Source organism: Populus nigra, chromosome 15 (assembly GCF_951802175.1).
Source record: "Populus nigra chromosome 15, ddPopNigr1.1, whole genome shotgun sequence".
NCBI lineage: Eukaryota > Viridiplantae > Streptophyta > Magnoliopsida > Malpighiales > Salicaceae > Populus > Populus nigra.
Genome location: NC_084866.1, coordinates 10,030,198 through 10,172,748, shown reverse-complemented (window position 1 = coordinate 10,172,748; position 142,551 = coordinate 10,030,198). Strand labels below are relative to the sequence as shown.

At 32.2% G+C, this 142,551-nt stretch overlaps 14 protein-coding genes and 1 long non-coding RNA gene across 21 annotated transcripts in view; 8 read left to right on the top strand and 7 right to left on the bottom strand.

The window, feature by feature from the left end:
* The window catches only part of LOC133674351 (receptor-like protein kinase 5), a 3,536-nt gene extending 871 nt beyond the window's left edge, over window positions 1-2,665 (bottom strand). The window contains exon 1 of the mRNA XM_062095405.1: window positions 1-2,665. This exon is cut by the window's left edge and continues 138 nt beyond it. Within this exon, the coding sequence (XP_061951389.1) occupies window positions 1-2,470 (2,470 nt within the window). The 5' untranslated portion in view covers window positions 2,471-2,665.
* A 44,617-nt stretch (window positions 2,666-47,282) lies between these two features.
* LOC133674371 (receptor-like protein kinase HSL1) lies at window positions 47,283-50,652 on the bottom strand. Its single transcript, XM_062095435.1, has 2 exons — window positions 47,981-50,652; window positions 47,283-47,872 (listed from the first exon to the last, which is right to left on the bottom strand). The coding sequence occupies exons 1-2, from the start codon at window positions 50,580-50,582 to the stop codon at window positions 47,526-47,528; spliced, it is 2,949 nt and encodes a 982-aa protein (XP_061951419.1). The 5' UTR covers window positions 50,583-50,652; the 3' UTR covers window positions 47,283-47,525.
* A 6,167-nt stretch (window positions 50,653-56,819) lies between these two features.
* Window positions 56,820-58,062, bottom strand: LOC133674871 (probable 3-hydroxyisobutyrate dehydrogenase-like 1, mitochondrial). Its single transcript, XM_062096154.1, has one exon. The coding sequence runs from the start codon at window positions 58,045-58,047 to the stop codon at window positions 56,932-56,934; it is 1,116 nt and encodes a 371-aa protein (XP_061952138.1). The 5' UTR covers window positions 58,048-58,062; the 3' UTR covers window positions 56,820-56,931.
* Window positions 58,063-60,619: 2,557 nt separating this feature from the next.
* On the bottom strand, window positions 60,620-61,552 carry LOC133673929 (mitochondrial import inner membrane translocase subunit TIM17-2-like). Its single transcript, XM_062094865.1, has one exon. It carries the CDS (start codon window positions 61,464-61,466, stop codon window positions 60,798-60,800), a length of 669 nt encoding a protein of 222 aa, XP_061950849.1. The 5' UTR covers window positions 61,467-61,552; the 3' UTR covers window positions 60,620-60,797.
* A 6,402-nt stretch (window positions 61,553-67,954) lies between these two features.
* LOC133674928 (uncharacterized) lies at window positions 67,955-70,396 on the top strand. The gene has a single exon (XM_062096225.1). It carries the CDS (start codon window positions 68,223-68,225, stop codon window positions 70,125-70,127), a length of 1,905 nt encoding a protein of 634 aa, XP_061952209.1. The 5' UTR covers window positions 67,955-68,222; the 3' UTR covers window positions 70,128-70,396.
* Window positions 70,397-76,342: 5,946 nt separating this feature from the next.
* Window positions 76,343-82,932, top strand: LOC133674526 (uncharacterized). Of its 3 annotated transcripts, XM_062095684.1 has the most exons (14): window positions 76,343-76,763; window positions 77,440-77,495; window positions 77,626-77,800; window positions 78,209-78,310; window positions 78,763-78,834; window positions 79,208-79,324; window positions 79,410-79,487; window positions 80,114-80,176; window positions 80,255-80,351; window positions 80,477-80,555; window positions 80,629-80,840; window positions 81,448-81,593; window positions 81,847-81,969; window positions 82,405-82,932. In XM_062095684.1, exons 1-14 carry the CDS (start codon window positions 76,683-76,685, stop codon window positions 82,555-82,557), a joined length of 1,554 nt encoding a protein of 517 aa, XP_061951668.1. In that variant the 5' UTR covers window positions 76,343-76,682; the 3' UTR covers window positions 82,558-82,932. The 3 variants fall into 3 exon arrangements, with proteins under 3 accessions (XP_061951668.1, XP_061951669.1, XP_061951670.1); XM_062095685.1 differs by lacking the exon at window positions 80,114-80,176; XM_062095686.1 differs by lacking the exon at window positions 77,440-77,495 and having other exon boundaries at window positions 76,363-76,763.
* A 439-nt stretch (window positions 82,933-83,371) lies between these two features.
* On the bottom strand, window positions 83,372-85,541 carry LOC133674527 (cytochrome B5-like protein). Of its 2 annotated transcripts, none has more exons than XM_062095688.1 (6): window positions 85,364-85,541; window positions 84,852-84,955; window positions 84,721-84,761; window positions 84,193-84,270; window positions 83,998-84,089; window positions 83,372-83,688 (listed from the first exon to the last, which is right to left on the bottom strand). In XM_062095688.1, the coding sequence occupies exons 2-6, from the start codon at window positions 84,928-84,930 to the stop codon at window positions 83,622-83,624; spliced, it is 357 nt and encodes a 118-aa protein (XP_061951672.1). In that variant the 5' UTR covers window positions 84,931-84,955; window positions 85,364-85,541; the 3' UTR covers window positions 83,372-83,621. The 2 variants fall into 2 exon arrangements, with proteins under 2 accessions (XP_061951672.1, XP_061951671.1); XM_062095687.1 differs by having other exon boundaries at window positions 84,852-84,952.
* A 2,025-nt stretch (window positions 85,542-87,566) lies between these two features.
* Window positions 87,567-89,824, top strand: LOC133673927 (senescence/dehydration-associated protein At4g35985, chloroplastic-like). The gene is made up of 5 exons (XM_062094863.1): window positions 87,567-88,381; window positions 88,608-88,738; window positions 88,840-89,006; window positions 89,087-89,171; window positions 89,488-89,824. The coding sequence occupies exons 1-5, from the start codon at window positions 87,782-87,784 to the stop codon at window positions 89,666-89,668; spliced, it is 1,164 nt and encodes a 387-aa protein (XP_061950847.1). The 5' UTR covers window positions 87,567-87,781; the 3' UTR covers window positions 89,669-89,824.
* LOC133673928 (uncharacterized) lies at window positions 88,745-90,645 on the bottom strand. The gene is made up of 2 exons (XR_009835095.1): window positions 90,137-90,645; window positions 88,745-90,042 (listed from the first exon to the last, which is right to left on the bottom strand). It is a non-coding gene; the product is annotated as an uncharacterized LOC133673928 (long non-coding RNA).
* A 4,455-nt stretch (window positions 90,646-95,100) lies between these two features.
* On the top strand, window positions 95,101-97,152 carry LOC133674598 (hypothetical protein At1g04090-like). The gene is made up of 2 exons (XM_062095801.1): window positions 95,101-95,337; window positions 95,458-97,152. Exons 1-2 carry the CDS (start codon window positions 95,250-95,252, stop codon window positions 97,008-97,010), a joined length of 1,641 nt encoding a protein of 546 aa, XP_061951785.1. The 5' UTR covers window positions 95,101-95,249; the 3' UTR covers window positions 97,011-97,152.
* A 4,992-nt stretch (window positions 97,153-102,144) lies between these two features.
* On the top strand, window positions 102,145-106,654 carry LOC133673825 (tRNA A64-2'-O-ribosylphosphate transferase). 2 transcript variants are annotated; one of them, XM_062094726.1, is made up of 7 exons: window positions 102,145-102,538; window positions 102,629-102,786; window positions 102,990-103,689; window positions 105,265-105,365; window positions 105,464-105,572; window positions 105,893-105,952; window positions 106,214-106,654. In XM_062094726.1, exons 1-7 carry the CDS (start codon window positions 102,250-102,252, stop codon window positions 106,378-106,380), a joined length of 1,584 nt encoding a protein of 527 aa, XP_061950710.1. In that variant the 5' UTR covers window positions 102,145-102,249; the 3' UTR covers window positions 106,381-106,654. The 2 variants fall into 2 exon arrangements, with proteins under 2 accessions (XP_061950710.1, XP_061950711.1); XM_062094727.1 differs by having other exon boundaries at window positions 102,334-102,538; window positions 102,634-102,786.
* Window positions 106,655-114,772: 8,118 nt separating this feature from the next.
* Window positions 114,773-121,350, top strand: LOC133673895 (putative ABC transporter B family member 8). 2 transcript variants are annotated; one of them, XM_062094825.1, is made up of 9 exons: window positions 114,773-115,141; window positions 115,228-115,282; window positions 115,591-115,769; window positions 116,000-116,457; window positions 117,936-118,476; window positions 118,626-118,805; window positions 118,952-120,235; window positions 120,344-120,759; window positions 120,845-121,350. In XM_062094825.1, exons 1-9 carry the CDS (start codon window positions 114,908-114,910, stop codon window positions 121,194-121,196), a joined length of 3,699 nt encoding a protein of 1,232 aa, XP_061950809.1. In that variant the 5' UTR covers window positions 114,773-114,907; the 3' UTR covers window positions 121,197-121,350. The 2 variants fall into 2 exon arrangements, with proteins under 2 accessions (XP_061950809.1, XP_061950810.1); XM_062094826.1 differs by lacking the exons at window positions 114,773-115,141; window positions 115,228-115,282; window positions 115,591-115,769 and adding an exon at window positions 115,856-115,911.
* Window positions 121,351-128,435: 7,085 nt separating this feature from the next.
* On the top strand, window positions 128,436-132,277 carry LOC133674095 (2-oxoglutarate-Fe(II) type oxidoreductase hxnY-like). 2 transcript variants are annotated; one of them, XM_062095078.1, is made up of 11 exons: window positions 128,436-128,724; window positions 128,845-129,040; window positions 129,145-129,246; window positions 129,353-129,404; window positions 129,633-129,754; window positions 129,855-129,955; window positions 130,043-130,101; window positions 130,851-130,907; window positions 131,238-131,283; window positions 131,437-131,516; window positions 131,990-132,277. In XM_062095078.1, exons 1-11 carry the CDS (start codon window positions 128,611-128,613, stop codon window positions 132,072-132,074), a joined length of 1,014 nt encoding a protein of 337 aa, XP_061951062.1. In that variant the 5' UTR covers window positions 128,436-128,610; the 3' UTR covers window positions 132,075-132,277. The 2 variants fall into 2 exon arrangements, with proteins under 2 accessions (XP_061951062.1, XP_061951063.1); XM_062095079.1 differs by having other exon boundaries at window positions 128,438-128,724; window positions 129,148-129,246.
* A 1,130-nt stretch (window positions 132,278-133,407) lies between these two features.
* Window positions 133,408-137,364, top strand: LOC133673931 (2-oxoglutarate-Fe(II) type oxidoreductase hxnY-like). The gene is made up of 11 exons (XM_062094867.1): window positions 133,408-133,606; window positions 133,741-133,936; window positions 134,055-134,153; window positions 134,280-134,331; window positions 134,553-134,674; window positions 134,779-134,879; window positions 134,968-135,026; window positions 135,855-135,911; window positions 136,243-136,288; window positions 136,439-136,518; window positions 137,102-137,364. The coding sequence occupies exons 1-11, from the start codon at window positions 133,484-133,486 to the stop codon at window positions 137,190-137,192; spliced, it is 1,026 nt and encodes a 341-aa protein (XP_061950851.1). The 5' UTR covers window positions 133,408-133,483; the 3' UTR covers window positions 137,193-137,364.
* A 44-nt stretch (window positions 137,365-137,408) lies between these two features.
* LOC133673930 (NADP-dependent malic enzyme) lies at window positions 137,409-141,919 on the bottom strand. Its single transcript, XM_062094866.1, has 18 exons — window positions 141,425-141,919; window positions 141,149-141,344; window positions 140,826-140,977; window positions 140,632-140,737; window positions 140,473-140,538; window positions 140,168-140,263; window positions 140,006-140,077; window positions 139,829-139,912; window positions 139,649-139,747; window positions 139,254-139,301; window positions 139,045-139,098; window positions 138,825-138,923; window positions 138,656-138,745; window positions 138,474-138,551; window positions 138,249-138,323; window positions 138,076-138,166; window positions 137,780-137,908; window positions 137,409-137,705 (listed from the first exon to the last, which is right to left on the bottom strand). Exons 1-18 carry the CDS (start codon window positions 141,574-141,576, stop codon window positions 137,617-137,619), a joined length of 1,776 nt encoding a protein of 591 aa, XP_061950850.1. The 5' UTR covers window positions 141,577-141,919; the 3' UTR covers window positions 137,409-137,616.
* Window positions 141,920-142,551: the final 632 nt, after the last annotated feature.

Genomic DNA, 142,551 nt, shown 5'->3' with positions numbered 1-142,551 from the left:
CATCTCGGTGTACTATGGGAGGAGAGCAGTCATGGTGCATGTAGCACAGACCCTGGGCAGCTCCGACTGCAATCTGCAGCCTCTTGGACCAGTCCAAAGCAACATGATTCACTGAAGCCGATGCACTTTTTGCCTTTCTCTCTGAATGCACCCATTGATCAAGACTACTCTTCTCCATATACTCGTAAACAAGAAGTTTCGAGTTATCATTGGAAATACAACAAAGCAACTTCACTATATTCAAATGCCTTATGGTACCCAGTATCTCAATTTCCGCAAGGAACTCCTTCTCAAGTTTCTGGTCTGAATTTCTGTTATTCGATATTCTTTTCACAGCTACATCACCAAATCCATTTGCAGCAACACGATATACTTTTCCTGATCCACCACTTCCTATCAGGTTGCTTTCTTTCAATCCTGAAACTATGTTTGATTCAGTAAAATTCAACTTATGGAAGTTGATGAATTTCCATTCTGAATCCAATCTATGGTTTCTCTTCCTGTGAACTCTGATCATGATGAATGCAAATAACAACGCTAACAGGAAGGCTGCAAACAAAGTACTTAATATCAAGGCTAGGAATTGGGTTGAAGTTTTGCTTGATTTATGAGGTCTGGAATTGCAAACCTTAAGGTATAGGGATGACCTTCTTGTACAAAGACCAGGATTGTTCAAGAAACTAGTGGCATAAGCAACATCTTCATACTCAGTGGGGATTTTCCCCATGAGATTATTGGAAGAGAGATTGAGAAAAACAAGATTCAGAGAACCAAGTTGTGGTGGAATTTTACCAGAAAATTGATTATCTGATAAGTCCAGTTTGGCAAGGTCGGTTAGGAAACCAAACTTTTCAGGAATCTGTCCAGAAAGTTGATTTTGACTTAGGTTAAGAATATTTAGTGACTTCAAGGAGAAGATGTTGGGTGGAAGGGCTCCTGTGAGTTGGTTCTTATCAAGTAAAAGAACCGTGAGATTAGGAAGAGCGGTTAATTCAAGAGGGATAGTGCCAGTAAATTGGTTATTGCTCGCATTGAAGACTACCAGATTCCTCCAAGAACTCCCTTCAATGGAAATACTCCCAGAGAACTTGTTGTTACTTATCTCGAGCCGTGAAAGACTAGTTGACACTTCATTAGGAAGCTCTCCAGTGAACAAATTGTCACTTATCATCAGTTGTTGCAAATATAAAGCTGTCCATAAACCAACAGGAATATTGCCAAAAAATGCGTTATTTGACATTCTTACAACTAGCAAACTACTGCAATTCTCAAGTGATTTTGGCAACTCTCCACCGAGCTTATTATCAAAAGCTACCACGCCTCTTAAGGTACCTCCATGGCATAGATATTCAGGCAGTTTCCCTGTAAGCCTATTGGAACAAACCTCGAAGCGTTCAAGGGCTGAGTATCGCCCAAGATCTGGAGGGATTGACCCTGATAAATTGTTGCTAAACAACTTAAAATCTTTCAATGCCGGAAGACGACCAATGCTTTCTGGGATCTCACCAGATAACTGATTGGAGAACAAACTCAAACCTGATAATTTGTCAAGCTTCCCAAAATCAAAAGGTATTGTACCAGTCAGATTGTTCACCGAAAGATCGACGGAAGTCAAATTCAAAGCTTCAACAACCCGAGGAATTTCCCCAGATAATTTGTTCTTGTAAAGCCATAGCACTCTCAAATTCATCAACATGAACAAACTGCCAGGAATATTCCCAGTTAGTTTATTAGAGGATAAATCCAAGTGCTCCAATGCCACCATTTCTCCAATCATTTTTGGAATCTCGCCAATCAAATTCGCTCCGGAAATCCACAACATCTTCAGTTTCTTCAGCTGGGTGAAACTGGAATGCAACCTTGATGGAGAAAAGCCATTGTGAGCCATAGATAACTCTTCAAGCTTAGACAAGTTGCCTATTTCTGGAGGGAAAGTGCCGTTAAACTGATTGTCATAAAGCCGGAGAGTTCTTAGCTCTGGTAACAGTCCGATGGCTGCTGGAATATTACCAGAGAAGTTATTTGCATAAAGGTTAAGGTATGAGAGGCGAGCCAAGCAGTCAATATCATCAGGAATTGTGCCAACAATATAGTTCTGAGAGAGGTCTAAGATCTCCAACTTGGACAAGTTATGTACAGCCACAGGGAACTTTCCAATAATATTGTTATTAGAAAAGTTGAGAAATGTGAGGTTCTTAAGGTCTGAAAGAAAGGGTGGGATAGTTCCAGAGATGTTCTTGTTATCAAGGATGAGTTGAGTGATGTAGTTATCGGTGCAGACTACTCCAGGCCAAGTGCAATGAGAGGAGTTTGATGGGGTCCATTGCTCAAGAGACAATGGATTTTGCCAGTGTTGTTTCAGTCTTAGTAGAACGGCTTGCTCTTGATCATGAAATTGGGAGTTTGCATGAAGGAAATGGATGAGGGTGAGGAAGTGAATTAAAAGGACAATGGGGGTTATTTCCGACATTTCGGAGGGTTTGAGTTTGTTCTTCTGGTTTGAACTCTGTTATGCAAGATGAACTACAGAGAAAGACTGATTTATAGAGGTGATGATGCTCAGATTTCGGGCATCTAGATTTACTGTATCTAATATTCAACTTGTTTGAAGGATTAAAAAACGATAGTGATCTCCTTCAAGTCTTCCGCGCGCACTCGGCTAAAACACCGGGAGTTAGTGGCGTGGGGGAGTGCTTGCAAAACAGCTATGATTGTTAATATACTATATAAATAAATAAAGCATATATACGTATAGCATATTATACATATAACTAAATCGTGTGTGTGTGTGTGTGTGTGTGTGTGTGTGTGTGTGTGTGTGTGTGTGTGTGTGTGTGTGTGTGTGTGTGGAGGGGGGTACTATTTCCCCACGTAACAAAACATTGTGGATTACAACAGTAATCCATAGTGATTCTTTTCCTTCTTTTTTTTACTTTTTTCTTTCTTTTTTTTTGTTTTTTTTTTTCAAATTTTTTTGTTCAACTTTCTTATTTTTTCTTTTTTTTTCATTTATTTTTTTTTTCAAAATTATTTTTGTTGATTTTACCTTTTAAATATTGACCTAGTTAAAATTTTTGCTTTGTAATTTTTTTCTTTAAAATACTGTGGATTGTTATGATGTTTTTTCACTTAATTTTTTTATTTTATTTTTTTATTTATAACTAAACCGTGTGGGGGATTTACTGTTCCCCCACACACAAAACATTGTGGATTACAACAGTAATCCATAATGATTCTTCTCCCTTTTTTTTTTTTAACTTTTCCCTTTCTTTTTTTTTGTTTTTTTTTCAAATGTTTTTGTTCAACTTTCTTATTTATTTTTCATTTATTTTTTTTTCAAAATTATTTTTGTTGATTTTACATTTTAAATATTGACCTGGTTAAAATTTTTGCTTTGTAATTTTTTTCTTTAAAATAATATGGATTGCTGTGATGTTTTTCCACTTAGTTTTTCTATTTTATTTCTTTATTTTTTAAAATTATATTTGTCGATTTTTTTTAATATTGAGCTGATTGAGAATTTGGTTTTGTAATTTTATTTCTTTTTTTGAAAATTACTGTTCATTGCTAAAGTGTTTTTTCCCACATGGTTTTTTTTGATAATTTTTTTCAAATTATCCTTTTCAATTTTATTTTTTTAATATTAAGTTGTTTGTGAATTACAATTACAAGTCATTACAAATAAGGCTAAATCATGTGGGGAAGCACAGTAGCTTTCATCACAAAACACTGTGAATTGCTACAGTGTTTCCAACATGATTTTTTTTCCTTTTTTTGGTGTTTGTTTTGTTATTTTTTTTCTTAAATTGTCTCTGTCGATATTTTTTTTAATATTGAGCTGATTAAGAATTTAGCTTTATAATTTTTTTCTTTAAAACACTGTGAATTGTTGCAGTGTTTTTCCATGTGATTTTTTTATGATTTTTTTCAAAATTATCTTTGTCGATTTTTTTTAATATTGAGTTGGTTAAGAATTATAATTACAATAAAACTAAATCATATGAGAAAAGAGTTGTAGTTTTTCTCATAAAACACTGTGCATTGCTACAATATTTCTCTAAATGTTTTTTTCTTTTATTTTATTGGGAAAAGCGTTATAGTTTTCCTCACAAAACATTGTCAATTGCTACAATGTTTTTTCTCATGGGTTTTTTTCCTTCCAAAATTATCTTTGTTGGTTTTTTTTTTAATATTAAGTTGGTAGAGAATTTAGCTTTGTAATTTTTTTTCTTTTTATTAACTGAAAAGCTAAATCATGTGGCGAAAGCACTGTATCTTTCCTCACAAAACACTGTAAATTACTACAAATCATTTTGTTCGGTCTCTAAGTTTTGGATCACCAACATAATTTTTTTTTCGTCATGAAATATTTGCTCCATCATGCCTTTAATTTCTATTACTTATCTAGCGCTGGTTCACAATTATAACGCTATCAAATACATTTATTTTATAGCCCGCGGCAGCACGCGGGCATGTCATCTCGTAGCTATTAATGGTGTTCACAGTCCGTTTGGTTCGGATAAAAAAAACCAACTAACCAGGTTTTTTAATTTTTAAAAAAATTTGACTCGGATCAAATTAAAAACCGGTTCAATTTCAATTTAGGTCGGTTTTTCCTTTGAAAACCGAGAGATCTAATTCCATCAGAAGGAAAAATAATTAAGCCCGAATGAAGCCACGAAAACATATCTCTGCCCTTTAAGTTTCAAGTTCAACTAACACCACTTAAAAGACCAAGGCATGCAGCAAAAAAAATTAATTAAGTGGATCCAATATAACTCTACTAGTAAAAACCAAAATTGTTATCAGTGTCTTTAACAACCTTTATGAGCCCTTCCTTTTGACAAGGAGCAAAGTCAAGCAAAGGAAGAACTCGTGGCAAGATGGAGTGCATGGGAACCATCTTCACCCACCACTTCTAGGTTAAGGATAAAATTGGTAGCTACATCTACTATCCAAAATTTTTAACACATGAATTTACCAAATTCAAATAAAAATAAGAGAATTAAGAGAAACCCAAATGAAAATCCCAAATGGGTCATAAAAATATTATTTTCCCATCCATAAAAACTCGAAAAATTAAACGGGCAAACAATTATGCAGAAAACAAGAGATGAGAACATGTAAGGAGTTGTTGAATAGCAGTAGCCATCTTAAAGAAGGTGAGACGTATCCCTTGACCTCCTACTTGAAACAACATCTTCTTTCTTTCTTTCTTGCTTTTTAAATTTCTCAATTCAGGTTTCTTAAGGTTTTATGACAAGGAAGTCTCTTGGACTGCAATCAAATTATGCCCAGTAGAGAGTACATATATGAGGGAGAAAGAGAGAGGGGTTAGGGGGGCAACGGATGAGGGGAGGGAGGGGAAGGGAGGCAACTTCCATAGTGATTTAGGATTAGGTGTTTATTTTGGTTGAACCAGCTCATTCAGTTTCAGCTTTCTAAAATCAAAACCAACCCGAATCGAATGGTTTTTCTTGTTTTTAAATCATTTTTTTTCTTGATTTGGTTTTTTCACTTAATTCTTTTTTTTTTCTTAGTTGGTCGAGTTTTTTAAACACTTTTAATAGTTATACTAGAAGAAAGAAAGGGATAAAGAGAAAGATATCTCTAAAATGTATCAATGTCTTCTTTTTATAGGTTTAAAAGACCTTTTTATACTTAAATTAGCATTAATGATAGAGGAAAAGAGTATTAGAAGGCTATGATGATGGTGGAAAAGAGCATTAAGAGGTTATGTTGTATGTATTTGTAAAGCAAAGTTTAAAATGAAAAAAGATGGAGTTTTTTTTTATGAAAGAGAAGATCCTTTACCTTAGAGTTCAAAACTGTTTATACAATCTTGAACCCATGTGGGTGTCTCCATGCAAGAGTAGGATAGTCTACTTGTCACTTACAACTTTGGACTAGTTAAGGACGTGCCTAAAGTGACAACAAAATGTTATAAAGGTTGTTCTTTTTTAAAAAAATAAAAAAGTTTTATGGATTGTGTATTATTGATGACAATAATGAGATCAAATATTTAAGGGACATTTGGAAAATAATCAAGCTTTCATTTAATACATATAAGTTTTTCTCTAAGGTTAGTGTTGAGTAGACCATGTTCGACCCGGATGTTATGCATCCGGGTCTAGGTGTACAAGCCTTGTCTATGGTTCAGTCTTCATGGAATGTTAGCTAGCCTTATATCTAAAGGTATTTGTCTTGTTGGGTTATATAGACATCTCAAGTTCAATCTTATGGGTTTTATATAACCTAAATTTCATCCCTTATTAATTACCCCTATCTAGAGGTTTACTCAGTTTTAGATTTCATATATGATGTAATTTGAACAAACCTAGGCTTTAAATATATGACTCATCAAGTTTAAATTGTCTAGCCATCTTGTTTGAAGAGTTACTAGAATAGACTAAGATATTGGAGAGTGACATGCAATTCTGAGTATATAAATCGATCAAAAAATATAGATGCTAGATATCCCAAGTTGAATGATCACTCAAGGTGCTTCTAAAAATGTCTAAAAAGTTATCTAAGATGACTCTAAAATTTTATACTAGGTGGAGTGGTGCCTTTATTCCTATATATAATGTAACTATACACCTATGATATAGCATTTCTTTTATACTCGGTGATGTGATTATTGAAAAACATATATTTTTTAAATGTGCTCCTTTTAGGCTAAAATGAATTACAATTATAAAAAAATATTTTTTTAAGCTAATATGAATTGCAATTCTAAATAAATTGAGACTCTTATGTAGGGAAAGACATATTTAATAAAGAGAAGTCCTTCTAGAACCCTAGTCCTTTTATATAGCCTTGAGCATTTATGGGTTTGTTGTGCAACCAAATCTTGAAAGATAAATGAGGCTATTGTAAAACTAGTCCTTAAAGTATAGGCTTTGCCTTTTGTGAGAACAATCATACGAACAAGTTAAAGGATGCCATGTTTTTTGGATATGTGATGGCATTAATGGCATATATTATTAACTTTTAAGAACATATGTGTTCAATATATTTTTTTCATCCAGTAAGGGTATACTACTTGTTCAACTGGGTACACTAAAGCTTATATATAATAATTAATGGTTATGAGTATAATATCCATTAAATAATGCATGACTAGTCCATTAAAGAAGGATACATAACCATTTCTATACGGGAAAGAGAGGTTAGCTTAGCTAGGGGGATACAAGATTAGTCTGATAGATGGAGATGTTTGGTTATTCCATAAGGTTAGTCTAAGGGAACATATTACTAGTTTGCCAATAAAGGATGGAAAACAAGTCCACCTACTTGGGCAGTCAGTTCACTAAGGAAGAATGCAAGATAAAGCCTTATTAAGAATAGGCATGCTACTAGGTTACATGAAGAGTGTATGTGTGATCGATCCATCAAAAAATGATACATTACCAAATCTATTGAAGGAGGGACATATGATCATAGAGAAAACTTTGCTAAAAAGAGGTTGGGCAAGGTGAGTTCTTTTATACTTGAGCAAGCTAGCTCATTAAGCTTAAAGAAATATGACCTTATATTTGGGTAAGGTGTTTTTCCAATAACAAGAAAATTCAGATGCTTTTATACTTGGGCAAAATGCATACCTTTATAACTAGACAAGACAGGCCCTTTTATACTTGGACAAGGTGGCTTATTGAACCTTAAAAGATACAACCTTTATATCTCGGCAAGGTGTTTTTTTTATTAACTAGAAGAGTTTGATGCCTTTATTTATAAGCATTTATTTATAAGCAAGATGTTTTTTTAAGTTTGAAGAAATATGATTTCTAAAGGAATGAAATTTCACAAGAAATATAACTTCTAGAGAAATGTGGTTCCTAAAGGAACATGGATCCCAAAGGATTATGACTATTGGTTCCTAGAGGAACTAGACTCCTAAAGAAATAGGGCTCTTGGAGGAATGTGGTTCTCAAATAATCATTTTTCAATAGACACTAAAGATTCCTTGGTTGAATAGTTAAGCAAAAGAATAATTTATGCTTAAGGTTCCTAGGTTAGAGGACCGGAAAAATAGAGTAGACACTTGAGGTTCTTGGTGTGTATGAAAAGTACATAAGGAATGGATATTTAAGGATCCTAGGATAGGCTACTAGATAAAAAGAGTAGACGCTTGAGGTTTTTGGTATGCACGCCAAGTAAGAGAAGAATGTACATATGAGGATTCTAAATTACATTGCTAAACATATGGAATGGACCCCTAAGGTTTTTGGTATACATATTGAGCTAAGGGAGAAAATATACTTACTAAAGTAAGACGAACCCGACTGTAATCATGTTTGTTATATAAGCATGTCTTTTATTGCTTAACATGTACTTTGTATACCTCAACATTTGACCAAATAATTTTCATTGGTTAGTAAACTTGGTGGCCATATACAAAGTCAATATATTTGGATATCTAACAGATAGAGCCTTTTAAGAAGCTAACCAATTTGATTTGCTCATTTAAAGAAAATATGGCATTCATGTGTTAAGAGGTATTTGGTACAAATTGAGTTATATTTTAAAGTTTGGATCAATAAACATGTTGCTTTTGCATTTCACTTGAATGGTATTCGGTACAACTTTGGAGTATTGTCCCTATTCTTTATTTCTTACCTACTAATTGAAGATGAATACTTAGTTATGAGCTTATTTTCTAGTAACTTCTTCTTTGTTCTTTTAAGAACTTGTCTGATAAGATTTATCCTGTATAATTTTTTTACTCATTCGATGTGGTTTATTTTGTCAAGATAGTGGAAAATAAATGAGACTAAATAGACATTGGACGGAAGACTACTATGATTTCTACAAGTATAATAGACATTGGACGGAAGACTACTATGATTTCTAAAAGTATTACTTTTTATTTTTATGTTGATTGAGCTATATTTTAAAGTTTAGATCAATAAACATGTTGTTGCTCTTGCCTTTCACTTGAATGGTATTCAATACAACTTTGGAGTCTCATTCTTATTTTTTATTTCTTATCTTTTAGTTGATGATGGATACTTAGTTGTGAGCTTAGTTTCTAGTATCTTTTTCTTTATTCTTTTAACAACTTCTATGATAAGATTTATCCTGTATAATTTCTTTACTCATTTAATATGGTTTATGTTGCCAAGGTTGTGGAAAATAAATGGGACTAAATAGACATTGAATGGAAGACTAATATGATCTCAACAAGTATTACTTTTCATTTCTATGTTGACAAGTCAGGCTCTAATGGTTGGTCCAATTGATCTTGTATACTAGCTTTTTGTTTCAAGAATTTGAGGGGAATTGATATGAATACAAGATAAATCCAATGGTCTTCAAGAATTATTGTTGAGTTCAGTCCTAATTTCCTGGTGAAAACCTTTCGTGCACGGTGAGGCAAGCGAGCCCAACTAGATTGGATGATAATTTGGGTTTATATGCTCTTCTAACCAATTTGGTCAAATAAACATGGTCATCTGTGCTTGACTTTCCAAGCAATCACCTCATGTAGAAATACCAAAAGAACTCAATAATTGGATGTGTTTATACAATGATATGATGACAATGTGATTGTCACTTACAACTTTTGACTATTTAAGGATAAAAACTCAAAGTCACAATATGTCACCGTTTCATCCCTCGTTGAAAGCTATCGTCCTTAACAACCTTTGATCAAATTCAGATTAAGTTATCTCTTCCAAGGCTAAATAGCTCTTATAAACACCAATCAATTGTTTATGGTCTAATCAATAAAAGCTTTATATAACAGGAATGTCCTTCCCCGCACCATGCCAACACCTTATATCTCTGCATATTTTAATGATAATAATAATAATAATAATTGCGAGAATTTTGAAAATGGCAGTCAACTTTTGAATGACTGCCTTTGGAACACCATACATCGAGGACGACTTGACCACTTAATAACAGTGCAGCTCGTGTACAATCAATCTACCAATGAGAGAATTAAAGCCATGACACAATTTTTAACTGGAAGAGGAAAGTAAGAGGAAGAATATGAGCTAAGAAATGCTGATTTATGTAGGTAAAGTCATCTCTTACGGCTATTTCGAAATTAAATTTCACCTGGCATGCACCAAGGATTGAAGAGAAACAGAAAGGTTTTCCAAAAATAGGCAATATCATCTTTTCACAATCGTTTATATCTGGACAAGCTACAATATGTAACCTTGAGGGGATGAAAGTAGAAGGGAAAAACGAAAACACCAGGGGAATATCCTCGGCTTTTGCCTTCTTCCAATTATAATGGAGGACAAACCATTTCCTTCCTTCAGTCTTCCTTCCTATTACCAGTCAACTAGCTATCCATATCCCTTTCGTCTCAACAACCATAGAATTGAATTCTAAAACAAAGCGTTCAATGATTGCTCATTCACCATATATCTCCATTGGTAGAGGAAAAGTTTAGTCTCCAGTCCACTTTGGTCCGCGGGAGCATAGAACCACACAATAATATCGATGTCGCTTTAATATTTAAAAAAAGAGGAGTTCAGATCAATTATAATCAGATATGACGGGCACTACAATTTTCCACAGCCATAATTCTACAAGCATTGTAGTCAAGTGATAGCTCATTCTGAATGGATGATCACCATAAGTTTAACCCACATGAGGGGACATCCCTCTGCACACTCCAAAAATTAATTTGCCCCGATGATGACGATCCTCACCATGCATGATGCATGACAGGTTTTCTGGGGACAAAGGAACTCTGCTATCAAACAACGTAACAATCAACTAAACGTAAACCAAACGGTAAAACTATCAACATGAACCAGGAAGAGACTACAAGGGATGAGCTGCACCATTCCCGCAGGCAGCTTCCTGGAGGCAGGATGAAGCTGAGTGCCTGAAGCAAAAATTCCAGATTATACATCACCTGAGTTATATGACCATCGTGCTATTTTTTAATGCAGTAAGATCTGCATAAGCTTCTTTGACAATCACATTATAATAAACAAATTTAGTGCACAAAATCATGAGATACAGATTATATAATCAATGCCAGCCCACTAGATAGATTGTTAGCAGCCCTTGTACAAGATACCGTTTAACATAACAAAAGGCACCATCCCTGCACGAGTTTTACCCTGCAGAATTGTGTGTAGATGTGAAACATTTTAGAAAGTGAGGGCAGTGGGACACAACACAAGAAGACAATCTAGACAGACGCCGTTGACTTGACTTGACTTTACCTGAGGTCCTGAACCACAAATTCTTTCCCACTTGGTTGTTAGATAATTTCTGTATTTTCCACACTCAAAAGGAGAAAGCGAACCGAGCTGGAATTTTATGTCAGATAATAAAAAGAAAAGAAAATCCTGGAAGTCCGCTACAAATAAAAAAGACCAACTGGCTAGGGCCAGAATCCATAAAATTGCAGAACCGAGAATTTTGTCCAACTAATAGTTAGAGACAGTCCAATCTCAAGATCCATAAAAAGGGAGAATCAGGAATTTGATCCATGATCGCAGTGACTTTCATCGATGATCCGCTGATCTATAGATTGATTTGGATCACCATCGCAAGGTTCCAGTTCTAGGATAGAAGTGAAGGATCAAATTGTGAGTTCCTAATTGGTGGGAATCAAGCCTCTTTAGCAACTTCAAATAACCAGGCCTTCAGAAAGCTGATTAAAAAGAAAGCGCACAGAAAAAATAAATTATGAGCAATATGAAACGCGTAGCATTCAACCAACAGAAAAAACCCATAAGAACTGGTGTAGTTTCACTTTATGACTTGTCTACCATAAAGACAAGGTCAATTTTATAGTTAAGGCATTCTGTGGTCAACACTGAGCAAAACATGACACCCTGTTAGCATTATACCTAGGACATTATCCAGAAAAGTGCCGCTTTTATCTTGTTTTCTCCCACGAGGACTTGAGAGAGGCTCTGAGCCATCCTCTCTTCTCATTTCCACCAGGCATTTTATCGTTGTTCTTACAGAGGGTGAAGTGCGGTGGAATTTTGAGACAACCCAACAGTCTCGGCAAACTGACTTGAGACTCTGAAGCGGATTCTCTGAATGATTTGTCCAACGTGCAACCGTGCTAATTCATCTGAATGATTTCTACTCCTCCATATGGCTAATTCATCTGGATACCTAGAATCCCCGGGCGAGCCCAGAGTGGCAGTTCCCTTAAACCTGGTGCTACAGTTTGAGTAACAGGAAGTTCATTCTTGCATTCTATTCCCATGCTTTAAGACCCACACAACACCTTTTATTTTTTTTGTGTGGTAGATAGTATATTGAAACTACATCGTCGATTACAGAATTCCTTAAAAATATAAAAGATAAGAGCTAGTAATAAATATATAGTAATTTTTTAAAAAAAAGGTATAGAAGATTTTTTATTGATAATTTATGTGAATTATCATTAGAGACTAAATTCTTGGACGATTTATAGCTTGTAACAATTTAGCTTTGAAGTAATTATTTAAAGCTGAAAAAAATATATAATTTTCATGTAATTTTTATATATATAAATCTTAAATAACTCTAGATTTATTTAATAAGATATCAAAACTTCAAAAAAAAATTTATATTTAGATTTATCATTTCCTACGGGTTTTGGAAAATCTAACATAGGAGAGAGGCCAACACAAACTTGAAGAAGTTATTATGTGATGTTTGTTATCAACATTAAAATCAAATTGTTTTTTAAGTTTGTTATCATATCTGTTTTTTTTTTATTTTCTCGTGTTATATTTCTTGAATTTTGGTACATACAGGCATTCAGAAATCAATGTTTTTTTTAATTTTTTCTAGTTTGTTTTGTTTTTATCTTTTTATTTTTTGGATCGAGCTGGGTTTTAAAAGATATAATTGTTTTTTTATCTTGGTTTTTTATTCTATGCTTATTTTTTGCCTATATAGACAAATTAATCTAACTTTTGTTTTGCATTAATGTACGTAAAGATCAAGCCTTACACCTTTCCTATCAAATGATTCTTAGTATCCTTTCATTCAAGCTAATCTCTCTTGCTCTGACACTTCTTAATTATCAACTGTTGTCTTACTTAATTATCTAGCTGGACCATCATGTCTAATAAGGAAATGGAATAGATTGTGGCTCCCACTCGTGCCTGTCAATCATAGTAAATTGAAGATTGATACATATTTATTTTACTGTCCAACTACGTACAGATCTTTATTGTGAATCGCCAAGATCATGTGATCCTGGCCACATGATCTTTGTTGTTCTGGGATGGTTTTTTTAAGGATTTTTCAAAAAAGAATGCTGTGTACAGAGTATTGTGGGCACTTTTTAACCTTCAATCTTGATTTTACTATGTCTATACTCTATATAGCCACCCTAGTTGTGATACTTCTTCAGTGCTAGACTCTTCTTATTTTATTTTTCCTTCTCCTTCTAGGTTTCTGCTATCTGTAGGCCAACCTTTATTTTATTTTTTTTCTTATATATATATATTGTATTGAGATATTACGATTGCATGTTTTGTGAGTAATAGACTTTATTTTAGATTATGTTTTGTATTTGTTTTCAATAACAATAACAATAAAATTGTATGTTTCTTAATTATTTTATATTTTCTTTAATGTCAAGATGGAAAAAAAGATAAAAATATATGAATAGAAATCCATTATTGTTGGAAATGACATGTCAACATGTTCTTTTGTAAAGTCTTATCCTTGTTTGAAAGCACCGAAGTGGATTTGAACCCAGTGAAAAATGATGTTCATCCATCAATCCTTTGTTGCAAAAAAGGGCGAAAAAACCAGAGGATAATGGTAGTGCATCATGAATAACACGAAATGATGTTAGGGAGATTGCGGTGGCGATTTGAAATCTCGCTGAGGATCAACTTGATATTCATTCCTAGCCTTCATGAACAAGTGATGAAAATTAAAGGTTTTGATGAAGATGAGCTTGATATTGCTTTTGATTTCTTGATGTATTGTGGATGAAAATATTGATTTTATATTTCCATACAAGTGTTGGATAGTTTTTTAAAGGATTCATGTTTTTTTTTTTAATTTAACATATTGTTGCATGATCTAATTGTTAAAATTTGTTATAAGGAGAGTTTATTCTACATCATAACTATTAGTACATACGAAAATTTGAAATATAAGATCATAAAAGAAAAATTTTGAACTTTTAAATTGATACATTATGTTGTAGGAAAAGAAAATATATATTGTATATGTAAAAGACTTATTATCCTTTTGACTATCTTAATTTGTGTAATTTTGTAGATGATTTCTTCATTAAAATTAGAGATTAATAAAAAAAATTGAGTAAATTTTAGGGATGCATGTGGTTAATGTCCCAAAATAGAAGAAAGAAATTTAGAAAAGATAAAAATATATTTTGTTAAAAAGAAAAGGATGAAAATAAAAAAAAATATTTTTAGAACAGTTATAAGTGAATTCATATATTTTCAACAAAAAAAAAGACGCATGAATCTAGCATGGTTGCTAGACCCACGACACCTGGATCTAGTGTCTGGATCTAGCGTGGCTACCAGACCCAGACGCATGGGTCTGGCATGAGTCTGGTATGGTTGTCAGTCCCATTTTACTTGGGTTCGACAAAGAGTTAAGTGAGGATTTAAAAATTAACTGACTTGACTAGTTTTAACAATACTATTAAAATATTCTTCATACTTTTAGTATTTTTTTATTTAAAAAAATAATATTTATCCACTGCGAAGCACAGGCTAATTAACTAGAAAAATAATACAAGTAGATGGTTATACGGTTGTGACGACAATTTCTTATACAAGGCTATGAAACGCATACATGTTTAGGATTGTAGTAGCGATTATGATTCAAAATGTTTTTTTTTTTGGAAATGCATTAAAATAATTTTTTTATTTTAAAAAAATTATTTTTAAAATCAGCAAGTCAAAGCGATATGAAAACATAAAAAAATAATTTTTAGCAAAAAAAAATAAATTTTTGAAGGATGATGGTTTCAACCGCGTTCCTAGAAATGCAGGCAAGGCAGCAGCAGCAGAACTAGACTCAAGTTCAGAATGTGCAAGGAAACAGATTGCAGTGGAGGATATAAGAATAGAATCACTGAATCAATAGCAATGAACCAGTGAGGGTTTCAAAATCAGCAAGTAGGACTCTTTTTATTATTTAGCTTGAAGGAGGGATAAGAGGAAAAGGATTGATTTGACGAGATATTTCCTCTTGTATTTCGGTTTGTTTTGTGGGCTGCTTTTATGTTGCTTACTTTTGATTTAAAATATTTTACAAAAATAAATATTCATTAGGTCTATGAATCCAAACTAATGATTTCAATTTTGTAAGAGATTTCATATATGATTTAGAATTTTTATTTTTTTACTTATAATTTAGAATGATACATTTGATTGATTTAATAACTATAATATCATTGAGTCAAAATTATTATGAAAAAATTAATTGTGATTTTGTAGGGATAGAATTAGCATATACTTTGTTCATTATTATTATTATTATTATTATTATTATTATTATAACTGATAATTATTTTAAAAAATAACTATTTTATGAAAAGATATGAAAATGCAATCGAAGATTCTAAATCAAATTACTTAATATAAGTTGTTTCAAACATCAATTAATTTAACTTTATACTCCAAGATAGAAACATTCATATTACAAGATATGGAGATGTAAACGCATAACCTACGTATTTAAAATTGCATCTATTTTTTTTTTTTTTTTGTACACTAGAAATGAATATTCATCTATTGACTAAATAAAAAACTATAATTTAAGACTAGATAAAGAAGGAAATGCTAAAATTAACCGAAAACAATAAAATCGACAAAGTCTGAATCAACTAATAAAAAAAGAAACAATTGATCAAGGATCATAAGTCATGATCGATTATGAGAGCTAGAAATCATGATTGATCAAAAATAATAATTGGTCATAAAAATAAAAGTTTGCATGAGTGATTAGCTTATCACATCCTATTCAGAATAAGAGCCCTTAAAAGATTAAACTAAAAAGTATAACAATTTAGTTATGGTTCATATAACTTCTAAAAAAGATATGTGTATTCAAATTGTATTAGAATTCATAGTGTAAATTCCTTATTTATTATAAAAAGTTCTTATAAAGACAAGAATAGTAATTCACATAGGATTTAAACTCTATAACACTATAAATAGGTTATTCAATCATTGAAGTAAAATTTAAAATTTAATTGCTTTTTTTATGATAATCCAAGTATTTTTCTTCAAATACTTTTTTAAAGCAAGTTGTTTATAAATTTGGGGGTGCTTGGAATAAGAGTAGAGATTATTTTCACTTAAAAATACTTTTTAAAACAAGTAGTTTATAAATTCAAACTTAACAATCGAAAACTCTGAAATCCTATTGAAGATTTAGTAATGAAAAATGGTGATGTTATTGTCATATGTGATTTGAAACATAAGATAAGATATTAAAATTATAAGGTAATATTCATTCCTTATTTTTTTGAGAAATTATCAAATATTTAATTTATTAATATTCTTTCCAAATACAAGAAAAAAAATGCAGTATGGAATCTTATTCCAAGTAACGTGTCCGTACACATTAAAAACATTCGTGTTATTTCAGGCACCAAGCTCAATAAACTAGTAGTTTTGTATGTATATATAATAAAGTGATGTAAATCTCAATTTCTTAGGCTGTTAATTGTGATGTTGTGCGATAAATGATACTTGTCATTGTTGAGCCACATAATTCATTTATGAAATAAAAACACTTGAAAAAAATAAAGAAATCAAAGAAATCAAATTATTTGAAATGCCTTTTTTCATAAAATTTAAATTCAAGTTGACAAAATTAAAATTTTATTTGAAAATGTTATTAAATTTTTAATTTTTGATAAGTTTCTAACCTTTTTATCTTAAATATTTTTGTATTTTTTTAAAATAGAATTTAATGGCTACCAATATTAGAAAAAAAAAAATTGTTTAACATCTCCAAAAGTAATTTCTTACAAAAATAATTTTTAGAGAACTTGGCTTAGAATTTTTGAATTTTGTTATTTGAGCATTTTGAGTTTTTAGTTCCTTAAATATATTCAAAAGTTTAATTTGAAAAAAAAATTAGTTTTTTTTTCTCAGGAATATTTGTAAGAATCTCAATGACCAAGAATTGTAATGATTGTTTTATCTATTTATTTATATATTTGAAAATAAAAATATTATTATAAGGTTATTAATCAAACAATCTAGCTCAATCTAATACGCAAAATAGTTTCTATGAAACTTAAATTATATTTATTTAGTATGCAATATTTATAAAATAGATAACTTTTGATTCATCAATCAAAATAATAAAAAAATTTGAATAAATAAAAAAATAAATTGATAGTAATTAGTTCTATCATATAAAATTATTTAATGAACAACATCAATTAAGCCATTTAGGCTCATATGAGGGGGAAATAACACATATAAGACCAAGTTAAATCTTAAATAACAAGATTGATGGAGAAAGATTAGTGGTATTAAAAGTTCATGTACAATATAACATATTAGACTAGATTAGTGAGGAAGTTTAGTTTATAATAACAAGAGTCTTCTAAATAAATTAGATGTTCAAGGAAAATCTAGTATTTATTCTTCTTAAAACTATAAGTAAGCATGAATTATTTAGTTTATCACAACATAAATATTCTAATTAAATTAAATATTCAAATTAAAACTAGAAAACATAAGAAATATGTGAAATATATATACGCATACCATGTCAAACTCGCAAATCAACATAAAACATATAAAGATCTTAGCATTTACATTAAACATATATTCAAATAGGTATAAAATGATTGAAATACAATCATAACATACATACTAATATATTCAATTAAACAAACCAAGAAGAATATTTACTTGTTGAAACACTTTATAATGAATTTTTTATTTTTAAGACTTTATTACTTCTCACTTGGTGCAAATGATTGTCTATAATAAGCCTTTCAAGATTTCAACAACACCACCTTATTTAAATTCACTTCTAAAAAAGGTCAATAAATTAAAAATATATATATAACTCAAGTATCTCTCAACAAGACCAAACCTAAACTCTAAACCTGGAAGAAAATAAAGCTTAAAACATAGGAGAAAACACTAAAGAGTGAGGTGGTGAAGAGTATCAGAGATCTAGTAAAAATGTGCAAAAAACTCTTCTCACAACACCTTTTTTATTATGAGTTTTGGAACCAAAACTTATAAGAATTGATTCTGATTAATACAAGAATAAATTCCATCAATAATTAGCTTTGATTACTCATCATAATACCAAAATTAATTCTAATAGTTTTGGTTTAAAAGAGATGCAAAAACTATTCAAAACTATATAGGTTTACAAGAATAAAATGCATTTTTTGGTCCTTATAGCGTGTTTAGCAAATATGCCCTAACGAATCTTTAGCAACCTTATTTTATTTTTATTTTTTATAGTTTGTCAAACACAACCTTATCTTTTCAATTTAATTTTGGATTTTTCAATGGACTATTTTGCAATAAGTTTTGAGTTCCTCACATTTATTTTTGTCATCTCATATTTAATATTTGAAATTGTGACTTACATGCTAAGCGCATTTCCGGTATTGAATAAACTTGTTTCATTCTGTAAAAAAAACAACAAAAATCTTTCTCTTAAAAAAATACAACTTTATTTCAAATTGAATATGGCCAAGTTTCTAAAAAATAAATCATATTTGCATAATTTAGCATACTAAAAAATGGTTTTTTTTTTTTTTTGCATGCATATTGGATTTAATAACTATTTTATTAAAGTCATGAGGATTTGACCAAAATTTAATAAATGAAACCACAAAAATCAATTTTCACAATTAATATTTGGGTTATGAATTTTACAATGTAATGCATATTTCTGATATTAAATTAAATAAATTGATAAAAATAAAATGTTAGGAATTAATTATTGACTTTAATATTTGGGGGTATAGAATTACACTGTAAAGTATATCCATAGGTATTAAAAAAAGATACAAAATAGAAATAAATACACCATTAAAATTTAAAACCTTACAATTGTTAGGTTTTTGCCTGATAAGTAGAGACTTCCTTACTAAGAGGGATATATCTATCTTAAACCCCTAAAGATAGAGACGTCTTTACTGAGGATGATGTACTTTAAAACTCTAGGATAGGAGCCTCTTTACTGAGGAGGACCTTTCTTGAACATTAGATAGACCAACAAATAGAAACATAACTTAGAAAAAAACAATCAATCAATAATGTAACTTACTATAGATACAGTGCACTAGGTGTGATGCATTTTTCTCATGCAATACTAGTCCATTTACCTAGGCTTTTGTAGATCAGTAAGTTTTCTAGTTACTATAATACTAGGTGGTGACTCCTCAACCCTTTGAATTATAATTTCATGTTTAATTCCAACACATTCAAAATCCCATCGATCTAGGAGGAATATCCTTTATTCGATGTTGTGCATGCCAAGACATTCCTATTGATGGATTCGTCAAGATTCCTTTGGAATTGGCTCCAACTTCCCTCTTAACCATCTAATTAGCTAAAAGGGATTGGATTAGGTTTGTTAATGCGTCAATTTTCAAACTGATTTGATAAGTCTTATTCTCTTGTTCCATCCATCTATCTTTACTTTTTACCATAGATTCTTGAAGTTCCTGTAGTGTTCTTTTATAGCCTTCATCTTATTATAATTCCTCCCAGCTAGTTACATCATCTCAGATTTTTGTTTGTATTCAAAAAATATCATGGTCTTAGCTCAGAAAATTCGGGGAAGTTCAGGATTATTTATCAAGTATACCTTGATGCAAAATGAATTATTAGAGATTTCATATCCTAAAAGTAGATTTTAAGCCACCACATGAGTGTAGGCTTACTACATGGTCTTAAAAGGGTCTACGATCTACCTAGTGTCAACCTTCTATGAAGGTAATGTAAGGGTTTACAAGGAATGGTTGAGACATAATGTAACCGTCATTACCAAGTAAACAATCAGTTTATAATTGGATATTTCACGCGTCTGAATCTTGATTGAAAGTCATAAGGCAAACCGTCACTCCCCACCTAACCTAGAATTGAGTTTATTAAAAAATTAAAATGCACAAAGGCATTAATCCATATCCAATGTACTTATACATGAGTAGTATGTAAAAAAAATGCATGCTAAAATTAAATTGCACAGACCAACAAACAAACAAAGAGAAAACGCATCACCCCCAGTACACCCTAATTATGGTAAGCTGCATTGTTGATTGATTATTTTTCTAGGTAATGTTTCTATCTCTTGGTCTATCTAAGTTTCAAGATAGATCTCCCTATATGAGGAAGTTTCTACCTTATCAGGTTAAATCATAATCGTTCTATGGCTCAAATTTTAGCTTCATGTTTATTATACTCTTTGTATCTTTAATACCTGATGGTATGCTTTATAATGTAATTTTATACTCTCAAAAAATAAAGTATACAATTAATTCTTAATGTTTATTGCTATTAATTCATTTAATTTAATATCAGGAGTATGCATTACATTATAAAACCAATACCCCAAATATTAATTAAACATGTTATAATCTAATTTTTGAATTTTTTAAAAATAATAATAAATAATAAGATAAAAAAAATGAATGAATAAAAAATATTTGAGATTTGGTTTAAGACAACACAAAATTAAAGTTTGAGAATTGAGTTATAACTTTGGAGGTCAATTTGGTCAAACATTAGAATAATTGGAAGTTTAGGGACTTAATTGAACTTGAAATTGTTTAATTAATGAAATCAGAGATCCAATTGTTAAATTTCAGAAGTTCAGGGGGTAAATTGAAGATGGCCATTTTAATATATATATAAAAAAAAAAGGGGCGCCATTTCTACTGCTCATCACCTTCTTCAGGGGACCGATTCAAGAAGAAATGGCACCAAAATCGGACCAAGTCTCCTACCCACGCCGTTTCCAGATCGATTAAAAGTTAACGACTTCATTTACTCTCTCTGGCCTTATAAAAGGCCAGAGAAAGACGAACAGAGGGGGGCGAAAAAAAAAAGACAGGAACGAAGAGAAAAGAAGAAACAGAGAACATAGGGGACGACTGGAGAAGCAAACGAGACAGAAACAGGGGAAGAGAACAAAAAGCCAGCGTACCCCAGCTTCGCCTTGTGCTTCAGAACACAAACACGGTAGGCAAACGAAAACAGAGAGACTAGAACACAAAAACAAAAAACCCGAGACAGAGGACGGACGAGCAGAAAAACTAGAGGAGAAAACATGAAAAAAACCAGAAGAGAGAGAGGAAAACACAGGAAATAAACACATAGAGAGAACAAGATAACAACACAAAAGGACGAACCAGAATAGCAGGACTGTTATTCACCTGTTTCTTCTCAAAGAAACAGAGGCACGCGTGAGAACCAGAAGACAGGGATGAAAGAGAAGGAACAAACACGAGGGAGGAGGACTAGGGAGCACAGAACAGAGGAAACCAGAGGAGAAAGCAAATAGGAAAGAGAAAGAAAGAGAAGAGAATCGTCCAAAGCCAATGTTATTCCCAGTCTTTCGCCTCCAGCAACGCCCGCAGATCAGGGAAGTGTTTCGTTCCCTCCTCTTCCATTTTTAATTACATAGATAGTGTGCAGCTTGAATCTAGTTAACCCTTCACTGTGCACGCACAAGTTGCTCGTGCCTCCTCGTGGGCAGTCGGATTACTGGTTTGGACCAAGTCCAACTGCCCAATCTTTTTTATTTTATTATCTTTTTTTTATATTTAGTCAAATGAGTTTCTTTTTTATATTAAAAAATTCCAAAAACAATTTGTGAGCACTTTTAAATTTATTTATAGGCCTCTCGTGTTTTTTAAAGTATTTCATTGTATATTTGATTTGTAAATTTTTAATATGAAATGCAAATCTGATATTCAATATATTTTGTCTTTTTTGTTTAAAAAAGAGATAAAAAAATATGTATATTTTGTTTCAAATTCATTTTATTGGTTTATTCACTGGCACTAAAGTTAGGAATATCGTATGTTTTCTTTAGCTACGTAATATTTACCAACACCAGAGTTGGAAATATTCGTATCCGAATATTCACTGATGCCAGAGTCAAGAATATTTTAAAAAGACTATCGGTAGCATATATAGTATGACAAACACTTAGCAATTTAAGACAAAAACAGCAGTGCAATCTACCTCAAGTAGGATGATTAAGAGGTGATAATATCTTCCCTTTTACATAACCAGTCTCGTACCATAGAATATTTGTTGACCAATTAGGATTCCTAGTGACCATAATACTAGGTGGTGACTCCTTAAACAAGACATTTCCTCATTAAAGAACAAGATACTAGAAATCAGTTCTTTAACGTTGAATGTTTTAAGGCCGCCGCGATATCGAGTGCACCAAAACAAATTAATTTTTGTGATATTTTTAAAAATTGTCTAAATCCTAATGGATAACTATAAACAGGTTACGATATCTATTTTTGTACTTTTAAAACATGATAAAAATGCAATTTTATTTCATATAAAATATGCATGGAAAATTTTTAGTTGTATGCACACAAATAAAAAAACATATTGTTGTATTTTTTTAATAATGAATTTTGAATTTCTTTTTTGTATTAATAACGAAAACATTATTTTTTAGAGAAACGCGGGCATACTAAAAACAAATTCATAATTTTTTCCCTAACAACTCAACCAATCACAAATCATCATTAAACAGTCTCAAAACCATACGCACAATTAATATTTTATCTGACAAAATAACAATTTCTCAAAGTAATGATTTGGGGTTAGGAATCGACCTTCCAAGGTTGTTGTGATTGTCTAGGGATTATTGGAAACCTTCCAAGGTTGCTAGGTAATCCCGGTAGCTCATGAAACCACGCAGCACTGTCACTATCGGCACATGGAATCATGTGATGTCTCTACTGGAGTAGGAACACTTGGTAAATCTAAAACGTATTTGTCTCCTCTTTGATTCCTCACTAATGGTACAACAAACATACATCTGCAGAGAGAGCTCTGCTCTGTTGAAGTTTCAGTCTTCTTCTTGTTTTTCAGTCCTCGTCTATCCCTTCTTTCTATTGCTATATTTTAGGTGACTTGGAAATGGACTTTTCTTATATGGAAAATGGTTGTTTGGATGATGTTTTAGTGGTTTAAGCTTTGTATGGTTTGGGGTTTGTTTTAAGGTGTTTTGGTTGGAGTTTTCATGGCTATTTGGAGATGGTTTTGTGGCCTATTTTTGGGTTGATTTCAAGGTTGTTTCAAGTATGTTGTGGGTTTGTTTTGTGGAGGTTTGAGGGTTGTTGTATGGTGGTTGCCATGGGTGGAAGGGGTTGTTGTTGTTGGTTTGAGGGATGTTTTCGGGTTTGTTTCGAGCTGGAATGTTTAAGGAAGGACCACTACAATTATGGCTAAGAGGTTTGTTCATGACGGTGTTTTTATGGCAATATTGATCTTTGTCCAAACTGTTTAGGTTAGGGTTTTTATAGGATAAATGGGATGGTTATAGGGTTTATAAATTAATAGGATCTTGACCCTTGATGTCAAATAATAAATCTCATCAATTCATTGTAGCTAAGGACAAAATATTGTCCTAGTCTGCAACTAGTCATATTTTTCTCTTGTTTTTAATAGGAAGAAGACAATGAATAGTGAAATTATGGTATTTTTTAATTTGGTCTCTAAACTTTTGGAATTTTGTAATGGAACTCCAATTAGCACTAATCTTTTGGATTCCTTGCCATCTCACCCTTGATCTTCTTCAATTAAACCATCAAAATTCTATGTTTTTTATAGAATGGTCCTTGATTTCAAAATTCTTTAATTGAATCCTCAATTGACCATTAAACTTCTATTTTTTTTTTTTAATCTTATCCTTGATCTCATCCAATTAAGCTTGAAAAAAAATTAAATCCGGTTCTCTAAAATTTCAATCTTCTCAATTAAACTCAAATTAGACCTCCAAACTTATTTTTTCACCAATTAAGTCCCTAATAAAATTAATTTGACTCATTAAAAGTCTAATTAAGTGCTTGAACTTAATTAATTCTTTTAATATGAGCTCAATTAAACTTAATTAAATCTTAATTGGGCACATGATTAAATCAAATTCACTTATTAAAAATCTAATTGAGTTCTCAAACTTAATGTTTATCAAATTTGTTAGATAATCATTTAATTTCACATTAAATTTGCATTGCCTTTCAATCTTGGATATCAATTGGTCTCTTAATGTTTTTCAAAAATTTCATCTTGATTCCTCAATGCATTTAAAACCCTTCTTAGTCTATTCTTGCCAAGCTGCTAATCTTTTTATTATTATTATTATTGTTGTTGTTGTTGGTTTTTATTTTTTGTTTTTGTTTTTTAAAGAAAAAGAATAATTTTAGAGAAACCCAAGCCTGTTTGTTTCTGCGTTTCAAAAGCATTTTTGAAAAAAATTGAAATTTTTTTATTAATTTCAAATTAATATATTTTTAGTGCTTTCAAATCATTTTGATGTGCTAATGTCAAAAATGATTTTTTAAAATAAAAAAAATCATTGGCATGCATTTTGATACGAAAAATTATTTGAAAAGCAACCGCTACCACACTGTCAAACAAACTTAGCTTGATTTGGATAAGGTTTCCTGAGCAACCATGGTCGCTATTGATGTTATCATCATCTTTACTGGCTGATTTCTCAGGAATTTTGAAAGGGCAAAGGATGCTATTATGACCATCTTGACCATAAGTGTAACAAACTTGTGGGAACCCCTCATCATAAGACACTTTCTGATCCAGATCTTCAATTTTTTTCTGTCGGTTTTTCAAGATCAATATCAACCTTTATACGAGCAAATTTCCCTCTCTGATTGGTATGGGTATTATAATCAATTGTAACCGTGTTACCAAGCAACTGGTAAGGTAAGGAAAATGCACCTAAAACACCACCCTTGTAACGTGTCCTAATGATGCTTGAAAATTATGATCTCATAGCTGGGTCTAAGGATTGTCCATGGTCCATCCACTAGAGCATAGAGATAATCAGTTATAGTTGAAAAATGGACAAGAAAAAACTCATTCCTCATATCAATAACCTTAAAAGGCTTCGCTCCGTTCTAGATAGTTTTAGATTTCAGGCTAGTGCATAAGGTCGTGTCTCGAACGGTGTGACCAAAGATCTTGATAGCAATAGCCAATTCATATAGCTTCCATGGGCAGGCTTTGGTATTTCCATCGCAAGACCCTTCTCAAAACCTATGAAGTTTTAGGTGGCATCACCTAGATGCTCTTTTTTTTCTGGATATTTTTTATTTATGTTGGAAGTTCTTTTTACTTTATTATAAAAAGCTAAAAAAAAACATGTAGAAACTCTATTTTTTATTTATTATGTTTGATTTGTTAAATTTTTTTACAATTTTTAATTTTTTAAGATATGTTTTTATTTGTTCATGCTGGATTTTTTTTCTAGTTTTATTTTATTTTCAAAAATCAAAGAAAAGACTTAAGAAATAAATAATTTTGTGTAAAAATTAGACTATACAATATCAAATGATCACTAAGCATTTTATAATTATTTTTGTGATAGCAAAAATAAGAGATTAACAAAAACAATAAATCATATTTTATTTCTTTATTGACTTCTCAAAATAAAACATTTTTTTTCTAGTGTGAATCGAAAACTAGGGAAAACAAAATTTTCATTGGCAACTAATTCAAGAAATTGACAAAAATCCTTAGTGTTGCTTTGTTTTTGAGTTTTTCATCCATTTTTATTTTTCTTAAAATGAAGACCAATAAAAACTGGCATGTGTCCATATAAAAGTAAGAATTAATTACAACAAATACTAAAAATATTAAAAGAGCTCAGTGTACTGTTCATCCTTTCACTATTCACCTAGACATATATTACTATGGATTGGAGCAGTGTAATGACGGAATTGTCATTACCAAAGAAACTTGCTAAGCATGCAATTGGGGATTGTCTTTTTTATTAGATATATTTGGCATTGAAAGAATTATTAAGGACAAAATGGTCCGTCCAGGTTTTTTGAGCTACAGTACAAATATTGATTTGCCCTTCAGGGTATCAAATTTTAACATTTTAGTTGAGGGTTTCTTTTGTTTTTTCAAAAAAAATAAACAATGAAGATACAACCATGCCCCCGAGAAGGGAAACTATGCACGTGTTGAGAGGCTTCTCTATCTTTTTCTTTTATTGAAATAGTTCAAATACAAAATTACCCTTAATTTTCAACAAAAACAAGGTTGAATGTAAAGGCGTTTTCATCGTTTTCATATGGTTTTATTGTAAATATCATGTGGGATCAGGGGTAATTGGATATTTATATGTATACAAATTATTATTTATATTTAGAAATGACTAAATCATGTTGAGCATGCGCCAGAGGGTGGGCGTCAGCATAGTGGTAAGGTGCTTGTACAGAGGCGGCCCACGAAGAACTCCGACTTGGGGTTTTCCCTCTCTCCCGTCTCTCCTTCTAGAAAATTATGTTGCCCATTGCAAAAAACCATGGGTCAAATATAATTACCGAACCTATAAAAATGGGTCAAGCATGTTTGCTAGACCTAAGTAACGTGGGGTCTGGCATGTTTGTTATTATTACTATTGCTATTACAATCACAATTATTATAAACAATTATTATACTACTACTACGACTATTATTCTTGTTGTTGTTGTTGTTATTTTTATTAATATAAATATTATTATTTTCATTATTACTAATATTATTAATATAATTATTAATAAATTTGAAAAAAAAATGTTATTACTATTGAAAAAAACCATAAATTTCACTTGAAGGGTAAAATTAAAAAATATCATCATCATCATCATCATCAATATTAATATAATTACTATCAAATTTGAAAAAAAAATATTATTACTATTGGAAAAAAATTGATTTGAAGGGTTAAATTAAAAAGTGTAAGAATTTTGAAAAAAAAAAGAGATGGAAAAAAAAAAGAAATCAAAATAGAAGAACTGGATTAAAAAACATAATACATAAATTCGAATTAAAGGGCTAAGTTGTAAGCAAATAAAACTTACACAAAAGAGAAAAGGACTGAAATAAAAAATCAAAACAAAGACGATGAATTCCGAAACACCAACCAAAAATAGAAATGGATTTAGGATGATTGAAACTAAAAAGGAATAAAAACAAAATAAGAAATTAAAAGAATGAGGACTGAAATGAAAAACAAAACATATAAGAAATTATAATTGAAGAATAAAATTGAAAAAAAAAAACAAAACTTCTATTAAATAAATAATGATGAAATAAAAAATGGGTCTGACATGTTTGCGAGACTCATAGAACATGGATATAAAATGTTTGTCAGACCCAAAACGCCTAAACCTGATTGTTAGCCAAGTCCAAAGCAACATGGGTTAGGCATGCTTGTCAGACTTAAGTAAACATTGGGCATACATATGTGTCAGATCCAAGGCACCTGGACTTGGCTTACACCAAGTCAAGAGTCTGTGGACATGGCAGTCAGCAAAGTTTAAAATAAAGTGGGTCTGATATGTTTCTCTGATCCAAGTAAACGTAGGTTAGGCATGTTTGTTGCTGCTGCTATTATTATTATTATTATTATTATTATTATTATTAAATTTAAAAAAACATTATTACTATTAAAAAAACCATAAATTTGATTTGAAGGGTAAAATTAAAAACTATAAGAACTTTGGAAAAAAAAAGCCTAGGGAAAAGAAAAAGAAATCAAAAGTAGAAGGACTAAATTAAAAAAAATATAATATGCACAAATTAAAATTGAAGGGCTAAATTGTAAACAAATAAACTCACAAAAAAAGGACCAAAATAAAAAATCAAAACAAAGACGATGGATTCTGAAACACCAACCAAAAATAACTAAAACTAAAAAAATGAGAACTAAAATGAAAAACAAAACATATAAGAAATTATAATTGAAGGACAAAATTGAAAAAAAAAACAAAACTTCTATAAAAAGCATAAAGATGAAATAAGAAATGGGTTTGGCATGTTTGCTAGACCCAAAGCTCATGAACTTGGCGCCAACCATGTCCAAAGTGCATGGACCTGACAGTCAGCCACGTCCAAAGCAACGTGGGTCTGGTATAATTATCAAACCCAATTAAACGTGTGTCATTAGGCGTGATTGTCATACCCAAGAAAAGCAAGTCATGCAAGTTTGTCAAACCCAAGGCACTTAGACTTGGTGTCTGCCACATCCAAAGTGCATGAACCTGGCGATCAACTACATCCAATGTAACGTGGATCTGGCAAGTTTAGCAAACCCAAGTAAACACAAGTCAGGTATGATTTTTAAACCAAAGTAAACTTAGGTCAGGTATGTTTGCCAGATCCAAGTAAACGTAGGTTAGGCTCATTTGTCAAACCCAAGTATAACTGGACCAGACATGTTTTAAACCTAAGTAAATATAGGTGTGGCATGTTTGCCAAATCCAAGGCACCTGGATTTGGCCGGCGCCAAGTCCAAAGTGTATGGACGTGGTGGTTAGCCAAGTGCAAAGTAAAATGGGTCTGACATATTTGTCAGACACAATTAAACATAGGTCAGGCATGTTTTCCAAACTCAAGTGCCTTGTTTACTAGGCCCGCAAACACCTAACTTGTTTCTTTATATATATATATTATTCTTTTTATCAATTTTTTAAAAAATAATGCATTATTTGTGTATATGTTTTCAAATAAATTTTGTTTATGTTAAGCAAGTATTATTCATATGTGGTTTTGTTTTTTAATTTCATATAGATTAAATTTATTTTTTATATTGAATTTTTATAAGATTCTTCATCTGTGTAGCCTTGCATTGTTTTTTTATATATAATTATTGTTCAATAAATTTTACATGTGTGCTAGTTTTTATTATAAATTTTGTGTCTTTCTATTACAAATTTATTTTGACAAAGAAATTTATTAAACATGACCAAGTAAATTACTCGTGTTGCAATGTTAGATATCTTAATCTTTATTTTTCACTTGGTTTTCTCAATTTTTTTTTTATTGTTGATGAATTTTTTGTTTCATTGCTTTACATAATTGTTATTGAGTTGTTTAATTAGATGTATGCATAAGTTTTTCAATTTACATCTAAGAGATTTTTTGCTATATATATGAACAATCTGGTGGAGGAAACTATTTGGTCAATGTTTGCCCAAAAAAGTTTAAAGGCTTTAGGTGCTCTTAGATTGCTTTCTGTTAGGAAAAAAAATTACCTTCTACGGTAAGTGTTTGAGGTATGTACCATACTCATTTTATACATTAGATCCAAACACATAGATGGATATATAAAATGTTTTTCCAAACATTTAACTAAGCTATTCAACTCCTTGTAGTAACAGGGAGTTAACAAGTATTTGTTACTTTTTACTTACTAACAGTTGCTAGGATTTTACTTCTCACTCAAAACTTGGCTTCCATACTTTTTTTATTTATCATGCCACTTTTTGTTTTGAGTTACTCAAACAATACCTATATTAAATTGATGTCCTTTTACATTTTATAATTTAATTCTTATATAAAATTCGAGACAGTTTAAGTAAGTTTTTTGCATATTACTTATATGTCGCTTGAAAACCAAATCATATACCTTTTAATGCTGTCAGTTCTTGATTGCATGCATATAAAGTGTTAATTTTTAAATTAACGTGCAGTTTCAAAAGTGGCCCGCAACAACGTGTTGGCAACCTATAGGTTAAGGATCAAATTGGTAGCTACATCTACTACCCAAAAATTTTAACAATTGAATTTACCAAATTCAAATTAAAATGAGAGAATTAAGAGAAACCCAAACAAATATCCCATATGAGTCATAAAAATATCATCTTCCTATCCTCAAAACCTTAAAAAATTAAGTGAGCAAACAATTATACAGAAAACAAGAGATGAGAACATGTGAGTTGTTAAGTAGCAGCAACCATTTTAAAAAAGGTGAGACGTATCCCATGACCTCCCCTCCTACTTTAAACAACATCTTTTTTCTTTCTTTCTTGCTTGCTTTAGGATTAGGTGTTTATTTTGGTTGAACCAGCTCACTCAATTTCAGCTTTTTAAAATCAAAACCAACCCGAATCGAATGGTTTTCTTGTTTTTAAATTATATTTTTTTCTTGGTTTGGTTTTTTCAGTTAATCTTTTTTTTGTTTTTCTTAGTTGGTCGGGTTTTTTAAACACCTCTAATAGTTATACTAGAAGAAAGAAAGGGATAGAGAGAAAGATCTCTCTAAAATGTGTCAATGTCTTCTTTTATAGGTTTAAAAGATCTTTTGATACTTAAATTAGCATTAATGATGGAGGAAAAGAGCATTAGAAGGCTTTGATGATGGTGGAAAAGAGCATTAGGAGGTTATGTTGTATGTATTTGCAAAGCAAAGTTTAAAATGAAAAAAGATGGAGTTTTTCTTATGAAAGAGAAGATCCTTTACCTTAGAGTTCAAAACTGTTTATACAATCTTGAACCCATTTGGGTGTGTCCATGCAAGAGTAGGATAGTCTACTTGTCACCTACAACTTTGGACTAGTTAAGGACATGCCTAAAGTGACAACAAAATGTTACAAAGATTGTTCTTTTTTTAAGTTTTATGCATTATGTATTATTGATGACAATAATGAGATCAATATTTAAAGAACATTTGGACAATAAGCATGCTTTCATTTATGCCTTGTTTGTTTCCAGGAAAATGAATTCCTGGAAACTATTTTCTCCACTTTCCCATGTTTGGTGCACATAAAGAAAATTGATCAAAGGAAACTCAATTCTGGTCAAAGGAAAACAAAAGCCTTTATGCCAGGAAAGTGTTTTCCTTTCCTTATTCTAAGGAAAACACTTTCCTTTCTCTTTAACGAAACGTGTACTCTCCTAAAATACAACAAATCCCTAAACTCTCATTCTCTCCCAAATAATTTACCCAGATCGATTGGAAGCATCTCTCACAGCTTTCTTCCAGGTATTTTTTTTTTCCTCAAATGTCTATTTATCTTATATGTTTTTCATCTTTTTTATTTTTCTATTGTTATAATGGCATGTCTTGTGATATATTTGCTGTGTTTTTTTCCTTGTTTATCTTGTTAATTTTACTACAACCCATGCTCTCATGCTCTGTGTAAATTCAAACCCGTGGGAAGCAACCCATACAACAAACCCAAACCCCTGGGAAAAATCAACAACAGCAAACCCAGAATTTTTGTCAGAAACCAAACAGAGACCCACACACAGAAAACCAAACCATTCCTTCATTTCGCCACTGTTGCTAGCACAGCAAACACAAAAAAACCCATTATTTCGTTAATCCAAAGGAGCCCTTCAGCCCCGTTTCCTTCCCTGCCGATCCACCTCTTCGCCGGGCAACCCATACACAGAAAACCAAAACCCCTGCATTTTTAACAGAAACCAAACACAGCAAACCCATACACAGCAACCCATACCCAGCAAACCCAAACCCATTTTTCCCATTCTATGCTTTTTTCATAGAATCGGGTTTCCTGTGTTTTTTTCACAGAAACCAAACAAAACATTTTGTTTGGTTTCTGTGAAAAAAACACAACAAACTCATGCTCTGTTTCTCCTTTTGTGTAATCGAACACATATGCTTTCAATTCCCCTCCATCTCTTCATCTTCATCTCATTTTCTTCAATTGCTTCTCTTCCAGTAGAACCCGATCCACCCGATGTGATTTTCCTTCTCTGTTGATGAGTTGATGATATGTGTTTCCTCTGCTTTGTGCATTTCCTGTGCTTTCTAGGCATGATGTGTGTGTGTGTGTGTTGATGATGATGCACAGTGATGTGTGCGTTGATGATGCTGATGATGAAATGGGAATTGGTTTGGCTAAATCTTGACTGTGAAATATTATACCCGTTGTTGTTAGGTAGAAATATTAGACAGTGGTTAAGCGGGTGGAGATATGGGTTATAAGCTTGATAAGTGAAGAGTATATGGTTAGGACAGTAATGAACGGTTGATGATGCTGCACAGTAGTGAAATGGGAATTGGTTTGGGTAGAAATATTTTAGACAGTGAAATATTATGTGCGTTGATGTTGGGTAGAAATATTACACAATTATAAAAAACTGATTTGGCTTGGATAGAAAACTTGAGGCTATTAAATATTTATATACAGTATTTATTAATAAATTATTATATTGTTTGTCTTGGGATACAGAATTCATTATATAATTATTTCTTTTAAGGTATTGTTTGTGTTGGGAATCAGCTTCTTTGAGCATAATTTTGAGCATAATTTATTATATTGATTATGTAAGTATTTTATATGCTTTTTTAATGTTTATTTCCCCAAATTTTTAGGTTTTGTTAGCAGAAAACTTCACTTTTTTGTTATGGATAGTAAGATTATTCATGCAGCATGTATGGGAGCATTTGTAACTGTGATAGCGACAGGGGTAGCTATTATTGAACAAGAAAGAAATAGAAATTATATACCAAGAGAACCACGTATAAATGTCATTGCTCAACGAGAATTCTATATGGATAGTATTTTGAATCGAGGTGATAGACATTGCGTTGAACAAATTCGTATGAAACCAGTTGTCTTATATAAATTGTGTGATGTTCTCACAAGTCATGACTTATTAAGATCAACTCAAAATGTGTCTATTAGGGAGCAAGTAATTGTGTTCTTACAAATTGTAGGCCAAAACCAAAGATTTCATTTTATTAGTGGTATATTCTATAGGTCTGTTGAAACTATCCATTGTTACTTTAGAATTGTTTTAAAAGCAGTTCTTAAGTTATACAAACACCTAATTAAAGACCCAGGCAATACAGTTCCCGCAAAGATATTGAATAATCTAAGATTCTATCCTTATTTTAAGGTATGAGAACAATACCAATATTTTTATACATTAATTAATTACATCTAGAAGAAAAGGTTATAAATTATTTTTTCATATTTATATAGGATTGCATGGGAGCAATTGATGGTACCCATGTTCCTGTAAATGTTCCTGTTGAGATTCAAGGAAAGTTTCGAGGTCGAAAAGAAGGAACAACATAAAATGTTTTAACAGCTATAACTTTTGATTTGAAGTTTATATATGTTTTAGCTGGCTGGGAAGGAAGTGCACATGATTCACGGGTTTTAGGCGATGCATTATCAAGACCTAGTGGTCTAAAAATTCCAGAAGGTATATAATAAAGTATTTATTATATGCAATAAACATATAAAATGTTTAATTAGCTAAAGATAGTAATAGGTTTTTTTTTCTAATTTGTAGGGAAATAATATCTTGGTGATGCTGGTTACGGTATTCGAAAAGGAATCATTTCTCCTTTTCGTGGAGTTCGATATCACTTGAACGAGTTTACTGAACATTCACCAGAAAATGAAAAGGAGCTATTTAATCTTCGACATTCTTTGAGAACTGCTATTGAGCGAGGGTTTGGTATTTTGAAGAGTCATTTTAGATCAATTGATGGAAAGTCTTTTTGGTCTTATGAAACATAAGTAGATGTTGTGCTTGCATATTGTATTATTCATAATCACATTATGGGAGTTAATTCAAAATGACTTTCTTATGGAAGAAATATGTTCGGAAAGTGAACCAATTAGATGAACAATCAACTTAAGTCAACAGGAGGAGAGGGAAGAGAATAGGGAGTGGATAACAAAAAGAGAAATGATTGCATCAACCATGTGGAATGATTATAACACTCAAAGAAACTAGTAATTGAGTGTTAATTATATATGTTTGTTTTTATTATGTCTTGCTTAAGTTTGTATTATCTTTGTTATGTATTTGGATTATTTGTTAACTTTATTATAATTTCTTATGTATTTTATGTATTCTCTTTTAAATATTAATTGTACTTTTTATATTTAATTTATTAAATCTAAATATTGAATGATTATATTTTGTATAAATTTGTAACCTTTTTTTTTTTTTGTAGAAATGAGTACCACACAGAATGAAAAATGTAAGGGCAAGCACTTTACATGGTCTAAGCCTATGTCTCACATGCTACTTGAGATATTAGCTGAGGAGGCACTTAAAGAAAACAAACATTCTTCCACCTTTAGAGCAGAATCTTTTGTTAAGGTGGCTACCAAAATTAGTTAAAAGTTCAACGTTCAATGCGAGCCTAAACATGTTGACAATCATCTCAAAACTGTGAAAAAAGAATGGGGAATAATAACCAAGCTTAAAAATAAAAGTGGCTTTGGTTGGGATGATTGTTTGAAGATGATTACAGTTTCGAAAGATGTTTATGATAAAGAAGTGAAGGTATGATAAATATTATACTCTTTGTAATTTTTATATTTACTTTTGTTTCCAAAATGTTATACAAGGAACTAAAAAATTTTGTATTCTAAACTTTATGAGCAGGCATATCCCATTCATGACAAGTATCTCAACAAAAAACTTGACATGTATGAGGCAATGACAATTGTTGTTGGAAAAGATATGGCAACCGGAAATTATGCCAAATCATATGCTGATGTCAACTTGGAAGAGAACACTGAAGAGCAATCAATTTCAATTGAAAATGAAGGGGAATATGAAGAAACTTCTAAGGAAAAAGAGACATCTTCCTCTAGTACGCAAAAGAGGCAACATAGGAAGAGAAATCGCATGTATAAAGATGATGGTGTTGAAAAGTTGTCTAAACAGATTGGAGATGTAGCACTTGCAATTCAAAGCCTCAGCAAAAATCAACTTGATGTTAATGCGTTGTATGCGGAAGTCATGAAAATTGAAGACTTTGATGAGATCACTCTTGGGGAGGCATTTGATCATTTTGTCCAAAATGAAATGTTGGCAAAAGCATTTATGGCAAAAAATGCTAATTTGAGGAAAATTTGGGTTCAGAATTTTGTGAACCAACACTACTACAGGCTTGCTTGCTAAGATGGTTTGACTATGTTTAAAATTTGGGTTCAGACTATGTTTGTTATTTGACAAGTATGTTTACTTGTTTAATTCGGTCTAGCATATTTGTGTTTGTAATTTGAACTAATATGTATGTATATGACACCAAAACTTAATATTTATGCATGATTTTGTTTGATGTTAGATATTTATATTTATTTCTTGATGCTTATTCGATATATATTAAAGGGATATTAAAGGGATAATTGCCTTTACTCGTAAAAAAAAATATTTATCCAAAAAACCCATCAAAATATTTTTTGAATCTATTTATCTTTTAAAACAAACTTCATACCAAAAAACAAAATACCCCAAATATATAACTCTTACCATAAACTAATTTGGCTTTCTTCATATGAAAAAAAATACTTATTTTAAGCTTTTAAAATTGAAAAAAATATAGTAATAGGTTTTACTTAAAAAATATTTCACAAGCTTATTTCTATATAATATGATATGATATATTTAGTTATATTTTATAAAATAAGCTATGTATGAATATATATTATAATAAAAAAAATTCATCATTATACTTTTTAGATTTCATTCTTTTATTGTAAGTGATTAAATATTTATATTAAATATTTTATATATATTAGATAAACTTGAAAAAAAAATTAATTCATTAATAAATTATTTTCTAGTTTCTTTTCCATAACATAACCAAACACTAGAAAATGTTTTCCAGTTCATTTTTCATAACACTACCAAACATCGGAATTCACTTTCCCCGGAATTCACTTTCCAAAAGGAAACAACTTTCCTTCAAACAAACAGAGCCTTAATACATATAAGTTTTTCTCTAAGGTTGGTGTTGAGTAGACCATGTTCGACCCGGAGGTTATGCATCTAGGTCTAGGTGTACAAACCTTGTCTATGGTTCAGTCTTCATGAAATGTTTGCTAGCCTTATATCTAAAGGTATTTGTCTTATTGGATAATATAGACATCTCAAGTCCAATCTTGTGGGTTTTATAGAACCTAAATTTCATCCCTCATCAATTACCCCTTATCTTAAAGTGAGGTTTACTTAGTTTGAGATTTTATATATGATGTAATTTGAACAAACCTAGGCTTTAAATATATGACTCATCAAGTTCAAATTATCTAGCCATCTTGTTTGAAGAGTTACTTGAATGGGCTACGATTTTGGAGAGTGACATGCAATTCTGAGTATATAAATCGATCAGAAAATATAGATGCTACATATTCCAAGTTGAATGATCAATCAAGGTGCTTCTCAAGATATCTAAAAAGTTATCCAAGATGACACTAAAATTTTATACGAGGTGGAGTGGTGCCTTTATTCCTATATATGGTGTAACTATACACCTATGATAGCGCATTGCCTATATTCTCGGTGACGTGATTATAGAAAAATATTTTTTTAAAATGTGCTCCTTTTAGGCTAAAATGGATTGTAATTATAAAAATATACTTTTTTTAAGCTAATATGGATTGTAATTATAAATAAATTGAGACTCTTGTGCAGGGAAAGACCTAAATAATAAAGAGAAGTCCTTCTAAGACCCAAGTCCTTTTATATAGCCTTGAGCCTATATGGGTTTGTTGTGCAACAAAATCTTGAAAGATAAATAAGGCTATTGTAAAACTAGTCCTAAAGTATATGATTTGCCTTTTATGAGAATAATCATACGATCAAGTTAAAGGATGCCATATTTTTTGGATATGTGATGACATTAATGGCACATATTATTGACTTTTAAGAACATATGTGTTCAATATATTTTTTTTTCATCTAGTAAGGGTGTACTACTTGTTCAACTAGGTACACTAAAGCTTATAGGTAATAATTAATGGTTATGAGTATAACATCCATTAAAGAATGTATGGCTAGTCCATTAAAGAAGGATGCATAACCAGTTCTATACGGGAAAGAGAGGTTAGCTTAGTAAGAGGCATATAAGATTAGTCTAATAGATGGAGATGTTTGGTTATTCCATCAAGAGGGGGGACATAAGGTTAGTCTAAGGGAACATATTACTAGTTTGTCAATAAGGGATGGAAAACAAACCCAACTACATGGGCAGTTAGTCCACTAAGGAAGAATGCAAGATAAAGCCTTGTTAAGAATAGGCACGCTACTAGGTCATGTGAAGAGCGTATGCGTGGTCGATCCATAAAAAAAGGATACATTAACAAGTCTTTTTAAAGAAGGACATGTGATCATAGAGAAGACTTTGCCAAAAAGAAGCTGGGCAAGGTGAGTTCCTTTATACTTAGGCAAGCTGGCTCATTAAGCTCAAAGAAATATGACCTTATATTTGGGTAAGGTGTTTTCCCAATAACTAGAAAATTCATATGCTTTTATACCTGGGCAAAATATATACCTTTATAACTAGGCAAGACAAGTCCTTTTATACTTGGACAAGGTGGCTTATTGTACCTTAAAAGATACAACCTTTATATCTCGGCAAGGTGTTTTTTTTATTAACTAGAAGAGTTGGATGCATGTATTTCTAAGCAAGGTGTTTTCTTAAGTTTGAAGGAATATGATTTCTAAAGGAAAGAAATTTCACAAGAAATATGACTTTCAGAGGAATGTGGTTCCTAAAGGAACATGGATCCCAAAAGAATATGGCTATTGGTTCCTAGAGGAACTAGACTCCTAAAGGAATAAGGTTCTTGGAAGAATGTGGTTCTCAAATAATCATTTTTCAATGGACACTAGAGATCCCTTGTTTAAATGGTCAGGTAAACAAATAATATATGCATAAGGTTCCTAGGTTAGAGGACTGGAAAAATAGAGTAGACACTTGAGGTTCTTGGTGTGTATGCAAAGTACATAGGGAATGCATGTTTCAGGATCCTAAGATGGGCTACTAGATAAAAAAAGTATACGCTTAAGGTTTTTCGTATGCACACCAAGTAAGAGAAGAATATACATATGAGGATCCTAAATTACGTTTCTAAACAGATGGAATGGACCTCTAAGGTTTTTGGTATGCATATTGAGCTAAAGGAGAAAATATTCTTACTAAAGTAAGACAAACCCGACTGTAATCATGTTTGTTAGATAAGCATGTCTTTTATTGCTTAACATGTACTTTGTATACCTCAACATTTGACCAAATAACTTCCATTGGTTAGTAAACTTGGTGGCCATATACTGATATACAGGATATCTAACAGATGGAGCCTTTTAAGAAACTGACTAATTAGATTTGCTTATTTAAAGAAAATATGGTGTTCATGTGTTAAGAGGTATTTGGTACAAATTAAGTTATATCTTAAAGTTTGGATCAATAACATGTTGTTACTTTTGCATTTCACTTGAATGGCATTCAGTACAACTTTGGAGTACCGTCCCTATTCTTTCTTTCCTACTAATTGAAGATGGACACTTGGTTATGAGCTTATTTTCTAATAACTTCTTCTTTGTTTTTTTAACAACTTGTCTAATAAGATTTATCCTGCATAATTTTTTTACTCATTCGATGTGGTTTATTTTGTCAAGACAGTGGAAAATAAATAAGACTGAATAGACATTGGATGGAAGACTAGTATAATTTCTACAAGTATTACTTTTCATTTCTGTATTGATAGAGCTATATTTTAAAGTTTGGATCAATAAACATATTGTTGCTCTTGCCTTTCACTTGAATGGTATTCGGTATAATTTTGGAGTATCATCCCTATTCTTTATTTCATGCCTACTAATTGATGGTGGATATTTGGTTATGAGCTTATTTTCTAGTATCTTCTTTTTTGTTCTTTTAATAACTTGTCTAATAAGATTTATCTTGCATAATTTTTTCACTCATTCGATGTGGTTTATTTTGTCAAGGTAGTGGAAAATAAATGAGACTAAATAGATATTGGACGGAAGACTATTATGATTTCTACAAGTATTACTTTTTATTTTTATGCTGACAAGTCGGGCTCTAAATGGTTGGTCCAATTGATCTTGTATACTAGCTTTTTGTTTCAAGAATTTGAGGGGAATTTATATGAATAAAAGATAAAGCCAATGGTCTTCGAGAAGTATTGTTGGGTTCAGTCCTAATTTCTTGGTGAAAACATTTTGTGCCCGGTAAGTCAAGCGAGCCCAACTATATTGGATGATAATTTGGGTTTATATGCTCTTCTAACCAATTTGGTCAAATAAACATGGTCATATGTGCTTGACTTTCCAAGCAATCACCTCATGTAGAAATACCAAAAAAACTCAATAATTGGCACATTATTAGTTAAACTTTTAGAAAATAATAAAATACATGGAAAAAGATGTTAACATCATGAATGTGTTGGAAATTAAAGTTTGTTCATATTTTGGTTTATTTCTCCTAAATTTTTTCTATCATAATAATAAAATTTTGGTAAGGCTAATAATTGATATCTTCTTAGCAAAGGTGTTAGGGCACATACATACATGCTAAAAAGAGTACATGCATGTATATCAAAATAAATACATGTATGGGTCAAGTAACACGTATAATAAGGCACAATGATAATAGAATGTCTCTAATATTTCATGTGTTCATGTTCATGTTTTACATGCCATATAATTTAAACAATATCATGGCCAATAAAAATGAAACCATATGAGCATGACAATGATAAAACATAAAATAGAACAAATAAAAAATACCTTATCTTATGCACTAGAAAGTAATGGTTATGGCCAATCAAGTCAGATTTTTCTCAAAATATATTTATGCGTGATGTGTGGAGGAGGATGTTAACATGGTTCGCTGAGAGGCTGAAAATATCATTCTCATTAATGATGTGACTAACAATGCTTAATATTTTAGACATTTATATTTATTATACTTGATATTGATCCTTTTTGAAGGATTGAAAAATGGTGGTAGTGCCTTCCTAAGTCATGTGTATATTAAACTCAAACAAAGAAAGTTCGTGGTATTAGGAAGTGCCTCAATGAGATCATTTTTATGGTTACTACACTATGAGACTAAAGAATATAATGTATAATATATAAAAATAGAAAATAAAAGGTAAAAATGGATAGAAAGAAAGATGTCTCTAAAATGTGTTAGTGCCTCCTTTTCGTATTTTATCTATCGAGTTTTGAATATTCATTATCTTGAGTACTATTTATTATTCAATATAAAATAAAAATATGATGCGTGTATATATATACTATCACTCATTCCATCGATATTCATTAAATTTGGGTTAAAGCTATCATCCTTAACAACCTTTGATCAAATTCAGATTAAGTTATCTCTTCCAAGGCTAAATAGCTCTTACAAACACTAATCAATTGTTTATGGTTGTAATCAATAAAAGCTTTATATAACAGGAATGTCCTTCCCCGCACCACGCCAACACCTTATATCTCTGCATATTTTAATGAAAATAATAATAATAATTGCGAGAATTTTGAAAATGGCAGTCAATTTTTGAATGCCTGCTTTTAAACACCATACATCGAGGAAGACTTGACCACTTTATAACAGTGCAGCTCGTGTACACTCAATCTACCAATGAGAGATATTTTAGGTGACATGGAAATGGACTTTTCTTATATGGAAAATTGTTGTTTGGATGGTGTTTTAGTGGTTTAAGCTTTATATAGTTTGGGGTTTGTTTTAAGGTGTTTTGGTTGGAGTTTTCATGGCTATTTAGAGATGGTTTTGTGGCTTATTTTTGGGTTAATTTCAAGGTTGTTTCAAGAATGTTTTGGGTTTGTTTTGTGAAGGTTTGAGGGTTGTTGTATGGTCGTTGTCACGGGTGAAAGGGGTTGTTGTTGTTGGTTTAAGAGATGTTTTTGGGTTTGTTTCAGGCTGGAAGGTTTTTAAGAGATGTTTTTGGGTTTGTTTCAGGCTGGAAGGTTTAAGGACCACTACAGTTATAGCTAAGAGGTTTGTTCATGACGGTGTTTTTATGGCAATATTGATCTTTGTCCAAACTGTTTAGGTTAGGGTTTTTATAGGATAAATAGGGTGGCTATGGGGTTTATAGATTAATAGGATCTCGACCTTTGATGTTAAATAATAGATCTCATCCATTCATTCTAGCTAAGGACAAAATATTGTCCTACTATGCAACTAGTCATATTTTTCTCTTGTTTTTAATAGGAAGAAGACAATGAATAGTGAAATTATGGTATTTTTTTATTTGGTCTCTAAACTTTTGGAATTTTATAATGGAACCCCAATTAGCCCTAATCTTTTGGATTCCTTGCCATCTCACCCTTGATCTTCTTCAATTAAATCATCAAAATTCTATGCTTTTTATAGAGTGGTCCTTGATTTCAAAATTCTTTAATTGAATCCTCAATTGACCATTAAACTTCTACTTTTTTGCAATTTTATCCTTGATCTCATCCAATTGAGCTTGAAAAAGAATTAAATCTGGTTCTCTAAAATTTCAATCTTCTCAATTAAACTTAAATTAGACCTCCAAACTTATTTTTTTACCAATTAAGTCCCTAATAAAATTAATTTGACCCATTAAAAGTCTAATTAAGTGTCTGAACTTAATTAATTCTTTTAATATGACCTCAATTAAACTTAATTAAATCTTAATTGGGCCTATGATTAAATCAAATTCACTTATTAAAAACCTAATTGAGTTCTCAAACATAATGTTTATCAAATTTGTTAGATAATCATTTAATTTCACATTAAATTTGCATTGCCTTTCAATCTTGGATATCAATTGGTCTTTTAATTTTTTTTCAAAATTCCATCTTGATTCCTCAATGCATTTAAAACCCTTTTTAGTCTATTCTTGCCAAGCTGCTAATCTTTTTTTTATTTTTTTATTATTATTTTTGTTGGTTTTTATTTTTTGTTTTTTTTTTAAAGAAAAAAATAATTTTAAAGAAACCCAAAATTAAGCTATGAAAGCACTAATCCAATTTAGCCTACTATCTTTGAAACTTAGCTTGATTTGGATAAGATTTCCCTGAGCAACCATGGTCGTTATTGACGTTATCATCATCTTTACTAGCTGACTTCTCAGGAATTTTGAAAGGGCAAAGGATGCTATTATGACCAACCTGACCATAAGTGTAACAAACTTGTGGGAACCCCTCATCATAAGACACTTTCTGATCCAGATCTTCAATTTTTTTCTGTCAGTTTTTCAAGATCAATATCAACCTTTACACAAGCAAATTTCCCTCTCTGATTGGTCTGGGTATTATAATCAATCATAACCGTGTTACCAAGCAACTGGTAAGGCAAGGAAAATGCACCCAAAACACCACCCTTGTAACGTGTCCTAATGATGCTTGAAAATTATGATCCCATGGCTGGGTCCCAGGATTGTCCATGGTCCATCCACTAGAGCATAGAGATAATCAGTTATAGTCGAAAAATGAACAAGAAAAAACTCATTCCTCATATCAATAACCTTAATATGCTTTGCTCTGTTCTAGATAGTTTTAGATTTCAAGCTAGTGCATCAGGTTATGTCTCGAACGGTGTGACCAAAGATCTTGACAACAATAGCCAATTCATATAGCTTCCATGGGCGGGCTTTGGCATTTCCATCGCAATACTCTTCTCAAAACTTATGGAGTTTTAGGTGGCATCACCTAGATGCTCATTTTTTTTCAGGATATTTTTTTATTTATGTTGGAAGTTCTTTTTACTTTATTATAAAAAGCTAAAAAAAAACATGTAGAAACTCTATTTTTTATTTATTATGTTAGATTTGTTAAAAAAATTACAATTTTTAATTTTTTAAGATATGTTTTTATATGTTCATGCTAGATTTTTTTTCTAGTTTTATTTTATTTTCAAAAATCAAAGAAAAGACTTAAGAAATAAATAATTTTATGTCAAAATCAGACTATCAATATTCAAATGATCACTAAGAATGTTATAATCATTTTTGTGATAGCAAAAATAAGAAATTAACAAAAACAATAAATCATATTTTATTGATTTATTGACTTCTCAAAATAAAACATTTTTTTTCTAGTGTGAATCGAAAACTAGTAAAAAAAAAATTTTCATTGGCAACTAATTCAAGAAATTGACAAAAATCCTTAGTGCTGCTTTGTTTTTTAGTTTTTCATCCGTTTTTATTTTTCTTAAAATGGAGACCAATAGAAACTGGCATGTGTCCATATAAAAGTAAGAATTGATTACAATAAATACTAAAAATACTAAAAGAGCTTAGTGTATGACTGTTCATCCTTTCACTATTCACCTAGACATATATTACTATAGATTGTAGCAGTGTAATGATGAAATTGTCATTACCAAATAAACTTGCTAAGCATGCAATTGGGGGTAGGATTGTCTTTTTCATTAGATATATTTGGCATTGAAAGAATTATTGAGGACAAAATGGTCCGTCCTAGTTTTTTGAGCTACAGTACAAATATTGATTTGCCCTTCAGATATCAAATTTTAACATTTTAGTTTGGGGTTTCTTTTAATTTTTTTTTAAAATAAACAGTAAAGATACAACCATGCCCCCGAGAAGGGGAAATATGCATGTGTTGAGAGGCTTCTCTATCTTTTTCTTTTATTGAAATAGTTCAAATACAAAGTTACCCTTAATTTTCAACAAAAACAAGGTTGCATGTAAAGGCGTTTTTATCGTTTTCATATGGTTTTATTGTAAATATCATGTGAGATCAAGGGTAATTGGGTATTTATGTATACAAATTATTATTTATATTTAGAAATGATTGAATCATGTTGAGCATGCGTCAGAGGGTGGGCATCAGCATAGTGGCAAGGTGTTTGTACAGAGGCGGCCCACGAAGAACTCCGACTTGGGGTTTTCCCTCTCTCCCCTCTCTCCTTCTAGAAAATTATGTTGCTCATTACAAAAAACCATGGGTCAAATATAATTACCGAACCCATAAAAATGGGTTAAGCATGTTTGCTAGACCTAAATAACATGGGTCTGACATGTTTGTTATTATTACTATTGCTATTACAATAACAATTATTATAAACCATTACTATACTACTACTACTACTATTCTTGTTGTTGTTATTTTTATTAATATAAATATTCTATACTACTACTACTACTACTATTCTTGTTGTTGTTGTTGTTATTTTTATTAATATAAATATTATTATTTTCATTATTACTAATATTATTAATAGAATTATTAATAAATTTGAAAAAAAAAATGTTATTACTATTGAAAAAAACCATAAATTTCACTTGAAGGGTAAAATTAAAAAATATTATTATTATTATTATCATCATCATCATCAGTATTAATATAATTACTATTAAATTTGAAAAAAAAATATTATTACTATTGGAAAAAAAAATTGATTTGAAGGGTAAAATTAAAAAGTATAAGAATTTTGAAAAAAAAAGCAGATGGAAAAAAAAATCAAAAATAGAAGAACTGAATTGAAAAACATAATACACAATTTAGAATTAAAGGGCTAAGTTGTAAACAAATAAAACTTACACAAAAGAGAAAAGGACCGAAATAAAAAATCAAAACAAAAATGATGAATTCCGAAACACCAACCAAAAATAGAAATGGATTTAGGATGACTGAAACTAAAAAGGTAAAAACAAAATAAGAAATTAAAAAAATGAGGACTGAAATGAAAAATAAAACATATAAGAAATTATAATTGAAAGATAAAATTGAAAAAAAAAACAAAACTTCTATAAAATAAATAATGATGAAATAAAAAATGAGTTTGGCATGTTTACGAGACCCATAGAACATGGATATAGCATGTTCATCAGACCCAAAACGCCTAAACCTGACTGTTAGCCAAGTCCAAAGCAACATGAGTTTGGCATGCTTGCCAAACCTAAATAAACATGGGGCAGATATGTGTGCCAGATCCAAGGCACTTGGACTTGGCTTGCACCAAGTCAAGAATCTGTGGATATGGCAGTCAGCAAAGTTTAAAATAAAGTGGGTCAGACCTAAATAAACATGGGGCAGACATGTGTGCCAGATCCAAGGCACCTGGACTTGGCTTGCACCAAGTCAAGAGTCTGTGGATATGGCAGTCAGCAAAGTTTAAAATTAAGTGGGTCTGATATGTTTCTCTGATCCAGGTAAACATGGGTTAGGCATGTTTGTTGCTACTAATTTTATAAATATTATTATTAATATAATTATTAATAAAGTTTTAAAAAATGTTTTACTATTTAAAAAACCATAAATTTGATTTGAATTGAGAAATTAATTATTATTATTATTATTATTATTATTATTATTATTATTATCACAATCACAATTACTATTAAATATTACTATATTATTATTAATAATAATAAATTTGAAAAAATATTATTACTATTAAAAAACCATAAATTTGATGTAAAGGGTAAAATTAAAAACTATAAGAACTTCGAAAAAAAAAAGCCTAGGGAAAAGAAAAGAAAATCAAACGTAGAAGAACTAAATTAAAAAATATAATATACACAAATTAAAATTGAATGGATAAATTGTAAACAAATAAACTCACAAAAAAAAGGACCAAAATAAAAAATCAAAACAAAGACGATGGATTCTGAAACACCAACAAAAAATAATTGAAACTAAAAAAATGAGAACTAAAATGAAAAACAAAACATATAAGAAATTATAATTGAATGACAAAATTAAAAAAGAAAACAAAACTTCTATAAAAAGCATAAAGATGAAATAAGAAATGGGTTTGGCATGTTTGTTAGACCCCAGACGCTTAAACTTGGCGCCAGCCACGTCCAAAGTGCATGGACCTAGCAGTCAGCCACGTCCAAAGCAACGTGGGTCTGGTATGATTATCAAACCCAATTAAACGTGGGTCATCAGGCGTGATTGTCATACCCAAGTAACGCAAGTGATGCAAATTTGTCAAACCCAAGACACTTAGACTTGGTGTCTGTCACATACAAAGTGCATGGACCTAGCGATCAACTATATCCAATGTAACGTGGATCTAACAAGTTTAGCAAACCCAAGTAAACACAAGTCAGGTATGATTTTTAAACCAAAGTAAACTTAGGTCAGGTATGTTTGCTGGACCCAAGTAAACGTTGGTTAGGCTCATTTGTCAAACCCAAGTATAAGTGGGCCAGACATGTTTTAAACCTAAGTAAATATAGGTGTGGCACGTTTGCCAAATCCAAGGCACCTGAATTTGGCCAGCGCCAAGTCCAAAGTGTATGGACATGGTGGTTAGCCAAGTACAAAGTAAAGTGGGTCTGACATGTTTGCCAGACACAATTAAACATGGATCAGACATATTTTCCAGACTCAAGTGCCATGTTTATTAGACCTGCAAACACCTAACTTGTTTCTTTTTATATATATATATATATATATATATATATATATATATATATATATATATATATATAATTATTTTTTTCAATTTTTTAAAAAATAATGCATTATTTGTGTATATGTTTTCAAATAAATTTTGTTTATGTTTAGGCAAGTATTATTCATCTGTGGTTTTTTTTTAATTTCATATAGATTAAATTTATTTTTATATTGAATTTTTATAAGATTCTTCATCTATGTAGCCTTGCATTGTTTTTTATATATAATTATTGTTCAATAAATTTTACATGTGTGTTGGTTTTTATTATAAATTTTGTGTTTTTCTATTACAAATTTATTTTGACAAAGAAATTTATTAAACATAACCAAGTAAATTACTCGTGTTGCAATGCTAAATATCTTAATTTTCATTTTTCACTTGGTTTTCTCAATTTAATTTTTTTTTTGTTGATGAATTTTTTGTTTCATTACTTTACACAATTGTTATTAAGTTGTTTAATTAGATATATGCCTAAGTTTTTTTATTTACATCTAAGAGATTTTTTGCTATATATATGAAGAATTTAGTGGAGGAAACTATTTGGTCAATGTTTGCCTAAAAAAGTTTAAAAGCTTTAGGTGCTCTTAGATTGTTTTTTGTTAGGGAAAAAATTTACGTTCTACGGTGAGTGTTTGAGGTATGTACCCTACTTATTTTATATATTAGATCCAAAAAGTTTAAGTTTTTTACATATTACTTATATGTTGCTTAAAAGCCAAATCATATATATTTTAATGCTGTCAGTTCTTGATTGCATGCGTATAAAGCGTTTTTTTTTAAATTAACGTGCAGTTTCAAAAGTATCCCATAACAACGTGTTGGCAACCTATACAGTAAAAACTCAATTTTACCAAAAAGAAAGGTACTAGTATTCTCTAACAAATCAAATTATAAGACCTAAATTACCCATATTAAAAGTGTAAAGGTGTTTTTATAAGAATCAAAACCATAGGGCCTCTAGGTCATGGAACCTGAGGAGCCAATTGCATTGTTTTTTTTATTTTTAACCATTAGTTAAAAGGTGACCATTCCCAGCTATGTTTTGTGGGAGAAACCTATTTTTTTATGTAAATCTTTGAGCAACTAACACAGAGGGGACACCTAATGCTATGCTAATCATTATCAAATCAAATAAAAATCTTCAGTAAGTAACTAGTGCTGTAGTAAACTATAGCATACTCAAAAGAAGATCATACATGCAATGCGACAACGTTACAGGTGCGGATTCCCTCCTCCAGAGATTTAGAGGGTTCCACCATTGTAGACTAGTTCATTATGTTATTATGCATAGCGACTGATATTTTACAATCTGAACTCCAGAGGTGGATATTATTATTCTATTAAGTCTTTAATATTGGATGCCATCACTCTCCGACAACCTCTCGTACTCATGCATGTCTCATATTCTTCCTTCCACAGACCCATCGACGGTTCCTACCAAGTAAGATCTGGACAACCTCCTTCATGTTAGGCCTTTCAGAAGGCAACATGCTCGTACAGAACACCCCTAGTTTGAAAACATCTCTCATCTCATCCTCGTAACAAGGCTCCTTTATCTCCTCATCTAACACATCGACTATAGGTTTTCCTTCTTGCATGTGACGCCTTGCCCATTCGGCAAGGCACGTATCCTCGTCACCATAATTAGCTGCTTTCCCTGTCGTTAGTTCAAGAAGGACAACTCCAAAGCTATAAACATCAATCTTCTCATTCACTCTAACTGTTCGAGCATACTCTGCAGTTCAAGTTATAAAATATAACGAACTTAGATGAAACTCTTTGGTAGTGAAAAAGGAGGGAAAGGAAACAAATGCACAAAAATGGTTACGTTTTCTCTTATTACCTGGAGCTATGTAACCCAAAGAACCAGCCACAGCAGACACAGTTGCAAGTTCTCCCTGCTTAACAAGCATCCTTGCTAAACCAAAATCAGCGATTTTTGCGTTGAACTCAGAATCCAACAGTATATTGCTTGACTTGACATCTCGGTGTACTATGGGAGGAGAGCAGTCATGGTGCATGTAGCACAGACCCTGGGCAGCTCCCACTGCAATCTGCAGCCTCTTGGACCAGTCCAAAGCAACATGATTCACTGAAGCTGATGCACTTTTTGCCTCTCTCTCTGAATGCAGCCATTGATCAAGACTACGCTTCTCCATATACTCGTAAACAAGAAGTTTCGAGTTATCATTGCAAATACAACAAAGCAACTTCACTATATTCAAATGCCTTATGGTACCCAGTATCTCAATTTCGGCAAGGAACTCCTTCTCAAGTTTCTGGTCTGAATTTCTGTTATTCGAGATTCTTTTCACAGCTACATCACCAAATCCATTTGCAACAACACGATATACTTTTCCTGATCCACCACTTCCTATCAGGTTGCTTTCTTTAAATCCTGAAACTATGTTTGATTCAGTAAAATTCAACTTATGGAAGTTGATGAATTTCCATTCTGAATCCAATCTATGGTTTCTCTTCCAGTGAACTCTGATCGTGATGAATGCAAATAACAACGCTAACAGAAAGGCTGCAAACAAAGTACTTAATATCAAGGCTAGGAATTGGGTTGAAGTTTTGCTTGATTTTTGAGGTCTGGAATTGCAAACCTTAAGGTATAGGGATGACCTTCTTGTACAAAGACCAGGATTGTTCAAGAAACTAGTGGCATAAGCAACATTTTCAAACTCAGTGGGGATTTTCCCCATGAGATTATTGGAAGAGAGATTGAGAAAAACAAGCCTCAGAGAACCAAGTTGTGGTGGAATTATACCAGAAAATTGATTATCTGATAAGTCCAGTTTGACCAGGTCAGGTAGGAAACCAAACTTTTCAGGAATATGTCCAGAAAGTTGATTTTGACTGAGGTTTAGAGTAGTTAAAGATTTCAATGAGATGATGTCAGATGGAAGTGCTCCGGTAAGCTGGTTCTTATCAAGTAAAAGAACCGTCATATTAGGAAGAGCAGTTAATTCAAGAGGGATGGTGCCAGTAAATTGGTTATTGCTCGCATTGAAGACCTCCAGATTCCTCCAAGAATTTCCTTCAATGGAAATACTACCAGAGAACTTGTTGTTACTTATCTCGAGCCGTGAAAGACTAGTTGACACTTCATTAGGAAGCTCTCCAGTGAACAAATTATCACTTATCTTCAGTTGTTGCAAATTTAAAGCTGTCCATAAACCAACAGGAATATAGCCAAAAAATGCGTTATTTGAAATACTTACTGCTAGCAAACTACTGCAATTCTCAAGTGATTTTGGCAACTCTCCACCGAGCTTATTATCAAAAGCTACCACGCCTCTTAAGCTCCCTCCATGACATAAATATTCAGGCAGGTTCCCAGTAAGCCTATTGGAACAAACCTCGAAGCGTTCAAGGGCTGAGTATCGCCCAAGATCTGGAGGGATTGACCCTGATAAATTGTTCCTAAACAACTTAAAATCTTTCAATGCCGGAAGACGACCAATGCCTTCTGGGATCTCACCAGATAACTGATTGTAGAACAAACTCAAACATGATAATTTGTCGAGCTTCCCAAAATCAACAGGTATTGTACCAGTCAGATTGTTCTCCGAAAGATCGACGGAAGTCAAATTCAAAGCTTCAACAGCCCGAGGAATTTCCCCAGATAATTTGTTCTTGTAAAGCCATAGCACTCTCAAATTCATCAACATGAACAAACTGCCAGGAATACTCCCAGTTAGTTTATTAGAGGATAAATCCAAGTGCTCCAATGCCACCATTTCTCCAATCACTTGTGGAATCTCGCCAATCAAATTCGCTCCGGAAATCCACAACATCTTCAGTTTCTTCAGCTGGGTGAAACTGGAATGCAACCTTGATGGAGAAAAGCCATTGTGAGCCATATATAACTCTTCAAGTTTGGACAAGTTTCCGATTTCTGGAGGGAAAGTACCATCGAACAGATTATCATGAAGATAAAGAGTTCTTAGCTCTGGTATCCGCCCAATGGCAGCTGGAATGCTGCCAGTGAAGTTATTAACACAGAGGTTGAGGTACGAGAGGCGAGCCAAACAGTCAATATCATCAGGAATTGTGCCAACAATGTAGTTCTGAGAGAGGTCTAAGATCTCCAACTTGGACAAGTTATGTACAGCCACAGGGAACTTTCCAATAATATTGTTATTAGAAAAGTTGAGAAATGTGAGGTTCTTAAGGTCTGAAAGAAAGGGTGGGATAGTTCCAGAGATGTTCTTGTTATCAAGGATGAGTTGAGTGATGTAGTTATCAGTGCAGACTACTCCAGGCCAAGTGCAATGAGAGGAGTTTGATGGGGTCCATTGCTCAAGAGACAACGGATTTTGCCAGTGTTGTTTCAGTCTTAGTAGAACGGCTTGATCATGAAATTGGGAGTTTGCATGAAGGAAAAGGAAGAGGGTGAGGAAGTGAATTAAGAGGACAATGGGGGTTATTTCCGACATTTCGGAGGGTTTGAGTTTGTTGTTCTGGTTTGAACTCTGTTATGATGCTCAGATTTCGGGCATCTAGATTTACTTCCTTCAGTCTTCCTTCCTATTACCAGTCAACAACCACAGAATTGATTCTTCAATCAGGAATTTTAAAACAAAGCATTCAATGATTGCTCATTCACCATTGGGAAAAGTATAGTCTAGTCTCCACTTTGGTCCGCGGGAGCTTAGAACCACACAATAATATCGATCGTATCTCTGCCCGTCAATTAGAATCAGAAGGAAAAATAATTGACCCTGGATGAAGCAACGAAAACGTATCTCTGCCCATCAAGTTTCAAGTTTCAGCAAACACTACTAAAAGAACCAACGCATGCAGCAAAAAATATTAATTAAGTGGATCCAATATAACTCTATTAGTAATAACGACATTGTTATCAATATCTTCAACAATCTTTATGAGCCTTCCTTTTGACAAGGAACGGAGTCCAGCAAAGGAAAAACTCATGGCAAGATGGAGTGCATGGAACCATCTTCACCCACCACTTCTAGGTTAAGGATCAAATTGGTAGCTACATCTACTACCCAAAATTTTTAACACATGAATTTACCTAATTCAAATTAAAATGAGAGAATTAAGAGAAACCCAAAGAAATATCCCATATGAGTCATAAAAATATCATCTTCCCATCCTTAAAAACTTGAAAAATTAAGTGGGCAAACAATTACGCAGAAAACAAGAGATGAGGACATGTGAGTTGTTGAGTAGCAGCAGCCATCTTAAAAAAGGTGAGACTTATCCCATGACCTCCTACTTTAAACAACTTTTTTCTTTCTTTCTTGCTTCCTTTTCAAATTTCTCAGTTCAAGTTTCTTAAGGTTTTATAACAGGGAAGTCTCTTGGACTGCAATCAAATTATGCCCAGTAGAAAGTACATATATGAGGAAGAAAGAGAGAGGGGTGGGGGGCAACAGACAGGGGAAGGAGGGGAAGGGAGGCGACTTCCATATTGATTTAGGATTAGGTGTTTATTTTGGTTAAACCAGCTCGCTAAATTTCAGCTTTTTAAAATTAAAACTAGCCTGAATTGAATAGTTTTCTTGTTTTTAAATCATTTTTTTTCTTGGTTTAATTTTTTTGGTTAATCTTTTTTTCTTTTCTTGGTTGGTCGGGTTAAACACCTCTAATAATTATACTAGAAAAAAAAAAGATAGAGAGAAAGATCTCTTTATAATATGTCAATGTCTTTTTTTATAGTTTAAAAGACCTTTTGGTACTTAAATTAGCATTAATGATGAAGGAAAAGAGCATTAGAAGGCTTTTTGATACTCAAATTAGCATTCATGTGTTGGAAACTAAAGTTTGGCCATATTTTGGTTTATTTCTCCTATATTTTTTTCTATCATAATAATAAAAATTTAGTAAGGCTAATAATTGATATCTTATTAGCAAAGGTGTTAGGGCACATGCATGCATGCTAAAAAGAATACATGTGTGTATATCAAAATAAATACATGTATGGGTCAAGGAATACATATAATAAGGCACAATGATAATAGAATGTCTCCAATATTTTAAGTGTTCATGTTCATATTTTACATGCCATATAATTTAAACAATATCATGGCCAACAAGGGTGAAACCATATAGGCATGACAACGATAAAACATAAAATAGAATAAACAAAAAATACCTTATCTTATGCACTAGAAAGTGATGGTTATGGCCAATCAAGTCGGATTTTTCTCAAATATATATTTATGCATGATGTGTGGAGAAGGATATATGTTAATATGGTTCGCTGAGAGGCTAAAAATATCATTCTCATTAATGATCGATGTGACTAACAATGCTCAATAATTTAGGCATTTATATTTATTATACTTGATATTGATCCTTTTTGAATGATTCAAAAATGGTGGTAATGCCATATTAAACTCAAACAAAGAAAGTTAGTGGTATTAGGAATTGCCTCAATGAGATCATTTTTATGGTTAATACACTGTGAGATTAAAGAATATAATGTATAATGTATAAAAATAGAAAATAAAAGACAAAAATGGATAGAGAGAAAGCTCTCTCTAAAATGTGTCACTGCCTCCTTTTTAATTATAGGTTTAGGAGATCCTTCGACACTTAAGTAATCACTAATGATGGTAAAGGGAAAGCGTGTTAAGAGGATATGTTATGCATGTTTATAGAGAGAAACTTGATTAGGAAGAAGATATAGTTTTTAACATCATTAAAACCTTGAAACCAGGGGCGGAGTAAGAAAAAATAATTAAAGGGGGCCAAATTAAACAGTAAAATTTCTTGGATAATCTTGCATGTTTATTAACAGTAAAACAGGATGACAATGTAAGTGTCACTTCCAATTTTTGACTATTCAAGGATAAAGACTCAGAGAGTCACGGAAGGTCACTATTTCATCCTTCATTTGAAAGGGTTTTCTTACCTGGAGCTTTTTTGGTCTTCATCTACAAAAATATGGTGAAAAAACATATGCCCCACCCTAAAAACATTAGCACGTGTTGTTGAAATTTTGTTGTCTAAATAGGGTTGCTGTCTAAATGAACAATAAATAAAGATGGCAATAGATCTACATTATTTATTATCAATTATTTAAGAAATTTTTATATTCATTATTTTGAGTATTATTTATTATTCAATATAAAATAAAAGCATGATCAAATTTGGGTTAAAGCTATCGTCCTTAACAACCCTCGATCAAATTCAGATTAAGTTATCTCTTCCTAAGCTCTTACAAACACCGATCAATTGTTTTTGGTCGTAATCTATAAAAGCTCTATATAACAGGAATGTCCTTCCCCACACCCATGCCAACCCCTTACATCTCTGCATATTTTAATGATAATAATAATAATAACAACAATTGCGAAAAGGTCGAATGTGGCAGTCAATTTTTGAATGACAGCCTTTGGAACACCATACATCGAGGAAGACTTTGACCACTTTATAACAGTGCAGCTCGTGTAAAATCAATCTACCAATGAGAGAATTAAAGCCATGACACAATTTTTAACTGGAAGAGGAAAGTAAGAGGAAGAATCTGAGCTAAGAAATGCTGATTTATGTAGGTAAAGTCATCTCTTACGGCCATTTCGAAAGTAAATTTCATCTGGCATGCACCAAGGATTGAAGAGAAATAGAAGGTTTTCCAAAAATAGGCAGTATCATCTTTTCACAATCTTTTATATCTGGACAAGCTACAATATGTAACCTTGAGGAGATGAAAGTAGAAGGGAAAAACGAAAACACCAGGGAAAAACCATTTCCTTCCTACAGTCTTCCTTCCTATTACCAGTCAACTAGCTATCCATATCCCTTTTGTCTCAACAACCATAGAATTGAATTCTAAAACAAAGCGTTCAATGATTGCTCATTCACCATATATCTCCATTGGGAAAAGTATAGTCTAGTCTCCGCTTTGGTCCGCGGAAGCTCAGAACCATACAATAATATCGATGTCGCTTTAATATTTAAAAAAACAGGAGTTCAGATCAATTATAATCAGATATGACGGGCACTACAATTTTCCACAGCCATAGTTCTACAAGCATTGTAGTCAAGTGATAGCTCATTCTGAATGGATGATCACCATAAGTTCAACCCACATGAGGGGACATCCCTCTGCACACTCCAAAAATTTGGCCCGATGAAGACAATCGTCACCATGCATGATGCATGGCAGGTTTTATGGGGACGAAGGAACTCTGCTATCAAACAACGTAACAATCAACTAAACGTAAACCAAACGGTAAAACTATCAACATGAACCAGGGAGAGACTACAAGGGATGAGCTGCAGTACCCTTCCCGCAGGCAGCTTCCTGGAGGCAGGATGAAGCTGAGTCCCTGAAGCAAAAATTCCAGATTATACATCACCTGAGTTATATGACCATCGTACTATTTTTTAATGCAGTAAGATCTGCATAACCTTCTTTGACAATCACATTATAATAAACATATTTAGTGCGCAAAATCATGAGATACAGATTATATAATCAATGCCAGCCCACTAAATAGATTGTTAGCAGCCCTTGTGACATACCGGCTAAAATTGTACAAGATACCGTTTAACATAACAAAAGGCATCATCCATTCACGAGTTTTACCCTGCAGTGTTAGATGTGAAATATTTTAGAAAGTGAGGGCAGTGGGACACAACACAAGAAGACAATGTAGACAGACACGGTTGACTTGACTTGACTTTACCTGAGGTCCTGAACCACAGGTTCTTTCCCACTTGGTTGTTAGATAATTTCTGTATTTTCCGCACTCAAAAGGAGAAAGCGAACCGAGCTGGAATTTTATGTCAGATAAAAAAAAAAATCCTGGAAGTCCGCTACAAATAACAAAGACCAACTGGCCAGGGCCAGAATCCATAAAATTGCAGAACCGAGGATTTTGTCCAACTAATAGTTAGAGACAGTCCAATCTCAAGATCCATAAAAAGGCAGAATCAGGGATTTGATCCATGAACACAGTGACTTTCATCGATGATCCGCTAAATTGATTTGGATCACCATAGCAAGGTTCCAGTTCTAGGATAGAAGTGAAGGATCAAATTGTGAGTTCCTAATTGGTGGAAATCAAGCCTCTTTAGCAACTTCAAATAACCAGGCCTTCAGAAAGCTGATTAACAAGAAAGCGCACAGAAAAAATAAATTATGAGCAATATGAAACGCGTAGCATTCAACCAACAGAAAAAACCCATAAGAACTGGTGTAGTTTCAGTTTATGACTTGTCTACCATAAAGACAAGGTCAATTTTATAGTTGAGGCATTCTTTGGTCACCACCGAGCAAAACATGACACCCTGTTAGCATTATACCTAGGACATTATCCAGAAAAGTGCCGCTTTTAACATGTTTTCTCCCATGAGGACTTGAGAGAGGCTCTGAGCCGTCCTCTCTTCTCATTTCCACTAGACATTTTGTCGTTGTTCTTACAGAGGGTGAAGTGCGACGAAATTTTGAGTCAACCCAACAGTCTCGGCAAACTGACTTGAGACTCCGAAGCGGATTCTCTGAATGATTTTGTCCAACGTGCAACCGTGCTAATTCATCTGGAAGTAAATCCTTGCATGCTATTCCCATGCTTTAAGACCCTTACGACACCTTTATCAATTACTGCCAAACAAGCAAATTAATGACCAGATTTCTTTCAAATATCACTAGCTAATTCGGTATAAATAACTTCACCAGTGCCACCATCGTGAGTTCTTTAGACAGTAGTACCCTAGTATTCATTCCTTCCCATTATCTACATCTCCATGCTTTCTAAACTCCAACTGCTTTCTTTCTATCGTTCCTTAACACCAAGCATCATAGGGTCCCAATCATTCCTTAATACTAACTCAAGCATCATTGGCTGGGACCCGACTATTTTCCTCTCTGTGAGAGATGGCATTCCTACTCGGCTAGGAGACCCGAGAGTGAGAGTGGACTCTTCAAGAAGAAAAGAGAATAACCACTTAGCGTGCTTTGAATGCGGCTGAGAAACCAACTTTGAACAGCAGGTTATTAGATGACTAGAGAGTATACTGCAACATTTATGCACGAGAAAAGATCATCATTTTCTTCGAAGACCTATGAATTATTCAAAATCGATCTAGAAGCAGCACTGTTTGATGTAGTAGGAAACCAGTGAACACATACAGTTGCTGCATGATGTTTGAGACAACCTTTTTTTCTTTCCAGAAAAAATCATGTTTCATGCAAATGATGTCTGAGACGAAAATTTGTAACACAGGCTACTTCAAATATTTCTGCGTCCAAAACTGTGAGGCAGAGTCATTGAGAAAAAACATAGAATTATCCTAGAAATCTCTCCTATTAAACATCTTTTCCAATAAGATGATTGAAATTTAACAAGTCCATATTCGTTATGATATCCAATGACTACACGCAACAAGCGAAAATCAAGCAGGTTCTTTCATAAGCTTGCTATCGTGAATAATAAGAGAAATTCCAGAGAAATCTTATTAGATAAGATTTATGTCACATCATGGAATTATGGCACCTCAACCATCAACTCACAAGACAAAAGCTTGATCCGTCAAGATAACAGCTTGTTAAGGGCATGATAAAACATAGCAAAATTCTAAGCAAAACCTGCCATTTCACCAAGCCGAGTTTCCTAGTTTCTAAAAGCAGGGGAGTACAGAACCCGAAAAGCACATTTCTACAAACATTATATGCCAACCAGTATAACAGTATAGCAGAGTTTCAAAAGAACACATTGTAAAACATCATAACCTCAACATCATAATCCAAACACTCATAACAAAGACTGTAGTAGTTACAATTATTCCTCACACCTCAATAATGTTACCGGTCTAATTCGCAGCCGAATTGGAAGAAGCCAAATTCTCAAGAGAAACATTATTAAGCCTCTCCAGAGCCAAAATAAGAGCTTGAGTGCCTAAATTCCCTTCACCATGAGCCTTAAGAGACAAATAAAGCTGCTGGGCCAGAGCTAATCCTGGCAAAGCAAGTCCCATATTTTGACACTCCTTCAAACAAATCCCTAAATCTTTCACAAAATGATTGACAAAAAATCCAGCTTCGAAATCCCTCTTCAAAATTCTACTCCCATATAAATCAAGTGACTTTGACCCTGCTGCCCCGGTTGAGATTGCATTTAAATAAGATTCAACATTTAATCCAGCTTTATGGGCATAAATAATTCCCTCTACTAATCCAACCATTGTTGATGCTATCGTTATTTGATTTGCCAATTTTGCGAACTGACCTTTCCCGGTGGCACCCATGTAATTAACCCTCCCCATGAGGGCAAATAGGGGACTTAGCCTGTCGATGACTGTTTTATCTCCTCCTGCGAAAATTGCGAGGCTACCGTTCTTGGCGCCCCGGTCGCCTCCGGATACGGGGGCGTCAACGGAGTGGCAGTCCTTTATAGTGGCGGCTGCTGAAATCTCCGCGGCGAGGGAGGGTTCAGATGTGGTCATGTCGACGAGGACGCCGCCAGGGCGGAGTCCTGGAAGGGCGCCGGAAGTGGAATCAAGGAGGACGCTGCGGACGTCGGAGGGAAAGCCGACGATGGAGAAGACGACGTCGGATTGGGAAGCGACAGCGAGAGGTGATTGAGCCAGGCGAGCTCCCATGTCGATTAAGGGTTGGGCCTTTGAAAGGGTCCGGTTGAAGACGGTGACTTTGTAACCAGCTTTTATAAGATGGCCGCACATGGAGCGGCCCATTACACCAGTTCCGATCCAACCCACGCGCGTGTTTGATGGGCTTATGTGCTCGACGTTGGTGGTGGCGGAGGCTGCCATGGTGCGGTGGAGTAGTGGGAGAGGGGAGAGGGGAAGTTTGTGAGAGTTACGGGGAAGAGCGTGTGGAAGAAGTAAGAGTGACAGTCGCATCGCATGTCCTCGAATATCAAAATGTCTATAATATCTGGTGATGATAGTAGCTTTTGGTCTGTCCATGATCTGTAAATCTGTGTGGTTTTGGTGGCTTTTTGGACAGGACAGGACAGGACAGGACAGTTAAATGAGGCCGGCTTAGTGTTTTTTTTTGTCTTTGGCTATATACATCAGAGAAATTTTCGGACTGGATTTGGTTCTGAGTATTTTTAAAAACATATATATATTAAAATAATTTTTTTGTTTTTAATTATTATTTTTAATATTAACATATTAAAATAATTTAAAATTTTAAAAAATAAAAAATTTTAAAAATACTTTTTAAATACAAAAAAAAACTCTTAATTAAATACATAAAATATTTACATGTTTTATTGTATTTGTTTCTTCTTAGAAAAATAAATCAAAGCAAAGTATTTTCCATCAATTAAATCATTATATGAAATCTGAGGAAATTTTACAAAGATTAAAAAGTGTAAAATATCTTTCAAAATGTTTACAACATGAATAAAATTAAAAAAAATCTCGTTTTTAAAAAAAATAGAGAGGTAAATATAAACAAAACTCTTTTAGAAAAATGATGTTAATATATATATGCTTTATAGCTAATTAATTGGTTATATATGATATTGATTTTATTTATGTAAATATATTTAATCTTAATAAAGATTTTATTTATTTTTAATATTTATAAAATATTTAATTAATTAATTTAATATTTAATTAATAAATCTAAAGTGAAAATAGAGTTATTAAGATAAAAATGCTTTATAAAAAAATTATAAAGTTGTTATAAAATATTTTATGCATTAACACAAATGAGAGTTGTTGAAACTGATACATATTATGAATTAAAAAATTTATTAATATTTTATGAATTAATATTTTATGATTAAAAATTTTTCAATACAAACTTATAATTATAAAATTTATGTTATGTAAAAGCATTGTTCTAAATATTCTTGATCAATTATCTATTAAAATCAAATATGAATAAGAATTATTGAGACTAATATATATTATGTTTTTTTTATATAAACAAACAATTATTTTTATAAGTTAAGGTATGAAAAATATGTAGAATTAAATATAAATGCATATTATAAGACATATAAATTAAATATACCCATAAAAAAAAAAAAAACTGTATGAAAAAATCATATGTGTTATGAAAGACAGTAAAATAGACACAAAACACAAGCACGGCGGCAGCAGCATGAGTAGACTCGAGTTCAGAATGATGCGCAAGAAAACAGATTGCAGTGGAGGATATAAGAATCGCATCACTGAATAAATAGCAATGAACCAGTGAGGGTTTCAAAATCAACTTCAACATTCGAGTATAAAATACTAGACTATACATTCATGGAATAAACACAAATAAAACAAATGCTCAAATTTACCAGCATAGCACAACTGCTATCTTAAAATGGTCATTAAGAGCACAATTTTGGGAGAAAAGCCTGTACCAACGGTGCATATTTATGGCTTCATATAGCCTGAATTTGTCTTGCAGCGTCGAAGAAAAACAAGGGCATCGATTGCATCATCATTCAACAAACAAATATCAGTCAAAAAGAATTTCATGACACATGCAGAAGTAGACCAACATAGAGAGGAGCAATCATACCAAACTTATACCCAGTAACCAAGTAGCTATAATACAAACAATAAAATGACATTAACGCAAATGAATTATGTTAAGAGGGTTATGAATCCTATTTCTTTTGGTATACTAACAATTGCAAACCCATCAAAAGGAAACGCAGTCAACAACACATCCCTTTTCCTCCACCTAAAATTAACACAAATGAGGCAGCAACAATGAATCAGGTAACAGGTAATGTCAAGTATAAAGTAATCTTTACAGGAGTATGAATAGGAGCTGCCCAATTTTCCGACTGCTGTGGTCAATAAATTAGCACAACTAGCTAGCTAAAGTTAACGCCGTTCATTCTCAACATATTGTATCTCCAGCTATATTTGGTGGCTCAAACAACTCGTCTTCCCCTCACCCTTTTCTCCATCTTGCTTTTCCTAATGCAAGCAATTTCAATGAGCACACAAAAAAATAAACATGTTCATTTACTGCTGTTGGTTAATCGCTAGTTTTCCATGATTGCAGAGGAAGAGACTCGAAAGATGAGCAACAATACTAGTTTATATTCAATGTGGCCAAGAACAAATGCATAGATAAGAAACCCAACAAACAAATACATTTACAAGGAAAAGGCACAAAAAAATCATGAACTCGTAAAGGGTGATTGAAGCCGTGAACTAAAAAAAAGAAAGCAAATTCCAATCCACATATCCCTACTTGTCAAAGAAGCAGATCCTTAAGATCCACTGCAAAGGCACGAGATGAAGCTACAAAAGTAGGCACTACTAATTGAAGTAAACATAAGAACATCAAATTCAAACAGACAGCACAAAATCTTTCAGTAGCCAATAACATTAAAAGATAAAGGCACAGCCAAATACAGACTGTTATTGTAAAACCAAATTTCAACAAGCCGGAGCTTAGCCTCATGACATTGAGATACTATTTCCCATAGTTAAACCATTAACATTGAGAATAATCACCCAGCAGAAAACTGTTAATCTCAGCAACAAAAACTTTAAAAATAATACAAAATTGGCAGTGAATTATTATACATTGATGCTACTCTGTTTCATAATCCAAACAGAGAAATTAGATTTAAAGAGGACAACAATCCAGTACAGCAAGTTTGGACCTTCGCAAGTTCCAAAATCTTTACCTCCTAATAACAAGTTGATAGAACCCTAAACAAGCTCATCCTTTTCATTTTTTGTTACTTGTATTCAAAATTTGGTACTGGTGGAGCATCAAAACTCTCTAAAATCTCAGTCTTGCTTCCACTACTACTCGCCTCTGATTCCTTCTTCTTCCCTCCTCCAAACCACCCACCGAACCACGAACCCGACTCCGAACCACTCACAGATGCACCCTCTTGGGTCTGGGCGTGGGGCTGGCCCATAGGAAAACCAGGCCCACCGGCCATAGCAGGAACAGGATCTTCAATAATAACAGGCATATCCTGTTGAGCACTCATTACCTTATTCAGCATAATCCCAGCTCCTTCAATCAAAGCCAGTAACACGCCACCAAACATAGCCGAGCGAGCCGACGCGCCAAGTCCTTGCCGCATGGATAGGAAGCCACCGGTGGAAGCGCCAGCTATGATTGAGTTCCATGGATCTTCCTTCTGCCGGAGGTAAACCATTGAGCAGTCAAAGGCGGAGAAGAGGCCTCCCCAGACGGCAAAGCTACCACCAACACGCGGAGCGTTCATGCGAACGGCCTGAGTTCCGCCGATAAGCCTTGTACCGGTTGGAGAGCTGTGGACGCCTTTGATGAAGTGGAAAACGGAGCCGCCGACGGCTCCCATGCCGAAAGCGCCGCCAATATCATCGAGAATACGATCAGGACACGGCTCTCGAGAAGTTTCAGGTGTTCCCATATCAGCGATTTGATTATTAGAGAGGAGGCTTTCTAGGTTTGTTCGAGTGAGAAGAAAAGAGAAAGCGGTGGATCTTTTTATTATTTAGCTTGAAGGAGGGTTGGAAAAGGATTGATTTTACGAGAGTGTCCTTGAAACCGGGATATTTCCTCTTGTATTTCGGTCTGTTTTGTCGGCCGCTTTTATGTTGCCCACTTTCGATTTAAAACATTTTTCAAAAATAAATATTATGAATCCAAACTAATGATTTCAATTTTGTAAGAGATTTCAAATATAATTTAAAATTTTTATTTTTATAATTTAGAATGATATACTTGATTGATTTAATATCTATAATATCATTGAATCAAAATTATTATAAAAAAATTAACTTTAATTTTGTAGGGATAAAATTAGCATATACTTTGTTTATTATTATTATTATTATTATTATTATTATTATAAATGATAGTTATTTTTTAAAAAATAACTATTTCATGAAAAGATATGAAAATGCAATTGAAGATTTTAAATCAAATTATTTAAGAGGTGTTTGAAAGTATGGTAGCGCTTATTTTTCAAAATATTTTTTACTCAAAAATACATTAAAATAAAGTTTTTTTTATTTTTAAAAACTTATTTTTGATAGCAGCATGTTAAAAATATCTGAAAACACTAAAAATATATTAATTTGAAGTAAAAAAATAAAAAAATAATTTTTTTTCAAAAACATTTTTAAAACGGAAAAACAAACGAGATTATTGAATTTGTTCCAAACATCTATTAATTTAACTTTATACTCCAAGATGAATACATAAACACTCATATCACAAGATATAGAGTTGTAAAAGCATAACCTGCATATTTAAAAGTTTATCTAATTTTTATTTACACTAGAAATGAATATTCATTTATCGGCTAAATAAAAAACTATAGTTTTAAGACTACAAAAAGAAGGAAAAAAAAAGCTAAAATTAACTAAGAATCAAGTCTAAAAAAAGTTTGAATCAACTAAAAAAGTAAAGAAACAATTGATCAAGTCATGATTGATTAAAAGAGTTAGAAGTTATGATCAGTTAAAAATAGACAATTAGTTATAAAGATAAGAGTTTGCATGAGTGACTAATTGATCGCGTCCTATTTAGAATAAAAATCCTTAAAAGATTAAACTAAAAAATATAACAATTTAGTTATAATTCATATGACTTCCAAAAAGTATACGTGTATTCAAATTGTATTAGAACTCATGATGTAAAGTTTTTATTTATTATAAATAGTTTTTACAAAGACAAAAATAATAATTCACATAGAATTTAAATTATATAACATTATAAATATGTCATTCAATTATTGAAAATCAACATGATATACATAATTTCTTTCTATAATTTATCCTTTATTTACAGTTTTTTTTTCTTACTTTTATTTATAGATTTTTCTTCTACTTCTCTATTGCTTTCTTAAATTTTATCTAAATTAGTTTACTTTAAATTCTCTTTTTTTTTGTAATCTATTAGTCATGATATACATTTTTGAAATTGTTTTAAAATAGAATTTAATGGCTGTGAATATTAGAGTTTTTTTTATTTGTTTATGATTTCTTTGAATTTCAATAGTTGTGTTGTTTTGTAATCTTATTATTTTTTTAACATCTTCAAAATAATTTCTTACAAGAATAATTTTTAGAGAACTTTAATGGCTTAGAATTTTTTAATTTTTTTATTTGAGCATTTTGAGTTTTTAATTCCTTAAATATATTCAAAAGTTTAAATTTAAAAAAAAAATTAGTTTTTTTAATCTCTGGAATGTTTGTAAGAATTTTAATGACCAAGAATTATAAGAATTTTTTTATTTAAATATTTGAAACTTAAAACTATTATTATAAGGCTATTACTTAAACAATCTAGCTCAATCTATTACGCAAATAGTTTCTATGAAACTTATATTATATTTATTTAGTATGCAATATTTATAAAATAGTAAAATACAGTGGATAACTTTTGATTCATCAATCAAAATAATAAAGAAATCTGAATATGTAAATAATAAAATACTTGATAGTAATTAGTTCTATCACATAAAATTATTTAATGAACAACATCAATTAAGTCATTTAGGCTCAGACGAGGGGGAAATAACATATAAAGGACCATGTTAAGGGCTTGTTTGAGATTGTTGTAATGGTCGCGGTTCAAAGTGTTTTTTCGTTTAAAAAAACATCAAGATAATATTTTTTTTATTTTTAAAAATTATTTTTGATATCAGCATATTATAACAATCTAGAAATACTAAAAAAAAACATTAATTTTAAATAAAAAATTAATTTTTTTTAAGACACAGGTTGGATTACGTTTTCAAAGGAGCTCAAATCTTAAATAACACATGAGCAGAACTCCCAACATCAAGTTCATCTTAGCTAATTTTTTTTTTAGTCATAATTGAATGATGTGACATATAACTTTGGATATCATAATAAACCCGAGCATTGCAAATCTTGAAAAAAAATATTTAAAATTAAATTTTTTAAAATATTTTTGGATTGTTTTGATATTTTATATTAAAAATAATTAAAAAAATATTACCTATATTATTAATATTTGTTAAAACTTTAATATTGTTGACAAACCAGCATAATTGCCAACAATTATTTATAAGTAATAAGAAAGTGAAGTAGCATATTAAATTACATATTTCAATCAAATTCTTAAACAATCAATTTCAATTCCCTTTCACTTTTTCCATGTAATATCTATATATCAAACACTTAACAAGAATTTTCAATTAAAATCTTATCTTCTTAATTATATGTTGTTGTTGAACTAGGTTGTTTTTGTATCATCATTTTTTAATTTTATCTAAATAAAAAATTTGTATTATTGATACGCGCGCGCGCGCGCATACACACACACACTCACGAGTAATGGAAGAAGATTAGCAGTATTAGAAGTCCATGTACAATATAACATATGAGGCTAGATTAGTCAGCAAGTTTAGTTTATAATTACAAGAGTGTTCTAAACAAATTAGATGTAAAAGGAAAATCTATTGTCTATGCTTCTTAAAACTATAAGCAAGCATGAATTATTTAGTTTATCACAATATAAATATTCAAATTAAAACTAGAGAGCATAAGAAATATGTGAAATATGTACACACACCATGTCAAACTTGCAAATCAATATAAAACATATAAAAATCTTAGTATGTACATTAAACATATATTCAAATAGCCATAAAAAAATTGAAATAAAATCATAGCATTCATACTAATATATTTGATTAAACAAACCAAAGAAGATTACTTACTTGTTGAAACATTCTAGAATAACTATTTTGTTTTTAAAACTTTATTACTCCTCACTTGGTGCAAATGATTATTTGTAACAAGCTTTTTAAACTTTCAACAACACCATTTTATTTAGATTCACTTCTAAACAAAGTCAACAAATTAAGAAAATATAACTCTATCTCTCAACAAGACCAAACCTAAGCTCTAAACCTAGAAGAAAATGAAGCTTAAAACATAGAAGAAAACACTAAAAAGTGAGGTGGTGAAGAGTATGAGAGAGAAAAAAAGAGTGCAAAAAACTCTTATCGCAGCACCCTTTTATAGTGAGTTTCAAAACCAAAACTTATAAGAATTAATTCTGATTAATATAAGAATAAATTTCATCTATAATTAGCTTTGATTACCCATCATAATACCAAAATTAATCCTAATAGTTTTGGTTTTAAAGAGACGTAAAAATTATCCAAAACTATCTAGGTTCATGAAGAATCAGTTTTACAAAAATAAAACTAAAAAATCTGATCAGGCTTAGTCTATGGGCTGGAGAAAATAATCATTTATAAACTAAACCAAAGCCTAAAATCAAGTTTGCAATAAATAAATTTTTGTAGCCCAACAAATTATTTTACATTTAACCCAAACTTAGTCCCTACCCAAATCCTGAGTATGAGCTAGGTCGTGCATACGCACATGAGTTTTATCTCAAATCTCACTATGTTTAGGTCATCTCCCCTCTAAAAATGTAGGTTGTTTTTTTTTTGTCTAATTTGAAATTTTCACCTTTCCACTATATAAACAACAAGTAAAGCTTGTTTTTTTCCTATATAAGATACAAGTTTTTTAAGACTTTAGGTTTCTCCAAAATATCTCAACCAAGAGTTCTTTGAGATTAATTTTTTATTTATCCATAATTTATTTAAATCATGTTAATATTATATGTTAAAGAGCTCATATTATAGATTAAATTCTATCAAAATTTTAACCCCAAAAGTGAGCGAACCTCACTTTTAGTTTGGTCTCAAATAGATCTATTAACCATGTTTTAAATGAATTTCCAACAATTACCCTCATGAATGAAAATTATCTGATCAGTTTAAAAACGACTTAAAGATTGGTAGAGAAATATTGATTTGCTGGATCACACATCATAATAGGTAACTTTTGGCTTTGAACATTTTTTGATGAAATACAGTCATATTTACTTGGCTAACTAGTAAATATAATGTCTTAAATTATTCAGAATTTTATATAAATCAAAATAATAGTATTCACATAGCTCTCTACATAATAATTTTATTTGGTTTTCACTGTTATGTTCATTTTGTTTCTGAACAACTCTTGGATTTATAAGTACTTTTGAGAATTCAACCTTTTTTAGATATTCTTTTTAAAGAAATGACTATCTTTCTTACTCATATAGGTGATCTTTCATTAAGAGTATTATGTTATACTCCATTTGGTATACTAGGATATGAAAATAATTAAGATCACAATTCACCATTTATCATGTTACAGTTAGCAACACTTTCATCATAGAAATAGGTAGGAAATAATAATTTTCAAGTTATATTAAGAATGTTACGACTTAGTTTTTCATATGAACATAGATGTTGAGATCTCTAGTAAATTAGGTATGGTTATCGACCATTTCATTTTTTTTTCATTTTTAAAGGCTTTATATACACAAACTCTCTCAATAAACTTTTGGTCAACGGATACATAATATTTTTCTTTGACTTTATATAGTCAATAAAAATAATTTCATTTGAAAACAAGTGTTTAATGGTATGTCTTTGATGAATATGTCTAAATTTACTATTATATATACTAGTTTGTGTCTTTTTAATTATAAACCGGCTATCACAATGGATACACTCTCTTAGCACTTATTTTGAATCCTCATGTAAAAAGGATATAGTTTTGATCTTCCTTCTCTTCATCATCTTTAATATCACTGTACATATTAACATCAACATCACCTATAACACCACCCACACCACATCAAAACCAACACCCTTTTCAGCTCCATCATCATCACTACCACCATCAACAAAACCACCCATATTAGCACCAATATCAACACCAACAACAAAACCTCCAACATTAGCACCAACTTGACCACCATCACCATTATCAACATTAGAACCTCTCATATCATAACCCAATTCAACATCAACACCTTATAATCAAAATCAAAATCTTCCATCTTAATTTATAGGATTTTGGGGAACAATGATTAGTTCAAAATAAATTTGGGGTTCTTTTTAGGTATTCAAATAAATAAGAATAAAAGGCTTCGTACTACCAAAACCATGTTGCACATTCACAAATTTGGGTTTCTTTTTTTAAATTACACGAACACTAAACAACCTATAAACAATTAAATAAATAATTTTTAACAGTATCATATCGTATTATCATTGATTTTCAAAGCCTTGATTCGAAAAACAAATACATGTTATATTTTGATTTGATGATGAAACTTGTAAAAGATTTCACCACCTAGAAAAGACAACCACGTTGACTACCACAAAATCATGTAAGAGTTTGTTGGTTAGGAAATAAAGAAAAATGATAAATTGTATCTATTTTGGTTATAATATATATTGGGATATTTTGATCATTTTTTTATATTTGAAATTTTTTTTTTGATATAGGATGCAAATTATATTTTTATACAACATGATAGGCAAGTGTAATTTTAATCATACTACAAGGGATAATTTTCCTTCAAAGTAAGATAAAATATAAAATAACTAAGGTAAATCTTTTTAAAGTTGCAATCTTTTCATCAATAGTAAGTCATCATATAAAAACTAAAAACCCAATTATTTAAAATTAATAAATAAATTATTCATACAAGTAAAATATTTATTATTTTAACTAAATAAACAAATATCATGTAATTGCAACATAAATGAAAAGTTGATGAAATCATGAAAAATAAATCATATTAAATAAATTATTTAAGTAAAGAAATTTTGTCAATTTAAAAAGTACTTGGTTGGAATAATAAAAAATATTAGAGTATCAAAATAAAAAAGATTAAAGTTCATCCAATTGATTGATATAAAAAAATAAATTTAACTACTATTAATAATTTTTAAAAATGTCATATCATCAAATAATATAATTTTTAAAAATGTCATATCATCAAATAATATAAAAAAAATTGACTAGAGGAAGTATTAAAATTTATATAAATAAAATTGCTGTACTGGTAATACAATTATCCAATATCTGTAAGGATAATAGCGTTGCTGAGAAAAGTGAGCCGGATTTACTACTCCACTATTTCCTCTGTGGCGGCTTCGTTTGAGGTTGAGAGAAACTGCTATACTGAGGAAGATAAAGGGAGTTATCAGTGGTGAGGATAAATCAAGACAGGGTTTTTGCTTGCTTAAGCAATAAGAACCTGTGTGTTGAATCCATCCACCAGGTATTCACTCTTTGAATTGCTTGTTGCTTTCATTTCATTCATTATTTTAATGAGCGCAATGTACTCAAATCTAGCAAAGGGCCAATTATTTCCCTTGGCTACCAGGGTTTCTTTAAAACCTAGATGTCTAAAACCCCAGTTTTTACCAATTGGGTGTCATTCAAAACCCTCACTAAACCCTCTATGTGCCCACTTCACAACACTTTCACATGGTTTTGGCCACAAAGCACATAAAGTTCGCAACTTTGTGAGACCAACAAAAACTAATGCTGGATTCCAGTGGAAGGACATGGAAATGGGAGGGATAGCTAGAGCCAGAAGTATTTCAGGAGGGTTTAGAATTAAAACTGTTGTGCATTGTTCCGCTAGAAGTTTCTCTAGATCGTTTTCGCAGAGAGTCGATGAAGGGAGTGGTGTGGTTAGAGTTGGAAAGTCACTTCCTTGGTTGAATTCTAAGAAAGTTAAAGAAGCAAAAGGGTTGGAGATTGGGGCAAGTGGAAAGAATAGTAATTCTTATTGGGGGGAGTCTGTGAAAAGATTGGAGAAAGTTAGTGGTGACTCTTCCTCTGTGAAAAGATTGGAGAAAGTTAGTGGTGACTCTTCCTGGGTGAATTCGAGGAAAAGGTTAGAGAAAGGAACTGTTGCAGAAACAGGTTACTCATCTTGGGAGGAGTCCAAGAAAAGGTTAGAAGAAGTGGCTGTCGGAAAAACTGATCGATCTTCTTGGGAGGACATAGCAGAAGCTGCATCTGGGAGAGAGAATATTCACAAGGTGTGGAATAAAGAAAGTACAAGGAGAATGGTGGGTGCTGCTAAGAACAAGCCAAGTGGTTATGGTTACAATGAAAGGGAAGATGGTGTTGAAGGAGGAGAAGCAGAAGAGGATCTGGAGGTTGTTGATGATCCAAGATGGGATAAGATCAAAAGTAGGTTCAGAGGAAGGGTGGGTGCGAGAGGCCAGACTGAGAAACCTGATTTTCAAAGGTGGAATAGGCAGGACAATTGGGGTAGAAAGACATGGAAAGAGGCTACAGAATTTACTGTTCCTAAGATTGTTGGTGAAGGGGTTTTTGGGTTGGGTCCTGTTTTGGCTGCATTATCAGCTGGAAGAAGAGAATTCTATGCATTGTATATTCAAGAAGGGTTGGATTTGAGTGGCAATAATAGGAAGAGGAAGGACAAGAAAGGGTTTGAGAAAGTGTTGAGGATGGCTAAGAAAATTGGGTTAAGCACAAAGGAAGTTTCAAAGCATGACCTTAATATGATTGTTGATAATCGCCCCCATCAAGGCCTTGTTCTTGATGCATCTCCGTTGGAGATGGTGAAAATACAGGAATTAGATGCAGTTTTACCTGATGAAGAAAAGGGTTCTCTTTGGATAGCCTTGGATGAGGTTACAGATCCTCAGAATCTGGGGGCAATTATCAGGTCTGCTTACTTCTTTGGGGCGTCAGGGGTGGTGCTATGTGCAAAAAATTCTGCTCCATTGAGTGGAGTTGTGAGCAAAGCAAGTGCAGGTTCACTTGAACTAATGGAGCTTAGGTATTGCAAAAATATGATGCAATTCCTGGTTTCATCAGCTGAAAATGGATGGCGAGTTCTTGGTGGTTCTGTTTCTTCAAAAGCTGTTTCTCTGAGTGAGGTTTTGCCTGGTCAACCCACAATCCTTGTTTTGGGCAGTGAGGGCACTGGTTTGAGGCCATTGGTGGAGAGATCATGTACTCAATTAGTTCGAATCCCTGGAAATATTCCTGTTGATGTAACTGTGGGAGGAGGTGATGAAGTGAAAGATGAAGAAATAAATCTTGAGTGCTCGAGTGCAGAGTTCCGATCCTTTTTGGCCGTGGAGAGCTTGAATGTCAGTGTTGCAGCTGGTGTGCTTCTTCACCATTTAATTGGAAACAACAATGAGAATCGCAGCATAGGTCATACTTCAACAGTCGTACTGGAATGACTTTTCATGGATTTTTTGCATGACAAGCTAAATTTCAGTTACAAAGAAACTAGTTGCTTTCTCCTTCCCTCTTGGTGTTATATAGGAGCTGCAATTTTATCAGCGTTGTTCAGATTTCTTTGATGATGAAGCTAGATTAAAAGTATATTATTCTCTGGCATTTTGAAACCATCAAACATGCATGGAAGCACTTCTACTTTCGTATCTCCAATTGCAATAGCAAGAGTTTTAATGGCCATGGAATCAAGTTCTTTTTGTCCTGTCAGTAATCAACTGCTGCATTGATCCAAGTGTCTTTCCTTTTGCTGCAGTACTTCAATCTTCTGCATATTTAGCGTTATCAAGAGGGCTGGGGGTTAGCTTTACCCTCTTTTATTGGTTAATCAGGGAAAATGAGAAATGTTGCATCATGAAGTAAACCGTGAGATTTGGGCATTTTTCTGCTTCTGCATTTTCTGCATCCAAGTTTCTTTCTCCTATGGATTTTCTTCGTTACCAAAGATCCATATATACTGCCAATAAATTTGGCATTGCATGTATATGGGGGTGTATGAGATAATGGTAGTGGTTGAATTTTAAGGTGTTTTTTGTTTGAAAATATATTAAAATAATATTTTGTTTTTATTTTTTAAAATTTACTTTTGATATGAGCACATCAAAATAATTTAAGAACACCATAAAAGATTAATTTGAAGAAAAAAAAACCAAATAAGGTCGTAATCGATTAGAGGTTTTGTTCAGATATAATTTTGGGTTAATCACGGCCTCATTTGCTTATCTTCCAAGATGTAGTTAAAAATGTTATATTGAGATCCTTTTAACATATAAAGTGTAAAAAACAGATTTTTAATGTGTTCTTGGTGATTTATTTTTTTTTTTTGCCATTTCTTTTAACTATCACATCATCTTTTTTTTTTTCTTTAACCATCAAATTTTAAATTTTATATTTTAATCATTGGATTTTTATAAGATTTTGAGTAGGTTTTTGTGAAGTTTAATTAATTTGCTATAGACATGTATTTTTTGAAATATGATTAAACAATATCTATTTCTAATAACAATTGTGTACAAAATCAATATTCATAAACATGATTTTGTTGAAACTGTGTTATTTTTTAAATAATTTTTTAACCTATGTTATTCTCTCAAAATATTTACGAAACTGACATTTTTTTTAAAAAAGTTGTTTTTGGTCGTGCGAGGATGCAACAACCCTTTTTCTTTTTCTTTTTCTTTATTTTTTGAAACCAACAATCAACTGGCTATTTTTTGTTTTTAGCACATTTTTTTTTGAAATATTAGCGAAATAACATAGTTGAAAAAAGAATTGGTAAAATAACATAGTTTGTACATGTCGTAATTGAAAAACACGATTTTTATAGTTTGTTGCTATTCAGAATAAACGGTTTCTTTTGAAAATATTAAATGGATAGGAGAGACGAGATATGAGAGAGAGAGAGAGGAAGAAAAAGATCGTAAAGACATACTGAAGCTTTGATTACAACACCATCAATACTATCAGAAAGATTTCGACAAGATAAATTCAACGACACCAAAAAAAATCATCCAAGATAACCCAAGTGAGTCATATTTGTCTCTAAATACAAGTGGACCATCTTGCACATTTGAGTCATAGTTGTCTCAAAAGACAAGACAAGTGTGGTTTACTCGGGTCACCGTTAATGATTCGTTTAATTGATATCTTTTTTATAATACAAGTGATATTGTAATCAGAACTTGAATGTATCTCTAAGATTTATTTATTTATTTTGTTCTCCTGTTTTTTTTTCTGCTATTTATTTAATATTTTTTAAAGAATATTTTAATTTTGAATAACGACAAACTATAAAAATTGTTATTCATGACCTGTATAAACCGTATTATCTTATCAAAAAATTTAACAATGATACTCTACTAATATTTTTAATTAGTTGTGTTAATTTAAAAGGAGATCCAATCAACTGTTACAGTAGTCAAACTTTTGCCGTAGGATTTATGAAAAATAGATAGCACATCAAATTTTCTACAGGTCTCTAGTAATGCATGTGTTTATAATATAATTTTTTTTAATATTGATAATAATTGTTTTTTAAAATTTATTAATTATAATAAAAATAAAAATATTTACAACACTAATAGTTTTAATATTCATACTATTAATTATAATAAAAATAATAAAATTTATAACACAAATAATATTAATAGAACAAATAATAATAGTTTTGAGATCAATACTATTAATTAGACTAAAATAATAATAATATTTTTAATACCAATACTATCGATCATACTAAAAAAAATATAATAATTCTTTTAATATTAATTATACTAAAAAAATAATATCAACAAAACAAACAATAATATTTTTACTATTAATACTCTAAAAATTAATTACACTAAAAAGGGAATATTAACAAAACTAATATAATATTTTTAATACCCATACTTTAATTACACTAAAAACATAGGCAATCCAAGCGCCACATGGATCATATTTTTTTTTTCTAATGCAAAAAGATGAATGTGTATGTGTTGTTAATGCATTTTTAAATATCAAGAAAAAATATAATTGTGCACCAAAAAGCTAGTGCTTACATATAATACAATAAAATAAAGATCATATTTGTTAACTGTGTAAGATTTCAAGCTAATTTTTAACATGGAATAAAAATGAGACCATGTTGCGGATATGTTTTACTATATCATGATTCTCTTAATTAAAAAACATAAAAACATGGTTTATGTTAAACAAAATAAATTTTAAAATGCATCAACTAATAAACCAAGAAAGAGTTGCTATTACCAATCAAATTCTAAAATAAAAAGATAATCATACCTATAAAAGTAAACGTTAGATCAATATGATATTTAACTCCTACTTTTCTATGTAGTTCACATATTTATTTATTTTTTTTTCTTAAATGTCTTTTTTTCTTACCAAGAATAAATATTTTTTTAATTTTAAAAAATAAAGCCTGTATATATATATAAAAAATTTATAATTGAATTAGAATAATTTCTTTGAAATATTAAATACATATAAAATAATTAAAAAACAACTTTTATTTAGAAAAATATTAAATAACTAATCTTAAAAAGAAAGAAGAGGTATTAATTCAAATACAAATTACAAAAATATATTTTAAAAAATACATATAAAAAAAGATATCAATAAAAATAAACATTGTTGTACCTAAGAAGTCGCACATAACTAGTTTTGAAAATAGCTTGCACATGTGGACTCTTATTTTTATCTTATATTAGAGTTTTTACTATATACGATTCTTTAAGGGTGAGTTTAAAAGTGTGATTATGATTGCTTTTCAAAGTACTTTTTACTCAGAAAATATATCAAAATAATATATTTTTTTATTTTTTTTAAAATTATTTTTTATATCAGTAAAACATAAAAAAAAATATTAATTTAAAATAAAAAAAAATAATTTTATTTTAAAATGCTTAAAAAACAAAAAAAACCAGGTGTGGATCTCCATCCACATCAGAAGTGTGTTTTCTTGAAAACTAAGCGAGCTGATATTGTCAATTTGCTCAAGAAACCAGAAAAAACAAACTGTGAGCAGGATATTTCAAACTTCAAACCTGAGAAGTGGGGGATGAGAGAGAAGGCAGCAAATAATCCATAAAAAATCAAAGAGCAAGTAGTAGTCGCCGGCAATTATAGGACTGCGTTTGGTATTGTGGTTTTTGCTTCGTTTTGCTCCAATTATAATTTATATTTGTTTAGATAAAGAAGTTAATGCATGATTTAGAGGTAGATCCCACTAAAAAAATGAGTTCATACTGTAATTTTTGCTCAAGCTAAAAATTATTACTTTTCGTTATTTTTATTAAAACTAAAAATATCATCTGTGCACAATTTAATTCAAAAAGCGTGTGAAAGTGGTTGGGAGTAGATGGGAGAAATTAGGTGGTCCTGTAATTAAAATCTGCCATGTGAACAATGAGTGCAAAGTGAATTAAATTCACTCTGCACCCATTGTTCACGTTACAAAAGTGAATTGATAAAAGTGCGCAGAGTAAATAGTAAAAAATTTTAATTTTTTAATTTTTAATTGTATTTTATTTGAAAAATTAGTGTTTAATATTATTCAATGACACTATATAAATTAGAAAGAGATCGCATGATGGCGTAACATTTATAGAATTTGATTGTAATCCTAATTTTGTTCATGGTGATATTTTACCTGATTTTGTTGTACGTTCAAAAAACTATGGAAACTATAGTGATAAAATTATAGATAGTTTAATGCAACGATAAAAAATATTTTATATAAAATATTATTTTTATTTCATGATATAATAGCAGTAGTTAAATCTATAATATTTAAATTAAAAACTATCAATATTAATATATATCATTTTTAGTTATTTTATAATCTCAATTTAAAAAGTATTTTTAACCAAATACATTAAATTATTTTTTGTTCAGTCTCAATTTCAACTATAGTTTTAACCAAATATGTATAAATGCCAAATTAATTTTATTTAAAAATATTTTTTTTAAAATATTTTTTTAAAATTATAATTATAAAAATTATTAAAATACCAAACACACGTAAAATTAGACTGTTAGGTTTCGTTGAAATTAGCAAGAAGCAATCACAAAAACTAAATCTGCGCTGGCTGGGCCACGCTATAAAGCTGGGATCTATCTCTGCTAGCATGATCCATGGGGGAAGCAAGAGCTGGCAACCATGTGAACCAGTCTAGCACCAAGTCGACTATCATCTTCCCTGTATGATGATGACATGTCAAACCAGCCAGCTTATTGACAGTCCATTTCTTCCCAAAAACCGAAACTTGTATGCGATTTTATTCCTCCTCTTGACGTCTTCCAAATTGTTAGAAATACCACCCACCATGACTGACTGGATTTCTGGCTCCACCCCCCCATTGCACCGCCTTTATCTGGCTGCAAGGTCATGGGGCCTGAAAACATGGCGTTCCACGTTATTCACGGCTCCACATGGGCTTTCTTGACACCGGATCTTTTATTTTTAGTTTTATGACGAAAATATGTTTTCAATCCAGTTAGAAATGTATTTTTGAGTTTGATTGTAATAATAGTAATAATAATAATATGTTTGAGTTGTTAGTATTTTAATTATTATGGATTAAATTATTTTTATTTAATTTAAATTTAATAATTTAGATTTGATTTCATTCTTAGAAGAACATGATAAAATATAAACTTACAAAAAAAATTTAGGAGGTTACAAGTCTTGTCGAGTATTAATATGATATTGTGATACACGATATTTTTTTTAAATATTTTTATTTAAAAAAAACAAAATACTTAAATTTATATATTTTTTTAAAACACTTTTAAAAAAAATTCAAAACACAAAACACAACATCTATATATTAATTTTTTCTCCGCAACGTTCAATTCAAAACACTTCATTGAACGTTGCGGAGAAACTTAAACATTAAGGAAATGACGACCTTGCCTTTTCTCTTGGATTTTGTAATTATGATGTATTTATCTTTTATATTAATGACATCGGATTTTCCTAAGTGGAGTGAAGACAGAACATATGCCACGTCAATAGCATAGAGTCTTATACTTTATCAGTTAAAAAAACATTAAAAAAAGGTGGGGAAAAGTCACAAATGACAAGGTGTCATGAAAGGGACAGCGAATGAGGGAAGATTCGGATCACAAAGCAGCATCTTTTACCCCTATTTCTCTCTCAAATTAATAAAAAAAAATTAAAACAATAGAAAACGAGGGTTCCCTTTTTGCCCTTCACAAATCCCACACGTGCCAGCTGTCATATCTACACACACGAGTCACTCCCAACAGTGATCTGTCGTTATTCAACAGGTCAACTTTATTTTCGCCCCTGTAGATTAAACAATATCCCAATTCTACTCCTATTATTTATGATTTTCCAACGTCACCCTTAAACAGTCCACTTTTTAATTTTTCCTCAAGCTTTTTTTCAAAACAATCATTAAAATATATGCAAATTTGACGGAAAAAAAGAGAGAGCGAATAAAATAAAATCTGAATACAGCCAGCTTTTTGTTCGGTAGTATTTAACGATTAAGGAAGAAATTGAAACATTATAAGAAACTATAGAGATAATAATAAAATAAAATAAAATATAGGGTTAAGAATAAAACATTAATAAATATAGAGTACCGTTATTCAATATATATATTTTTCTGGTTGCTGATTGGCGCAGCTCCCGTCTCTCTGTCGCTCTGACCTGTACATCACCAAATACATCTAACGGTCTCTCCCTCTCCCAAATCTCCCTCTGCAAATTTTAATTCCCAAACAAACCGCCGAAAACAAGGGGAGAGAGAGAGAGAGAGAGAGAGATAAATGGAAAGCAAAATTAATTACTGTATTAAATCTTCGGATAATTATTAGTATAAAAGTCTCGTCTTCTCTAGCTCACCGCTCTTTTTCTTGCCCCTCTTTGCTCTCTCTCCCTTCCCTTCTCCTCTATGGAGATTTGAACAAATAAATAAATTTATTGTATTCATACAGAGAGAGGGAGAGAGAGGGAGAGAGAGGAAGCAATGTCGGAGGCAATGGATAGTGTCCTCTTCTCTCTGAGTAAAGCATTTTGTAGTCCTCTGGCCGTTTTTGTTCAGATTCAGGTTTGTTTCTTCTCTTTCTTTCTATTTCAGATCCACCCCGTTTTGTTCCTTTCTTACAAAGCTGACGCGCAACTCCACATTTATTTTCCTGATTTTCTTTTCTTCTTGGAATGCAGTGGATTGAATTTCAATTTTTTTAGCTTTGAATTTCCTTATTGTTTGTCTCTCTTATTTATTTATTAGGATCTGATCTTCTTTGGAAGTCAATTAAAAAAAAGAATTACGTGATGGATTGAATTGGATTGCATGTATTTCAAAGTTTTCAACTTTTTTTTTAATCTTTTTGGGCGACATTAAATTATTATGACAGTGACTGATCGAATGGGATTAGGAAAGGAAATGCTTAGATTAATTATATCTGGGACGTGATTTAAGTAATTATTGTTCTGCAAACTTGCCAAGTGCATTGGGCTAACCTTGTTTCTCTCTCTCTCTCTCTCTCTCTTCTAAACCCGGTAACTAAAAGTTCATTGGACCCTGATTTTCTGGGGCATTTTAGAAGCATGAGGCATTAGTTTCAATATATCAATAAACATTGAGTGAGATTTACTTCTTTTTTTTTTTCCTATTCTTAATCCTAGAAAAGCAAAAAGGTGCTTTCTTTTGGGGTTTTATTTTAATTTTACCAGCTCTTCACCACCCTCTTCTCTCTTTCTCCATGTTGTTCCTGATGTAGGGATGTGTAATTTGCTTAACTCTTGCATTTGGGTGGGCTTGTGCTGCTTATGTCAGGTATTGAGATGTACTGAATATAGTTTTTAAAAATGATTTTTAATGTATTTGTCTTTCGTTATCATTTATTTATGGCTTGTCTTTGCATGCGTGAATCGTTTTGTCACCAACATTTTCTTCTTTCTCACAGGAATAGAGAGATCAGACGGATAAAAGATAGTATGAGAGCTGGCAACAGCTTGGCATTTCTTTGTCAAGATATTAATGAACTTGAGCACTCTTATCAGGCCAATCTGCCTAGAGTTTCAGTGGTTATGCCTTTAAAGGGGTTTGGAGAACATAATCTACACAATTGGAGAAGTCAAGTAGGTGCCTTTTCTTTCTTTTGCTTCTTTCCCATGAAAGCCGCTAACCCTTTTCCGTTTTCGCTGCTGTCTTCATCAAATTAGTTAAACAACTGATTTTCCCATTCTTTGTTTGGGTGGAAAAGAGTTTGAGTCAAACGAGTATGTGCTGCGTGTTTCATAGTCTAGTTTGAAATATGTTCTTCCTTCCATTTTTTTATGGCTCTCTTTGTTTCCTAGATCTGTAGATTCTCAGAAAACAGGTTTCATTTTCTGCTTCGAGCTGATATGTAGACATCTTGATAAAGTCTTTTATGGTTTTGTTTGTTCCTGCTTGTTGTAGCTATTCTCTTCCTTTACTTTTGACTGGAAGAAGTTGTGCAATGTTAAGTGAGTCATTGATTATGACTTAGGTATTGTTAAGTGCAGATAATATCTCTTTATGGAGGTCCTCTAGAATTCCTTTTTGTTGTGGAAAGTACTGAAGACCCTGCTTACCATGCTGTTTCTCGCTTAATATCAGATATCAAGGTATATTTTTGCTTTCACTGGCGTACTCTGTGCTTCAAAACATGGATTCTCCAGTACCAGTACTGAGAGAAATTAAATAGTAATTAGTTGCAATATATGATTTGACACCCATGTAATTGGTTTTTTAGTTCTCAATTTATTTGTCCATCTTTGAAATTCCATCATTTAATAGAACATCATTAATTATGTCCATTCATAGTAAAATGTGTTCATCTCCATTTCTTTTAACAAAAATCACGAGTTTTGCTCCTAGTCAACAAACATTTTTGCTAGTATGAAAATATAAAGTATGGACTAACAGATATACTTTTGCACAGAAACACATAGGCTCTCATTTTATTGATGTTGTGAAAATTAGTAATGCTGTCACTGCATTTCTGTCTCTTGTAGATACATGTTGATTCTGTGAATTACCTTTTTTCTTGATGTGTAATTATATTTCATGTGAGCAGGATAACATTGATGCTAGAGTTGTGGTAGCCGGCTTATCAACGACTTGTAGTCAGAAAATTCACAACCAGTTGGTATGCAACAAGTTTACCATTAGTTTATTGGTTTCTAGCAATACCTCTTATACTGTTACCTTAACCTGATTTGTGTTCATACTTTGTTTCCATGTCTTACAATGTGATGCAATGCAGCATTTGTTGCTAGGACAAGTCTATATATAAATTCCAATTTTTTTATTAAGTAGGAGTTTATGCTTAGACTAGTTGCCAAAAGGGACTGATGCTGTGTGATGCTTTTGCAAATTGTATTTTAGAAAACCAGGATTTCAAAAGCTTATATAAAAGTTGGTCCACTTTATGCTTGTTGCATAAATTCTATTTATTGGTCTCCTCTAGAGCCACACATTTGTTTGGAATTTCACTGGTGCATTATTATGCTGTTGTAAAGATTGGTGTGGAGCAAATGCACAAAGACAGCAAGTATGTGTTGTTTTTGGATGATGATATTAGGCTGCACCCTGGTTCAATTGGGGCCCTCACTGCTGAGATGGAAAAAAATCCTGAGGTATGGGTCTTTGATATGGTCATATTTGTAGTGAGCTGCATTATTTTCATCTTATAATCCTAAGTTTTTGGCAATTGGAATGCAGATATTTATTCAAACTGGATATCCTCTTGATCTACCTTCTGGGAGCTTAGGAAGTTACTGCATCTATGAATATCACATGGTATAGCACCTTATATGACCTTCCTGTAATTTTGATAATTCATTTTCTGAGCTTTATGACATTAGTGCTTTTAAAATTATTTATTTCATTATGGTATTACTAGCAAAGTTACTGCTTCATTCCAGTCTTTCAGTTCTTAATCACTAAATGATAGTAGATGACTCGTGGCATTATTTACTGCAAGTTGGTGAATCGATGAACATATGATACCAGTTACAGCGTCATCTGTCCCAAGCATTTTGTTAGAAAACATGCGATGTTCCCAACTCAGAGATTTGAAAGAAAACAAATGCAACCATGAGACTTAATGAAATTATAAACCTTGAACATTTCCAGAAACTTAAACTCCATGTGGCACTTTAATTGCTTATATTTGCATTGCGAAGTATAATGTTTGTATCTTGGGAAAGGTATGATCATATTCTTTGTGGTTGTTTGGGGCAGAGATGTAAGTCCACATGGACTTGAGTTTCTTTCAAGCAAACTACTGGAGTGCGTGCAACTGTGAATTTGTAGGCTGATACTGTTATGACTTTTAATTGCTACCTTGCTTTTGAAATTACCAAAGCTTTGTTCATTTTCACTTAGTTAATTAACTTGTTCACATGTCAAATATTTTCCATCAGCCTTGTTCGATGGGGTTTGCCACCGGTGGAAAAACATTCTTTTTGTGGGGAGGGTGCATGATGGCAAGTAGCTTCTACTACCTTCTAAGATTATATGCATATGATTGAGATGGTTTTTGATTGCTCTAGATTATTTTTCAGATGCATGCTGATGATTTTAGATATGACCGCTGTGGTGTGGTATCTGGACTTCGAGATGGGGGATATTCTGATGACATGACACTTGCAGCTGTAGCGGGTAATCCACTTTCTATGAAGACAATTTTTTGGACATAGAATCAGCTCTCTCAGTCTTCACTTCACAACTTTATCCTATCATATGGTGCCAAATTTTTCATCGCAAACTTTATGATTTTTTCACAGGTGCTCATAAGAAGCTCATAACATCCCCACCTGTTGCTGTTTTTCCTCACCCCCTATCCAGTGATCTCAGCTTTTCAAGGTTTGTGATATTCACTAGCTTAGACTTAAATGTGCTATATTTCATTCAATGTTGATTTATTGACTTTGTCTAGGTACTGGAATTACTTGAGGAAGCAAACATTTGTCTTGGAATCATATATGTTCAAGGTTAACTGGATAATGAACCGTGCATTATTTTCTTCGCACTGCTATTTATCATGGGGATTCGTAATGCCATACCTTATGGCCTTGACCCATGTTGCAGCAGCACTGCGAATCTATATCCAAGGATATGCTCGTGAGGAAACTACATTTGTTTCTAATGGTGAGCACATCAACTTTTCCTTTTCTGGTAGTGTTTATTCAGAAGTAACTTTTTTACCCCTGTTAGTGTGATGTGGGGTGGGGAGTGAGGGGTGTTTATATGGAGAAGTTTTGGAATATTTTATTTTATCATATTTATGATAGCCCTATGAGACCAAACGTGGATTATTAAACATTTGATAATGCATTAACAAAGATTAAAAGATGATGCTGATGCCTGCTTTTTTGTATCATAAGGCAGTGCATCACCATGCACTTAATTCATTATAACATAATATACTAAAATGTTGGAGTAACTGATGTATAAAGCCATTACAAATACCCATCATGACTAGCCCAGTTATGACAGTGCCATGGGTTGGGTCTCTAGCTTTTGAATTCAGGGCACTAGACATTTTTGGCACTTTTGCCTGTCTATGGATCCATCAATTAAATTTCCCTCTTTCCGTTCACATGTGGAGGTTGCAATATGCCCAGAAAAAAATAACATATACTAGGAATAAGAAGTCAGAGCTAGATACCATTATTACATAAGGGCTTTGATGTTGTTCTTACACAATACACGAAAAAATATATAGTTTTACACTAAGCAAAATGCTTTTCCTCAGGGTTGTTACTAGTCAGCTGCCTAGCTGCATGCACCTTTATTGAACTTTTCTCAATGTGGAACTTGACAAGGATAGAAGTTCAACTATGCAACATACTTTCCCCTGAGGCACCCCGACTCTCTCTTGCTACTTATAACTGGGTCCTAGTAAGTACTTGTTTATTTCACACAAATGCGGTCTTGCTAGACTTTATTGTGGACATTATATTATGGTTCAAACACTTTTATTGCCACCTTTATTGCAAGCTGTAATTATATTTTCATTGAAAACCATTGCATTGAAATTTGCATCAGAGAAGTCTATCCATAACTCAAACATAGAAGAAAATCAACTTACATACTGTGCTCGGGCCATTATGATGGCAACTTCTTACTAAGAAAAATGATTTGTCTTTGACAGGTATTTATTGCAATGCTGGTGGATAACTTTTTATATCCAATATCTGCATTCCGTTCCCATTTTTCTCAGTCTATCAATTGGTCTGGTGTCCGGTATTACTTGAAGGATGGAAAGATAAACAAGGTACGCCCACAAAGATCTTTTGTGAATTTAGAAAGTGCAACTTTCCCTATTTTGAAAGTAGCTTGTTGTAGCTGCGCGTGTTCAAGTAAATCAGATTTCAGATTTTAATTTGAGTTTTAGATACCGGTTCCCTTTTGTATACCAGTGAAATGATCTTTTTAAAGGGCAGGGAGTCCAAAATGAAGATTCCTTCACTTCTCATAGCCCGAGTCATTCATGCTGTTCTTTTTAGATAAAATTATATTTTTATAATTTTTGAAACCTTTTGAATTGCCATGTAAGAACTAAAATAGTCTGTTTTAGTTTTGTTTTTTGTACTCCTAATGCTTGGATTGAATTATTAAGATTTATCATGGTTGAAAAAGTTACAGATTGTGCAATGAGGCAAACTGCGTGGTTGGTACTCTCTGAGCAGCAGTTTATGTTCTTTTGCAGATTGAAAGAAGCAAGGATAAGGGCCCTAAATACACAGACTTGGCATGGAAACATTTATATGGGAAGAAGGCAGCTCCTCCCAAACCATCTTTCCTTGGTGGTTTGCTTAGAAGTTTGGAACAGTGGCAACAACCTAAGAAATTTGATGTTTAGAGATGGGCTTGGCAAACTAAAAATCTTATGAATTCTTTGCCACCTTTTAAGATCTGGTGGGGTAGTTAAGGTTTGGGAAACAAATAGTATTGGTGGATTAAATGGTACTCTTGGATAGGTTGGTTTAGCCCCATTGATTGATTGATTTTAGTGTTTTAGGAATTTAGTCTCATTTTTTTTATTCCTCATTCAATCAAATTTGATGCTTCAGTTCCTATGATCAGTCTGGGTTGGTTTTGTACTATGCACACATTTCTTCTGTAATCTATTTTTTTTTTAAAATCAAATGTGAGTTCTGCTGCCCCAAGAAGGTATTTGTATTATCCACAGTTGACAAATATTCACCAAATTCATCCGTGGGCAAGGTTTTTTTCATAGTGCTCTTGTTATTTTTCCGAAGTCTTAAGTCTGAACGCTCCCAGAAATCAGTTTTATTAGACACGGGAATTGCAACAACTGGCATGGGAATGCATGGTCCATGGCTGCATGATCTGAGCATTGCAGAAAAAAATTGTGCATTTTATGCTTTTAGATGGGCTTGGCCACATAAAATCTGAGATTGAGGATGGGAAATCAGGCAGTTATACACAACTTAAGCAGAGTCGCATCAATGTTTTAAATTGCAAGGCAGCGGAGACAGAAAGTTAAACCAAATAGATGCGAGCAAGAATTTCATTTAAAGGATTTACACCCTAATTTTGTAATGGTCAACCTTTTATAGTGGCATGGTGCAGCCATATAGCATTGGTCTGTTGGATCTCCATATTTTTGTGTCTTCTCTAGAATGAGTAGAAAGATACATGGAATGCCACAATAGATGGAAAACCTGCTTGACGATTATCATGTTGTTCGTTCTTGTTATGACCTTGCAATTTCTGGTTCGTAAGGCTTACACCATTAAGTCACACAGTTTGATAGAGGCCAACAACTGCTTGATGGTCTCCAAAAAAGCACCGATTGTAAAAGTCAGAATGATACAAACCAATGTGACATGAATGGCTAAAATGATGTTTTTGAAGCACACTTCTCTGGATAATTTTACAAACTAAAATCTGCAACAAATGTTACTGCTCAAGATCAGCAATGTAGAAGTCATCGATCATGTCAAACACTCGTGTAGCATGTTGCGGCCTGCAAATGTAGAATCAAAAATTGGAATTAATGTCTTCACACAGTTAAGGGAAAGCTGTGCAACCCCAGCTCAAAGTTTGACAGATCTTTACAAATTGACTAAATAGTTTAAGCAATGCATGGAGTTGTTATAGTCCAAGAACAACTGCAATGATCTTATATAATTCAGAGTCAAGAACAAGGCTCACAAGGGCACTCATGTGACAAAGATTCTTTAAATATATGTGCACAGACTCATGGGAAAACATTTATGTTACTACCAGATCACTTGTAAGTATGGAAAACTAATTCAGCTTGGTAGATACATACCCAAAAAACCCTTCAGTCGAATCATCTCCAGCATGTGCTAGGATGGCATCCCCACCTGGGTGTTCTTCTACATATGAGGTAACATCATACACCTGGAATCATAGAAAACAAGTGAAAGAAAACAAAAAATTACAACAATATTATCACACACTCCGGGATTCATATGGAGAATTAAGCAATGAACTCAGGCCATACCTTGTCCTTAATAATGATCCAACAATCAGTTCTCTTGTTATGCAGAGAGACTTCAGCTTTACTGAAAGTCTTGGATGCCTAAGAGCATGAAAAAAATTGTTCAAGACAAATGAGAGTTCAATAATAACACTCCCAACATAATAAAACAAGCCAAGGACCTGTAACTCAAGTAACATTAGTGTCCCCCCTCCCCCCACGAGGTCTCAAGATTGAACCTCTCCTTTGTAACCAAGAAAAAGAAAAGGAACAACAACATCTGCTTTGAACAAGAACTTATATTTGAAAAGACCAAAAGAATAAAAATAAAGGCATGTAAGCGAATCACATCTACATTCATAAATTAAAGTACTTTCCACATAATAAAGCTGATCTATAAAACTTAGGATCTATAATATTAAGTCATAAAAATTAAGCAACTGATATATATAATGCAGAAGCATGCATGCGTCCCCTTCCCAACCCATGCTTCCATCCTCTTGTTTCCAATGACAAAAATTTAGGATCTATGATATTAGGCTAGAGACGCACCTTAATTCTGTTATCATTCGAATAAGCCTTTTCTGTTTGAGCTGCATTAGGCAAACTTCCAGCAATCAAACAGAGCATTTATTAAATTATTGAGTAATGCCCAAAGAAGAAAGCAGGAAAGGAAGCAATACCAGATTTACGGTTTCTTGGAATCAAAATAAAAACTCCCAATAAGACCCCAAAAATCAATGCCACCACAGCTATAACCATATCTCAGGTTCAGCCCCTTCGACTGCTAAAAAAAAAAGAAAAAAAAAAGACCAACATTCAATTACAATGCCGTGCTCCACTCATAAGCAACAAATTGAACTCTAATATAAAAGTAAATAATAAGAAAAAAGAAGCATTCATATGCCATTCTCAATGCAAAGATTAGTTTTTTCGTTCTCTCATCTTTAACATAAAAGTTTCAAATGGGCATTTGATTTTTTAGCATTTTGAAAGTGATTTAAACCATTTAAAGAATTTCCCTTTTTCTCTTGTACTCCTTGAAAAACCAAATAGTTGATAGAAAGAATCGGAAAGTGTAGAGATGCGAAACGCCAAATTAAACAGTTCATCACATTAAGCTTAAAAAGAATAGTAGTAGTTTTGCTCGGTGAGACGACAAGACAACAGGTGAAGTTAAAGAGAGACAGAGAACCTGTAGTAGTGGTGGTGGTGGTAGCAGGAGCAGCAGCAGCAGCAGGTGTTTGTTAAGGAAGCAAGGTTGGCTTGCTTGGTTATTTCCGATCTCGCCGATGAGTTCCTGTCCCAGAATCTTCACTGTTGTTGAGTCATCATGAGAGCAGCGAGTAATGTCATTCATAAGGTACTTGGGTCGGGTTTTCCTGAGGTTATGGGTCTGGCCCATGATTAGATTTTTGTTCCTTAGGTAATGCATCTTTTTCTCTATTTGTTTTTTAACTCTCTAGAGACATTTTTATTGGTGTTTATCAAGCTAAATTTACCATACTTCCAAATACTTTTTATATTTTATTAAATGCCATTATTTTTTTATTTAAGTTAATTATATTTTAGCCTCTCTTCTTTAGATAAAATAATTAATTGACCTTCATGATTTCAGAATCTATATATTTAATTTATGTATTTTTAAATTTATTTTTAGTTTAACCTTTTTTTATTTATTTCGTGTTATTTTTCATTTTATTTTAAAAAATAGAAAGGATAAAAAAAAATTGATAAGATGAAAAGATTGATGAGCTTTTTTTTTATAAAAAAAATATATTACTATCAATGCGATAAAACTTAAAAACAAAAATGCATACACTTAAATCACATGCACACTCATATTGAACTTATCTGTTATAGATGTACACTATATTGGTGATCCACATTAGACTTGCCAAACTTTTTCTAACATTAAAAAAATATTTCAATAGTGATATTGTTTTTAAAAAAATAAAAAAAAATCTTCGAGAGTTGGATCATCAATCAAGAGTCGAACCATTAACTTGATTAGATTTAATAAATTTAATTAATTTAATAACATGATAAAACAAAACTAAATTGACTTAGGTCAATCCAAGTTAACTCATTCAAAAAAAAAAAATAATAAAGTCTCATCTTCAACAAACCCAATATCAAAAGATAAAATTAAAAAAAAATCAATTATTAACTTAAAAAGAAAACCTAAGTCAATCCACGCTAACCTTTAAAACTTGTGACCTTGATTTTCAAGTCAGGATTACCTTATAGAAGACAAACTTAAAAAAATCGTGAAGTTAAATTTTCGACAAACAAAATATTGAGGGTAGAAATTGAAAAAAAAAATGTTCAATAAAAAAGAATCTAAAACAAAACAAATAAAGAATAAGAACAAAGTTTAATATAAAAATTACATGAAATCAAATGTTAAGGGATGTAATTGAAAAAAATCAATAAAAAAAGATTAAAAATAAAATAAATAGCAATAAAAAGAATAAAAACTAAATTTGACACAATAAAAATAATAAAAAAAGATGAAATTAAAAAAATAATAAATTATTTAAAATAATAAAAAAAATATAAAAATATAAAAAAACCCATTGGATGCAGTTAAAGAAAATTTAAATTCAAGGTAATTCAATCATTTTATTCTTCTACCCAAAAAAAAAAAAGTTAAAACATCTCCTAGGTTTCCGTTTAATATTTTTTTTTTGTTTTAAATAAAAAGTTAGTTATTTTATTGTGAAAAAAAAAGAAAATACCATATTGGGTACTCCAGTAGCAGCCAAGCCAATTGTTTTCGTTGAGAAGAGATCGAGAATGTTAAGTTTGGACAACTACAATATTTGTAAAACAAGTTTTTTTTCCGACTTTTTGATCTTTAAATTAGTTTAGATAGGAAATGAAAAGATTCTTTCTTATCTTGGGTTTAATGATATTTATATAGCATTGAATTTATAAATTTAAATTCTAATTAGAGCGTGGTTGGGGTTATTTTTTAAAGTGTTTTTTTTTTAAATATATCAAAATAATAAATTTTTATTTTTAAAAAATTATTTTTTGACATCAGCACATTAAAATGATCTAAAAACTTAATTTGAAACAAAGAAAAAAATAAAAAAAATTTAATTTTTTTTTAAAATACTTTTAAAACATAAAAACAACTAGGAAATTGACTGATAAAATTTAATTTAAATAATTATTTTTTAAAATATTTTTACTTGAAAATATATTAAAATAATATTTTTAACATCAATACATTAAAATAATCTAACAATATTAAAAAAATTATTAATTTAAAATAAAATAAAAATTATTTTTTAAAAAATTATTTTTAAAACATAAAAATAAATAGCCTGTCCAAAGTTATCTAAAGCTATGATATTATCCCTTCCACCGAAAGGTTTAGTTGCAAAAATTTATCAATCAGAAAAGAATAAAAGTCACAAGAGAAAGAGAGAATCAATTACAGCGCAGCTTTCTTTGTGAAGATACAAAATCTCCTTTTTACCTTTATACTCCTTACTCTTCCTTCTATCACAAACTGCTCTTACCAGACGAAGAAATCGAAGATCATAGCCCCCAGAGAGTTACTAGCCTGTCCCATTTGCTCAGAAAAACCATCAACCAAAAAATGGGTTGTCTGAGGCCTAAAAGATCCAAAACCACTACTAACAGGAAAACTAACACACCTGAAGCTGATTTCTTATCACAACAACAAAACCCATCAGGACCCAAAAATCTCAAACATGAACTTCTTTTGCAAATCCCAGCATGCACAGTTCACCTGATGGAAGCAGGAGAAGCTCTGGAAATTGCCAAGGGAGACTTCAGTCTTGTTAGAATCCTTGACGAGAATATTTCTCTTGCCACCATAGTTAAAATTGGTGATGATCTTCAGTGGCCTTTGACAAAAGATGAGCCAGTGGTTAAGCTTGATGTGTTGCATTATTTGTTCTCTTTGCCAATGAAAGATGGCGACCCTTTGAGCTATGGAGTCACATTCTTGGATGAGTATGGAAGCAGTTTGGGCTTGCTGGACTCTTTTCTTTGTGAGCTCTCATGCTTTTCTGGGGCGGCAGCTTCTTCAGCTAGAAGTACTAGAAATGTTGACTGGAAAGAGTTTGCTCCAAATGTTGAATATTATAACAATTTTTTGGCCAAGGCTATTGCTGGAGGTACTGGTCAGATTGTCAAGGGGATCTTCAAATGTAGCAATTCTTACACTAACCAGGTTTGCTTTATTACGAATCATGAATCATTGTTTCTTTCTGTTTGTAAATCAGTATTATTTATTTGAACTCAATTTATGGTTCGTTGAGTGATAATTGAGTCGTAGACTTCAGTAATATAAGAGTTTACCTTGAAACATAAAAAATGTTAGTTTGTATGAGAGAAAAGGAAGTGCCATCATTCATATTGCTATGGATAGTGATTCTAAAATGAAGATAGAAAAGCAGGTCCACAAGGGAGGGGAAATGATTTTATCCAGAGCTGCAGAGGAGAAAAATGGTGCCATGGCAACAGAAATTAGCGGCAACAGAAGTGCTGGGTCCACGAAGAAGAGCAAAGTCAACAAAAGCATAAAACGGTATCCTAAGACAAGACCATTTTCCATTATAAATGAGAACATGACAAAACTTTACCCTTCTTTTCAAAGCAAATGTTTGATTATTGCTTTTTACCACATAGTGTGAGAAAGCTGTCCAGGATGACAGAAAAGCTAAGCAAAACTATGCTTGATGGTGTTGGCATTGCCACCGGGTCAGTAATTACACCTCTGGTTAAATCTCAAGCTGGAAAGGCATTCCTATCTATGGTCCCAGGAGAAGTACTCTTGGCTTCACTTGATGCTGTCAGTAAGTACTTTAGCTAAACTAGTGATCCTATTCTCTTCCTTCAAATGTGTGATGACGTTTTCTGATTTTCCAAACCACAGATAAGATTCTAGATGCAGCTGAAGTTGCTGAAAGACAAGCTTTATCTGCAACCTCAAAGGCTACAACCAGAATGATCAGTGATAGGTAATGACTCGCCAAAGGCAATATGCTGCTTCCACTCGTGTGTGCGTTTCCCTAAATTTAGTGACCATGTCACAATTATAATTTGATAAAAAGGTGTAGTGCTCCAGCTCCAACCCCAAGTAAAGAAGCATAGTTTAAAGATAAATTTTCAGTTAATTCTCAATTGACATCATAAATATAATTACTCGAAAAAAGTTCACTTCTTTACGAAGTTCATTTTCCCTCTTTTTGGCCTTATATTTCTCCATTCAGTAATGAGTAAACTTTACCATGTTCATTTTTCCTTGGCTATCTTCGTCGCTATTTTGAGCAACAGGTTTGGAGATAGCGCAGGGGAGGCAGCTGAGGATGCGTTCGCAACAGCAGGGCATTGTGTGTGCGCTGCTTGGAATATATTCAAGATACGGAAAGCCATCAATCCAGCAACATCTGTTTCCACAGGAGTGCTTAAGAATGCAGCAAAGAATGCAGCAAGGAATAGAAATAGGAGTTATTAACCTGCGGAGTGTATTTATCTTGTAGAACTTAATTGACCATTTTGCTCAAGTGGTTCAAAGAACTGGTCACCAGAGCCACAAATTGTTGTCAAGCTTGAATAATATGACAAAATGCTCTGTTTTCTTGCCACTATTAATCGTATTAATGTTCCGAAATGTGAACGATCTATGCTCTAATGCTACAAAAAGTGTAGATTATCTTTGGGATTTCATCTCCCTAAGAATAAATAAGTTTTGCACAGAAAACTTACATCCCGTTGGGTTATCTTAATTCTTCCGGTTCCTGATGCATGAAAACTCCATTTCAAGCTCTCATTCCGCACCACAAAATTTGCACAGCCTTTCAACATAGTAGGTGAAGCAAATAACTCTACCTGAAGATAAAATTATTAAACAGGAATCAGGAATAGAATTAAGCTCAAGGAGAATCAATCTCACAGTTTTAACTTATTATATATTGTTTTAAACCTGGGGTATAACGTTGTGTCATTTCATCTGCCTCTTGTCTTTCTTCTTCCTTTTCATTCATAGCAAAATAATTTCTCTTCGGACAGAAGGCAAGAGAAGAATTAGAGTAGGCATTTTCTGGCACGGTGGCCCTGAAATCATTTTCTTACCAAAACAGAAGAACCCAGAAACCAAAACTATCAACAAAGAATTTCGGTTGCAGATTCCAGGATGCACAGTTCATCTGATGAATGAAGGAGAAGCTCTAGAGCTTGCCAAGGGCAAATTCACGATAGCTCGAATCTTGGACAAGGGTGTTTCGTTGGTAACATGGTAAAAGTTGGTGACAATCTCCAGTGGCCACTGGACAAAGATGAGCCAGCTGTGAAGCTTGATTCCCTCAACTATTTGTTTTCTTTACCAATGATGGATGGTGGTTCTCTGAGCTATGGAGTGATTTTTTCGGAACAGTGTTTTAACTAATGCTGCGGAGGAGAAAATTGGATTCAAAGCAACTGAAATTAACAGCGATAAAGTTGCGGGGGCCGTACGTTGTCCAATTTGTTTAAGATAATAGTTAATGAATAATTTTAAAGTTAAATTAAAAATGGAGTACATTTATTTATTTTTAGGTTAAAATTTAATTTTTAACCTAAGCTCTTCAATATAAAATATTAATATAATTTAAATAAATTATATGTGAATAAAATATTAATATAAAAAACTTGACATACTTTGATGAAACTCACAATCTTCTTTAAAAAAAAACTTTTCTAGTATTATTATAAATTAAAAAAACTTAAATTTTTAGAAAAAAAAAGATCATAAAAAACTCAAGTTTGAGTTTATTATAAGATAAATTTTTTGGCTACAAAAAAATATATTTTTTCAATTTAAAATTTAAACTTGCATCTAGTCCATAAAAAATTATTTTTTCTAACTCAATGTTTGTTCTATCCAGCTCATAAATATAGAAATTAATCAATTTTTCCAGGAGTATTTTATGCAAGCATGAATAATTTTTTGAACTATAAAACATTAGATTTATAACTAAAATATTCAAGTTTAATTCTGGTTTATTATAATTAATTTTTTATTATTTTAATTTTTAAAATTCACTATATATAAAAAAAGGATTGAAAGAAAAGTTTTTAGCCATGCTTTGTTTAGATTTTACACACTTTCTCATCAGATTTAAGTGCTTTCTTTTTAAATTTTAAGCTTTGGCTTTACTTACAAGTCTAAAACTTATATTTATTTTGTTAAGAAATATTTAAATATGAACTTTTCATTAATAAAATTTTAAGAATAAATAATTTATTTTTTACAACAATAGTATTTAATTAATTTTATTATATTTCAACAAGTACTCTTATTTAATTTTGTTTATTCTAATAAATATTATGCATGTCAGGATGATTAATATTCAATAGCTTATATTGCTTTGAATATTTACTTGTAGGCATGCTATAACTTTTACATGTTTTAGTCTTTGATTATACGTTTTCCATGATGTATATGTCAATAAGTTTATAATATAAACTTGAATGTTCTCTAGTTATATGTCGATATCTAATTTAATTATAATGTTTTTATTTTGCTAAACTAAACAATCCTTAATCATTTGTTTAATTAATCCTAATATTTTTGTATTGTACCATAAACAAGCGCAAAGCCAACCAAAGCTTAAAGTAGTAATTGATACATTATTCTTGTTTATTTTTGTGTTTTAAAAGTATTTTTTTAAAAATTTAAAATTTGTTTATTTTTTTGCTTCAAATTAATTTTTTTTGGTGTTTTTAGATCATTTTAATGTGCTGGTGTTAAAAATAATTTTTAAAAAATAAAAAAAAATATTATTTTGATATATTTCCGAGTAACAAACACTTTGAAAAACAACTGCAACCACAAACACGCTAGGGATAAGAAGCTGCTCTTTTGCTTTTGATTGAATAGCGCGAGAAATTTATCCATGATGACAGAAAATATTAGTATAGCTATGTTACATAATAATATAAATTGTATTTTAGAATCTCATTTAAAAATTTAAATTATTGGATTGAGATGATTCTTTAACACAGTATCAAAACCTTAATAAACAAGCGATCACGAATTTGAATCTTACCATCCCAATTTATTCAATAAAAAAATAATTCATGCATCGAATTTAACACCATAATCTCCATAAACACAACGGGATAACCTTCTAAAGTAGTATCTAAGCAAACAAAATGGGTTTTTCACTCAGCACATTTTGCTCCTACAGACTTAATGCTTAATTTCCTCTTAATTTTCTGATTTGAAACTTCCACAGTTTGTTCTGTTTGCTTATTATTATGTTCATCACTTCTCCTCATAGATAAAACTCCGGTGAAGAAAGTTTTTCATCCTCCGCCTCTGGCTTTCTCTCTCACTTTCTTCGGCACTGTCTCCTGCCTTTACCACGGGCTCTTGAAGAGTTGTCTTATTGGGCTTTCATGGCCACTCGGGGTCTCTTTTCACCATTCTAGCTTTTCTTGCAAACAGAACTCTTCTCGGCTCAGCTAGCCTTTTTGGGCTTCCTGCATTCGTTTCATTTCGAATCCATATGCGAGGAGGCAACGCATCCGGCGTCTGTTGATTATACATATTCGCCCTGCCTCGTGGAACTCAAGATTAATTATCTCTGTATAAAATAAATTAAAATATATTATAAAATTTAATTTATAATTAATTTAATATTAAATTAATAAATTTAAAAACATCTCTGTAAAAAAATATAAAAAACAACCCGAGTTAACCTGTTAAACATTATTATTAAGTTATGAGATCAAACTAATCTAAAATAAAGCAAAAAAAAAAATAAATAATAAAATCTAATTTTCAATTAACCTAATATTAAAAGATAAAATTTTTAAAAAAATTAAATAAAATTTATTTTTAGCCAATTGAGTAACCTCTCAAACCTGATATGTATGATAATGAGAATGAGATAATTCAATAAAAAATAAATTTAATATATAAAAAAAAGGCAAATGTTTTTTTTAGATGCATGGGAAAATAGTTAGTGTATTGTTAATAATGCTACAGGTTTTCCACATGCGTTGAAAAGATCTTATGGAGTAGAGAAATGAAAGACCGCTTCTTATTTATTATTTACTTCTTTGAATTTTAAATGAAATTGAAATCTTTGGAGCCATTAGGAAATCGCTATTAATTTCTTTGGTTTAAATCACACCTAATTAAAAATTCACACCACACTTCTCTTCTCAGTTCTCGCATAATAATAAAAATGTGTTGAATATTTTTTAAATAAAAATATATTTAAATAATTATTTTTTTATATTAACCTATCAAAATCATAAATTCAAAAGCTTGTATCCGGTAGCACCCCGAATTTGACCACAGCTGGCGCATCAGTGCGCGGACAAAAGAGAGATGATTTCTTTTAATAAAAAAACATGTTCTCCCATCATCAGGATTCAGGACAGCCAAACAAACCTTTTTTTTTATTCTCCCGGGGTACTCTCCAGCGCGGCACCATTTCTTTCGATCCAGAGCATCATCACAAACGGGTAACCATTGGAGGGTGAAGATTTTCCATCGTATACGCCTTGTTTGGTTGGAGGAAATTAATTTGTTATCTAGAACACACTTTTTACATTATTATTTTTTTAGTATTTAGAGACTTCCTAATAGCCGAAGCAATTAAAATGCTCTCTCCTGGCACTGTCACGTATATTAAACCCAGCATGCTTCTACGAGTTATCTTGCTGACTCGGTGATGCAAAATCCGGTCCTGACTGCTTTTTTCCTTAGCCATCTTAAAAATTGACCCTTTCAAGTTTGAGTAATCCAATGGGTCAACTTGAAGGATTTTATTTTTTATTTTTCTTTATACTCTCATTTAAATCATTATTATTATTATTATTTAAAATATAATAATGTTTGAGTTTAAAAAAGTTAAAATAATATTATTTTAGGATAAACTCATTGACTTCACGATTTATGAGCTAAAATGACAAACCAATAATTCTAATCTTGGGCTAGGTCTAAACACCATAGTGATGTTATTACTTAATTATCCTTAGTTCTTTTCATTGTCCTTGCATAAATGAATAGCCATAATAGCTTTGGACAAAGTATTCAAAACTAAAGGGACATGTTCCCATTGTTTACTTGTGTTAATAGCTTGTTTAGTTCTTCCAAGACTAGAAAAAGATATGGCATGATTTTATATGTTTTACTATCTAGTTAATCGGTTGATGTTGTTGTTAAATTTAATTGATATCGAGATTATAAATCACGACATCAATTAAATTTTTATCACAGTTCTTAACTGCAATACTTAATTAATATTACGGTTTAAAAACACTATATTTAATTAAAGAGGTGTTATACTAGTTGATTTTTAAAGTGTTTTTTAATAAAAAATAAATTTTTTAATATTTTTAAAATTATTTTTGATATCAGCATATCAAAACTATTTAAAAATAAAAATATATATAATTTAAAGAAACAAATTTAAATTTTTAGAAAATACAATTTCAAATACATTCCAAAATAAACTTTAAATATCGCAGTTCACAACTACTATATCTAAAATTATGTCATTTCACCAAAACATTATTCTAATATGTTAATTCTTTATTTTTCTTATTTTGTATAGTAATTGCTCAATTAGTTCCAATAATTCGTGGCTTGGCCCACTCAGTTTTAAATGTCTCATTTATGTCACACGTCTATATAGAACCATAGTCAACTGCTACCGGTTCAGCCAATTTAAACTCAGCTAGGTGATAATTTAAGAAAAAAAATCCAGCTAGCTGTACCTTCTCTCAGGAAAAAAATAAAGAAAAAGAAAAAGAAAAAAGACAGCGTGGTCTAAAATAGACGTTAATAATTTTCCACGTTTCAAACCAGAGAAGTCTCCTCCTGTCTTCCTTGTAATGTCCATTGGATGCTATTATTTTTTCTTGGAGGTTCTATATATATATATATATATATATATAGGCTTAGCCTCTCAACATTTATCCTCAAGCACTTGTCTCCTGAGGAGAAAATTCTTGCAGGCTTTAATCTCCCCGTATAAACAGTCCTTCCATATACTCAAATTCATTTCCAACCCATTTCTCTTAATTTGCACAATTCAGTAATGGGGAACGGTACCTCAGCTACAAAAGAGGCATTACCCATTGCTACCCCTTTCAAGCTTCCTTCTCCACTGCCATCTTTACCACAAGGTTAGTTTTCTTCTCTTTTCTCTTCTTCCTTGCAATATCTCATTATGTTTAATTTTGATGTTCTAAGAGAAGATACATCAGAACTAACTGAAACTTATAAAATGCGTAAATCATGTACAGGTGAAGGCTTTGGGAATGGAATCATTAATCTGGGGAGTGGATTACAGGTGTGTCAGGTAGTCTCTCTTAACAAGATTTGGGCTACAAATGAAGGTGGACCTGATAACCTTGGAGCTACCTTCTTTGAGCCATCACAGATGCCACAAGGCTTCTCTATGCTGGGTTGCTACAGCCAGCCCAACAACAGGATGCTACACGGGTGGGTTCTTGCAGGTAAAGATGAGACAGGTGAAGCCTTGACGAAACCAGTAGATTACACTCTTGTTTGGAGCAGTGAATCTTTGCAGATCAAGCAAGAGGGTGTTGGCTACATTTGGCTACCTACTCCTCTTGACGGTTACAAAGCTCTAGGCTGTGTAGTCACCACCTCCCCTGAAAAGCCTTCCCTGGAAAAAGTCCGTTGTGTTCGGTCTGACCTTACCGACGACTGTCAGATTGACAAATGGATATGGGGACAGGGCAAGGAAAGCGATCCAAATGGTTTCAATGTTTTCAGCCTGCGGCCAAGCAACAGAGGAACTCAAGCTATGGGTGTCTCTGTTGGCACATTTGTAGCCCAAAATACTACCAGTGCTTCTATTTCTCTAGCATGTTTGAAGAATATTGAGTCGAATTTGTCTTGTATGCCTACTCTGGACCAAGTCCAAGCAATATTCCAGGCCTACTCTCCTCGGATATATTTCCATCCTGATGAAGAATACCTTCCTTCCTCGGCAAGATGGTATTTCACCAACGGAGCACTACTATATAAGAAAGATGAAGAGTCCAAACCTGTCCCAATCGAATCGACCGGCTCAAACCTTCCTCAAGGTGGCTCCAATGATGGTTCTTATTGGCTGGATCTACCTGTGGAGGAAGCAGCAAGAGAAAGAGTGAAGAGAGGAGATTTACAAGATTGCCAAGTCTATCTACACATAAAGCCAATGCTCGGGGCCACATTTACTGATATCGTTGCGTGGCTTTTCTACCCTTTCAACGGTCCTGGCAGGGCTAAGGTTGAGTTGATCACCGTTCCACTAGGAAAAACAGGACAGCATGTTGGTGACTGGGAGCATGTCACGTTGAGGATTAGTAATTTCAATGGACAGCTATGTGGTATCTATTTGTCGGCACACAGCGGCGGGACATGGTATGATGCTTCAGAGCTTGAGTTTCAAGACGGAAACAAGGCTGTCATCTATTCATCGTTAAATGGCCATGCGATGTATGCCAAGCCAGGTCTAGTCTTACAAGGGAGTGGGAATATAGGAATCAGGAACGACACTGCCAAGAGTAATAAATTCATAGACACCGGAGCACGATTTTCAGTGGTGTCAGCTGAGTATATGGGCTCGAGTGTCATTGAACCACCATGGCTCAACTATTTGAGGAAATGGGGTCCAAATATCACTTATGATCTTGCCGAAGAAGCCGAGACGGTGGAGAAACTATTGCCTGGAAATCTCAAATCTGCTTTTGACAAGTTTGTGAAGAGCCTGCCGAAAGAAATATTTGGGGAAGAAGGGCCTACCGGTCCCAAATTGAAAAGAAACTGGACTGGAGATGAAGTCTGAATGTAGATCAGATGCTTTAAGTTCTTTTCAACGGGCAGTGAATGAAGGGTGATTTGTGCTGTTATAAAACCCTGTTGATAAAGCTTCATTGTTGGATGTATATTTGTTTACAAATAAATTAAATAATTTGGAAATCAAGAAACGGGCCGGCGCTGTTCCGATCATGCAGAAGATTGGCATGAACACAGTCAATTAATTTGTTTAGAGGTGATAATTTCTTAAATATTACAATATTTAATTTATTCAATGTCCCATCTAAGAACTAGGCTGGATTAGAGCTTCCTATGGTTTGCACGTTAGTATTTATCATCTATCTATACCTTGGTTTGCATGCACCCACGTATTTGATTAGACCTAATCAAAGTTTAATACGTTAGTTATAAAACCTAACCATGATTCTAGATTATTGCATTTTCAATTGACCTGTTCCGAGAAATATTTTATCAGTTCCGAAAAATAATAAAAAGAAAATGAAAATCATTTTAGAAAACATAGAAACTGTTTCGGACAACTACTAATATCCATGGCTCTACCATGGAAATGCCGGTCATTCTACGGGTGGTTTGAAATTGCAGGTTTTAAAAAAGATTGATTTATTTTTATTTTTATATTATTTTAATGTATTAATATATTTTTAAACAAAAATTACTTCATGTTAACCCTAATGTGAAAGTGAATCCTAATTCAAATTTGGCAGCTTTGAAAGAGTGCTTGATGCGGTCAAATTCATGGCTCTACCAAATAAATAAATGAGGTGTAGACATGGTTGGCTAAGGATGGCTGACTTCCAGATTGGCGATGGATTAATTATAGAAAATTAGATATATAATTCATAGAACATGAACCGTGCAAATTGAGATTATGGCACATATCTTCTAATTAACAATATGAAATGTATGCCACACACCTTTTTTTTTTTTGGGGGGGGGGGGGGGCATTAAAAATATGATAAGATGAATAAGTACTCTTCGTGCACCTACAGAAAAAATGTGGCTATGATACCACACAAATAGCGTGTTTTGCATTACAAATAAAATGTCATTTGTTTAATTTAATTTTTTAAAAATTAAATTTTCAATGTTTTTGGATTGTTTTTTAAGGCCCGACTAACTTTCCTTGTTAAATATTACCCGTTATGGCTCAGTGTAATCTGGCTTCCATGTCTCATGATTTTATTCTTGACAGCTCACAGTCTTCAAAACACGTTCTACAAGGTTAAGTATCAATTACCTTAATATATTCTCTGACTTTGGATACTCTTCTCTCGATGTGGGATATTACAATTCCCCCGTCTTAAAAACAAGTCGTCCTCAACTCTAATTCCATATGTAAGGCCCGGTTTACTCCCTTTGCAGAATATTATTTGATATGACTCAATTCAACCCGGTTTCCACGCCTCACAGTTTTAACATTAGCAGTCCATAGGTTTCAAAACGCATCTTACAAGATTAGGTATCAACTATTTTAATATGTCCTGGTTTTGGACACTCTTCTTTCAACGTGGAATGTTAAGAAAAAGAAAACCCTAATTGTTTTGCAAATTTCAACTCACCTTGTCTTCTTCGGCAGAAAGGAAAATGAGTTTACAATGAAGGAAATCACTATCCATACAACAACAAATTAAGAAATCCTAACCCATTTATAACTGTTTTAACCCATTTGCTTCATCTCGCCTGCTTGTATGATCTATTCGTTTTCTTTTTCTTTTTCTTTTTCTTTGAAACCATACAATTAACGACAATTTTTAAGTTGATTTGAATGACTCATGGATGTTAACGTAGGAATTAAAGGATGAAGATAATCAGATTTTTTTATTGATATGTTTTCACATAATATATATTTCAATTACAAATACAAAACTTAAAAACAATGGATAGCAGTCCTAAAGATACACTACTTGAACTTGAATCCTAATTGAATCAAATTCTACTTCTGCCCGAAATTAATCTGCAGCTTGTCTCTAAGAAGAAGAAAACTTGTAAACACTTGTTAAGAAAACAAGAACAAGGACTTGAAAGCAAACAAACACTTTGACAAGCAATATTTCCATGAGTGTTTATAAGTTCTCTTCGCTCCTCAGGCGTGGTTACAGTCACAGCCCAGCTGTGGGTGGGGTTACAGCGAAGAAAGTAAATTAATTTGGTCAAGGCATTTTTTATTTTTGTGGCTGCTATCCTTTCATTGACTTTGATCCTTAAGCTTTCCTATAAAGAGAAAATTCGTGTATGCTGCTCTCCTTGTAGCAGCAGGTTTAATTTTGTATGAAATTCTAGATCACATGATCAAAAGCTAAACATATCATTCAAACACAAAGATACATTTATTAGATTTTTTGTTTGCATATAATTAATTAATGAAGTGTTGGTTGGACTATGAAGAAATTATTGTCATGATTTGGTTGTTTAAAATAAATAACTTGGATAGGATTCAATATCAGAAAATTAATAAATACAAATAAAAACACCGATGGAATTTTTTCATCGGTATATTATTGTGAACTTTAATGACATAATTTTTTATCATTGTATCCATCGGTATACACAGACGAAACTTTTCCATTGGTATAGATCAACGGAATTGTAGTGGAAAAATAAGGAATAAAAAAAGTTAAACAGTACGATGACAAATAACTTTTATCGACGGGTTAACTCGATGGTAAAATACATCCTTAAATATACCGATGAAAAAAATCTATCGGTATATACCGACTGAATTACAGACAGTATTACAGCGAGATTTAAAAAACATAAATTGTACGCTGACATGATATTTTTACCAACAGAAGACCGACAAAGTTAATGACAGAATAATTATATTGGTCATTCTGTCGACAATATTTATTTTATGACCCGCTGATCAACTTTCTTCTCCCCATCCCTCATTTTTCCTTCTTCCTTATGCATTTTTTATGCAACAAATAGTCACCCCTCCCCCAATGTTAACACAATTCAATCTCTCACAACAAATCTGGCTACCACAACATTTGATTTGTCATCATCCATGTTTCTGATTAAAAATTTATTGAGGATTCTCCATCTTAAGTAAGCAAATCTATACTTTTTTTTTATTTGAACATAATTTTAAAATGTTTTTTTTTTGCATTTTTTGAAGTATATATATTTTGTTTGGGTGTTTACTTGTTTTATAGTTTTTTTACATACAAATTAAATTTGTTGTATGGTTTTATGATTTGTACATGTTAGGGTTTGTTTTAGATTTTTTAAAAAATTGTATTTGTTTGTAAATTTATGAAACTTATGTTGAATTTTTTACTTCAGTATTCTATGATGAAATAAATAATGGCTTATTTAATAAGTTCATTTTATATTGTTGTCAATTTTATTGTTGAATTATAATTTTCAATAAATATATAAAAATTTGAATTTATTTAGATAATTAATAATGAATTGAGAGAACTATTAAAATAGATTGAATAAGTTTGAGTAAACCAATATTTTTGCAAATTTATTTAGTTAATGAAGTTAATTAATATATGTTGTCATTATTATTTTATATAGGTTTGATATAAATAATGAATAATCGTTCATGGATGTATCAAGATTCATCATAAGGGTTGCAGATGATGAATTATTATAACAAGGTTCAGGGTTTTATTAATTACGCACTATCTAATTCGAGAAATATTAGTGAAGGTGATATTAGATGTCCATACAAGAGGTGTAAGAATAAAAAGTTTCTTAATCTAGATGTTGTAACGATGCATTTTCTATAAAAAAAAATTCACGAAGAAATACTTGTATCGGTATGCACACGAAGAACCATATGTTTCTCACCATACCATGATATAAAAGATGGTTGCGTTAACTTTAGTACTAGCAACGTGTATGGTGTTATAGATGACAATAGTAATTCTTATAGAAATATGATTACAGATGCGATAAGAATGAATCAGGATCATACCGGTTAATACTCAATAATAGATGAAGAACCTAATGCAGATGCGACCATGTTTTTTGATCTTTTGAAAGATTTTGATGAACCATTATGAAATGGTTACACAAAGCACAATAAATTATTGGTCGTTACATATAGTATAATAATATTTCTACTATATTTCATAGTGCAAACAACCATAAAAAGCCCTAGGTCAACACCTTAGTTTTTTTTTTACTCTAGAGGTAAATAAGTATTTTAACTATTTCAATGTTTTTTAAAACACTAAAAAACTCCTAAGCAACAACATAAGAAATTGTTAAATCAAGGGACAAAACCATATTTTTATTGTGCAAAAAAATAAAAAATACCAACATTTTCCTGAACAATCTTTTAATAACTAATGAACTAATTATAAAGACTAAAACACCTTCAATACCATTACACTTCTTTTTAACTCAAGGAAAAAAAATATAATTTTATTATAGCAATTTATAATAAACTATGTTTACTGGAACAATAAAAAGCCTACATGATCTCGAGTTTTTGTTAATGTTTTTGTGTCATGTAACATTATTTTTTTTTTAATTTTAATTGATAAATACTTTAATGATTTCTTGATCATATTTGATATTATTCACTTGCTTATTTTTTTTTGACATTCATTATTGCAATTACTTTTGGGTACAAGTTAGATTTTTTATGTTGTTATCACACAATACTGTTCGCATTTCATCCATCATTATTAATTTCTCATTCTTTATGAATTATTTTATTTTAATATTTGTGATACTATATATTTTTTTTATAGATGTTTTTACTTGATTTAATATTTATGAAGTATATTAATGAGGTATAAGTACACATCAAATATAATTTTAATTTATTCTAAAAATAGAAAGATACATGAAATTTATTCAATAATATTATTTATATTCATGGAATTGTTTTGGTAAAATTAATATACAAAATAATAATAATTTTGAATTCAATAATTAAATAATATTCATATAATCCTAATACATAAAACACATATTAATTTCAATATTAAAAAAATACCTTTATAAATTAATTTTTTATTAATTAATAAATAAATTAATAAATTGTCAATTTATTGATTATATAATATCTTAATTAATTAATAATTCCTTATGTTTTTTAAAAATATTAATTTTATTAAGGTTTTTGTTTTTTTTTTAAAAGAAAATTTTGCCTCGTAATTATCAACTCTTCATGCATCCCTGTCTGATTCTGACACAAAAAAATAAAATCTTTCTCTGCCCGGCGGCCCGGCCTTGTTTAATTCTAAAACCTAAGAATAGACATCAGGCGAAACTGAGTTGAAATGGAGGACTACAGAGACGGGAAACTAAGCATATACAGAGCAGCAAGAAGCATAAAACGCAGAGACAACACAGTCTACAACGCATTACAATCAATCCACGAAGACTCAATATTTGTGGGCGAAATCTCTCAATTATGGCCAGACCTTCCTCTTATAGCCAACCTCCGCTGTGGCCTCTGGTACTCTCCAAAATTCCATTCTACTTGTTACTTCAAATCCACTGATGGTCACACCAACAATTGGTCCTTCAATACCTCTCGCCTTAATCTCCATGTTGCTCTTCTTTCTGGCAAGTCCTATTAATAACATTTTTCTATGTGGGTTTTTTGTTATTTTTGTAGCTGATACTGAATTTTTGGGCTCTTGTTAAATTGGTTAGGACAGAAAGGAGGATGTATTATCGTGGATTCTACTCGCAAAGGGAAGAGGTTTCCTGATAGCATGTCCAAAACAATACCCATTTGGACGTGTGTTTTGAACCGTGCTATTCTTAATTATAGAAATAAAATGCTTGATTCTGGTTTGCTGATGAATAGGGTGAGCTTTTTCATTGTTGTTTATATGTCTTAATTTAATTCGATCCTACTTCCGTTTGTTTTTAAATGTTTTCTTGGAGTATATATGGCTCATTACAAGTTATATTTAAGCGTAAATTTTATTGCTTCTTGATGTCGATATGGATTCCTTTGTGTTGTTGTCTTTCTTCTATCGTGCATTTGTGACCAAATTGCTTGTGACAGGAGGTGGCGGATTATTCTAATTGTGCTGAAGATGTAAAACTAAAAAATCATATTTGGGATTGTTCTTTGCATCTACCACTTTGGGTTCCAGATACAGAGAAAGCGGCAATCGAGGAACGTATAGAAAAATGGACTAACCAGTTGGAAGCAAGTGGAGCTGATATTGCATCTATTTCTTCCTGCTTGAAAAAGCCTCTACGCCCTTTATGGATATCACAGAAGACTGTAATCTGGTTAAATGAAGTACCTGATCATAATCAGTGGGATTTCACTCCTATTATACTTGTTTCTGCTTCTTCTTCAAGTGATGTTTTTCGAAATAAGACTACCTCAGAGTTTAGCTGGAATTATATTCCAGGAGCTGGAGACGATGAAGAAAGTTGGGCAAGGGGTTTGACACCCACCCATTTCTGGAGTCATGTGCATGATCTTATTAGTTCAGGACCTGATCTTTGTAACCAAAAGGTAGCTGATATAGTTGAAAAGGATAGAGTATATCGTGCTCATAGGGGAGAGTATGCTCCTCAAGTTACTGTCAAGAATCTGAAGATGGCTGATGGTGTGGCTGATGTTTCTAATGTAGAACTACCATTAGCTTCAAATATGCATAGTGATGATACTACTTTACAGCCATCTAATGATTATTTTACAACATTTTGGATAGGATCAACCAATCTTGTTGTAGGAACAACTAAACATGGTATGCTTTCTATTTCTTTTTTTTCTTTTTTTAATTTGGCATGTTAATATGTTAATTCAACATATTATCCTGTTCAAATGATATTCCATTTGATTTCCAGAAATTTAGGATTCATTATTTTGGAACCGCTATTTTATTACTGTCGTGTTTGTCTTGTCTCATTTTTTGAACAGAATATTTGAGCAGTAAAGAATATGTGCTGTTTTTTTTTTAATCTTTTCTCTCTAGTATTTTTTGTAGGGAATGTCTAAATGGTAAGAATAGAAAAAATGTCAATTAGGAATTGAACTCTCTTTAACTAGAACTGTTACAGATCAGATTTTGTTGCATTTACTTCAAAACAAAAGGTTTTAGCAAAACCTGTATCTTCTTATGAAGAGCCTGGTTGATCTGTAAGATATCAAAAGAACACAATTTCTTTTAGTTTACTATTTTTTTCTTTTCTTTTTTTCTTAAATAGCTTAGTGAAATTTAAAAACAGTACATTATCCCCAGTTTAATTTTCATTTTTGATATTATGAAAACACATAGAAATCAGATTATCATGAATGCTTAAAATCCTTACATGCCTTTTGATTTGGAATCTTAAATTCCAAAACATGGCTTATTTTCTTATATATCAAGTAGTTGTTTTATCACACAACTTTTCCAAAGTACAACACAATGTTTCTCACATTTGCACCGTATATTATGAGCAAAATTTTCTTTTCAAGGCATTTTGAGTACTGTTTAGCAGTCATTTTTTGGTCCATTGATTTTTGGAAAGTAGCTTTTTAACGTGAATTATCCATTATTTTCATAAGATGGTTCTGTTCTATATTAATATCGGTCTATAATATTTTTCCTCAATAATCCAAAGAAGCTTATAAACTGTTCATTGCATCCCATTCTTGGTCGCATGCTATGTTGGCATGCTTCTGCTGAATAAGCATATGAATAAGCATTCTGAACACCATTATCTTTTATTTAGTACAAACTCATGTTTCTAGATTACTGGTTTATCAAATTCTTTTTATATGTCCAGTATTTTCTTTGGATTTCCAAGCTCATGAATTGAGGAAAGACTTCCCTTATTTATATTGTGTCGAGAGAGGGAATTTAAATGGTCATAAATATGGAATCTATTAAACTGATTCTGTATGAATAAGAGTACTGTCACTTGGACAATGTCAATGGCAGAGGGCATTGCTTGTATTTGACAATGGCGATGGTATCGGAGTAGGTGAGGCTGCTTTAGCAGTGGTTCCAGTGAACGAAGTTGGTGTATGTTTCAGGTGCTAGTCTCTGATATGGGTGGTACTTGTCATTGTGAAGACTTTGGTGGGTTTTGGAGGTGCAGAAGGAGGTGGTTTGCATAGTATATGATACTTGGGCATATATTGTTATGGGGAAAGTATATCAAAGTGCCTGCAATATGGTGTAGTTATTGCTATGGCTATGAGAATATGTGAAACACTGTAGTGTTGTAGGCAACATGATTAAGTGGTAGATAATGTCGTTCAAGCCATAATACATGATTATCCATATTGTTTCTCTTCTTCTTACACTTATTTTTGTGTTTACTTGTTGATGCAGCTGCACTTATGTCTAATGTTGATTGCATATTGAACTGTGATAAAGAACCAGTCTCTATCAATCTTCCAGATTCTGAAGCCCATTTGCATCTTCCTATGGTGGTGTGTAAAAAGAATTGTTTACAAGATTTAACCATTTTCTGGAAGCACTATTCTTTTATAGGAATGTTGTTTCACTTAATATAAGTTTTTTCTTCCAGAGCTCGAAACTGGATAGGTTTTCCTTGTTCAACAATCTTCCAGCTGCGGTGAACTTTGCAAAATTGAACCTTAGAAAAGCACATAGACTTCTAGTTTGTTGCCGTAGTGGTAAGGATCCCTAAATGAGATCTTGCTAGTAATGATTTTTATTGAATATGCTTAGTGATAGATTTGTTGGGGTTTTTTTTTAGCCCAATTTGGTTTTATGTTTTAGCATTTGAAATGATTTTTTTAACATTTGTTCAATACCATTTTGTGTATTTTGAACTTCAAAAACAGGGAATACAAGCATATGTGATTGTCCTTTTGATGGCTATGTTATGGATTTGCTAAAGAAATGGAGTTATTAAATATTATTTTTATATATTCTTCTTGTGAAATCACAGAAACTGTTAGATGACTGCTAATATGTCTTTACTTGTTTACAGGTGAAGATATCAGCGTGTGTATTTGTCTAGCTATTTTGACATCATTATTCGATGATAAAGGTATGATGCTTGCATATTGCATTGAGATTGTGCCATTCCTGGCACTCAGAAAAGAGAAATTATACACCAGAAGAAATTATTTATTTATTTTCTTGTTTTGTTGTTGAAGATATGATAGTGCTTTCCCAGCATATATTTTGTTTGGCCTCTCATTCTCATTTTGTTGGCATCAACCCTACTTTGCTCCTTTGAACATTGCCAAATAATTTAGAAGTATGTTTCTTGTAATTCTCATTTTCTGATGTTTGGCCCTTGGATCAGGAACTTTTGATGATGGAAGATCTTTCAGCAAAACATGTATTACTAAATTAGAGATGCGGCGCCGACTTGTATTTGTCTGTAAATTTGCAATAACTGCCCGACCATCAAGAGGAAATTTGAAACAGGTTTTTGGTTTTCTTACTGGAGGAAGTGCTGCTTCTGCCTGACCATTACTCTCCACTTTAACATTGTTAAGCTGCTTGTAGGCTGGCATAACCGCATAAGCAATAGCTTAGGACACTCCTGGAAAATCCACAGCTGTGCATCTTACAACATTGAGCAAGTCTTTTGCAACTGTTCAAAACCTCTTGCACAGTAACACTGAGCTAAAACAGTTTTTGTTTCTCTCATACATCCGTCTGCACAAGGTCAAACTTTCTGCTGAACTAGGTTTGCACTGTTCTATTATTTGCTAATTACCATTTCTTCGCGTTGAGCGCTCATGCCTGACCCTAACATGACATTATAGAGAAAGTAGTGATTGAAAAGCGTTTCTTGGGTGATAATTTGGTGATCCGCGCTATGACATTGCTAAATATACCCAATTACCACCCTTAATCTACATGCAGTAGTTGTTCCACCGTTCAGATGGATCTCGTCTTCAAAGTTCAAATGCTTCTTTTCTTTATACATGGCTAGATATTAGGCTTTACAGCAATAAAAGCAAGCTTATAAAGATGCGTGCCACTAAAGTTAATAGCATATATGATAGTGGCTGGCGTCTCCTTAATTTTTTTTGCATGGCCATAATCAGAAAACACACCACTAGGGGGGAGGATGATAGGAAATCAAACTAAGAAAGCAGCATGGACCCCATTTTGGGAATGGAGGTGATGACCCTCTATTATTTAATTTTCTTACCTCACGGTTTTCGCTTTCCATTAATCATCATCCTTGACATATTGTTTATTTCCTTGAGTTTGTGTGGAAGGGAAAGGAATTGAATACAAAATAAAACCAGTACGTGACAAAATGTTTGATCTATTTGCCTGATGATGAAAGTTTTAGGTGAATGTTTGCAGGATTCATTCGTGGAGTTCTTTCCATGCATAAAATAGGGATTTATCTTTTGGTGTGACCCATATAACAAGAAGAAGAAGAAGTAGACGATGGTAGAGTCAGTCCCATCATCTTTAAAATACTCTGTTATTTTTCTGTTCTTTTGCACGCTTCTTAGATTAATCTTACATCATTGACAAACTGGTGGATTGGGATTAAAGTTGAGGAAGTCCCACTTGGCATGTCTAAATCCCACTTTGTTACACTAATCAATCAATCAATCCATCCATCCATAACTTGGATTGCAATGAAACTTTAATCTCTCTCTTTCCTTCTTTTTCTTTTTCTTTTTTCTACTCTGCACATTTTTTCTTGGTAAAAATATAATTCTTAACATAATAATATGAAATACAAACAAATATGATTAAAAAAAACTTTAAGAATAGATACTAACAGTTGGATCAATGAACCTGGAAGTAGATCCCATTTAGAGATTTTAATCCAATATATATTCTGAAAAGTTTTTTTTTAATTATTATTATGCTATCCTGATGTTAATCATTATTCTTTTTTAACAATGATTGTGATATATACTAGAAGTCAAAAATTGAAAATTTTATTTTGTTTCTTGATATTAGTGTTTTTCAATCATTAAAAGTTTACTCACTATTGAATAGTAAATTATCAAATATATGCTAACAAAAGCTCTATCAATGTTTTTTAAAATGCTTTTCTGATGAAATGTATTAAAATGATATATTTTTTTTATTTTTTTAAAATTATTTTTGAAATCAACGCATCAAAACGATTCAAAATATATAAAACATAATTTTTAACAAAAAAAATTAAATTTTATAAAAACACATTGCAAAATGGTGTCTAAGTTCCTCCTAGATTGAATTTGGCTAAAACAAGTGAAATAATGACTAAGATGCCATGAGAACTTGCAAGACTAGTTCTTCGATGTGATTAGAATTGATCTGTTATGTTAAAAATTAAATATTATTAATGAATTTATAGATAAAATTATATCTTGGTTATTTTATTAATTATTTTGTCTATATAAAGTGTTATGTTATTGTATGATTTGTCTTTTTGAATTTCACTATAATACTACTTGTAATTTTATTGGTATATACCGAGAAATTATTTCTATCGATATATCTATAGATAAACTTTATCATCGAGTTAATTCCGTCGGCAAAACTGTTGATAAAAGTTACACATCAATGTATTTTTCTGTATTTTTTTATTCATTCTTTTTCTCCAGTGCAATTCCCTTTACCTAGGGATATAATAAAGAAATTTATTGATAAAGTTCATTGCAATCTACTGATAAAAAAATTTCATTAGTATTTATCAAATTTATGACAGAGATGCCTATTTCCTTTATATATTGGATAAGACAAGGGGAATTAGAGGAAAAATATAAATAGTCAACATAGAAGGAGAAAAGTTCTCTTTATTACTATTTTGTAATATTTTCTTAATTTATTTTATTTTTTATTTTTTATTTTTTATTTTTTAATTTATTTTTTAAATCAGATTTAATCTTTGTTATTTTATTATTATTTGTTTTGTTTTTTAATTTTTGATGATTATGAATTTTTTTTATTTTTATACCAGATTTGATTTTTATATCCTAGATCATGGATAAGTCAAGTTAACTCGGTTTGAATTGAGTTTTTTTTTTATCATTTAACATTAGGTTTTTAAGCCTTTGGCTTCGTTATTTTTTATGATTTTCTTTCAGTAAGGTTATCCTAGGTCATGAGTTAGTTAAGTTAAGTTAACTTGACTCAAGTATTTGTTTTATTAATTTAACTTTGATAATTTTTTTTCTAGTTTTTTTTTAAATTCATTTTTTTTATCATGATCTCATATTGTGTGTCATGTATTAGTCAAAGTAACCTGAATTGACTAGGGATTTTTTTCCCAAATTTCTTTTCTTGAAGTTGATTTTTTTTTCATTTTCATCTTTTAGGGTTTGGTTATTGGCTCTTAAGCTTTATTATTTTTTCTATGTTCTTTTATGTGGGGTTATTACGATTTACAAGTTAGTCAAGTTAATCCAATTAACTCAAGTTTTTTTTTCTAAAAAAATTAGCTATGATTTTTTTTAGGTTTTTTTTTAAATAGTTTTTTTTATCATGATCTCATATCATTGGTCATGTGTTAGTCAAGTTAACTTTTATTTTTTATGTTTCTATGTTTTAAATTGATTTTTTATTTTATTTTATCCTTTAATATTAGATTATTTTCTTATTTGTTTTACTGTTCTTTATATTAGTCTATCCGGGCTGCAGATTATTCAAGTTATCCCACGATATGAGTGTTTGTGAATTAGGGTAGGCAGATAAACACAAGTATCATATATATGAACCAAACAAATTACATGTGTCACATGATTCATGTGCTTGATCACAGGGAAAAAAAAATACTCTGGGAATTCAATGTATCTGCTTATTTGATTGCCAGAAACAATGTAAAGGCGGTGAGAATGTTGAAATTGCTGTGGCCGCGTTGAATGCTTTTGACCAATTTTGAAAATTGAGTTTTAAAATGCGAGTCTGTAGCCTCTGCTCTCTGGTGACGATCAAGAAATGTGGTCAAAATAATGATAGTTTATAACTGTGTTGAAAAGTGTCTTTATATTGCTAACAGCACAATGTGCTCCGCATGTAATTCTTTATTATTAAGCCCCACTAATTGCCTGACGTTAATAAGCAAGAACTGGTGACTCTTAACCTAATCTACACAGGTGATCTTCCATAGGGTTAATAAGCAAAAATGGCTGACGAAGAGGGGCGGCGGCTCCATTACAGGCGGCTAATTCTTGGGCGGAAAGCCGAAGTAACTTTCATTTATCCACGTTTATTATTTGAACCAGACAAAAAAAAAAAAGAAGTTGATCCACGTTGTTATTAGGAAAGCTGCTTTTAAAAAAAAAACTAAACCCAATTAAGAATAGTCAATTAGCTAAGATTAGTGTGCGCATAGGATAGTATTGATTAGTGTAATTATACACGATGTGTAAGTTCTTATAGTCTGAATGCATCTGTGTCTGAGTAAAATAATGTTCTTCCATCAAGTATCCAAATAAAGAACTATTGATTGATAATTGCACGTTTATAAGTATTGATAAACTTATGGAGATTATGTTGGGTTGCATGAAATGTACTATATATTCGTAGAATTATTTAGGATTTACATGAGAATTATTTGAAGATTATATGTTTATTTAGATTTGAATAATTATTTAAAGATTAAGATGTCGCAAGCTACAAATTGTTCAAGCAGTCGATCTTTAATGATAATCTTCACGAACCACAAATGAAAAATCTTCTAGATTTTTTAGAAGAAATAGATTGCTTGAGTGGTAACTCATTTTCTTTTATGTTTAAGTGTTTATATACTATATTGTTGTACTATCTTTTAATGTATAGAAAATAAGAGGCATAACAATTAATTGCGAGTTAGTTTAGTGTTCATGTCATTTAATAAACACCAACATATATTAGTTTCAGGTATCCCTATACCTCGGTTAATGAAAGTAGTTGATTTTTTTAGTAAAAAAAGGAACATAATATGAACGGGTCTCAACAACTCTAATTAATGTCTATTCTTAAAAGATAATTGACAAGAAACATTTAAGAACAATGTTTTGATGCAATAGAAATCTCGTAATTATAATAATTTTATAATTTCTTATGCAAAATATTTTTGTTACACGAATTTTATCTTTACTCTAGATTTATTAATCATACATTAGATTCATTAATCAAATATAATTGAATATTAAAAATAAAAAAATTATTAATAATAAATATATTTTACTTGAATAAAATCAATGCCATGTATAATTAACCAAACGAATGATTGACTAACTAGAAGATATATTCACTAATACAATATTAATAATTAATCAAGTGAATTAATGTTGAAAGTAATCATCTTGTAATTTGGAGAGTTATTATAGATTAATTTACTAATCAACCTGCGTCTATGTTGACAATTAACTTCATCGTCATAATTATTTTTTATTTAGCTTTTATATCACATTTTTATTTATCTTCTTTTCACTACAGTATATAAATTAGGCTTTGCATCTTTTTTGAAAAAAACATTCTGCAGGATTTTCTTTTCTTCTAATGTACTTTCCTCTTGAATTTACCTTAAAGTTTCATGTCTCAGGTCCGGGTGGCAAACTCGGCACGCCGAAACCAGACTTTATTAGTAAAATAAGAAGAGAGAAGGAAAACATATTTATATAATAAATAATAATTTTTATTTTATTATCAAAAAATAATAATAAAAGAGAGAGAAAGAATTTCAATGATTTAAATTCTAGAGTAAAAAATGTATCTTTAATTTCAGTCAAAATTCTCTCTTCTTATTTATGTATGTATTTAATTATTTGACAAAACCATGATGTTTTTTTTATCAACAACATGGTTTCTATTTTAGTTTCTCAATAATAATTAATTCCCTCAACCACAATATCATTGTATGAAAATAAATCAATTAATGATAATCTTTAAAAATTTATCCATATTTTCTTATTAATTATATGTACTTCTGTAAATTTTTTCTATTGTTTTTTATTTATATTTTTTTTCTTACATATATAATCTTGAAAGAATGGAAATATAAGAACCAAGGTAACATGAACGATGAACATGATCGCTAATTTTGATGGAAAATCAACAGTTGGACATATTAATTAGAAAATATAGATAAATGAAGGGTTACGATTCATTGAATTTATAAGGGTGCGTACAGTGACAGGTTTCCATGAAAACAAGAAGAAGAAGAAGAAGAACAGATGAAGAAACTGGCCTGCTACGTTCAAATCTCTTTTTGAAGAGAATCAATGATGAAAGATGTAAGATGCTTCTCTAACCCACTCATAAGAACAATGAATTCTCCAACTTGGATCCATACACTGCACATGATACATATGGGGGCTAAGAGAATAGTAAGGAAATATTATTCCACTGCTAATTAGACATATGTGATATTTGGAAGGGAATAATAGACTGATTTTCAATAAGAATATGATACTTTGGAAGACGAATTAATTTGAAAAAGTCGAGCAGACAGTCTGATCGGGTGGAGCCCCAATTATTCTTATCATATAGCAAATTTACGCGTTCTTAGTCTTCTGGTTTCTTTTTCTAGGAGAAATTAAGAGATTTTGTGCATTATTCCTCTTCCTCAACAGCTGCATGCTGTTGGTATATATGTGATACTAAGGTATGGGGTCTTTGGAAAATATTCTTATTCTAAAGATTAGAATATATAAAACTTTAATAACCAAGTCGTTATGGATTTGAATGTAAATTTCAAGTTCAAAAATATTTTACTTCATATTGTTAGAGAATAATATAAATCATATCCTGAGACCTCATATAACAGTTTAAACTATTGAGTTGAGATGGTTCTTTGATATGGTATCAGAACCTTGATGACCAAACGATCACGAGTTCAAATCTCACCATCCTTATTTATTTGATAAAAATTAAGCACAAGATAAAGTAGACATGTGCAAGTTTCAAGCCCAAATAGCTTTCACTTAAGGGAGTGTGTTAGAGAATAATATAAATCATATCCTAAGACCTCACCTAGCAGCTTAAGCTATTAAGTTGGGATGATTCTTTGATACAAATAATATAAATTATATCTTAACATCTTATCTAATAACTTAAATTATTAAATTAAAATGATCCTTTGATGTTATTAATATCTTAAATTAACTTCGAAAGATATATATATATATATATATATATATAGTTTTGATGACGAATCAGTTACGAGTTCGAGTATAAATTTCAAGTTTAAAGAGTTTTTACTTAAAGAGATGTAAATCATGTCTTAAAACCTTACCTAATAATTTCAGTTATTAGATTGAAATAATACTTTGAATATCTTATATTTCATGTATTTGCTTATATATATTAACATAAAAAATTAGGTTATTTATGCATAAGCCAAATTAAATATGGCCTCAAGCAACCTGTAAGAGATTCTTTTTATAATAAATAAAACGAAGATAATCCACCAATATGAAACCATCCAATTCATTACAAGATGTCATAAATGTCTTCTTTAATATTCATTGATTTTAATTATTTTTCCTATGCTTGGGAGGCTTCAGAGAAGATCTCTTTGGACAGTGTACGGTTGTGACCAGATGTTTGGAGCTTATTGGATGCTTGTTAAAAGAATTACGAGAATAAAGAGCAAAAGAATCTGGAACAGACAGGTCTCATCATATATATATATATATATATATATATATATATATATATATATATTTGTTGATTCCGTGTGGCCGGAGATATGTATAAGAGGATCTTGAGAGTCCAACAAAGACAGCTAGCCACATAGTGGTATGACAGAATATGGTCTGATCATCAGCATGCAGGAAAGCCAATTTATTAAATAATTAATATTCAAGTGAAAGAAGAATATGCTTCATCAACTCAACAATCTCATATTTTTCTTGTCTGCTTATTTAACATATGCTACACTAAAATATGCTTGAGCTCTGTAATTATGTTCATCGCTAATATTATACATTTTTCAAAAAGCTAGCAGCTAGCTAGCCTTTCATTTCAGTCACAGCCTTTTCTTCTTTCTTAAGATCAATAATATTAGTTTCTTTAAAACATTACGAGGCCACAGTGTAGACTACTGTTTTTACTGCATTGAAACAGAAACGCTAGCTAGAAAAAGAATGGAACTACTGACACGAAAGATTTGAACAGATGACCTGCAAGAATATTTTAGTCTAGTCGTGTAATTATTAGTATCATGCAGGCATTTATAATGATTCCTTCAACAAGAGCGGCCCTTTGACTGGACAGATTCCTTTATAGGGTAGATAGAACGGATTTAGATTTTTGTTCTGATGGAGGAAAATATTACAGTAATTGTGTATCTAAATGGTAGATTTTCAGTTTTTGAGTCTCGTATATAATTAAATTAATATTATTAGTACATTCACTGGCAAGGTAAGGTTGCACAAACCATAATATGTTTGAAATATCTTGGGATAATGATATACAAATAGATGGTAATATCAAAGTCGACAAGAAGCTGACAGAAAAATAAGGATCCGTTTTGTAAATCATTAATTAATCTTGATATTAGAATCTTGATGATTAAATGTTATGAATTTAAATTTTACTTTTTTCACTTTAATTAATAAAATAATAATGACAAAGGAATAGGCTTGGGCAAGCTCGAAGAGCTTTTAGGTATCATATCTTAAACAAACTAGACTAAAGCAAGCAAATATATAGGAATGGAAAAGGAAACATTACCAGGCAGGCCCAATTGGTCATAGTCATCTTTCTTGAAAACACTCTTTTTATCCTTGTCTTAAGCTTTGCTTGATGCTACAGAAAGTGACCACTATGAAAGAATGCCTTTCTTTAACCACCCCACATGAAACTTTATGACAAATTTGGGTCCGCTTCATGGAAAATCACCACTCACTTCTTGATCTACTCTTATATATATATATATATATATATATATTGATACGAGAGTATCAGTATTTGTTTGGGTTGAGGGAGTCAGGTCTCCAATGCACAAAACTTTGCCTTTTCTACCTCTTTCTTGGTGCTAGCTAGCCAGTACTGCAGCATCCTACAGGATCTTTGCACGAAGATTATTTTTGCGAGTAAAATGAATTCTCTAAAGAAGAACGAGAGGAGAGGAGAGGAGAGGAAGTCTATAGCCAATATCTTTAGATATGCAGATTGGAATGATATATTGCTTATGCTGCTGGGTACTATTGGAGCTATTGGAGATGGCATGTCTACAAATTGCTTACTGGTGTTTGCCAGCCGCATAATGAATAGCTTGGGTTATGGTCAGACACGACAAGATAATTACAATTTCATGGTTGAGGTCCAAAAGGTCAGTGACTTGCCAGTCAACATTTTCATTCCTCTATCTCTCTTGCTAACTAAAACACAGATTTCCTTTTTTGTTTCTGTCAACAGTGCAGTTTAGACTTTGTGTACTTGGGATTAGCGGTCATGGTGATGGCTTTTATGGGTAATCTCAACGGCACTAATTTGATCTATACACATGACTTTGCTTTTCTTTCTCAAGACAATTCTTGTTTGGAAAAGTGGTGCAAACATAATTCAATCCACTGTGTACCCAAAGAACACTCCAGGAACAAAAGGAGGCCGACAGCAAACGTCACTACAAACAATTACAGTAGAACACGAAATGAAAGCATCTTTTGGAACCCTAGATACTGACACTACCCCATTAAGAAAAACAAGTGATTAATTAAGTTGGTGAAAATTATTTCCTTGACTGTTGTTGCACTAAATCAGTTCATTTTATATTCACAGAGGGTTACTGTTGGAGTAAAACGAGCGAGAGACAGGTTTTGAAGATCCGATACAAGTATTTGGAAGCTATACTTCGACAAGAAGTTGGGTTCTATGATTCACAGGAAGCAACTACTTCAGAGATCATCAACAGCATATCAAACGATACTTCTCTCGTACAAGAAGTACTAAGTGAAAAGGTAAACTTAAGGTTTCGTCTATTTATGGACAGAAAACATCTTAAGTTCTATATATGAGGTAGATTGGCAAATCTGCTCCACCCCTTTCCTTTTGCTTCCCTTACAATCTTCCTTTGATGTACAAATGTTATGAAGGATGAAAGTACTCCAAGATCTCAAATTCTGTATTCATTTTTATTGATATTATTCTCATAGGAGCACTTATTTAACATCATCTCTAATGTTTTTAGGTGCCCATATTTTTGATGCACGCGTCTGTATTCTTCTCGGGACTTGCCTTTGCCACATACTTTTCATGGAGACTGTCTTTAGTAGCCTTCCCAACTCTTCTTCTTCTAATCATCCCTGGAATGATATACGGAAAATACCTTCTCTACTTGTCAAAGAAAGCTCGGACGGAGTATGGCAAAGCAAACTCCATCGTGGAGCGGGCATTAAGTTCCATCAAGACTATTTATTCATTCACTGCCGAGAAGAGAATCATCGATAGGTATTCAGAAATATTGGATAGAACAACAAAATTGGGAATCAAGCAGGGTATTGCCAAAGGTCTTGCTGTTGGGAGTACAGGGCTTTCTTTTGCAATATGGGCTTTCCTTGCTTGGTATGGAAGTCATTTGGTCATGTACAAAGGAGAAAGTGGAGGGAGGATCTATGCTGCTGGCATTTCCTTCATATTGAGTGGACTGTGAGTGGCTTTCTTTCATCATAACTTTAGATTTGTGCATGGTCAGTCTAAATATTGATATGTCTAGTGAGGTGCTACCTGCCAAGTGAATCTTCAGTAGATCCTTCTCAAATTATCCCTCATTATCAAAACAAACAAATAATTTCATGAAAAATATTAATAGGTTCATCGAAAGGTTTCAACATGTATATTCCTAAGTAGCCATAATTGAACCTACAATCCCTAGACTGGGAAAAGCTCTCCCCAACTTTAACAAAATTGTTATGATAGTATTGATTTGAGATTCCGATAGCATGTACACATTTTATATACAATCTGTCTCTGAACTTTGTGTCGGATCAAGGATTTCTTATTGTTAATTGATTACATATATATTAGATACTAGAAACATGAAGGGGTAGGGATTTAGTGGCAAGGCTTTAAGTATGCCTACTTTCTCATTTGAAATCTGTAAAATTGTGTCTTTTGATTTAGCTTTTCCAGCATATGTGTAGTTGGCACACTTTCTGAACTCAGTTGATGACAGAAAATGTAACCACCTTCCAGTTTTATCTCATGAGGATTACGATTAGACCAAGAATCTCTGGCACTTGTGATTCTTTGAAGCTTCATGGTAGTTTCTAGTTGTCAGTCCTGAAGCTGGACTTGGACCTTTAAATTGTGCCCTAAGCTCATCGAGGCTAAAGGACATGCAGCTCATAGGCCAACGGATCTGTCCACATTTGTTGAAAGCATCTACCAAAATGTTGTTTTCCTTCGTGAAACTGCCTTGCCCTAAACATTATCGAACCATTAGAATGTCTAATTTAAAGGCAAATTATTGCAGAAATAAATTTATTCATATATCTCACAAACTTTCCCCCGTACGCATGAGTTTTCACTTGCAGTACTATTTTTTTATGACCTCTACACTCACTTAAACTCTTAAAGGCACTGCCTGCGACTAATCTTTTAAAGGTATAGTCATGTCATTCTTTTATAAAGTGGAGAATTTGTAAGTAAAGAATTACCTTTGCCTTTTCTTCTTTTTATAAAGGGAGGAATGAAAAAAAAAAATGCTTGGTGTGTGATAGTAATGTCATCTACAGAAGTTCCAGTTAGGAAAAATTCAAAGGAAAAGAAGAAGAAAAACAGTCCAAGTACAAGGAAAGAAATTAAGCTTAGTGGGTTATTGTAAATGGATCGTCCATCAATCTTAAATATTAGTGGCACTAGATTGAACATTAAGTTGTTAACTAGCTTGTAATAGTAATTATTAATTGCTAGAAGTGAAGTAAATGATTATAAATGTTTTTTTTTTCCTTAAGAAAAGGAATGAAATCAAATGTTATGTTAAACATGTGTCTAGTTGTATGCATCAAAATGTTTTTCTGTAGAAGTTCCATGGAAATCACCATATCTAGCTACTAGACAGGATAATTAATGAAAACAATCCACTTTCTGAATCATTAATTATTTAGCAATTGAATTGTTTGCAGATCCCTTGGAATTGCACTTCCTGATCTGAAGTACTTCACAGAAGCTTCTGTTGCTGCTACACGGATATTCAAAAGGATTGATAGAGTTCCAGAAATCGATAGCGAAGACACAAAAGGACGTGTATTAGACAAAATCCAAGGCCAAATTGTATTCCAGAATGTCAGTTTCACATACCCTTGTCGTCCAGATGCCGTTGTTCTCAAAGATTTCAACCTGAAAGTTGAGGCAGGAAAAACAGTAGCTCTTGTTGGAGCAAGTGGGAGTGGAAAGTCCACAGCAATTGCGTTACTCCAGCGTTTCTATGATGTTGATAGTGGCATTGTCAAGATTGACGGTGTTGATCTAAGAACATTGAATTTGAAATGGATAAGAGGACAAATGGGTCTTGTTAGTCAAGACCATGCTTTGTTTGGGACTTCAATAAAAGAGAATATCATGTTTGGGAAGCTTGATGCCACCATGGATGAAATCATGGCTGCGGCTATGGCTGCAAATGCTCACAACTTTATAAGGCAGCTTCCAGAGGGGTATGAAACAAAGGTAATAATTTCTAGTCATTTTTCTATCAATCTACCTGAGATCGGTATAGTCATCTTAAAGGGTGTTTTTGCAGTCACTTGTGCAAAACAATTCCATATGTGCTAGTTCTTCGGTATAGTCATCTTAAAGGCAAGGCTTTTGTGTAATAGGTTGGTGAAAGAGGAGCACTCCTATCTGGGGGACAAAAGCAGCGAATTGCCATTGCTAGAGCAATAATCAAGAACCCTGTGATTCTCCTACTTGATGAAGCAACCAGTGCTCTTGACTCCGAATCAGAAACACTGGTCCAAAATGCACTTGATCAAGCCTCCATGGGAAGAACTACACTGGTAACTTCTACCATTTTTCCTTAAGAATTGTGAAAGAATAATGTATTGGAACCAGAAAGAATTCCTTCAAAATTGTTTTTAATTTTCTACCTGCTACAATCAGATCATCATTTCCCACTCTAACAATAACAATGAACAATCTTCAGGTTGTTGCACACAAGCTCTCTACAGTTCGAAATGCAGACCTCATTGCAGTCGTTGACAATGGTAGCATCATTGAAATAGGTTCCCACAATGATCTCATCAACATACAAAATGGCCACTATGCCAAACTAGCAAAGTTACAGAGACAATTCAGCTGTGATGAGCAAGAACAAAATCCTGAAATTCGCTTTTCTTCAGTTACTAGTAGTGCCGCTAGGAAAAGTACAGGAAAATCAAGTCCAGCCATCTTTGCTTCACCATTGCCTGTTGATGATAGCCCAAAACCAGTGCACATCCCCGCGCCTTCCTTCTCTCGGCTTCTTTCTTTAAATGCCCCTGAATGGAAGCAAGGCCTGATGGGAAGTATTTCAGCTATAACATTTGGTGCTGTGCAACCTGTCTATGCGTTAACCGTTGGTGGAATGATTGCAGCTTTCTTTGCACCAAACCATGATGAAGTGCGTGACCGAATACGTTTATACTCTTTAATATTCTGTTCTCTTTCCTTGTTCTCCATCATTATAAACCTTGTGCAACACTACAATTTTGCATACATGGGTGAGAGGCTAACCAAGAGAATTCGATTGAGAATGCTAGAGAAGATCTTGGGTTTTGAGACAGCTTGGTTTGATGAAGAGGAAAACTCTAGCGGGGCTTTATGTTTAAGATTGAGCGCTGAAGCCTCCATGGTTAAAACCCTTATCGCAGACAGAGTTTGTTTATTAGTTCAAACCACTTCTGCAGTTACTATAGCAATGATAATGGGGCTAGTCGTGGCTTGGAAGCTTGCAATTGTTATGATAGCGGTGCAACCCCTCACCATTCTGTGTTTCTACACGAAGAAAATTTTGCTGTCTAGTATTTCAACAAATTTTGTCAAGGCACAAAATCAAAGTACTCAAATTGCGGTGGAAGCGGTCTATAATCATAGAATTGTGACATCATTTGCAAGTGTGGGAAAGGTGCTTCAACTTTTTGACGAGGCTCAGGAGGAACCAAGGAAGGAGGGCAGGAAAAAGTCGTGGCTAGCAGGAATTGGCATGGGATCTGCTCAGTGCCTAACTTTCATGTCATGGGCTCTAGACTTCTGGTTTGGAGGTACTCTAGTGGAAAAGGGAGAGATATCGGCAGGAGATGTGTTCAAGACATTTTTCATTTTAGTGAGCACCGGGAAGGTTATAGCTGAGGCAGGGAGCATGACTTCAGATTTATCCAAAGGTTCAACAGCAGTGGCTTCTGTGTTCAAGATTCTGGACAGGCAATCCCTGATTCCAGGTTCTTACCATGTAAGTTACATTTCTTGCACGCTGAAAATAATTTTGAAGTTAATTTTGGCATATATAGATTATTGTGGCACAAGTTTTGTGCATTAAACAGCTTGCAATTTCTGATAGGCCGGTGATGGAAGTAGTGGAACAAAGTTGGAAAAACTAGGTGGCAAGATAGAGATGAAGAATATTGATTTTGCATATCCAAGCCGGCCGGAGACCCTAATACTTCGGCAGTTCTGCTTGGAGGTGAAGCCAGGCACTAGCGTTGGACTAGTAGGAAAAAGTGGATGTGGAAAATCAACCGTGATTGGTTTGATTCAAAGATTCTACGATGTCGAGAAGGGGTCAGTAAGAGTAGATGGAGTGGACATAAGGGAACTAGACATCCAATGGTTCAGGAAGCGCACGGCTCTTGTTAGTCAAGAACCCGTGTTATATTCAGGAAGCATCCGCGAAAACATCATGTTCGGGAAGCTTGATGCGTCCGAGAATGAGGTGGTGGAGGCTGCAAGAGCAGCGAATGCTCATGAGTTTATCTCGTAAGTCTTACTGAGTGTTTAGCTCCATGCATGTCTAAACAAATTATGTGATAATAAACTTCTGAAACTTTGTAATTCTGTGTAGATCACTCAAAGAAGGGTATGAAACAGAATGCGGTGAAAGAGGAGTGCAGCTATCGGGAGGGCAAAAGCAAAGAATAGCAATAGCAAGAGCTATACTTCGCAACCCAACCATCCTATTACTAGACGAGGCAACGAGCGCTCTCGATGTGCAATCTGAGCAGGTTGTGCAAGAAGCACTGGACCGAATCATGGTTAGAAGGACGACGATTGTGGTAGCTCATCGGCTTAACACTATAAAGAATCTAGATTCCATTGCCTTCGTCGCCGATGGAAAGGTGATGGAGCGAGGAACCTACGCTCAACTAAAGAACAAGAAAGGTGCCTTCTTTGACTTAGCTAGTCTTCAGACTTAGATGTACACACTTGCGCATTAATTGTAGCACCTACGTGTGTTTATTAGCATGATAAGAAGCTTGGAAGGATTCTGGGATGGAATTACTACTGCTTGAAGAACTGTAAAATAAACACGTGCTTCCATACGTAATTAAATTCTCTTATGTTCCTTCCTATGATGTTTTTAAAAGTTCTACATTAGTTGTAGACTTACAATTCAGCATTGTTGAGTTGGAAAGCCTAATCGATTGAATAGGAGCATAAAAAATTATCCAAAAAAGTGGTTTAAAAATATTCAATCAAAATATATACTAATTTCACTAAAAATTAACAAATATAAATAAAAATACTGACAGATTTTTTCTATCGATATATTGTGATGACTTTTACCGACATAATTTTTCATCCTTGTATTCATCAGTAAATACTAACAGAAAAACTCTCACAATATATACCGAGAGAATTGCAGTGGAAAAATAAAAAAAAAAAAGATCAAATAGTACGATGACATGTAACTTTTACATGAGGCATTATTGATGGAATTAACCCAACGGTAAAGTACATCTGTAAATATGCTGATAAAAAAATTTTCTTGGTATATACTAAGGAAATTACAAAAGATATTACAGTGAGATTTAAAAGGGCAAATTGTATGGTGACATGATATTTTTCCCGACAGAATGATCGATGGAGTTACTGACAAAATAATTATGTTGATAATATCGTCAGTAATATTTAATTTATAACCTGACAATTGACCTACCTCTCACCCTCCCTCATTTCTCCTTCTTCCTTATGCAATTTTTTTTTTTGGCAATAAACAGTCACCCCTTCCCCTAATCTAACACAATTCAACCTCACACTTCAAATTCAGTCACATCAAATTCAGTCACCACAATACTAAGTTTATTAGATTCGTATTTTAATTCAAATTTTATTAAGATTCTCCACTTTAAGTAAACAAATTTTTAGTTGGTTTATCGCTGGTGACCATGTTTTTCCCTCTTTTCTCTCTCCTGCCTTTAGAAAAGCAGGTCCTCATTGTTATTGGTATTTCAAATCCAATCCTTTTTGTTTTGATTTTAGTATTTTTTTATTTTTTATTTTGTTAAAGTTTTATTTATTTTCAATTTAACCATTGGTTTCTAATTTGTATATGTAATATGTTTTGATTTAGTCTTTCTGCTTTTAATTTTTTTTTGTCCTTTTATCAAAATTTTTATTGTTTTTAATTTTATCCTTCAAATCAAGTTTATGATTTTGTTTTGTTTTTTCAATAAGAATAATAATGATTTTCAATTTGGTCCTCCTTCTTTTGATTTCTTATCATTATTCTTGGCTATTTTGTCAAAATTTTTATAATTTTGAGTTCTATCATTCAAATAAACTTAAGGTTTTTTTTTTCAATAATGATAATGATGATATTATTATTAATGATAGTAATGATGATGATGATTCTAATAGTGGTGGTAGTGATGGTGGTAAAAATAAAATGAATAATAATATTAATAATAGTAGCAGCAACAATAATTAAATTAATAATAGTGGTGGTGGTGGTGGTGGTAATAATAATAATAATAATAGTGATGATATGAGAAGTGGTAGTTTATTATAATGATGATAAAAGTGATAATGATTGTAATTTTAATAATAATAGTAATGATTGTGATAATAACAACAATAATAATAACATAAATAATTGATGATGGTGATGATAGTCATTAAAATAATAATAATAGTAGTAATAGTAGTAATCTGAATAGGAAATTTATCAAAATATCCCAGCTTTGAAATTACTATACTTTTATTGTAAGCAATATTTTATATATATTTTTAACTTTATTTCAATAACTATATATTATTATTATTATATTTTTTTTAAAAAAATAAGAGGGTTCTGTCCGGCGAGGAAGCAGCACAACTGCACGAGCACCGAGAACAGTTATTTATATGTTCATACATACGAGCTCCAGACACGAGGACTTCCAGAGCAGTGATTGAAGATATTTGTTACTGTCACATGCATTGAGAAGGCAATAACTCAGGTCGGTTGCCTGAAAAAAGTTGACCTAAAATCGATATATCCAACCTGGTACGTCAAGTCACTATCCATTTTACTCAGTTAAGATTCAATTTGATACATCAGTTTGAAGGAAGTGATTTAACTCAGTAGGCGAAAACGGGGTCGAGAAATCTCGAATGATTTGCTGCAGTTTCTGGACGTTAGCCTCCGAGGAAAAACAAAAACAATATGGGCGAGGACCTACAAGAAGCATTCAAATCTGGCCACATCTCTCTACTGTTCAAGTTTTTTTTTTATCATGAACTGTAGAAATTTATTCTTAAAGAATATCAAGATTCCATGCATGCACCTGGTCTGCTTTAAAATTAAAACCCATTTCAAACTCACTAATCTGTTCTTTGGAAGTCGGTGGACGGCTGGAAGCTTCCTGTGGCTCACCGTTTCTGACATTATTTTTCATATAAAACATATCTATCATAGGATTAAGCACATACCCTTTTGCATCATCAATCTTTTCCTTACTTCTATATATATATATTCTTGAAGGAGATCATGTTGTCGATGATAATTTTTTCAAAGAAGGGTGTGCCAACTGGCTTTTACTGTTTTTGCATCCTTGTGTTAACCCAAGCCCTATAGTTGGGTGCCACGATTTGTGGGAGAGTAGCCAATCCTTTCAATGAAGTTGGTGAAGTGGGTTAAAAGCCTTGATCCAGAAGTTGAGGTCTAGAGCATGAATAAGGAAACAGGACTTCGTTTGGCTCTGCCAGTTGGTCTCCCTGAAGTTCTGTTTCACGCCAAATTAAGCCTTTGAAACTTGCCATGCGAAGGAATACAAGTTTAATAATATAGATGGCAGGTCATATATATATTCGAATTTCTACATTTAGGTCTTCCAATCTTGTTAAAATATTTGTTTTTTATGAGATTATCCCGATCTCATAACTCGATTACAAGTTTGATATGTTAACCTGAGTTGACTATGTTTATTTTCTAGGGTTCTAATTGAATAATTTTTTTAATTGGATTTCATAATATTTTTTTATTTGCTTTCATGGAGTTATCTCGATCTCATGATCCGAATCGCTACTATGGCAGGTTGACCTAGGTTAACTCTATTTATTTTCTTGGGTAATTTTTTAATTGAATAATTTTTTTTTCAATTTCACCCTCCAACAACTCAATCTTCTTCTTTTTATTTTATTTTTCAATTTTATCTTTCAATATTAGGTTGTTTTCAAATTTGGTTTCGTATTTTTTTTTCAATTTGTTTTCTGTGAAGTTATTCTGATCTCATAAATTTATTTTTGTTCTCTTGATTTCAACCTTTAATATTGAATTTGTTGGGAAAGGAGTTTTATAAATTTTTTTTATTTTTTTATAATGTTATGTCGGTCTCATAATCCAACTCTTGGGTTTAACAGGATAGTCTAGGTTGACTTAAATTGTTTTTTTTAATTGATTTTATTTTATTTTATCTTTTGAAATTGGGTTGGTTGGAAATTGAACTTCATAATTATTTTTTCAATTTGCTTTCTATAGGGTTATCCCGATCTCGTGACCCAGGTTAACTTGGGTTTTTTTTTTGTCATTTTTTGATTAAAATTAGGTTAGTTCGAAATTGAGCTTCATAAATTTTGTTCAATTTGTTTTCTATAAGGTTATCCCGATCTTGTGACTCAGGTTAACTTGGGTAGTTTTTTTATCCCTTTTTTTATTAAAATTGGGTTGGTTGAAAATTAAGTTTCATAATATATATTTTTTTCAATTTTATCTTTCAACATTGAGTTGATTAGAAATTGACCTTCAAAATTTATTTTGATTTGTTTTCTATAGAGTTATCATGGTCTTATAACTCAGGTCGTAGATTTAATTAACATGTTAACTCAGGCAATTCAATATGTCGCTATCTCAATATTTAAAAAAAAATATATCATTTAATATATCATCGTATCAATATTTAAAAAAGATGTCATCCAATATATATCATATTTATATTTTATGATTAAAAGAATTTTATTAAAAAATACATCATCAATCAGCACTTTGACAATTTTTTGATATTAAAAAGAAATTGATGCAATCCACGACAAAACACGGGTCAATTATCCAATGCATTTTCATTAATTTCTCGTCATATCTAATTAACAAAGAAATTGAACGATAGTTAACTATGAGCTTAGATTGAATCTGGTCTGCAAACACACAGAAATTTAATTAGTATTGATAATTTTAAATAATTAAGTGATGCTAATTAATTGCACCAAAACTATTTGGAAAGAAATAGTCCAAATAATTAAGTGATGCTAATTAACTGCACCAAAAATATTTTCATTTTCCTTTTTCGTTTTGGGCTCATAGCACCCTACAAGAGAGATAGTCTTTGTTCCAGGCTGCATAGCTGCTAAACTCTGCAACTTGGAGAAGAACATAGACAGGGCAAAGCCCGAAACATCCTTATAATCAAACTGCAACCCAATGTACAAGTCTATAGACGACCTTCTACAGGCCTTCATCAGTCATCATGCATGCGTTGTTCTTCATTTTTTAAAATTTTATTCAATGTTAATTATTTTTCCTTCAACAAAGTCGGTATACTACATTTAATAATTAATTCTTAAAAAAAGTATTAATAGTAAATCAAATTTTATAAATATATATTAAAAAAATGAAGGCTTAGAAAATCAAATAGATTGAGGTGAGGTGAGGTGCTCAGATTAGATTTTAATGGAAGATTAGGTACTTAAATATGCGTTTAATCTATTTTTAATCTGGCTCTACTCTTTTGTCCTATGGCATGAGGCAGCATTCATATCATAAAAACAATAGAACTTACACACAAGTATCACATTAGAGAGGGGGAAAAGCCGAGCAACTCGAAGATAACATTAAAATATTTAGGTATTTGAAATAGAAAATCAACAAAAGATTGGGTTATCAAATTAATTTGGAGTTTTCTCTAATTACTATCTTGAGTTGAATATTTCGTTGAAGGTTTTCTTTTCTCCTTTTTTTTTTTAAATTTTTTTTTAGCAACCAAGATATTCTCCTTCATATTTGAACATTGGGATTATCCACCCTATAATTTGTGCGTCTATAAAATATTTATCCTCACAAAAAAATCATGGAGTGATTTCGAAACATATCTTGAGAAATTATGAATCATTTAATGGTAGCATTAACTTCGATTTACTTAACATATGATAGCTAAATGTTAATTATATATTGATTTCAAATTTACCATTTTGGAAAAAAAATATATATATATATATATATATAATTTTTTTATTAATGTGGATATTCATGTCAGTTTGTGTATATCTTAATTAATTTTATCACTTTTAAAATTAATGATCATATAAGTTTTTAATGACCATGATGTTTATAAGATTTGAATCGGTAATTTTTAAAAATTTAAGCAAAAAGTTGCCACAGCCAATTGATGCGATGGTGCCCTGATTAATTAGATGTCCACACTCCACATGTTGTGATTAATTTCTCTTCTAGAAGTTTCTGCAAATTGGACCACAGACGCCACATTGTTATCCTTTCCTCCATAGCAGCTTCTGTAGAAGTTTCCCTTTCCATGAAATGTCATTTCGAAACTACAAATTCCACGACAAAATCCTCTCTCTCATGGCATGGCCACTGTATCCAACACCCTCTTGAGATGTCTAGCTGACATAAAAGCTTATGAGGCTCTAACTTTGCCCGAGAATGTAAGCCAGCATATTCAAAGAAATTAATTTGGCCACTGCTAGCTAACAGAACTCAACACGTCGGAATTTAAATTTGTTATTCAATAATTATGAGTTTAAATTATTTTTCGAGAGCTTACATAATCATTAATTTTAATATTTATAAGATTAATCAAGATAAACATGAACTTACCGATGTCTTAAAAATCATCTCTAATAAGTATGAAACTTCTTCTTCTTCTTCTTCTTTTGCTGTAGAACGCTGTAAAAGAAAACGTTTTGCATGGCCGTCTCTCTCCAGTCAAGGACATCAAAGTAGAAACATGGCACTTTTTCTTCCTTCCCGGAACCACTAGGGCAGAAATTGGTCCCACTTGGATGGCTTTTTTGTCATTTTCAATCATTTTTTGCAGTCTATTTTATTTTCTGTTGAACTTCGTCCACCTTAAGTGTCCAATAAATAAATTATACTATTTCTTTCAAATTGAAAAAAAAAAAAAATTCCACCAGAGACTAAAGTGCCCAATAAACTATTTGTGGGCCCGTGACTGGACGCGCAGCGCCTCCAGGAGAGGTCATGAGACGTTGCAGTTTCCTAGCAATTCACTGGTAAAAGGGTTTGAAACGGTGGAAGAGTTATTTTTTAAAATGATTTTTGTTTAAAAATATATTTAAATAATATATTTTATTTTTTAAAATTTAATTAATATCAGTATATTAAAATAATTTATAAATATATTAAAAAAACTTAATTTTAAGTAAAAAAAAATTAATTTTTAAAAAAAACGCGCATCCAGCAGGCGTGTTATCAAACACGTTCTAAATATAATTTACTAGAATTTATTGTAATGAGTTTAAAAATAAAAAAAATTCACATAATTCCTTAAATATAATATGTTTCATTTAGAACTTTTAATTCTTTCAATTTTTCATGTTCATCTCTTTATCCTTTCATTAAAGAACAATTTACTTTTTTTTTAAAGAATATTTGTTATTATAGTAACGATTACTTTTCAAAATACTTTTCGTTTAAAAACGCATTGAAATAATGTTTTTTTTAAAAAAATTATTTGTGACATTTTCATATTAAAACAATCTAAAAACAACAAAAAAACAAATTTGAAAAAAAATTAACTTTTTACAAAAATATTTTCCAAGAGTAAAAACAAATGAGACATAACAAGACCAAACTAAATTAACTTATTTAACTTGTAACCCGAGCTTTAGATCGAATCTCGGATGAGTTAATGATAGTACTAGATATATTTTTTATTTTTTTGATAAGCACACGAGAATGAATTGTTTTTTAATGAGATAAAAAAAAGAACCATTTAATCTAGGATTAAAAGATTCACAATATATAGTTTTACATATCATAACCTAACTTAAAAAATGCCTTACTAATAATAATATATGGTAGCTAAATAAGAAATAGCAAGATATCATAAATAAAAATGAAAGTGGACGTTAAACAATCATGAACCGACGAAAGGATGTTGGAATCTGTCTTTAAGAATTAAAGAAATAACCTAACCCTGACAGTGTAGGGGAGAGAGAGAGTTCATGCTATCAGCAAAAGTTAAAAAAGAAGGAAACGACATCGTTAGCTCTGGATTCCACCCTCGCCTATAAATACTTGGTTCGATGAGAGGAATTCTCGAAACTTGAGGCCCTCGAAATCCGCACTCTCTCAAAAGGAAAAAAGAAAAAAGAATGGAGAATATGCCGAAGCAGGATGATACTCCCGCGTCTACCACAATTTCCTTCCTTAATTGCATCGATCTTTCAACCCCTGATGTCCAGCAATCTGTTTCCCTTCTCAAACAGGTAATTTAAAATATAATCTCTTTCCTTCTTGTCCAATCAAAGTTGTCATTCGTTTTATTCACTCCTTGTTGATTAATTAATTAGTTAGTAAATGTTTAAATATGGTTTTGTTTTGCATAGGCGTGTTTGGATTGTGGATTTTTTTACGTGACAAATCATGGGATAAGCCAAGAATTCATGGAGGAGGTGTTTTCGCAGAGTAAGAAATTTTTTGAATTGCCATTGAGTGAGAAAATGAAGGTTTTAAGGAATGAGAAGCATAGGGGTTATACTCCTGTTCTGGATGAGCTCTTGGATCCTGATAATCAAATTCATGGTTCGTTTCTTTTCCTTTTTAATTCGGAATTGTTACCTTTTCTTTTCTTTTATGAATTTATCAACATAAAATGATTTTTTGTTTTTGGATGTATTGTATGGTAGTAGGAGACTATAAGGAGGGGTATTACATTGGAGTTGAAGTCCCTGAAGATGATCCTGAAGCTGACAAACCTTTTTATGGGCCCAATGTCTGGCCTTCAGATGGTATTTCCTTTTTCTTTTTCTTTTTTTTTAATCCACGAAAAGATTTTTCTTCTTTGGAAAAGATAAAGTTTGATCTTGCAATTTCTTTTGGTGGTTGGTGTCTCAGTTATTTTGCCTGGATGGAGGCAGACTATGGAGAAGTTTCATCAACAAGCACTGTAAGCTCTTGCAAACATATATGAAAACGTTAAGGATGTTTTTAAACGATGTGAATCTCAGTTATCTATGCATGACGTGTGATTTAGACCCTACACGCAAATGATTACATGTCATGCAAGGACATTTGGCATTAGACACTTGTGTCGCTTCAAAGACTTCATCTTGTTTTTTTCATCATTTGGTTTCTATTCCATTTGAAATTTTAATTTAGTTTCTTATAAATGCAGAGGGGTGGCTAGAGCAGTAGCTAGGATCATAGCACTTGCGCTTGATCTGGAGGCTGATTTCTTTGATGAGCCAGAAATGCTTGGACATCCAATTGCAGTCATGCGTTTGCTGCACTATGCAGGTTGAACTTTTAAATAATTTAATTAAATGTTATGGAATGTAGCGTAGACCATTCTCCAATCAAGTACAATTTATATCTTGTTTCATTGTTTGGTCTTCAGGTCAGATTTCCGATCCCTCAAAAGGATTATATGGGGCTGGAGCACATTCTGATTATGGTCTGATTACCCTCTTAGCCACTGATGATGTTTATGGCCTCCAAGTATGAACAATTTGTAAATTTTGTATATATAGCATCTTTTTTTTCACAGTTTTATTAGTCGTCATAATTCTTTCGATTTTCTTGCAGATATGCAAGGATAAAGATGCTCAACCTCAAGTATGGGAATTTGTAGCACCACTGAAGGGGTGAGCATCTGTAGGACTATTGCAGATTTGTATTATCTATGATAGAAATGGACTGATACTTGTCAGACTAGCTGTTCTGGAGCTGTAGTAAATTATGGAATCTATTACATATCCATTTCCATGTCTATATTTTACCTCCAACTGTGTAAATAATTACATACCATAATCTTACATGTTTTGAAACGGAAACCTGGTATGTTGAATTCCAATTTATAGGGTAACATCTGCTTTGATGGAAACCATTAGCTCTACTTCAAAATTATGCTTTATGAAATAATGGCTATTGAATTGTTGATTTGTTCAAGAATATCTAGTAGAAGTATAAACTTAAGTTGCAAGTAGGTAGTAGAGATACAAAAGTCTTCAAGGTCCTGTTTTTTAATAATTTGGAAACAGGTTCTGGGACTCCAGGAAAAAAATTTAACAGTAAAAAAAAAAGGATGCAATAATATGGTCAAACCTTTAGAATCTCAAGGAGTGTAGTCAAGTTATTGGTTCATGAACTTGAACACTTCTTCTCCAGCATTTTGTCTGTTACGTGGTGTGCTCAATTTCTAGAATGTTATTTGGGAGAGAGTTTATAATAGAACGCAAACTATTCACTACTCATCTGTACTCCTTTTATGCTCTGGTGTTGCTAAAAGTTTAGAATCACAGCAGAGTACACACCTGTACCAAAGAAATAGTTGAGGGAACTTTCTACATCCAGGAATATTGACATTCTTTTCTCTTTGGCTAATCTTGAACAGAGCATTTATAGTGAATCTTGGTGACATGCTGGAGCGCTGGAGCAACTGTATTTTCAAGTAACTTTCGTGCTTTACATAGTTTCCATTAATTCCATTTTCATTCCGCACTCAAAATGAGACGTAAATGCTTAACTAAAGCAGATCTTTAGCATATTTGCAAAGGGGAATGACATATGATGAATTTCTAAACATTAATTAAGAGGTCTGATTGTCATGAAGATGAAACTACCATAATGGTGCTACAGTTACTTTTTTCATTATTGATTATTGTCATATTTATTTTTCCATCATTTCTTGAGAATTTACAGTTTTATTTATTTTTACCTTTTTTGCATTTCTTTTTACCCTCTCTCAGCATAATCATGTCCTCTACCTGATATTACACAGGTCCACGTTGCACAGAGTTCTAGGGAATGGTCAAGAGCGATATTCTGTAAGGATACCTTTTTTCTTCTTTTTTAATCTTCTTTTACCTTTCAGCCGGATTGCCTCGTGTGCCTTTTAAATGTCTAAGTTCCCATAATGCAAAGTTCTTATTTTGTTTGCTTGCAATCTCAAAGTTTCTCATTTCTTTTTCCTGTGGCAGATTGCCTATTTTGTGGAACCCAGTCATGAATGCCTCGTGGAATGCTTGCCAACCTGCAAGTCAGAAAAAAACCCCCCCAAGTAAGTTCAACTCTCAATAATTTCTGTAGAATGGCTGAAATAGTTGCAGTTGCAAACTCAGCATCTTGCATCTACAATAATTTGTTATAGATAGCAGATAGCCATCATGTCAAGCCCAATGATTTGTGATGTTGATACGTGAAAAGTGACTTAGGATTGCAGGATACATAATTCACGTGGTTGCTGGAGGCACCAGGATGCTTGCTTTTCGGAGTTGAGCATGATAATTGTTTTCTTCTTGAGGCAAATTAAAAAATAAATTAGATGTTGAATTTGAATCCATCCTGCTGTCTCACTTCCATACAGCATAGTTTTGCGTGTAAGAAATCATTTCCATGCAATTGTTTACTGACGGTTAGTAATGTGATGAGTATAGACTGTAGAAAATTGCGTGGCAGATTTATTTCTTCCTTTCTTCTTTATAAGAGCGTGCACACAGTTGCATGAACTTCTGGGTGTATTTCTTTCACCAGGTTTCCTCCTATCAAATGTGAGGCTTACCTTAGCCAACGCTACAAGGATACTCATGCTGATCTGAAAGTATACAACAAACATTAAAGTTGAGCTTGCCAGGACTAACATTTCAAATCTACTCCGGCAAGTGATTATTGCCATCAGAGCCCTCAAATCCGGTGACGCTCCGCCGCGCCAAGGGGTGGCTTTCTCTTAGGTGTAATATTGTACCACTATTGATTTATAGCATCCATCGATCATGAAGAATGTACTTCGTTTTCAATAATTAGTTAATTCTTAATTGTTCACACCATGATCTTTAACAAGTCTCTAGACCTGAATGGCGAGTTCAATGTATAATTGAATTAACTGGAATTTAAAGGATGAAAATCAAAGACAATAAGAATCTGGGATTTTATTAAATTGAAAGAAATCGACCCACAAAGATCCAAGACAAGGAATTTTATGGGCAGATTCAAGGTATCAAACAAAATAGCATTTGAATCTTAAATGGATTTGATTGAAAGCTTAAACAAAGATTTGGGTTGACTAAAGATTGACTCCAGCTCCGGAGTGCTACTATTTAGCTAGTTCATGGCCACGAGAAAACGTTATCGTTTAGATTTCCATTTGATGGCTTATCTTCTGTCGTCCATGTGTTCACTTCCTTTCACGCAACATCTGCTTGAAAATTCCTTTATTGTCTGGAATCGAATGCCAGTTCTGTCAAACTATCCTAAACTTGTTACATCCCCTTCCCCTTCAAAAACCCTTTCCTCAAGGTGAGGGTAGGTCTTCTTTGACCGCCTCTTCTTTCATCTCAACCGGTTTATTTTTGTATTTTAAAAAAAAAGTTAAATTTTTTATTTTAAATTAATTTTTTATATGTTTTTATATTATTTTGATGTGTTATATTAAAAATAATTTTTAAAAAATAAAAAATATTATTTTAATATATTTTTAAATAAAAAAAATTTAAAATTAACAACATTTCACACGTTGCTGAACGATACAAGATTTGCAACAACATACTTTTTTAATTATATTTAATAAATATAATTTATAATAATACCTTGAATACTCTAAAAATTTATAATAAAATTAATGTAAAATTATAAAATTTTTAATTGAGAATTTTGTTAGTTTTTTCTTTCAAAGTATTAAAATAATTATAATATTTTAAAAAATTAAAAATACAAAAATATCCCTGAGTTTATTGATTAACTTATTTTATTTTAATATTAAATTAATAATTTTACTACAAAAATAAAATTATAAATCTAGTCTCATATAATTTTATAAAAGATAATTGTTTTATTACAATACCTAGTAAAGATTATCTTTCTTCCAATACCTAGGACGGTTATTTTTGTTCCAGCAATGGAGTTTTGGTGAGCAGTAACTATTGTATGAAAAATAATTTTTTCATTTTTTATTTTTTATTTAATTGGGTAACCATGCTAAGTACTTCATATTTATAATATCAAAATTTAGCACACTCAAACAAAACAAAAATGGAGAAAAAGCAGTCTGGTACTGGTAATGCTACGGGTCCTGCTCCTAAGGAAGTCTCCTTCCTCAATCGCATCGATCTTTCCAGTCCCGATATTCACCAATCTGTTTCTCTTCTCAAACAGGTAATTCAATTTAATAATCTCAATTCTCATGCTTCTCTATATTTCGAAAGAAATAAAATTGAAAGAAAAAAACAGAGAAAACTGTATACTGTGTGTCTGTTATAGTTAAAATCATTTGTGTTTTTCCTTACTAGGCATGTTTGGATTGTGGATTTTTTTACGTGATCAATCATGGGATGGGTGAAGAATTGATGGAGGAGGTATTTGAGCAAAACAAGAAATTTTTCGAGTTGCCATTAAGTGAGAAAATGAAAGTTTTAAGGAACGAGAAGCATAGAGGCTACACTCCTCTTTTTGATGAGCTCCTGGATCCTGATAATCAAGTTCATGGTGGGTTTCTTTTCTAATTTCTGTTTCTTTCCTTTCAATTTTAAAATTTTCTTTTCTTTTCTTTTTTATGGAATATATTATAAAAAATGCAAGGTTTTGTTTTTTTATATGGTGGTAGGAGATTATAAGGAGGGTTATTACATTGGAGTTGAAGTGCCTGAAGATGATCCTCAAGCTGAGAAGCCATTTTATGGGCCCAATGTTTGGCCTTCAGATGGTATTTCTTTTTTTCTCTTTTGTTTCTGATTCAGTAGTTTTTATTCAAGAAATTTATCTTATTAGTTCTAGAATGTTAAAGCTTTTTATTGAAAATTTCCTTCTTTTTTCATGGTTGGTTTCTTAGATATTTTGCCTGGTTGGAGGCACACTATGGAGAAGTATTACCTAGAGGCATTGTAAGCCTCTTGCTGACATATTTGGAAATACTGTGGATAGTTGTAAATGATGCCAATCTCAATTATTTGTGCATGATGTATGCATGTGCTCATGATTGGATGCCATGCATGAATATTTGAGATCAGGCAATTTTGTCGCTTCAAAGACCTGCTCTTGATTCTTCTCATCATTTTGCTTCTATTTCATTTGGCATTTTATTTTTAGCATCTTATTAATACAGAGAAGTAGCAAGAGCCATTGTGAGGATCATAGCACTTGCACTTGATCTGGAGGCTGATTTCTTTGATAAGCCAGAAATTCTTGGCCAGCCACTTGCGTTGTTGCGATTGCTAAAGTATCCAGGTCATACTTTTAAACGATTTAATTAATAAAGCTCATGGGATGTATTTATATGTTATTGTCCAATCAGGTGTGGTTTACATCTTGTTTCATTGTTTGGTCTCCAGGTCAGATTTCTGATCCCTCAAATGGATTATATGGAGCTGGAGCACATACTGATTATGGTCTCATTACCCTCTTAGCTACAGATGATGTTTATGGCCTCCAAGTATGAAAAGTTTGTGATGATATATATACATATAGCTTCTTTTTTGCACAGCTTAATTAGTTATCGCATTTTTTTAATCTTCTTGCAGATATGCAAGGATAAAGATGCTCAACCTCGAGTATGGGAATTCATAGCACCATTGAAAGGGTGAGGCTCTGTAGGACTATGAGAGAATTGGATTCTTTGTAATTAGAAATTGACTGATACTAGCAGTTGGAGTTCTAGCAAATTGTGCCGTCTATTAGATATCCATTTCCATTTCTATAATTAACGTCCAACCATGTAAAACAACTACATGCCAAAATCTCAGGTCTTTTGACATGGAAGCCTCATATATTTGATTTCAGTTTATGGAGTTACATCTTCCTAGATGGAAATCATTCGTGCAACTTTGAAGTAATGCTTAACTATTAAATGGCTATTGAATTGTTGATTTGTCCAAGAATATTCAGTTTTACAACCAATATAAAGTTGCAGCAGGCAGCAATATAGAATTGGAAACAATTTGTGGGACTATCTGGAACTAATTTTAACTGAAGAATCCTCTTACCTCTCTACATAGGAAAAAGAAGATGATGCTAATAATATGGTCAAACTTGATATTTAAGCAGTGTGAGCATCATTATTAGTCAAATTATTTGATCATGACCCTGAACACTTCTACTTCTCTCTGTTACATTGTGCGCTCAGTTTCTGGAATATTATTGTGCCTCAAATGATTATTATTTAAGCTATTGGTTCATGAAACTGGAACACTTCTATTCCATGTCTCCATCATTTTGCCTGCTCCATTGTGTAATTCCGTATTATTGTTTATGAGCAATGATATGATAGTGTAAACTATTCACAACTCTGACATTGCTAAATGTGTAAGATTAACAGCAGAATACACATTTGTGCCATTAGAAATAGTTGAGGAAACTGTCTTGCTTTGGGAAAATTGACTTACTTTTCACTTTGGCTTATCTTGAACAGAGCATTCATAGTGAATCTTGGTGACATGCTGGAACGCTGGAGCAACTGTCTTTTCAAGTAATTTTTGTGCATGTGATCTACATATTTCACATGAATTAGATTTTCCTTCCATTCGAAAATGAGATTTAAATTCTTGACTAAAGGAGATATATACTGTATATTTGGCAATTGGGAAGGATTTATAGTTAATTCTTTAAAATTAATTAAAAGGTCTGATTGTCATGAAGATGAAAGTAGCATAATGGTACCATAATGCTTCTTTGCTTGTCATCTTCATATGCAATTTTCCTCACTTTGCAAAAATTCTCTCCTTTTTTTTTTGTTGCCTTTTTGCCCCTTTAACCATTCCTCTAGGCGGAACTCATGTTCTCTACATAATATTACATAGGTCCACGCTGCACAGAGTTTTAGGGAATGGTCAAGAGCGATATTCTGTAAGTATATATGTTTTCTTGTTATTTTCCTTTCCCTTTCATGTTGATGGCCCGGTGTGCCTTCTAAATCTCAAAGCTCCCATAAGTAAAAAGCTTTTATTTGCCTACTGGCAGTTACACAGTTCTTCATTGACCTTTTGGTTTGGGCAGATTGCTTATTTTGTGGAACCTAGTTATGACTGTCTTGTCGAATGCTTGCCAACCTGCAAGTCCGAGAAAAATCCACCCAAGTAAGTTGAAACCTCAATTTTTTTCTTTTGCATGCTTGAAATCTTTGTGACTGCAGCCTGGACATCTCCATGCGTTTCTTTCTACATGAATTTGTTATAGGCAGCAGATAATTATTATGCTTAACCCTACTGATCTGTGATGTCCTTGTGCGAAAAGTGACTGGGAATTTGGGGATAAACGAATATACAACCCAATAACTGGTACCTTTGAACAGTTTGTGTTGAAAATTTCTCTTTTGTGTTGCACCTGGTAATAAATTCTTCTATCATTTAATGCCGCATCTGTGCTATTTGGATTTGAGCATGTTGCTTCTTTAAGTTCTGGAGTCACACTAAATGGATTACATCAGATGTTGATTTCTAATATAGCTGCTATCTTACTCCCATATAGAAGAGTTTTGCCTATTACAAGAATTCCTTTCCATGCAAATGCTCACCGACCTTGTGCAATATGAATGTGTGTAGACAGTAAATGATAGGGCGGCTTCTTCTTCTTCTGTTTTTTTGAAAATGGAAGCGTGCATATCAGTTGTACATCTACTTCAACTTCTCTATGAACCGCTGCATGTATTTCTTTCACCAGGTTTCCTCCAGTCATGTATGGGGATTACCTTGGTCAACGCTACAAGGATACTCATATTGATCTGAATGTGTACAACAAACTGCAGAGTTAAGCTTGCCGGAGAACATTTCAAGCTTGCATTGTACAATTACTACTCGTTAATTGCCATCAGAATTCTCAAATTAAAATGAAGCTCTTGCACACCGCAGGATGGCTTCCTTTTAGTGGTGTCCTGTTGTACATTATTTATAGCATTAACCATAGAGATGAGTTTTCCTAGTTAATTTAATCCTAAATCTACATTATATTATGGTGCTCAATAAACGTGTGAACATCAACCAGCAAGCGTTGCCTGCCATGGCTTGATTCGCATTACCAGTCAAGTAGAAAAGTAGCTCCATTTACTAGTTTAACAAGGTACTGATATTACAAGCCCAGACAATTTATTTTGCTTATTATAGCGGTTGCTCTCAAGACAGCACGCAGCTTCACACCAAAAGAAAGCATAAATGCACAAGAACAGTAATACAGACAATTCACCGGTAATATCTATAGGCGGGACTGTACATGCAACTCTCTGCGTGCTTCACAAGGTTTTCTGGACGGGGGAGACGTGTAGCCAGGCCTGCAAGATCACAACATTCAAATAAATTCAGAATTCCTACCACAAAAACATAATACAAGAATAGCCACACTTACCAAGTTCATATGCCTTGGCAGCTACGTTAGCAGCAATTTGGACTGAGATTTTTCTGATGTTAGAGAGAGGTGGGTAAATCAGCCCCTTTGCTAAGTACTCCTCTTTAATTTGCCCAGCCAAGGCTTCCGCTGTTATTAGAGACGGAGAACAGATAAAAACATTAGTCTTCTGATGAGGAGACTCGTGATAGCATGAATCACCAAAGAGTTGAAATCAAGCAACTAATTGTGTTCTAAATACTGTGAAAAAATTTAAATGAAAAATAAGTACTCCTTGAGATATGCTTTGAACTTACCGGCTGCCAGAAGCATATCATCATGAACACGAATAGCTCCAGAGATGACCAAACCCAGGCCAAGGCCAGGGAAAATGTAAGCATTGTTGGACTGGATGGACAAGAACAGCACAAAATTCAGTCCTTGATGTTCAACTCAAATACTAAATTATTAGACAATTGCGTTGTCTAACCTGGCCAGGAACAAAAACTTTTCCCTCGTACTCAACAGGATCAAATGGACTTCCACTAGCAAAAATTGCTTTGCCCTGCAATTCAAGATCAAGCAATGAACATAAGTTTAGAGTTAACCGCACATGCTTAGATAGTGTCCTGAAGAAGAAAGAATGTAGAGATCCCTAAGAGGCTGCTTCCTCAACCCGGTGATGACTTATGATTACAAACAATGTTGATTTTACCTTAGTCCAAGTGTAGGCTTCTTCAGCTGTACATTCAGATTGTGAGGTTGGGTTGGAGAGAGCCAAAATTAGAGGTTTCTGCAATGCCATTCATAGAAAATGATCAAGTTCTCTCTTTTTTTTGGTTGATATACAATTATCATTCACAAATATACGTGAAAAACGCTTTGGACATATTGAACCTCATTGAAAGAAGCCATGGCCTCAATCACTTCCTTAGTAAACGTTTTTCCCACTCCGGATGTTCCAATCAAGACTGTTGGTTTGATTGCCTGAGAAAGTGGGCTAACTGAATGAGGAACCAACAAATAGCTGAGAGCAGGTAATTGAAAATTGAACAGATTTCCACACCTTGACAGCTTCTAGGAGTCCTTTAACGGGTTCATGTTCATGAGCCCATGGTTTCTTGAAGTGTTGTAATGACTCCTTGCGAGAACTAACAATCAAACCCTGTCAGAAAAATTATGTCGTGTTAAGAGATGGGGGATGAAAGGCAATCAAATAATTCCAGAGCTTGTTCGTAGCTATAAATTGTTTAGCAAGGTCATAAAAAATTCTGCTTCGGTATTACCTTTGAATCTGTCAGCCAAATCTTCTTGCGAGTCTCTTCCAAAGGAGATTTTGACTGGAAAAAAAAGAGGGGAAAAAAAAGTCAGAAACATGTAAATGAAAAAAATATATGGAAGATAAATTGGAGTGATATATGGCGTTACTCCAAATCCCAGTAAAAAGATACGAATCACTAAAGATGACATGAATATTGTAAGAGCAAAACGATACCCGTCTTGACATCTCAAGAGCTATAAGCTCTGCTATACCAGTTCCAGCCTGCAAAATCATAAAGCTACACTTCAAATTAACTGCTCAAACAATACGTATATAACTTAACCACTAGATTTTTAATGCTGGATAGAATTGGATGTGGATGAGCAATAATGTTGTAAGTCCTATCATTACCTGAAAAACTTGAACGAAGAAATCATTAAATCAAAGGGGAAAAAAAGGAAAAGAAACTCATGTTTTCACACTAAACACTCAAGAATGTCATCACTCATTCCATAGTCTACTTCTCAAAGTCTTTTATAACCGACTAATTCTTTCTTTTCTTTTACTTTTTTCCCATGCTGCAGAAGGAAAAGAAAGAACAAAATCATATGGCAAAGACAGAATCTCACTTCCCCAGCACCAAGGAACAAGAAAGTGTGATCAGCCAGGGAACCACCTAGCAACTTCAGTGCTGAAATAAGCCCTGCGAGAACAACAGCAGCCGTTCCCTGCAATAGACAGAGAATAACATATTAAAGAAGTAGGGAAACAGTGTCTTAAGTAATGATTCACGATTAGGAGCCTCATGCCTGTATATCATCATTGAAGACTAAATGAGTTGTGCCATACTTTGCAAGCAGATCAAAAGCATTGTGGTTAGCAAAATCTTCGAACTGCAAAATTTGGTAAGGAAAAATGTAGATAACATCAGAAGTGAGTTAGGAACATGAAACTGTGGGATCGTATAAGTCAACTATGCATCTGACCTGTATCAGAACTTTCTCCCCATAATTTTGTTTTACAGCAGTCATGAACTCATGGAGAAGTTCAGAGTATTCCTGGAAGTGAGAGAAAACACCAAATTTTATTTGATTGCGAATTATATTTTACATGCCTGACCATAATGAAGGTATTCTCAATTATAAAACCTTGCCAGTTGCCCTCCTTTGTCTCAGTCCAATGTAGAATTCATCCTTCAGCAATTGCTCGTTGTTCGTACCCACATCAATGGTTACTGGCAAACACTATAAAAATAACACAGGAAATATTCCCATCAGACAAGATATCAAACCATACGATGCGTCTCAATCCATGATCTTATTTTAAAGATAAAACAGTTAAGAGACAACTTGATCTTTAAGGGCATATGAAGCACTTGATGCGAGCAACATCTTAAACCTAATGAAAACCAGTCAAGTAGAGAAGAGACTTAAAATGTTCTGAAAATGCTTACAGCTGAAGGACGAACTCCTCCAAGTGCAGTGTAAAGAGACAACTTCCCAACAGGAATGCCCATTCCCTGCAACATTTTCAGCATAATCATACGTATATATTTTATAAACCACAAAGAAAAATGAAACTTTTTTTCCCTTTCCAGTAAATATCCTTATACCTGACAGCCAAGATCCCCAAGTCCCAAAATTCTTTCACCATCAGTAACAACAATAACTTGAATACTCTTCTGAGGCCAGTTTTTCAGCACATCAAGAACTTTCCCCCTAGAAAACCAACCACTTCCTAAAATGAGCTCATAAATTATGAATATTGGCGGGATTAAGTAAAAACAAAGGAAAGAAATATCCATACTTCTCTTTTAAACTTATATATAGACCCTGAGGACGCTTGAAAATACTTCCATACTTCTGGCAAGCTTCCCCAACCGTCGGTGTATAAACAACCGGAAGCAATTCCTCAACATTATCGATCAAAAGCTTATAAAACAACCTTTCATTCCTTTCCTGTTAACCCCACAGTAAAAATCTTCATCATCATCATCATCATCATTATTATTATTATTGTCGTAGTAGTAGTAGTAAAAAAATATGTGTTATATTTTGAGAAATGTAAAAAAATTGGACCCACCATAATAAATAAAAATAGATCCCATTTGAGATCATATATAATAATACCTCAAGTTCCATCATGGCCGTATATTTTTGAAGAGGAAGTTGATATTGTCTAATGGTGTTCATCAATTTCTTTTCCTGAAGCTGTTGAGAGATAGTTGCTGGAGGAAGAAGACCACGCAGGTAGTGTGCATCTCTTTCTTTCTCAGTGAAAGCAAGCCCTTTGTTGTGCTGTGGATCCCTCAACAGAGTATATCCACTACAACCCAGTATTATTATTACCAACAACAACAAAAGCTGACGATCAAAATGAAAACTACTACAAATTAAAAACCAAACCTGGCAACGGAGATGGTCCAGGGAGTAACAAGCTGGTCCTCAGTGGCACAATCCTCGCCATAAACGTCCTCAACACCACCACCGACAGTGGCTTTGGGGTCCATGTCGAGCACCGAAGCTCCGTCTCTCATCTCCTTCAGCGTGCTCTCCATTCTGAGTTGACTTAATCTCTCTCTGCTGATCTTCGAATATCAAACTAAACCGAACCGAGACCTAAACCTGACCTTTCTTTCTTTACAAATCAAAGGGAGAAACAGCAAAATATATAGAGATTAAATAACAAGTTCTGGAGTAGTGGTTTGCTCTGTTTCTGCTCGACAAAAACAAAACGTTAAAAAAACACAACAAAAAACTTATTAGTAGCAGGCAAAGTCAAAGCCCTTGTTGTTCTACACTGTACAATTACTTGGTAGGCATCAAAATTTGGAGGTGAGAAAAGAAAAGAAAAAAATATCCCTTGTTATTTTCAGGTTGTTTGGAAATTTGGTCGGCAGCACTTGCAATTCTTATATATTTATATTGTGATATAAAATATTTAGCCACCGTAAAAATAAATATCATTTTAATATATATTTAGTATTGTGATATAAAATATTTTTCGTTTAAAAAATATCATATTATTTTTTTCAGGTTTTCTTTTATATTCTTATATAAGGATATCAAAATCATCATGAAACACTAAAAAAATTAATTTAATATTTTTTTACATTAAATATATTTTTAAAAAACATTTAAAAATAAAATAATTATTATTCTCTCAAATACCTCAAAAAAAAAAAAGTTAGCTTTTTAAATTTTATTTATTTTGCATCAAACCAGCTTAAAGAATACGACCTTTTCAAAATTATCTCACAATCACTATCCAAGTTTTGGTAAAAGTAAAAAAGATAAAAGGAAAAGAAATATGATTGAACTTTTATAATGATTCGCCACCAATCACGCACTTCGCTTTCCAGACGCTAAGTTCAGATTTTTCATCAGCACTCAGGGATTTTTCACATGTGATACGCACACACACTAAAAACTCTAACTCAAGATATCTACGGCCACCATTACTTTACTTATTAATTACACATGATATCAAGTCAAACTACCCAAACACCTATATTAATTAAAAAAATTATATG

Bases quoted from the DNA above. Each gene is read 5' to 3' on its own strand.
- LOC133674371 (XM_062095435.1), bottom strand. From the start codon at position 50,582: ATGTCGGAAATAACCCCCATTGTCCTCTTAATTCACTTCCTCACCCTC. The intron at 47,873-47,980 runs GTAATAAGAGAA...CTTGAACTGCAG, and splicing joins TTTGGGTTACATAGCTCCAG to AGTATGCTCGAACAGTTAGA.
- LOC133674871 (XM_062096154.1), bottom strand. From the start codon at position 58,047: ATGGACAGACCAAAAGCTACTATCATCACCAGATATTATAGACATTTT.
- LOC133673929 (XM_062094865.1), bottom strand. From the start codon at position 61,466: ATGGGAACACCTGAAACTTCTCGAGAGCCGTGTCCTGATCGTATTCTC.
- LOC133674928 (XM_062096225.1), top strand. From the start codon at position 68,223: ATGAGCGCAATGTACTCAAATCTAGCAAAGGGCCAATTATTTCCCTTG.
- LOC133674526 (XM_062095684.1), top strand. From the start codon at position 76,683: ATGTCGGAGGCAATGGATAGTGTCCTCTTCTCTCTGAGTAAAGCATTT. The intron at 77,801-78,208 runs GTAGGTGCCTTT...TGTTAAGTGCAG, and splicing joins TACACAATTGGAGAAGTCAA to ATAATATCTCTTTATGGAGG. The intron at 79,488-80,113 runs GTATAGCACCTT...ATTTTCCATCAG, and splicing joins GCATCTATGAATATCACATG to CCTTGTTCGATGGGGTTTGC.
- LOC133674527 (XM_062095688.1), bottom strand. From the start codon at position 84,930: ATGGTTATAGCTGTGGTGGCATTGATTTTTGGGGTCTTATTGGGAGTT. The intron at 84,271-84,720 runs GTGCGTCTCTAG...TCATGCTCTTAG, and splicing joins CGAATGATAACAGAATTAAG to GCATCCAAGACTTTCAGTAA. The intron at 83,689-83,997 runs GTATGTATCTAC...CTACATTTGCAG, and splicing joins TCGACTGAAGGGTTTTTTGG to GCCGCAACATGCTACACGAG.
- LOC133673927 (XM_062094863.1), top strand. From the start codon at position 87,782: ATGGGTTGTCTGAGGCCTAAAAGATCCAAAACCACTACTAACAGGAAA. The intron at 88,739-88,839 runs GTATCCTAAGAC...TTTACCACATAG, and splicing joins GTCAACAAAAGCATAAAACG to TGTGAGAAAGCTGTCCAGGA. The intron at 89,172-89,487 runs GTAATGACTCGC...TTTGAGCAACAG, and splicing joins ACCAGAATGATCAGTGATAG to GTTTGGAGATAGCGCAGGGG.
- LOC133674598 (XM_062095801.1), top strand. From the start codon at position 95,250: ATGGGGAACGGTACCTCAGCTACAAAAGAGGCATTACCCATTGCTACC. The intron at 95,338-95,457 runs GTTAGTTTTCTT...AATCATGTACAG, and splicing joins ACTGCCATCTTTACCACAAG to GTGAAGGCTTTGGGAATGGA.
- LOC133673825 (XM_062094726.1), top strand. From the start codon at position 102,250: ATGGAGGACTACAGAGACGGGAAACTAAGCATATACAGAGCAGCAAGA. The intron at 102,787-102,989 runs GTGAGCTTTTTC...TGCTTGTGACAG, and splicing joins CTGGTTTGCTGATGAATAGG to GAGGTGGCGGATTATTCTAA. The intron at 105,366-105,463 runs GTGTGTAAAAAG...TTTTTCTTCCAG, and splicing joins ATTTGCATCTTCCTATGGTG to AGCTCGAAACTGGATAGGTT.
- LOC133673895 (XM_062094825.1), top strand. From the start codon at position 114,908: ATGAATTCTCTAAAGAAGAACGAGAGGAGAGGAGAGGAGAGGAAGTCT. The intron at 115,283-115,590 runs GTAATCTCAACG...TTATATTCACAG, and splicing joins CATGGTGATGGCTTTTATGG to AGGGTTACTGTTGGAGTAAA. The intron at 120,236-120,343 runs GTAAGTTACATT...AATTTCTGATAG, and splicing joins TGATTCCAGGTTCTTACCAT to GCCGGTGATGGAAGTAGTGG.
- LOC133674095 (XM_062095078.1), top strand. From the start codon at position 128,611: ATGGAGAATATGCCGAAGCAGGATGATACTCCCGCGTCTACCACAATT. The intron at 129,041-129,144 runs GTTCGTTTCTTT...ATTGTATGGTAG, and splicing joins TCCTGATAATCAAATTCATG to TAGGAGACTATAAGGAGGGG. The intron at 131,517-131,989 runs GTAAGTTCAACT...TTCTTTCACCAG, and splicing joins TCAGAAAAAAACCCCCCCAA to GTTTCCTCCTATCAAATGTG.
- LOC133673931 (XM_062094867.1), top strand. From the start codon at position 133,484: ATGGAGAAAAAGCAGTCTGGTACTGGTAATGCTACGGGTCCTGCTCCT. The intron at 133,937-134,054 runs GTGGGTTTCTTT...ATATGGTGGTAG, and splicing joins TCCTGATAATCAAGTTCATG to GAGATTATAAGGAGGGTTAT. The intron at 136,289-136,438 runs GTAAGTATATAT...TGGTTTGGGCAG, and splicing joins ATGGTCAAGAGCGATATTCT to ATTGCTTATTTTGTGGAACC.
- LOC133673930 (XM_062094866.1), bottom strand. From the start codon at position 141,576: ATGGAGAGCACGCTGAAGGAGATGAGAGACGGAGCTTCGGTGCTCGAC. The intron at 140,978-141,148 runs GTATTATTATAT...TGGGGTTAACAG, and splicing joins CGGCCATGATGGAACTTGAG to GAAAGGAATGAAAGGTTGTT. The intron at 137,909-138,075 runs GTAAGTTCAAAG...CTCTAATAACAG, and splicing joins TGATATGCTTCTGGCAGCCG to CGGAAGCCTTGGCTGGGCAA.